The sequence below is a fragment of the Oratosquilla oratoria genome, chromosome 25 (genome assembly GCF_046742065.1).
Source record: "Oratosquilla oratoria isolate Oo_2021 chromosome 25, ASM4674206v1, whole genome shotgun sequence".
In the NCBI taxonomy this organism is placed as follows: Eukaryota; Metazoa; Arthropoda; class Malacostraca; order Stomatopoda; family Squillidae; genus Oratosquilla; species Oratosquilla oratoria.
In genome coordinates this window covers 12,919,692-13,043,993 of record NC_134801.1, presented here as the reverse complement: position 1 = coordinate 13,043,993, position 124,302 = coordinate 12,919,692, and the positions used below count along the sequence as shown (strand labels likewise).

Sequence of the window (124,302 nt, the reverse complement as noted above, 5' to 3'; positions counted from 1 at the left end):
TCCCATTCCGTCTACTCAAAAAGTCCCGAATCGTCTACAGTAAAATCCCCATTTGGTCTATTCCCAATTCGTCTACTCCCAAATTTGCCTATTTCCTCTTGGTATACTTCAAAAAATGAGGTAAAACAAGTTAAAAAAATACAATTATATATTTCAACAAGTGATAAGTACATCTATGACATGTTTTGATACTACGAGTATATTTGCAATGTCAACTTAGATAAAAACTTCAAATTGCTGGCATACACTGTGAAATTATCTGATTAATTATCATATATTATCTTTAGCATAATCTAATAATACATGTGTATATTGTTTGCTGTATGTGCAAATAAAAAAGTGTTTTATAAAAGATGTTGTTCTGATTACAGTGGTTTTTGTCCGGGTATGTCACAACAGAATTAACCGTTCCACCTGTCCCAACTCATCGCCATGCTGCAGAAGGAAGCCAACGACCCCCGAGTTCAAGATCCATCAAGGGATGGTGGACTCACTGTCCTCAAGAAGAACAAGTGGCAGAAGGATGACAGGAGGATCAAGCGCCTACAGAAGTTTGTTGCTGGTAGTCCGTCCATTGCAAACTTTCTGGAGTAACTACCCTCTTATATGGTTTATAATGTGTACATGCATATACCAACGGGTTTTTTCACCTTTACAAGGTAGGTACCCAAAGTCAAATGCATAAATACATTCCTGTAATGGTGTGGTACGTTGTAGCATTGTACAATTATTATGTATTATACTTACGTATTGTTCAATTAGAAGATACATGTTTTCTCCTTATATGATTATCATAGATTGTGTTGTATATTAATGTTATTGTTGTAATTCTGTATTCTGTGTATATACACGAAGCTGGAGGGAGAACCAAGCGAGCTTCTGTATGCTTTCGCGCCAACTCAGGGCTTGGCGTCCCAATTTTAACTTCGCCTCCGTACTGTATGCACGCATTCTTATCTTGTAGTGTTTTATCATATTGTGATTAGACTGGAAGTGAGCATTAAGGGAGAGCGACTGGAGGAAGTGGATAGTTTTAGATACTTGGGTGCAAATGTGGCAGGGAAAGGTGGAGTGAAAGTGGAGGTAGAATGTAGATTGAGAGAAGCGAGTAAATGCCTTGGTGGATTAAAGAGTGTAATGAGGAATAGACATTTGGGAATGGATGCTAAGAGGAGACTGTATGAAGGAGTGATTGTGCCAACAGCACTGTATGGGGCAGAAACATGGAACATAAGAGAAGAAGAGAGAAGGAGTTTGAATGTGTTTGAGATGAGGTGTCTGAGAAGTATGATGGGGGTTACTAGGCTAGATAGAGTGAGAAATGAGGAGGAGAACAGGGGTGGAAAAGGAGCTGGGAGATAGGGTTGATGAAAGAGTATTAGGATGGTTTGGACACATGGAAAGAATGAGTGAAGAAAGACTAGTAAAAGAGGTATGGAAGGCAGATGTGGAGGGAGTGAACATGAGGGGGATGGATGGGGTGAAGGGGGCTTTGGGGAAGAGGGGAATGTCTGTTGAGGAAGGACGGGAGAGGACAGACGACAGGGGTGAATGGAGAATGGTTGTATATGGATGATGTTGTGATAGCATGAAGTGGAATGGGAGGGTGGATGGGGGCTGAGGTAGTATGTGTGAGCAAAATTTGACGCAGCCCGAAGGGATTTCTCCCCGTCCTCTCCTTTTATGCAATGGGGGGACGGAGAGGGGGGGGTCGCCGATTTAATGAAGCGGCCTTGCTGTGGAAGTGCTGTGTCTTGCGACACTGCTTCTGACCCAGGGCAGTGGACAAGGTGCAGGGATCCCGTCATCCAGGAGGTGCTAAGATAAGAGGGAGGGTGGAGGGGTGTAGAGTGTATTCAGGGATGGAATGGGTGGGAATGATTTTATGCCTTTTTTTCTTTTTGGCTACCCCCCTTGTAAGGGGGAAGAAGCCTTGGTATATGTATGTATGTATGATGTGATTAGTAATTATCAGTGATTCATATACTTTTTATTTAGTCGCCCTATAACGTGCGGCGGTGGTAAAGTTAGATTGTTCGTTTTTTTTTTTTTTTTTTTTTTTTTTTTACGATTCTTGAGTGATACTAACTTTAGTGAATTTGGCTGGCCAGCATATTACGTAAATGCTTCTTCCTCCCCTTTATCTTCCATTTTTTCCAGCCAGGAATTCATTACAGTGACTTTTGAAATTAATTGTAAGCATGTGATTTTTGTGGTACCATGTAGGCTCCAGTTTAGCATCTCTTGTTTGGAATTTTGGTTCTATTATAGTCATCTGCGTTTCTTAAATGATCGCCTATTATTCCAGCGTGTGTAAGCTTTAACCTGATGCCTGGATGTGGAAGGATTACTGGACCCGCCTAGATTGTGTGAAAGATTTTCTGCTTTCAAGACGCTCCATCTTGCAGAGACTGATTATGTTGAATTTTGTTTGACAACCTCGTGTAACTATTTTCAATTACTATTTCAGTGATAGTTCATGTATTTTTCATATTGTTTAATTCTGTTTTTTAACATAAATCTCGAATGGTGCCTATGTCAGACGGCGACCATATTTAATTACGTTTTCTTTTTTCTTCTTTCGGCCATTTTACTTGCGATGCCGTTTTCAATTGCCATATTTTTGTAAAGAATCTGTGTTGTTTGCAATTTTTTCCAGGTACGGCGAGGATTGCTGGCCCAAGTTTATCTTCATAGTGCGTGTTTCTGTAAGCGATCCCAATAATTAATGTATTAAGAAGCTCTTGTTATTTTTCGTATTACTGCTAATTAGAAGTGGTTTTAAGGTACTATATTATTTAAGAGTAAGCTACTTAATTTCGTAGTCCGCAAGCTCCATCTCAGACGATGGCTCATCATAAATTTACTCTTTTACATCAAGACCCTTCAATAATTAAATCATCAGTTCAGGATCCCTATTATACAGTAGTAGAATTCATACAACAATGCGAAGATAGTATAGTTCACCCTAATGTTTGTAGTTGGCCTAAGAAAATATCATTCGTGAGATCTCAACCTGTTCCTAACTCATTGGCAGCTGAAACGATAGCAGCCTCCTGTCTTGACTCCAAAAAAATTGAACTATAATTATAATACATTTAGAGCTATATTTCTTAAAATGTTTTCTGATACTTGCTGATGATATTTTTCAGTGGTGCTATAAGTTAGCTGATGTCCTTACATCTCAATTGGACACCCTTAACTATATGTGTGCTCAAGCTCAGGCCAGCAAGATTGCTTTTGATGCCTTGGAGTCTTTGTTTTATTCAGATTGGGTAGATAAAGATGTTATCATTTTGGATAGGTTTTGCCTTATTTTGGAATTTCTTTTTTGATATTCTATTACTGGTGCCTTTTGAGAGGAGAGCAGCTTCTTCTCTCAGCTATAAAGGACGCGGGTGGACTGCCTCTTACCAAGTGACGAGGTTGTACCACAGTGCTGATTCTGAAGTATGAAGATTGCTGTTGTGGTCGGCCTTGGCCAACAATCTGGCCTTCTTGATGGTGACGCCCTTGATCTGTGTGATTGTAGGTGCCGGGGGCAGTGTGATCCTGCCGAACTTCGTTGCTGCTTTGGCAGCATCACCCGCAATAGTGTTCCCTGGAACCCTAATATGACTGGGGATTCAGTGAAATATTACAGACCTCCTATGAGAGCCACAGCAGCACAGCCCACCACCGCCGCTTGAATATATTACATCTGGAGGCCCTTGTGACCGGCACTCACCCGGGGTCTCGTCATTATTCTGAGGAGATTTAAACTCGTCTTCGTAGCTTCACAGAGGTACCTGACCTCCGGAGCGAAGGAGAGCCTGACGTCGATCCAGATGACCAAGTATTGATAGGTGAGCACCCAGGGGAGAATGTCGCCTTGAAGAATAAGATGGGAGCTTTGATTCCGCGTCCTCAGACACATTGCTATGTTTCTTGTCGTCGAGATCTTAAGTCCCAGTCGTTCACATTCATGGGAGAGGCAGTTCATTGTCCTCTGAGCTATACGAAGGAGACAGCCATCACCAGTGACCACCAGCGAGAGATCGCTAGCCAGCCTGGAGCCTGGCAAAACTCCTGGCCATCCTTCATAGCCAATAAACATATCGAAACTAACCTAAACAAAATAGTTCACCTTAGCAAACTCCACTGCAGCTACCACACAGATAACCTACAGGGTATTCACTGTGCCAGGTTCCCTCACACATAATCATCCAGATATTTACAGACCATTCAGGACTGGTAAAACACAGGTATGACCATAATTTGTCAGAGGTGAAGGACATTTAGCAGGAGCCTGAAAGGGCAGTTGGTATAAATCCAGTGCTATTACTCACTGACACTAAAAATACCCAACGACGATGATGACAAAAACAACACTAACAACAGCAGCAACAATAATAACAACAACCAAAATGTCTATATCTCATCATCCCACCTTTCATTTATCCTTCCATCACCTCATTAACACTGATTTCAACACCAGTGGTTTAATTTTTCAACAGGCAAAGTGTTAGTACACTGCAGACAAGGAAGACCTTGCTCTGCCTCCATTGCTATAAACTTTCTCATGCTACGTAGAGGTTTGACGGCTGCTCATTCACTCAGGATACTGAGAGAAAGTAAGTTTACTTAAAACAGTGCTTCTTGTTTTGTTTTCTGTCTTTTAAGGAATGTACCAAAACTGTCCATAATTTGGATTTCCATATCGTTAAGTCTAAGCTTCCAACACCTGTTGATCTGCTTTCATCCCATTTCTGATGTTTTAGGACCCCCTTTGTAGTAAATAACCCTAACATATATAAATACAAAGTTTTTCATGTAGAAGGTTCCCTTATAAAGTATAAAAGGCCCTCCCTGTATGGCTGCAGAATATCCAACAAGACATATATAAGGCCAGGTATTTAATTGAGTATTATTTTTCGTTATTTTACATGACTAAGTCACGTATGGGCATGGTGAGTATTGCAGCTCTCACTCCACCCCTCCATAACGTTATGAAGACGTATTCGTATGTAAAAATCGATTAGGAACCTTAAATTTAGAAGGAGAAAAATTCCCACCCTCCAGTTCAGGGTTTCATTACAGGAATATTTGTAGTATTTTTAGCACATAAATGTTCCATCACGAAACGAAGTAAGGGAACCTTGATTAGTATTACGAAGTATTATACGGGGCCTTCGTGCAGTGATGCGAACACGTTCGTGGCACTGTTGTGCATACCCTTGAGTATGGGTATTCTGAGTCGAGATATCCATCTCGACATATAATGGGTAGGGAGATTAACCATAAATACAAATACACGGATCGATCGAGCATAGCAATCGAAGGAATATTTTGTAATAGATTATAAGAACTAATAAGAAATCGTTTGTGAAAGGGATATTGTCCGAGAGTGCACGCTCCCAACGATAAAGAAAAATTAGGTTAGGATACGAGTTATGTTAGATCATTAGGTGTACAGTGATATTTACAAAGGTGGCCGGACGGTTATAGTCCAAGAGCTGGGGGCCATTTATTTTCTGGAGAGTACCAAATTTCTTATGGGTGTTTTTGGAAAGGGTCTACCTTAGGACATCTGAAAATGCGGTTCTTAGAGTTGGCCAGTGGTGGGTCTGGGTTTTATTAACCCTTTATGCTCGAAAATGGACTTGCCAAATGTACCGAAAAAATGGGGGTAGGGGATACGAAAAGGGCCCTTACACAATTACCTCCTGGTGGTATGGTAACAAACTATATATCAAATTAAAGGTCTTTAAATGCTCTTTAAGATGATATACGACATATGCAAATTAAGTCCATATCTGGGTCACCAGGGGTCAAAAGGTCATGGACAATGCTCAAAGTCCGTCAATTTGGAATGGTTCCATATGTTGGCTAATTATCAGCCCCAGATCAGTAAATAGCCACTAGCTACACTTGAAATGTGAATATTAGATATCTAGGCAGTTTTTAAAACTGATATGATGCCAATAATGCCAATATATGCAATGTAATAGGGCTTTGTATTGATCACTTAATTTCAGCTCCACCACATCAAGTTCAACATTTCGCCACCAGATGGCTATACGTTAGGGAAAAATATTTTCATGCAAATAAGCTTTATTTTTGATAAATATTATTTATTTGCCATCACAAACCCAGACCTAAACATGTTCTACACTACATGTATCCTATATAAATGAATTCAATAAAGAAAATCTATCCAAACAGCAGTCATTGACAACGTATAAGCCTGAGTTTCATGAACATATTTTTGTCAGGTTGGCACTGCTACATTATGATTCTGCAAGAATGTTTGCAGCTACCTAAAAGTCTGGGTGTTCTTCTTCGTCGGAGGAATATGACTCCTGGATGTCAATTTCCTCTTCATTATCTTCCTCCGATAGCAAGTCAGAACTTTCAATTTCTATGTTTGCCGGGACACTTGGACCTGAAAACCACAGAAGTTTCATTCTGCCTTTCTCAACTTCCCATCCATGGCCCTCAGGACCAAATGCCACTGGTTTAGCCTCTCTAGCATTCTTCCAGACAAACGCTACAAAATTGGTTCTTCGGAGCTTTTGCTGAAGAACCTTCTCACAAGGTGGCATGCAGCAAGGATCGCTAGTTTTAAGCTTCTCAAGGGGGTCATTGGTACGTTTAGGTGCATACAATTTATTGAATAGTTGAAGCCTTGCTTCATTGACACCACTGACGTTACGAGCCCCATATACTGAGCACAGGTACTCTTCTACAACTGCTGAGACGTCTTGGTCAATCACATCGGTATCCCCAAGTTTGCTAATAGCAGCAGTGAATTTTTCACTCTTTTTCATTATTTCAAATGGTCTCCATTTTGCCTTTCTCATGATGGATGCAGTATAATTGCACCCCGTCAGCGCGTGGAAGCTGGGGAGGGCATCGCATACTCTAGATGTGAGTATGTTTGCAAGATGTGACACATCTATCATCCGCCTAGTATTCTTAGAGTCCACTCCTGCGTCCATCCAAAGGTGAGACGAGATGAACCTACAATGGTAAACAAGAAGAATGAAGACGTCTGTGTCATCACTGCGAATGACAATCACAGGGGGCTTGTCATGTACTTGTGCAACAAATTGGGCATGAAATATAACTCGGGTGTCAGCTTCAGTGTGACCACTCTCAAGTGGGCGCACTTGGGTCCTACTTATGACTTTCCCATCAGATGTGTATAGGTAACACTCATTCTCAAGGGCAAAGTAGAGCTGATGCCCTGCAATGATTGGTGCATACGCCTGAGACATCCATTCGTCTCTCAAAAAGATGAAGAGGCCTTTCTTGAATTGAGGAGAACGCCAAGCACTTTTCAGGTCAGCTGGTCTCTTTTGAGATGGCCCTATGCAATATGAAGAACAACTAGGTGACGCATTTTCTTCCCGCAAATCATGTTCAACATCTTTGATGTTAGGACCCTCGGGGTACGTGTCAGCCACAATATGCACCACAGCTGCATTTTTGCAGGCTTGTTGCAGAATTGTCCTGGCCATACCTGCAAAGGTTGGTGGCATGCTAAGGGTTCTCAGCCAAAACATGAAGTCTATTATATACGCATCAGGTTCATCTGGTGGTGTAGCATCTGATGTCCCGGTCGCCTCTAGCTTCGCCCAGAGATTGCTTTTGGATGTCTTGTTCATATCGCCCATGATATGGCACAAAGACAGTGGGACAGGGGTCAGGGGGTAAGAAAGGACATAGGCAAGGTTGAGTTTCTGAGAAACTGCCAGGTACATACGTCCAAAAAGATCGCGTGTACACTTGGCTTCTTTGATTTGTTTGTCCTTGGTGGTCACTTTGAATTTGACGGCATCTTGGCTGAAGTTTTTCACCTTTTGGCGTTTTATGGGGCGTTCAAATCGCCCACCATCTGTTTTGCAGGCATCAACAAACTCTTTGTGCAAGGCGGTTCCCTTGTCAATGCAGTGAAAAAGATAATCTTTTACACTGTTGGAGGCTGCTTTCCCTGTACTGAGACAGTAGAGGGAATCGTCATCAATGCTGAAAGGGTTCAGGGTGTCTTCTATTTGGTGAATTGTGTTTCTAAGGTCACCATCATCCCTATTGATCCTGGATGGCTTCATCTCTTGCACGGAATCATCAGTCAGGATGATACCTGCTTTCTCCAGCAGACAGCTTACGACTGCCCCTCTGAAAGATCTTGTTACTGTCCACCTCTTGCGGGCACTGACGTTCTGCGTGAAAGAAGCAATACCACCATGCCTAGATGCCGCATCACGGTTTATTGTTTGTTCCAGTGTGATGTCAACAGCGCTTCTAGAGAAGGGGTGCCTAGACCTTCGAACCGAGAGTGCTCCTCCCTCAAAACTAGTAGTGATTCCAGGATGTGTTGTCTCCATGTTGAGAAGATTCAAATAGTAAAGTGACATCCAACGAGCATAGTTAGGTTTGTGGGTTGAGAAAAACATTGGACACATTAACCCCAAAGCATAGATGAAGAGGGCTACATCATTTGTTCGGCAGGCCCTGTCAAACAGCAGAAAGATGTGCACTACGTCTATGTACATGAACCAAAACTTAGTTGTAACCCCATGATCTCCCCGACGCGTCCCTTACAAAAGGGGATGTTTTTAAAATGTTGGTACGAGCATAGGTACCCCCTAATTCTATGGAATGCCGGGTTAGTTCCCTACAAACTTGTCATTTACTTTAAAACTGTATCTCGAACAGGTAATGAGCTCTATCAGTTCGAAAAGCCCTCTGAATATTCTTGAAAAACACCTAGGTTCTGAGCCAGTGCATGCTGCTGTAAGTGTAAAGATGCCAAGTCTCTCAATTGGGTTTTGTCAAAAGATGCTCAGTATCAAAATGGTTAATCAAGACTATCTCAACTCTGTTTACAGGCTCTGCAGTCTAACTCCATGCAACCAGTATGGCTACATGTAGGCATACAGGCCTAGCTATATGTTTGTGTACACAGCTAATACATGGTGCTGCATGTACTTTCACTTTGAGAAAAAAATGACATCTTCACATACCTTTTTTCATCTCATATGCTACCATCAGGCACCATAACCTTGTGACATAGGACAGTAAAGGTGATTAGACATATTAGAAGCATAAAAATGCTAAAACAAACCGTGACAGCAACCTTGGACCACACCCAAACACCATGTGGTCTATAGTATAGCCATCTGGTGGCGAAATGTTGAACTTGATGTGGTGGCGCTGAAATTAAGTGATCAATACAAAGCCCTATTGCATTGCATATATTGGCATTATTGGCATCATATCAGTTTTAAAAACTGCCTAGATATCTAATATTTACATTTCAAGTGTAGCTAGTGGCTATTTACTGATCTGGGGCTGATAATTAGCCAACATATGGAACCATTCCAAATTGACGGACTTTGAGCATTGTCCATGACCTTTTGACCCCTGGTGACCCAGATATGGACTTAATTTGCATATGTCATATATCATCTTAAAGAGCATTTAAAGACCTTTAATTTGATATATAGTTTGTTACCATACCATCAGGAGGTAATTGTGTAAGGGCCCTTTTCGTATTCCCTATCCCCATTTTTTCGGTACATTTGGCAAGTCCATTTTCGAGCATAAAGGGTTAATAAAACCCAGACCCACCACTGGCCAAATCTAAGAACCGCATTTTCAGATGTCCTAAGGTAGACCCTTTCCAAAAACACCCATAAGAAATTTGGTACTCTCCAGAAAATAAATGGCCCCCAGTTCTTGGACTATTAGATACGTAATTCCCACACGTTCTGTTCACGCCATTGAAGCGTTGAATTTATAGCCCTTTTTCTTTTCGCTACCTCTCTATAATTCATAAATTGTTCGTAAATAATAATCCAGGGTAAATTTTTTATTCATTATAAGTAGTTTAAATTAGTATATAATTGGATAGGAATCTCAAAGGAAAGATACGAACATCCTTGTATGGTGGGGAAGAGTTATATATCTAACCCCCATGACGTGTTTGTTATGAGTGTATGTATGTAAAATATTAATTTTATTTTGAGTACAATTAAGTAGGTAACTGTAAATCATATATCACTATATCAACTGGATGTAAAATTGAATTTTTCTTTAATTAATTTTAATCTGGATTTCGTAAATATAAGTAACACAAAAACGGCATATAAGGGGGAGAATGGAATAAAATCTTGTGTTGGTCACGAGTTACCACGTGTTCTATTATATACGAGTATAGTGGTTGGGATGGTGGCAGCGATTACTAGTCAAAGTAATCCGACTTAACGTAGGATTTCCCAATCACAGTGCATACCGGTACATATATTTGACTAATCGTCATCCTAATAAGTGGTGTTCGGGATTGGACACGATTTTATGAAGGCGTACTGTACATCTCACCCTTCCATTCACTGATAACCTAAAGTAGTTGTCGGGAGTGACACTTCATATTTTGGTATAACAGTGGTGGGATTGATTGACAATATAATCGTATTCGACATTCTGGCATTACGTATTTTTGGTGGCAGCGGTGGGATTTACGCCATTAGCTAACCTGAAGCCCACCTGCCTGTGCATTATTGGAGACACAACTTGTGTATCCTGTGGATTGGAAGTAATGACATCAGAGACGGAATAGATCCTAAGCAATTAGCAAATAGAATTATAGAAATAGCGGATGAGATTGAAAGGGAATGTAGCGCGTCAGTGTCTACAGTTTTGGTAGAACCATAAATTAGAGGATATTAATCAATAATGGACGAAAAAGCTGAATGAGGATTTAAACTGGGAGAAGGAGAAGGGGCATGTGCTACAAACGAACATAAGGTAACTGGGGAAATAGGAGAGACACTAACTACATTGAGAAATATATTACAAACATACACACCGAATCCCCAACACACCCATAACTCCAACAAGAGAGGACAGATCAAGGGGACTCACGAAACCGAGAGACATCCCCATGCTAACATTGGAACAGTTATAGTGACTTGTAGCCACAGTTAGGTTACCATTATTCGTTGAGTTGGTGGAATAATGTAGTAAGGATGACCAGGAAAGGGTTAGCATTGTGAAGAGTAGGGTCAGCCCTGAATTAGCCATACTTATACACAATAGCCAAGCAAGTTCCTCATTTATATGTAAATGTTTCCCTTGCCTTATTATGTCTTTATGTTATACATATCTATCTATCTATATTGTTCTACCTACAAGTTTCACCTGGCAACAGGGGGTCAGAAGTAGGTCAGTATATCATACCCTTACCCTGTGCCAGGCCCCTGGCTTACGCCCAAGGAGTAGGCGTTAACCTCTTGTAGCATGCAGACTGAAAATAAACTTCGTGATATCGCAGCAAACGATGTTTCACTTAACCCCAAATGGCTGCGCGTCTCGGGGATCTCCGGAAATCCGTTGTTACAAACACGTATTCTAATAGAATTATGACAATTGCGACGGTGGAATCGACTGGGATATTTTAGAAAACAATATCTAAAAGGGGTTGGGTAGTTTAGAAAAATTACTTCATCTACTGCACTCTGACCTTTCTATATGGTCTACTGCAACTAAATATGCAATTCCTGTGTTTTGGAGTTATTGTCATCCCGTTTCTATCACCAAACTGCCTTTGCTGAAGCATTTGGGTGTTATGGTGAATAATTCACTATGTAATAACAAAAAACATTCAGAAAATATTTTTATTATATTATTTCTATATCAGTTTAAACTACCTTTTTATGCAGGAATTGTTTTTTATTTATATCGTCTAACAAGGCTTTCGAAACCGATTCAACATTCTCGGACGAGGGGCGATAGCAGATTAGTTTACTGTGTGCCCACTGCAGTTGAATTGTGAGGTGGTAGGGGTGTGAATGTTAGTAGAAGTAGACGTCGTGTGAAGTACGTCACACTAAATAATTTAATTAATTAATCTGCCATGAGTGATGAAAAGTTGAAAGTCTTGGTTCTTGGAGGTAAGAAATTACCGTAATGGTTTTAGTAGGATAGTTATTTTAGGACGACAGAACGGAGATTCAGTTTTATGAAATGTTCCATGGTAAATTCCATGCATGTTGTTATCCTCATGTAATGCATGGGATATATAAAAGAACAGAAGTTAAACAAATACCAAGTGAATAAGAATAATAAACCTGCTTAAATGTATTTTTATATAGTAAAGTTACTTTTTATTGTGGTACATTTTACTTGCTACCGGTAAAATTTGTTGATAATTAGGGTACTTGAACTTACCATCCTCGCATGAGCGATGTACTCCACAGGCAGTCGGATTAGAACTGGAGCAGTTATCCTATGCTGGCTCTTGAGTTGCTCCCCCCACATGCCTAAATAATTTTGCATGCTTATTGTGGAAGCCATTCATTGTGGTCGAGACTGCCTCTTCTTTTGGCAGTTGTTCCACTCCTCAGTAACTGTCTGAGAGAAAAAGTACTTCCTAATGTTGTCTGTTTGTAGATCTTGATGTGATGTCCCTTTGTTTGTTACTTGTTTGACACTAAAAAGTCCTCAGTCCTCAGCTCCTCCATGTTGCTCATGATTATCTTGTGGACTTTTATTATTGGTATTAGTTGTGCACACTTATGCGATAAAGCATTAGAAAATTAAATATTATAAATTAAAATACATGAATGTAGTATGCAATCTTCTTGGCAGAAATAAATAACAAAAAACCTTGCTACAAGCATATCTACTAACGAATGAAGAGCCTGTTGCACAATCCTTGGCAAAGATTACACCACCTACCAGCACGCTCTCACCACACTAGGACTACCCACCCTTGCTGACCGCTATCTTCAGAGTCTGAGGTCGTTTGCAGTCACCCTGGTTAAACAACAAGAATTAACATCGTTGTACTACACACCTATTACTTAGCTTACTGTTTTTTGTCTAGTTTTTTTAATGATTGTAACATCTTTACACTGTCATATTTTTATATTGTTATAATCTTGTAGGATGTATATTTTCAGCAGAAATGCTGCTTTACCCAATAAACTGTTTATTATTATTATGAAGCTGCTAGGATATGGTATGGATGCCATGCTGCTGTCTGTCCAGTCCACTCACTGTCAGTCAGATGAATGCATTCACATTTTGGACCAGATATTCTTCAACTACAGATGACATTAATAAGTGCTGTTACAAAGACAATAGGGCTTCCTTGGACTTTATGAGAGAACATGGGGTTCTGCCATTATCTGTTAGTTGCCAGAGGTACAGTCGTCAGCATCTGTGACAATGGCGACGACGATGACCCGAATGACCTCCAGAATTTAAGGTGCTGAGTTGTTAAATATAGGTTAGGTTACATAGGTAGGTTAGGTTAGAATAGACGAATTTATCATCCTTTCATTTCTTCAACCTCTTAATCTATCAAAACAAACATGACATCATTCAACCACCATGACTTCATTTATTAGTAAATTGGTTTTAGCAACTTTTTTGTTACTGATTTCTGCCAAGAAAATCGTATATTATGTTGATGTATTATAGTTTAAAAAATTAATTTTTTATTGCTATTTTATATCACATAGGTGTGCACAACTAAAAATTTACCCTTTTATTAAGACCGCTCTTAGCCTTTGCATCTCCATGAAAAGCAAGCCAGTTTTCTTGAGATGTTCCTCTTATGTTTTGTGAACTAGGGTTGGGATCATTGTGATTACTCACCTTTGTACCCCTTATATCATGTCTACATCTTTCTGGTTGTATGGCCTCCATGCCTACACATAGTATTCTAGGTGTGGGTGGACGAGAGATTTATACAGTCGTGCTATGTTTGAAATGGTCTTGTTCATCTTATGTTCCCCATGATTTGGTTTGCTTTCTTTATCACCTTGGTTATGTTATCAGTTGGATTAAATGCAATTTTCATAATTATTCCTAGATTCTTTTTGCTGTCACTGTTGTTTAACTCCTTTCATCCTAATGTGTATAGTTGCTGTGGGTTACCATATCCCAGATACTCACACTTGTCAACATTAAATTCCATTTGCCAATCTTTTGCCCACTCCTCAACCTTATGAAGGCTGTACTGAGTGTTGTCTATATCTTCTTGGCTAGTGATTCTTCCAAATATCTTTGTGTCATTGGCAAATTTTAGAATCTTACAGAGCAGTCATTTATGTACATAATAAACAGGAGGGGGCTGAGGACAGAACCCTGAGGTACCCCACTGAGGACCTGTGTTTAGTTGGATCTTTGTCCTCAAACTATGACTTGTTGCTTCTTATTTTGAAGCCAGGTTTTAATCCAGTTTACTATTTGTGGACCAAGTCTGTGGGCTCTAATCTTCAGATCCAGCCTCTTGTATGACCTTATTGAAGGCCTTCACGAAGTTTAAGTACACAACACCAACTGGTATCCCATGTCGAGGTATTTCATTGTAATTTTCATAAATGTCAAAAGGTTGGTCAAGCATGACTGCTAGAAGAAAACCATATTGTGAACCTTTTATCATTTCATGTCTCAGATGTCATGATGTCATCTCAGATGAAGTATTCTAAAACTTTACTGATCTGGGATGTCAGACTGATGGGTTGATAGTTGGAAACAAGCTTCTTGGATCCCAACTTGGAGATAGGTGTTGTGTTGGCCCATTTTCTAGTCCTTAGGAACTTGGTTATTTTGATGCTTGACTTGAATATGCTTGCAAGTGGTTCCAAGAGCTCAGTTGTTAAGCTCCTCAGTATAGCTGGGTGTATCATATCATCACCTGGAGATTTTTCTGGATTTAGTAGTTCAAGTTTCTAATTTCATCCATGGAGTTGTCAATTTCCTTGAGCACAGCCCCCTTTGGAAACAACCTCACTCTTTGTTACATTTGTCTTCAACAGTAAACACCTTGATGAATTGCTGGTTGAATATATCTCTCATTACTCTTTTTGTCAGTTATGGTTTCATTTTCATAAACTAGGGTTCCCATGGTCTCTGTCACAGCCATCTTCATGCATGCATACAGATAGTATGCTTTGGGATCATTCTTGATGTTTGCAGCCAGATTGGACATGTATGCTCTTTTTGCATTTCTTATTGTATTTCCAGTTTCTTTCATTCCATGCTTATATTTGGCATAGTATTCCTGCCTTTGTGTGCCCCTATACCTTCTCCACCATCTTCTTTTATCTCTTGCAGCTCTGTTAATCCTATAGTTCCACCATATGGGTTTTGGCCTTCAACCTTTTTTGGATTTAGTTGGCTCATACTTTGTTATAAGATCATTGTATATATCTGTAATTGTTTTCCATTTCTCATCTGCTGTCTTATCCTTGAGTTCATCTTTCCAATTAATTTTTCTTAGTTCTTTCTTCATTTTCAATGTCTTAGATTGCCTATAGATGAATGCCTCAGATTTCCAGTTCTGGTTATTAGTTTGGACATTTATATTAAACTAATGTTGTGGTCACTGGATGCCAAGGTTGATATGACTACTATTTCATCCACTAGATTTGCTTCAGAGGTTAAGACCAGGTCTAGGATTCTTTCTTTCCTGGTATGTTCTGAAACATGCTGTGTGAGAAACTTAATGAACATCAAGTCAGTGAGCCCTGCCTCCTCTCACCTTCCCTGCAGCGTGTTCCAGTTAATGTCCCCATGGTTGAAGTCACCACCTACAATAACCAGGTCATTGGAATTGCACGCTTTTTCAGTTTTGTCATACAGTTGATTTTCTCTTATTTGTAGTGTTAGAGTAAAGGTAGCCATCTGTTCCAGTTCTGCACCAGACATTTTCACTGTTCTGCAATTCTATCAGCTCCTTATCCAAGATTTATAGTAGATTATACATCCATCACCCCTTTGTGTAGTTCTATTCTTCCCAAAGATGTCAGTCCTTGACCTTAATCTCTGGGTCCTTTATTCTGTCATTGGCTCCTCCAGACCTTAAAACCAGGAAGTCTGAGCACTTGCTACTTCTGTGGAAGACCCTAGTAGTGTCAGAGCTGGAGTATGTATGCCAGCTATGGTCTCCACACAAAGTCAGAGATACAAAAACTCAAATAGGTCCAGAGGGTATTTATGAGGAGGTTAGATAGGGACTCCCTGAATTATTGGGAGAGGCTGAAAATTCTCAAGCTCTATTCACTGCAGAGAATGCTACATAGTGAACTGCATCTAGAAAGTCTTAGGAGGGCACATCACCAAACCCATCACAAAAAAGGAGGTGGTATCAAAGGGGAGCACCACCTCAGGTTGTGTAGGACCTGTGAAAGAACATCCATTAGCAGTTATTCCCAATGGCTAAAGATGATCCAGGTGGAAAGCTTCACCTGGGCTGGCCCTCTTAAACTGTCTCCCAATAGAGATAAGGTACATAAAGGGAGTCAGCACAGAGGCTTTCAAGAGAAGGCTAAATAAATTCCTGGCTGACATCCTAGATGAGCCTCCAATCCCACATGGCCCAACCTCACAAGGATCAGCAATGAACTTGATCGCAGACCAGCTCCAATATGTGAGGCTTGGACAGATGTGCTAGTGGTATGTCCCCAGACAGAACATGGTATTGACACCGTAACTTGCCAAGAAGACTATGCGAGTTCATAGTGGATAAGACTTAGACATAGACATAATACTGGAAAAAATGCCTGTGAATCGAGCTCTGACTCTTAGTGATAGTCTTAGGTGGAGGCAGTCAATTTCTTATAAAAAAAGAATTTGCTTTGTAATCATACAAATCTTGGAAAACTAATTGGCATTATCCCACTGTCTTCACATACCCACATGGTAGATGAAGAAATAATTGCTACTAGTTTTGGTAAATATTTGTTATTGGTCATGCATTTTTTCTGCAAAAAACATGTTTTCCTAATAACTTTATTGCTGATTTGGTATTGTTTCAACATTACTCCTGTCTTGTCTCTACTATTTTATTCTCTTAAAGTAGATCTGCATGTTCAGACATTTCTTTCTATATACAAGTTGTCACAAATAAAACATTTTGGAGATATTAATTTGAATTACTTTAGTATTGGAATGTTTTGGCTTTGTATCAGACTTGCACTTTCTATTTGTTATTATGGAATTGTTAATCTGATTTAGTTGTGTACTGTAATGGCTTCATGTCAGTGGCATAGTTTGAGGAGGGTCTGAGCCAGTGACAGAGTTTGGGGTATTATTTCCAGAGGGCCACCTCATCATTTTTTTTTTTTCTATTCTAGATCAATTCACCAACTTCTCTTAAAGATCTTCAAATAGATTATAACGACCCCATTCATTTCTGAGTGTGTACCACCCTCCGTAACCTGTGCCATTTTTGTTTACTACGTCCACCTTAACCACTTCAGTACGGGACTTAAATCTCGCGGGCAGCAGCCAATGCCAGCCGTATGACGTCATGTAATAATATTCTCATCATAAAATATAGTCGCCGCTTATATCGATCGTTCTCTCTTTCACCCGCGAATTTTGAAAACCACAGAGAATGGGATTCAGGGCGCATTTGGGAGAATGTAAAAACACAGGGGCGACTACAATAAATATAATCAAGATGCCGATATGGCAGCGTCGCGAATCCACTTGCTCCTCATGACGCCTACGTGTGCGGCACCGTATGGAAGGGGTTAACCTGATCCTGGTTGTTTTTTTTTTTTTTGTTTTTTTTATAAGTGCACACCTACGTGATATATCATTAGAAAATTGATTATTAATTTTGTCAATTATAATAGATCAGGGTAATATGCATTTTTTTGGTGGAAATCAATAACAAAAAAAACTTGCTAAAAGCAAATATACTGCTGAATGAAGCTGCGAGCATAGCATCAAGATGCCACGTTGTCATCCGTCCAGCCCAGTCCAGTCAATGTTGGTTAGATGATGGCTTTCACATTGTACACCGAGTGTTCTCCAACTCCAGGTGACATTAATAAGTGCTGTTACAAAGACAATAAGGCTTCCTTCAAGCTATGCAACAACTCTATTCCCCACAGTCCAGTCTAGTACTTAATCAGGCCATCAGCATCTGTGATGAAGATGAAGAGGACGACCCAGATGATCTTTAGAATTAAAGGTACTGCATTATTACTAAATACAGCTTAGGTTGTTTAGGTTAAGTTAGAATAGATGAATTTGTCATCCTTTCATTTCTTTGACCTCTGCATCTATCAAAACAAACATGGTGTATCATTCATCTGCCGCAACTTCGTTTGTTAGTAAATCGGTTTTAGCAATTTTTTTTTTTATTAATTTCTGCCAAGAAACATGCATATTATGTTGATCTATAACAATTTATAACATTAATTATTAATTTTCTATTGCTATATCATGTAGGTGTGCACTTCCAAAAATTTACCCTGATCCCCTCCCACTGTTGAAAATTTACTGAGTTTGGAAGGGTGTTGAGAAGAGAAAGCTGAAGGTATATATGGATGAAAATAAGGTGATGGGATGTACGAGGGGAGAGTGTGGCAATGAGTTAAAGGGTAGTAATGGGGAAAGCTGAAGGAATTGAAGAGTTTCAAGTATTTAGAGTTGCATATAGCAGGGAATGGAGGAGTCAGGGTGGAGGTAGAAAAAGGGAAGAAGTAAATATCTTGTGGGAAATGAAGAGTGTCACAAGATATTCGCTTTGGTATGATGACACCTACGTAGGCATCATGGGGTGCAAGTGGGTACATGAGGATGCTGGCATCAACATCTTGATTATATATATATTTATGTATATACCCTTCATGCCAAGGCCTTGAACAGGGACCTTGTTTTGTGTTTTCTTTTCTTTTTTTAATTCTATAAGTATAGAGTCACTGGAAAGGTGACAGTAGCTGGCCGAGCCATGTGATATACCTCGTGAGAGACGCCACGTGTGATATATCTTGTGAGAGATGCCAGGAGAAGTTCCCCATCTACGAGAGGCATCTGGCAATTTATTTCATCTTGGACTGAAGAGACAAGAGGCCTTCTCAGCCAAGCACTTTGGGATGGCGAGCACATCAGGCACCCCATATATCAGAGCGGCCACAGGACACTCTAAGCAAACTTGAGTTGACGTGAACGGGTCAAAGGTCATTGCCGAAGATTTGCGCCATTAGACAATGGTCTTCACATCAATACCCCTTTTTGGCAACCCTCAAGAGTGCCACCTTTCTACCATTGTTTCTATTGGGCACCCCTTCATGGGCAACTCCCCCTTTTTGCTTTCTGTAATTTTTAGCTAGGAAAATCTGGCAACCTCCAGAGTTTTTCTATCGGCTGCCAGCAGTTGTTGTATCAGACTAGGATCAGAAATTAAAAAAGAAAATCACAAACGTCTTTCCCTCCGACCACACCATGCACGCCAATATATATATTTATTTATCTATTTATTTTATTTTTATTTTTTTCTTTATACAGTAAAACCCCAATTATCCGAAAGCGGATTAGCTGAAAAACGGGATTATCCGAAATTGATTTGGATAATGCAATTAAAATTAAAAAAAATTCTATACTAAAACGTTATAAAACATCAAAAACATGAAATAAATAAAAATAATTACATATGTACTATATTAACACATTTAAAATTGATAAGAACAGTTAAAATGAATACGTTTTAAGCGTACTACTTTGTTTAGCGTAGCGTGTGTTTGTTTGGTTTCATTGTTTACATCGTAAGTTGGCGGCAGTCGCGTCACAGAGTTCACACTGGGCAGTCGCGTTCTACCTGTGCTTCGACCTCACTTCTTTCTACATCACCATGCCGAAAGAAACCGGGAAAAGGAAGAAAGTCGTCCTTACCATACAGCAGAAGCTGGAAATATTGGACAAGCTGAAGGCAGGTCAATCGGGAACGTCCATCGCCCACGACTATGGCATTGGGAATGCTACTGTTACGGACATCAAAAAGGCAGGGCCATAGTTAAGGTAGTTCACGCAGAAGCATCTCCCAGCTGTCTTCCACCACAAGAACAAAGATTCAGGACCGAGGACCATGAAGCTGGGTAAATACCAAAACCTAGACGAGGCGTTGTTCAAGTGGCAGCAACAGCACGTATCTTCCGGATTGCCAGTGCGGGGTGTAGATCTACAGTCTGCGGCGGAAACCCTGGCAAACTATTTAGGTATTAATGACTTCAGAGCTTCTTCTGGGTGGCTCGTTAGGTTCAGAAAGCGTCATCTTTTAGCAAACAAGAGGGTCTGTGGAGAGACTGCTAGTGCTGCTATCGATGTTGTGGAGCCTTTCATTAACGATTTTTGGAAATTAGTGAGTGACGAAGGACTGCTACCCCATCAACTCTACAATTTTGACGAGACCGGACTATTCTGGAAGGCACTGCCCAACAACACACAGGCAAGCACAGCTGTTAAGGACGCGCCAGGAAGGAAGCTGGACAAGGGCCGCATTTCTGTCTTGTTTGGCGCTAATGCTGACGGTACACACCGGGTTACACCAGTTGTGGTTGGGAAATCAAGGAGGCCCCGTGTGCTGAAGGACTGCATGGACCACCTGCCTGTCCACTATTTTTCTTCAGCAAAGGCTTGGTTCACCTCTGGCATTTTCAAGGACATGTTTCACAAGATCATTGTCCCTTCCATCACCAAGCACCAGATCACCGAACTGAAGACGACACCACACAACGTGAAGGCTTTAATCCTCCTCGACAATGCCCCTGCCAAGGAGGATTTAGTGTCACGAGACAGCAGGATCCGTTGCACGTTTTTGCCCACCAACACCACCTCAATCATCCAGCCAATGGATCAGGGCGTCATACAAGCAGTAAAGATGCGCTACCGCCGGCACTTTATGCAGGAAATTCTGTGTGTGACGCTCAAGGGGGAAGAAGAAGGAGACACCAGAGCCCAGAGGACAATAGCAAACCTCAAGAGGTATAACCTGAAGACAGCAATCTACAACCTTGAGAAAGCGTGGAAACAGGTGCCCCCTTCTACATTGGCCAATGCCTGGAATCCCCTGCTACGAGGCCATGAGGATATGTGAGAAGTGTTTGAAGGATTCGACCGGGAGATGCGAGAGGTGAAGGAGTCCCTGGGTGATTACGAGACAGTTACAGAGGAGGACGTCCAGGAGTGGCTCACTGTGGATGAGGGGGACCCAGGTTACGCTCTCCAATCAACCAAAGAAATAGCTGAGGAAGTGATGCACAGCCATAACAACGATGATGATGACGACGATGACGATGATCCTTCTGATCCTACCATGTCTTTGGCAACAGTCCTGTCCCACATCGAAGGAGTGCTTCAGTTTCTTGACCAGTGACCCAGGGACATTTCAAATAGCAATCAACTGTACCCAATGATGCGAGCAGCACTGAGTGACGTCATCGAGAAGCAGCTGTCTTGCACCAAACAGACTTCTATCACCTCGTTTTTTCGGCCAAGAACACCTTCGTCCACCCAGTCTTCTCGCCCTTCATCAAGTGCCTCATCCTCCTTGTCTACCTTTGATTTGGACAGTGAAGATGGAGCAATGGACGACCCTTCCTTCTGATTCCACCACCAGGAGGTGGGGAGTGGAAGGGTTGTGGAGTGATGGTGACGGAGGCGGGGAGTGGCGGAGTTGCTTTATTGTGTTCGTCAGGATAGTGGAAGATATATGTATAGAATAATTCTTGTTCTCTGTTACGTATAAGGTATGTACGTCAACACGAAAAAAAAAATTGTGTTCCATCCAGAACTTGAGACTGATGGAGAGAGAGAGGGGGGGGGGAGGAAGGCACAGGACACACATACACACACACACACACACACAAAGTATGTCAACACGAAATATATTTCTGATAAATCTGGATTATCCGAAAAATCGGCTTATCCAAAAGAGGCTTCCCCCCCTTTCGTTTCGGATAATCGGGGTTTTACTGTAGTTGTACACGAGTTACCCCCAGGTTCTGAGAGTTGGTTTGATCATGTTTTCTGTGTTTATCACTCAGAGTAAAATATAACATGTAATACAGCAGTGACTATATTTTATAGTGCAAGTAGTAGTGTGATGAATTTAATATATCTAGACTTTGCAAAAGCTTTTGATACCGTCCCACACGAAAGACTACTTACTAAATTAGCTTTGCATGGAATAAGTGGTAGCCTATTAGGTTGGACTAGTAATTGGTTGAAAGGTCGAAAACAGAGAGTTGTTTTAAATGGAAAAACTTCTGGATGGAAAAGTGTTGCAAGTGGAGTTCCTCAGGGTTCCGTTCTTGGGCCACTTCTATTCATAGTATATATAAATGATATAGACCATGGACTAAAATCTACTGTTTCCAAATTTGCTGATGATACAAAACTGTGCGGAGTGGCAAATGATCACTCAAACCAATTAGATATTCAAGAAGATTTAGATCAATTACAGCAATGGTCTGAAAAGTGGCTAATGAAATTTAACACAAGTAAATGCAAGGTAATGCACATAGGTAAAAATAACAGTAAGTACGATTACAAGTTATTTGGAAATTCGTTAACAAAAGTGGATCGTGAAAAAGATCTCGGCGTAATTATCAGTAACGACCTCAAATCATCCAAGCAGTGTATTTCAGCCTCTGAGAAAGCAAATAAGATTCTGGGACTGATTGCGCGATCTTTTGATTTCAAAAGTCCATCACTCATTAACAAGCTATATAAATCGTTAGTTCGTCCACATTTGGAATATGCTGTTTCCGTATGGTCACCGAATCTCATTAAAGACATTGACAGACTGGAAAAAGTACAACGGCGAGCCACAAAACTGATTCCAAATATCAAAAATAAATCATACGAAAATCGACTTAAGCACATGAATCTGTTTTCCCTAAAAAAGCGTAGACTCAGAGGTGACTTGATACAGGTCTTTAAGATTCTAAAGGGAATTGACAACATCAAAAGTGACCAAATTTTCACATTGAATGAGAATCAGACAAGAAACAATGGTCTCAAACTGTCCGGAAATAGATTCAACTTGGAAGTAGGTAGAAACAACTTTGCCAACCGTGTAGTTAATGAATGGAATAAACTTCCTGCACAGGTAGTACAATGTAGTTCAGTTCAAAGCTTTAAGAATCATTTAGATAAATACCTAAGTAAGATGCTGTAATGATTATAATTTGTTATATTATTTGTTTTTTGTTTTGTTATAATTTGTCTGTCTGATTTTCATTTATTAGTAATATGATATATGTATGTGTATGTGTGTGTATGTATATGTATATATATATGTATATATATGTATATATATATATGTGTATATATATATATGTGTGTGTGTGTATTTTTTTTTTTTTTTTTTTTTTTTTTTTTTTTTTTTTTTTTTTTTTTTTTTTTTTTTTTTTTTTTTTTTTTTTTTTTTTTTTTTTTTTTTTTGCATCCGACCTAGATATGGATCAAAAGGTCTCCTGTCGGCATGCTCCGCCTTTGTAATCCTTTGTAATTGTACATATGGCAGCCAATGCTGCACACAAGAATTTGACTTGTATTGAAGTGGTTAAGGATGAACACAAGAGTTTACCAAAGGGTGATTGTATCCATGACACTGTATGACTTTGGAATTTAAGAGGCAGAAATGAGGAGCCCAAATCTCTTGAAGTGAAATACTAAGGAGTATGATGGGTGATACAAGGATGGATATTGAAAAAGGAGGAGATGAGGTGGAGAGTCGAGTTGGAAATAGAGCTTACACATAAGGTTGATCAAAGAATACTGGGATGAGTTAAAAAAGACTGGAAGGCAGACAGGGAATGGAGTGACCTATCCTCTGCTGCAGAAGATTAAAGTGGCTTGGCTTTTCACAATATGGATGAAGAGGTGCTGAAGAAACTTGAACCCTGATCAGTCCAAGACTGGAATATGTCACTGGTATGGGCCCCATGCAGAGTGAAGGATATAAGCAACCAAACTGGTCCTCGGCCTGGCAGATAATCCATACAAGGGAAGACTAAAGCTGATCTGCCTACTTTGAAAGATTGAAGAGAAAGAAGTGATATGATTACAGTATTCAAGTCAGTAAAGGGGATAGATTGCACTGATGAAAGATTTCTTGATTAAGGTTAGGAGGGTTTTAAGGAGTCGTGAGAACAAATTAAGGAAGAAAGGATGTGAAGAAATAGTTTTCCACAGATTCATAAATACTTGGAATTGCTTAGAAGGTGATATAGCATGAGCTGGAACAATACATGAATTCAGATCCAATTATGATAATTAGAAATCAAGGATATAGACTAAGTAGGAATTGTACATGAATTTGAACCTAAGTATAATAAATTGTAGTGCAGAAGATGGGATCCAATAAGTTGCTCCTTTCCTATATACTACAGTTAGGTAAATACAATTGGGTAAATACTTCTATCCATCACCTATTTGTTTTCCTCTCATAGCACTTTATGATTGGAGGGTCATCCCTGTTCCCCATCCAGGGATAACCCTTCATCCACAAGGAGCTAAGATAATAGGTAAACAAATGAGTTATGGATTAGAGTTGGATGGGTGCATACCTTGACTGGCTATCTCCCTTTTAAAGGGGAAGCCTCCTGAATGTAGATAGATGGCTTTGATGTATTTTGAACAATTCTGACCTTCAAAACCATTGAATTTATTAGTTTTATTAATTTATTTTTATCATTATTATTATTTATTTATTTTATTCATTATTATTATTTTTTTTGCAAATCTCTCCATGAAAGCTATAGAAACAATGATTTTCACCTTCAATAGATGGATGTAGTTACTGCTGATATGAATTAATATATGCATATTGCATTCATTTCCCATGTGGTGGGAGGAAGAATACTGTCACCAAGTTTTCTCACTTGAACCGTAAGAGGTGACAAAAACTGGATGGGGATTAGGACTAGGCATCCTTCTCCCTGTAGTCCCACAGGGGACATCCCTAAAAAAAAGTAAAGGCATAAGAGTGTCTAGGAGTTTTCCAACCAGTACCCTAAGGTTTGGGTCTTTTAATGTGCGTGGATGTAGTACAGATGAGAGTAAAATGGAAGAGATAGGCAGTATGTTTGTGAGAAGAAAGATGGATGTGTTGGCTTTGAGTAAATCTAAGTTGAGAGGGAGGGCCGAGTGTGAGTTTGGGAATGTAGTTGGGAGATTCTCAGGATTGAAGAGAGGACGAAGGAAAGAAGAGGTGGCTATATTAGGAAGTGAAGAGATAGGTAAGTGTGTAATGGAGTGGAAGGAGGTTTCTTCAAGGTTAATGTGAATGAAGGTGAAACTGGGAAGGGAGATGTGGGTTTTTGTAAGTGCATATTGGCCTGGTAGTGAGAAGAGTGTAGAAGAAAGGGAGGTTTTTGGATAGATTTAAATTAGTGCAGATGAGAGTAAAAGGGAAGAGATAGGCAGTACGTTTGTGAGAAGAAAGATAGATGTGTTGGCTTTGAGTGAAACTAAGTTGAAAGGGAAGGGTGAGTGTAAGTGGGAGGTTATCAGGAGTGAAGAGAGGGCGAGGGAGGGAAGGGGTGGCTATTCTAGTAAGTGAAGAGATAGGTAAACGTGTAGTGGAGTGGAAGGAGGTTTCCTCAAGGATAATGTGGATGAAGGTGAAACTGGGAAAGGAGATGTGGGTCTTTGTAAGTGCATATGGACCTGGCAGTGAGAAGAGTGTAGAAGAAAGGGAGGCCTTTTGGATAGATTTAAATGAGTGCATAGAGGATTTAGGAAGAAATTTCAATGTAATAGTACTGGGAGACCTTAATGCTAGGGTAGGAAATGGTCCAATGGATGGAGTGGTTGGGAAATGTGGAGTTCCAGGAAAGAGTTGTAGTGGAGATTTGATGGTGGAAATGTGTCTAGAAAGAGAGTTGATGATAGCAAATAGTGTTTCAGAAGAAAGTCAAGCATAAGTACACATTCACACCCAAGTATCTAAAACTGTCCACTTCCTCCAATCTCTCTCCCTTAACCACTTCCATACGGTGACACCTACGTAGGCGGCATGAGGAGCAAGTGGGTACTCGATGATGCCGACGTCGCCATCTTGATTATATTTATTGTAGTCATACCTACGTAATTTCCATTCTCTCTAAACTGGCTTCATCAATTTTCTATGGTTATCAAAATACACGGGTGAAAGAGAACGAACGATTGAGCACTGACCTTATTTTTTATAATGCGATTATTATGACGCAACATCGCACGTCGGGCAGCTAATGCTGCCAGACGTGAGATGTGCCCCGGAGTGAAGAGGTTGATACTCACTTCCAGTCTGCAACCAATTTCTCGCCTAGTACATCTCATCACCTTACTTTTACTCACATTTATCTTCAACTTCTTTTGCACACCTTCCCAAACTCTGCCACTAACTTCCTCAATCCCTCCTATGATCCAGCTACAAGCGCAGTGTCATCTGCAAACAACTGGCTTATCTCCCACTTTCTCCATTTTCTTTAACCATCTCCAATCCCTGGCCCACTATCCTTGCATTTACCTCTCACACCATCCCATCCACATATAAACTGAACAGCCAGGGTGACATAACACATCCCTGATGAAGTTCCGCCTTTACTTCAAACCACTCACTCTCTCCATTTCCAATCCTGACACATGCTCTACTACTCTTGTAAAAACTCTTGATAGCTAGAAGCTTTCCTCCTATCCCACATATCTGCAATACCTCCCACAGTGCCTTACTGTCTACCCTGTCGTAAGCCTTTTCCAAATCCATAGACACAAAAAACATCCTTACTTTTTCCTATAGCTTTCTCGCATATCTGTCTTACAACAAAGATCTGACCTACGCAACCTCTACCTGTCCTAAACCCATGCTGTTCCTCACCAATTACGCCCTCTCTTCCTCTCCTAATCCTCTCACTCAAGACCCTACTGTAAACCTTCCCAACTACACTTAACAAGCTGATCCCTCTCAAACTACTACACTCATACCTGCCCCTTCTCCCTTGTACAAAGTAACTATACAGGCACTCCTCCAGCACTCTACCCTCTCTTAAGCAAACATTAAATAACCTCACCAGCCACTCCACTATCACTATACCTCCTTTTTCAGACATTCTGCATGACATCCATCCAACTCAGATGCCCTACCAGCTCTTATCATCTTAACAACTGCCTTCCCTTCATCTTTCCTTATCCTCCATTTTCCTCACTCATCACGGTCAATTTTTTTTAGCACTTCCCACTGTAACTACCTTTCCCTCCCTATCCTCCACATTTAGCACCTCCCTAAAATACCATGCCCATCTTCCTCTTACTGCCTTCTCTTCCATTATCATCTCTCCATCTGCACCTTTTATCTTTTCTTCTCTACTTGATTTGCCTCCTCTTCCTCTCTTAATTTCTTTCCAAAACATCTTTTTATCACTTTAAAATTTTTCTGTCTTACTCTTACCCCATTTCACATCTGCTCTCCTCTTTGCCTCCTTTACCTTATGCTTCACCTCTCTTCTCTTTTCTTTGTACCTATCATATGATTCCCTTGTCCTATTCTGTAACCAATCTGTGAAAGCTCAATTCTTCTCTTCTACAACCTTCTTTGTTTCCTCATCCCACCACTCACTACCCTTCCCTCTATTTCCTTCCGCCCTCCTTGTTCCACACACCATCTTTGCACACTCTGTGACTCCCTCCTTGAACCATCCCCATTCCTTCTCCACTCCTAGTTCTACTCTATCCTTCATTACCTGCCACTCCTCTCTCAGCTTCTTCGTATACTCCTCCTTTTCTTTCTCATTTAAGCAGTTCACTCTAAGCACCTTCCTACCATTTGTCTTTTCCTCTTTCTTCACCTATCCTCCACTCTCAACTTACCTTCCACCAAAAAATGATCTGACATCCCTCACTCTCTCCCCTTAGAAACATGTACATCCTTAACTCTTCCTATTATACTCCTATCTACCACTACATAGAACATTAATGCTCTATCTACCACCCTCTCCCATGTGTACTTATGTTTGACTTTCTTCCTAAACACTGTATTTGTTATCATGAACTCTCCTTCAAGACACATCTCCACCATCAACTCTCCACAACAATTCTTTCCTCGAACTCCACACTTCCCAACCACTCTGTCTATTGTTTCATTTCCTACTCTAGCATTAAGGTCTCCCAACACAACTACATTAACGTTTCTCCCTAATCCCTCTATGCATACATACATATACCAAGGCTTTTTCCCCCTTACAAGGGAGGTAGCCAAAAAGGAAAAGGCATAAAATCATTTCCACCCATTCCATCCCTGAATACACTCCACACCCCTCCACCCTCCCTCTTATCTTAGCACCTCATGGATGACGGGTCATCCCTGCATCTCACCCACTGCCCTGGGTCAGAAGCAGTGTCGCAAGACACAGCACATCCACAGCAAGGCCGCTTCATTAAACCGGCGACCCCCCCTCTCCATCCCCCCATTGCATAAAAGGAGATGGGGAGAAATCCCTTTGGGCTGCGTCAAATTTTGCTCACACATACTACCTCACCCCCCATCCCCCGCCCATTCCACCTCATGCAATCACATCATCCATATACAACCATTCTCCATTCACCCCTGTCTTCTGTCCTCTCCCGTCCTTCCTCAACAGACATTCCCCTCTTCCCCAAAGCCCCCTTCACCCCATCCATCCACCTCATTCTAGGATGTCCCCTCATGTTCACTCCCTCCACATCTGCCTTCCATACCTCTTTTACTAGTCTTTCTTCACTCATTCTTTCCATGTGTCCAAACCATCCTAATATTCTTTCATCAACCCTATCTCCCAGCTCCTTTTCCACCCCAGTTCTCCTCCTCACCTCCTCATTTCTCACTCTATCTAGCCTAGTAACCCCCATCATACTTCTCGGACACCTCATCTCAAAACACATTCAAACTCCTCCTCTCTTATGTTCCATGTTTCTGCCCCATACAGTGATGTTGGCACAATCACTCCTTCATACAGTCTCCTCTTAACATTCATTCCCAAATGTCTATTCCTCATTACAAAGGCAAAGCATACCGACAGGAGACCTTTTGATCCATATCTAGGTCGGATGCAAAAAAAAAAAAAAAAAAAAAAAAAAAAAAATCATATTAATAATAAATTAAAACTATAACAATGTAAATAACAATTAAAATACATAAATAAATGCATTGGTATAGTTGAATAACAAACAAACAGGTAAATAGTAAATGATAATAAATTGACATATAACTAATAATAAATGAAAATCAGACAGACAAATTATAACAAAACAAAAACAAATAATATAACATAAATTATAATAATTACAGCATCTTACTTAGGTATTTATCTAAATGATTCTTAAAGCTTCGAACTGAACTACATTGCACTACCTGTGCAGGAAGTTTATTCCATTCATTAACTACACGGTTGGCAAAGTTGTTTCTACCTACTTCCAAATTGAATCTATTTCCGGACAGTTTGAGACCATTGTTTCTTGTCTGATTCTCATTCAATGTGAAAATTTGGTCACTTTTGATGTTGTCAATTCCCTTTAAAATCTTAAAGACCTGTATCAAGTCACCTCTGAGTCTACGCTTTTTTAGGGAAAACAGATTCATGTGCTTAAGTCGATTTTCGTATGATTTATTTTTGATATTTGGAATCAGTTTTGTGGCTCGCCGTTGTACTTTTTCCAGTCTGTCAATGTCTTTAATGAGATTCGGTGACCATACAGAAACAGCATATTCCAAATGTGGACGAACTAACGATTTATATAGCTTGTTAATGAGTGATGGACTTTTGAAATCAAAAGATCGCGCAATCAATCCCAGAATCTTATTTGCTTTCTCAGAGGCTGAAATACACTGCTTGGATGATTTGAGGTCGTTACTGATAATTACGCCGAGATCTTTTTCACTATCCACTTTTGTTAACGAATTTCCAAATAACTTGTAATCGTACTTGCTGTTATTTTTACCTATGTGCATTACCTTGCATTTACTTGTGTTAAATTTCATTAGCCACTTTTCAGACCATTGCTGTAATTTGATCTAAATCTTCTTGAATATCTAATTGGTTTGAGTGATCATTTGCCACTCCGCACAGTTTTGTATCATCAGCAAATTTGGAAACGGGTAGATTTTAGTCCATGGTCTATATCATTTATATATACTATGAATAGAAGTGGCCCAAGAACGGAACCCTGAGGAACTCCACTTGCAACACTTTTCCATCCAGAAGTTTTTCCATTTAAAACAACTCTCTGTTTTTGACCTTTCAACCAATTACTAGTCCAACCTAATAGGCTACCACTTATTCCATGCAAAGCTAATTTAGTAAGTAGTCTTTCGTGTGGGACGGTATCAAAAGCTTTTGCAAAGTCTAGATATATTAAATCTATATTGTTTCTTTTGTCATAATTCGAGACAACTGTGTTGTAGAATTCGAGTAAGTTAGTCACGCAAGAACGTTTCCGTCTGAAACCATGTTGGCTATCATTTATCAAACGGTTACTTTCTAAATGATATTCGATAGCATCTCTGATGATAGTTTCCATTATTTTTCCTACGATCGAAGTCAAACTAATAGGCCTATAGTTATTTGGTTTCTTTTTGTCACCTTTTTTGAATATGGGAGTAACGTTAGCTAGCTTCCATTCTCTTGGGACATCTCCGGATATGATGGATTTCTTGAAAATAATTTCTAATGGAACAACAATCTCATTTTTCATTTCCTTTAAGATTCTTGGATGCCAACCGTCAGGCCCTGGTGTTTTATTAACTTTGAGTTTGTCTATACACCTTTTAATTGTTTCTTTTGTTATATTTACCGTAGTGAGTAAGTTTACCCCAGACTTTTCACAGGTTTCAGTTTGGAATTCACTTTGAGGTGTTTCGTTTACGAATACCGAGCTAAAATAATTGTTTAATAGATTACACATTCCTTCATTTGAATATTCAAGTTGACCGTCAGCAGATAATAGTGGACCAATGTGATTCCTAACAACCTTTTTATCTCTAATGTAACTATAGAATTCTTTGGGATTCTCTTTGGATTTCTCAGCGATGTTCATTTCGTATTGTCGTTTTCTTTTTCTTATTGTCTTTTTTAAATCTCTCTGTATTGATACATAACTTTCATAGTCATTAGATGCACCCGAGCACTTATATTTCTTATAAGCCTGTCTCTTTTTAGCAATACTTTTTTCAGTTTCTTTGTCGAGCCACTTTGGGCGAGCCTGATTTGGGGGACGTCTGTCCTTAAAAGGAATGTAAGTTTGAATCATCTTAGTGAGCGTATTTTGAAATATTTCCCACATCTGATCTACAGGCCTTTCGTTAAATTTTTCCTCCCAATCTGTAAGCTGAAGCTCCTGACGTAGTTCTATGAACTGAGCTTTACTGAAATCGGGTATTTTAGAAGCACAAGTATCTATTCTAAAATTGTTTAGGAGTTTGAATCTGACTAAGTTGTGATCGCTATTTGCAACAGATTCACCGACTTCTACATCAGTTGCCATGCTTTCGCGGCTAGTGATCAATAAATCGAGTAAGTTTCCATATCTTGTGGGCTCTTTTACATGCTGAATTAAGTAATTGTCACCAAGAAAATCAATCAAGCAACTACCTATATGGCCATGTTCAAGGGTCATCCAATCAATGTCAGTAAAATTGAAATCACCCATTATCAATAAATCCCGGTTGCAGAAACTAGACAGTTCTTGAAATAACAGTTTGTCGTCTGCTAATGATAATGTCTTTGGCCTATATATTACACCTATATTCATTTTTTGTCCATTTGTTTGGGTTAACTCAACCCACAAACTGTCATATGCATCCTGTTTCACTTTCTCTAAAACACAAGCATGAACATTGTTTTTAACGTACAATAGAACACCCCCACCTTTCTTGTGGTTTCTATCCTGATGAAAGTGTTTAAATCCCGCAATATTAAATTCAGCTTCGAACTCTGTACCATTTAACCATGTCTCAGTTATTCCTATCATATCGAGATTTTCGCTTTTGACATACGCCTGTATTTCTTGAAATTTGTTCCTAATACTACGAGCATTAAAGTACATAGTTTTAAGAAACTCCTGATTATTTCTTTTTGACACATTTTGAGTTTCAATGTCATGTCTTATATTATCATTTTGTTTTTTATTTATGCCTTGCTCTATATTATTATTATTTGGTCCTTCATTGACATTCAATGCCTCATTAACATTTCTCCTATCAAAATTAACATTTCCCCCATCACGGACATCTGGTCGATTACGGTCATCCGATCTATTTTGTACATTTTGTCCCCCTACGTCACCGTGATTCACGCCGGCCTCCCGTCGTTCAGTGACATTATGTCCGGCATCCCTTTCTAAAATTATATTTTGTCCTCCAGTGACATTATATCCTACCGTGATATTTTTTCCTCCACTATAATTACATCCCATCGTGATCTTTTGTCTTCCACTGTCATTACATCCTATCTTGATATTTTGGCCTTCATTGACATTCTGTCCGGTATCTCTTCCTAAAATTATATTTTGTTCTTCACTGACATTATATCCTACCGTGATATTTTCTCCTCCATTATCATTACATCCTATCGTGATATTTTGTTCTCCACTATCATTATTTCCCATCGTGATCTTTTGTCCTCCACTGTCATTACATCCCATTGTGACATTTTGTCCTAAGACATTACATCCTAATGTGTCATTTCGTCCTCTAGCGATATTACATCCTATCATGATATTTTGGCCTTCATTGACATTCTGTCCGGTATCCCTTCCTAAAATTACATTTTGGCCTTCAATGACATTATATCCTACCGTGATATTTTCTCCTCCATTATCATTACATCCTATCGTGATATTTTGTTCTCCTTTACCATTACTTCCCATCGTGATCTTTTGTCCTCCACTGTCATTATATCCCATTGCGACATTTTGTCCTATGACATTATATCCTAATGTGACATTTCGTCCTCTAGCGACATTATATCCTAAAATTATATTTTGTCCTATACTGGTACATTGTTCTACATTAATGCTATACTCTACACTGTTTTCCCAAGTACATTCTATTTCCCCTTCCCTTTGGCCTTCTACCCTAAAAAAGGAGCTGGTTCATTACAAACTCCCACAATGAGGTTTGTAAGAACATCTTTGCCTCTGCGGGTAAGGTGGATCCCATCAGAAGCGTAAAGGTCATGGCGCCTAGAAAAGAGATACCAAGGATCAAGAAAGTGGTATCCCAATTGTGTGCACAACTGCGATATCCTATCATTGATCCCTATGGCTCTACTGTTCCAACACGAACCTGCGTAGATCCTCGGGAGGATCCCACAGACTACGTGACGGCTCCCACGTTCCTTCATCTCCTGAAGGAGGACCTTGTAATTCCGAACAAGCTCCTCTGATCTCACCCTACCTACATCGTTACTACCCGTATGTACAATCGTAACCGTGTTCTTCCGTCCTTGCTCCCTGATGGACCGGGTACAATCAACGATCCCACGGCCCGGTTGACATACAAGCTTGCAACGTCGCTTAGTCTTTCGCTGCAGGATGTCGTCATAGCCTCGAACCATGGAGTCCCCCACCACCAAGAACTCCTGGTTTTCAGCCACTTCTTCCTCCAGTAGAGCAAAACGATTGACTAGAGCCAGCGGTTGCTCCACAGGGCACACGTCTACCGAACGCGGGCTAGACAAACGGGACCCCACGGAGCGCCACTCGCTCATGGCAGTGACAGTAGGTGAAGAAGTGGAACGCTCTTTGGGTTGTGGGGAGGGTTCACTCTTCTCACGGAGCGCACTCCTGAGAAGCCGAATTTCCTCCTCACACATCCTGAGACGGACCTCTAGGTTCACGCAACCTTCACAAGCCATTTCGCTCCCCCTTTAGCAATAAAAACGGCAAAGAGAAAATACAAATCAACAGCAACAAAAAATCAAAGCGGTCTCTAATAAACTAAATACGCGAAGCTTACTCTGCTTACCTTATACTATTTCTCCTACCTTTGGAATACGGTAACAGAAAACTGTTTTGAAATTAAATAGAACCCTGCACTTTATCTTATATCTGTAACTCTTTAATCCACCAAGGCATTTACTCGCTTCTCTCAATCTACATTCTACCTCCACCTTTGCACCCAAGTATCTAAAACTATCCACTTCCTCCAGTCACTCTCCCTTAATGCTCACTTCCAGTCTACTGCCACTTTCACCCCTTGTACATCTCATCACCTTACTTTTACCCACATTTATCTTTAGCTTTCTTCTATCACATACTCTCCCAAACTCTGCCACCAACTTCCTCAGTCCCTCCTCTGATCCTGCCACAAGCGCAGTTTTGTCCGCAAACAACAGCTGGCTCACCTCCCACTTTTCTCCATTTTCTTTAACCATCTCCAATCCCTGACCCACTACCCTTGCATTTACCTCTCGCACCACCCCATCCATGTATAAGTTGAACAGCCAGGGTGACATAACGCATCCTTGACGAAGTCCCACCTTTACCTCGAACCACTCACTCTCTCAATTTCCAATCCTGACACAAGCTCTACTACTCTCATAAAAACTCTTGACAGTTCCCAGAAGCTTTCCTCCTATCCTGTATATCTACATAACCTCTCCCAGTGACTTTCTGTCTACCCTGTCATAAGCCTTTTCCAGATCCATAAAAGCCCAAAAAACATCCTTCCCCTTTCCTATAGCTTTCTCACATATCTGTCTTACCACAAAAATCTGATCTACACAACCTCTACCTGTCCTAAATCCACACTGTTCCTCACCAATTACTCCTTCTGTTCCTCTCCTAATCCTCCTTCCATAAGCCTTCCCAACTACACTTAACAAGCTAATCCCTTTGAAACTACTACATTCACACTTGTCCCCTTTTCCCTTGTAAAGAGGAACTATACAGGCACTCCTCTAGTCCTCCGGCACTCTACCCTCTCTCCAGCAAACATTAAATAACCTCACCAACCAGTCCACCATCACTGTACCTCCCTTTATCAGGCATTCTGCATGGCATCCATCCAGACCAGGTGCCTTACCTGCTTTCATCTTAACAATTGCCTTCACCTCATCCTTTCTTATTTCTCCTCACTCATCACTCTCATTTTCTTCACATTTCTTACTGCAACTATCTTTCCCTCCCTATCCTCCTTCACATTTAGCAACTCCCTAAAATATTCTGTCCATCTTCACCTTACTGCCTTCTCTTCCATTATCATCTCTCCATCTGCACCTTTTACCTTTTCTTCTCTACTTGATTTGCCTCCTCTTCCTCTTAATTTCTCTCCAAAACATCTTTTTATTACTTTCAAAAATTTCTGTCAAACTCTTACCCCATTTCACATCTGCTCTCCTCTTTGCCTCCTTTACCTTTTGCTTTACTTCTCTTTTCTTTTCTTTGTACCTCTCATATGACTCCCTCGTCCTATTTTGTAACCAATCTGTGAAAGCTCGCTTCTTCTCTTCTACAACCTTCTTTGTTTCCTCATCCCACCATTCACTACCCTTTCTTCTATTTCCCCCTGTCCTTCTTGTTCCACACACCATCCTTGAGATGAGAGTGATGAGTGAGGAGAATGGAGGAGAAATAAGGAAGGATGAGGTGAAGGCAGTTGTAAAGATGATGAAAGCAGGTAAGGCACCTGGTCTGGATGGATGTCATGCAGAATGTCTGAAAAAGGGAGGTTCAGTGATGGTGGACTGGTTGGTGAGGTTATTTAATGTTTGCTGGAGAGAGGGTAGAGTACCGGAGGACTGGAGTAGTGCCTGTATAGTTCCTCTTTACAAGGGAAAAGGGGACAAGTGTGAATGTAGTAATTTCAGAGGGATTAGCCTGTTGAGTGTAGTAGGGAAGGCTTATGGGAGGATCTTAATTGAGAGGATTAGGAGAGGAACAGAAGGAGTAATTGGTGAGGAACAGTGTGGATTTAGGACGGGTAGAGGTTGTGTAGATCAGATCTTTGTGGTAAGACAAATATGTGAGAAAGCTATAGGAAAGGGGAAGGATGTTTTTTGGGCTTTTATGGATCTGGAAAAAGCTTATGATAGGGTAGACAGAAAGGCACTGTGGGAGGTTATGCAGATTTATGGGATAGGAGGAAAGCTTTTGGAGCTGTCAAGAGTTTTTATGAGAGTAGTAGAGCATGTGTTAGGATTAGAAATGGAGAGAGTGAGTGGTTTGAAGTAAAGGTGGGACTTCGTCAAGGATGCGTTATGTCGCCCTGGCTGTTCAACTTATACATGGATGGGGTGGTGCGAGAGGTGAATGCTAGGGTAGTGAGTCAGGGATTGGAGATGGTTAAAGAAAATGGAGAAAAGTGGGAGGTGAGCCAGCTGTTGTTTGCGGACGACACTGCGCTTGTGGCAGGGTCAGAGGAGGGATTGAGGAAGCTGGTGGCAGAGTTTGGGAGAGTATGTGATAGAAGAAAGCTAAAGATAAATGTGGGTAAAAGTAAGGTGATGAGATGTACAAGGGGTGAAAGTGGCAGTAGACTGGAAGTGAACATTAAGGGAGAGCGACTGGAGGAAGTGGATAGTTTTAGATATTTGGGTGCAAGTGTAGCAGGAAAAGGTGGAGTGAAGGTGGAGGTAGAATGTAGATAGAGAGAAGCGAGTAAATGCCTTGGTGGTTTAAAGAGTGTAATGAGGAATAGACATTTGGGAATGGATGCGAAGAGGAGACTGTATGAAGGAGTGATTGTGCCAACAGCACTGTATGGGGCAGAAACGTGGAACATAAGAGAAGAAGAGAGAAGGAGTTTGAATGTGTTTGAGATGAGGTGTCTGAGAAGTATGGTGGGGGTTACTAGGCTGGATAGAGTGAGAAATGAGGAGGTGAGGAGGAGAACAGGGGTAAAAAAGGATTTGGGAGATAGGGTTGATGAAAGAATATTAGGATGGTTTGGACACATGGAAAGAATGAGTGAAGAAAGACTAGTAAAAGAGGTATGGAAGGCAGATGTGGAGGGAGTGAACATGAGGGGACGTCCTAGGATGAGGTGGATGGATGGGGGTGAAGGGGGCTTTGGGGAAGAGGGGAATGTCTGTTGAGGAAGGAAGGGAGAGGACGGAAGACAGAGGTGAGTGGAGAATGGTTGTATATGGATGATGTTGTGATTGCATGAGGAGGAATGGGCGGGGGGGTGGGGGGTGGGGTAGTATGTGTGAGTAAATTTTGACGCAGCCCGAAGGGATTTCTCCCCGTCCTCGCCTTATATGCAAAGGGGGACGGAGAGGGGGGGGTCGCCGATTAAATGAAGCGGCCTTGCTGTGGATGTACTGTGTCTTGCGACACTGCTTCTGACCCAGGGCGGTGGGCAGGGTGCAGGGATGACCCGTCATCCAGGAGGTGCTCAGATGAGAGGAAGGGTGGGAGGGGTGTGGAGGGTATTTAGGGATGAAATGGGTGGGAGTGTTTTTATGCCTTTCCCTTTTTGGCTACCTCCCTTGGAAGGGGGAAAAAGCCTTGGTATATGTATGTATGTACTATATGATATGATGACATCTCCCCTACCCCCTATCCCCTTATCCATGTGAAAAAAGAAAGGAAAAAGAAAAATTATGTAGCATACAAGGAGGAACATTATTTTGGGTCTTGTCCTCTCTTCATCCATATACAACCACTCCATTCACTTGTATCTTTTGCACACTCTCCCTTTCCCACCTTTCATTTTGCATGCAATGGCCCCTTCACCCCAGTCTATCCACCTCATTCTTGGTCTTATTCAAAAGTTCACTCCTTCCACCTCTGCTCTCCATGTTTCTGGCACACAACCTAGAGTAAATTGAATACATCCAGGACAAAAGTACTTGCTTCTGGTGTTGGCAATCATTGAAAGGTTGAATAGTCACCAGAGCATTTATATTTCAGAGGATATGATTTTAGTTTAACTAGTATATTTTTTTCCATTATAAGGAACAAAATGAAAATGTACCCATGTATAACTTGAAATGCCCTCAGAGAAATGGAAGTTTTCAAGAGTTGTGAAGAGATGGGCAACTGAGCATAACTTAGTTAATGTAATAAACTATAGATAAACACAAGCAGTGATAACACAAATATTCTTAGTAATTGTTTTGTAGTTTTATATTGTGTAATGAGTAAAATCCATCCCCAACTTGCCTCTCTCTACACTAACTTCTTAGTGATTAGGTTAGATAGTGATTTAGTTGCAGTAACAATAGATGGCTACACACTAGTAATTTAATATTGTCTCCCAACAGGTTGTGGTTTCATTGGACGACACATAGTCAGTGAGCTGGTTGAGGATGAAAATGTTGAAAAGGTATGCATTGTAGACAAAGTGCCACCACAGATTGCATGGCTCAATGTGTATCACACCACCACCTTCAGCAACAAAAAGGTCTCCTTCAAGAGTGCCAATCTGATAAATCCAGGTATGACTAAAGTTTGTATCATGGCGTTATGCCAATTATAATAGCGCATATTTCTATGCATTTTAATTCATTAAGGGTAGGGTCTTGTTGGTCAGTCCAGTATCAGTTAACTATGACAAGAGTTTCAAAGAAACTTGTCACCCTCTTAGACTGCCATTGGTCCTCCATCTTAATTATGTTGTGGTTTTCTGTACTGCTGGAGCTGAACAGTCCATGAATGTGTGTTTGATTGTACTTACCTAATTGTAGTATACAGAAAAGAAGCAACACTCGTTGGGTCCTATCTCCTGTTCTCTAATTTTCTAATATACCTAGGCTCAAATTCATGTACAGGTCCAACTTAATCTGTATTCTTGATTTCCAATTATCATATTTAAATTTGAGCTTAGGCTATATCACCTAAGCTATTCCACATATTTATGCATCTATATGGAAAATGTATTTCTTCACATCCTTTATACATGTGTGGTCTTTCTTAATTTGCTCCCATGACCTCTTACAGCTCTCCCATCTTTAATCAGATTTCTTCTGTCATTGAAATCTATCCCTTTTAAAAAGTGACCTGAATACTGTAATCATATCACCTATTTCTCTTCAATCTTCCAAAGTTGGCAGGCCCAGTACTTAGTCTTTCCTCGTATGGTTTATCTGTCAGACTGAGGACCAATTTAGTTGCTGCCCTTTGTATTCTCTCCATCTTGCTTATATCCTTCATTCTATAAGGGGACCATACTACTGACACTTCCAATCTTGGACGGATCAGAGTTTTGGCAAGTTTTCATCATATCTTCATCCTTTCAGGTGGGACTTCATGGGATGACGATACTTCATGTGGGCATTCTGGGGTGACAATTCTTCATTAATTTTATTTTATTTTATTCTTATTTATTTATGTATTTTTTTATGATTTAACATCACAAACTCCTCCCTATTGGAAGGCTAGGACGGTGCCCCTCACAGAGGGCTTTGTAGCACAATTCTTCATGTGACCCCTTTAATCTTCTGCAGTAGTCCATATGTCTCCCACAATCCTGCTGATATGCCTGTCAGGTGACATATTGTCTTTTATCAAGACTTTCTCCTCTTTTGCTTTCATAATGGGTTCACTTCCCAGGGAATAGTTTAAGGATGGCTTTTTGCTGTTATTGTCCATTTCCAGTACTTTGCATTTTTTGGTAATGAGTTTCATTTCCCATTATTGGCTCCATGCAAAAATAGTGTCCAGATCTTTTTGCAGTACTCTACCATCCTCCTCATTTTTCACTCTTCTCATGCTTTTTGTGTCATTTGCAAACATGTTGGCATAGCTTGTTGTTCCTTCCATCATGTCATTGACATAGGCAAGAAACATAATTGGTGCAAGCACTGAACCTAATGGAACTCTGCTGGTTACTGCTCCCCATCTTGACATCTTATCGTTTACTAGTACTGTCCTCATCAATTCTAGTAGTTTGGCACATAGTTCTCCAACATGCTCCAGTTTCCACACAAGTCAACTGTGAGGTACTTTATCAAATGCCTTGGCTAGGTTGAGGTACACAGCCCATCCACCTCTATCTCTCATGCAGCACATCAATCACTCTTGAGTAGAAGCTTAAAAGGTTTGACACACATGACCTTCCAGATCTGAAGCCAAACTGAACTGTCTGTCTGTCTGTCTGTCAGAATGTTCATCTCTTCAAGATACTTGGTTAATTGATTTTTCACAATCTTTTCACTTAATTCACTTTTGTTCTGCTTTGTGATACTGTGTGAGGCAACCTGGCATTGTTAACATGTCTGTTATATTTACTGTAGTGTGCTAGTTTATCATAAGTGATGTATGCAGTAGTTTGCTTAGTTCTGATCTGTTCTGCTTAGTCTCTTGTTTGTGTACTTGGAGTAAAGGGATGATCAAGAACTTGTTTGGCTCTATGCTAGCCATAGCTCAGGTTCTGAGAACCATGTGCCTATGTTTGGTGTGATAGGGAGGGGTGGTGTTGTATATTTCATTAGTATTGTTCTAAATCTTTTTGTGCACCTGTGTGTTGGTGGGCGGTCTTGTGCAGTGTGATGGGTGGTGTTATTGTTATTTAGTGGATACTAAGTACTGTCTGTAGTACATGTTGAGGTGATTATGGATACTTGATGCTCAAGTCTCTGTCAGCATGTGGTGGTCTGTGTCCAGTCTATGATTGTTCTTGGTGCATTGTTTTGTGGGATCTGTAGTCTGGTGCTGTGTGTGATAGGTACTGCCTGTGCTGGGCTAGCATAGTCTAGCATGGACCTTGTGGGATATTTATTAGCTTGGTGTCATTCACATCTAAGGCTGTCCCTCAAGTGAATAGTCATCTGGTGTAATTATTCAAACACTGAGACAAGTAATGTATGTTTCACATGGGGATCCTACCAGACAGATATCACTTTAGATCATCTCCCTACTGCCAGTCTGAAACCCATCATCAGGTAGGAATAAACACCATTACTCGATCAGTTGTTGCCTTGAGTTTCACTAAGTGGAAATTTCACAGCCCCACACTAATTGGGAACAGTCCTTGGAACCTATTGCAGATATCTCTGGGAAGAAACTTTGGGTGTCTGTGGTGTGTCAGTGTAGTTATCTTATTGTAGTGTACAGGAATGGAACAATGCTCATTAGGGCCTGTTACCCACTCTCCAATTTATCATGCCCAGTCTCGTATTCATGTACTGTTCCAACTTTTTATATATCCTCGATTTCCAATTATCATATTTAGATTTTAATTCTTATATTGTTTTAGCTTGGGCTATATTACCTTCCAAGCAATTCCAAGGATTGATGCATCTTTTTGGAAAACTGTATTTCATCACATGCTTTTGATACATGGTTTTTCTTAATTTGTTCCCTTGACATCTTAAAGCACTCCCATCCTTGATCAATGGATCTCTTGTGAGAATGTTTCTATGTCACCAGATGAAAGTCGTAGGTTGAGGAGAACAGCTGCCAGCTCTCCATGTGTGCAAAAATGCAAGAAATCTAGTTGAAGTTGATAGATCCTGGGATCCAATGCAGAGACCAAGTGTCAAGAGCCCCTCAGGGCTGCACCTCATGATGTGGCTGAGGGGGGCAGGGGGGGTGGTTGATGGGTTTTGAAAATGGGGCCCATTTGCTGTCCTGTCTTGTGGGACCACGACATACAACAAGTAACCATCATTGGTCCCAACAGCAGGCACCAGCTCTGGGTCAGTGTGCATGCATGTTTGTTTGTATGTTTGTCCATCTTGCTTCCACTTGTTCTTTCTCTAAGTAACTCCCTAACTAGTTCCCTTCATTAGGAGAATAGAGTGCATAACTTTGAAGCAGACAGCCAATATCTTAGGGATTTTTGGGACATCTTTACACACCAGTCATGCAGCAGTCTCGTTGAGAATAATCACTTGTGACAAAGGAATGGTGAGATCACTTCTATCCCTCCATTCTGCTGCCATAGCCCAGTCTCTCCATTTCCACTTCTGACTCCACCTTGTTGGCGTCATGTTGTCTCAAATGGTACAGGGGTGCGTTCTACTCTGGGCCAACAAAATATTCTCTCTCTCTCTGTCTCTCTGTCTCCCTCTCTCCCTCCCCCCCTCTCTCCCTCTCCCTCTCTCTCTCTCTCTCTCTCTCTCTCTCTCTCTCTCTCTCTCTCTCTCTCTCTCTCTCTCTCTCTCTCTCTCTCTTCTGTCTCATCTCTCTCTCTCTCTCTCTTCTGTCTCATCTCTCTCTCTTCCTCTCCCCTCTCTCTCCCTCTCCTCTCTCCCCCTCTCCCCTCTCTCTCCCTGTCCCTTTCCCCCCCTTTCTTTCTCTCTCTCTCTCTCTCTCTCTCTCTCTCTCTCTCTCTCTCTCTCTCTGTCTCTCCTCTCTCTCTCTCTCTCTCATTTTCTCTCTCTCTTTCTCTCTTTCTCTCTTTTTTCTCTCTCTCTCTCTTTCTCTCTCTCTCTCTCTCTCGCGCGCGCGCGCGCACGCGTATGGTTTCCCATCCCATTCCCACGACTATTGACCGAGCAGTCCCATCTCCCTGAGGAATGCTATGGATGGTTGGGACAGAAGTTTCCCAAAAATCCCTTTTAATGTATATGTTGTGTTGTTGGTGTGCATAATTGTGTACAATGTAGTCTTCCATAATGTGCTGTATAGTATGGGGTGAAGTGTTACATCCTGGACAGTTATCTATAATACAGTCATCCAGCCACCTCTGGTAAATTAGAAGGGGTGGATGGTGCCCACACCTCAGCCTGGCCAGGTGGACTCTGTCTTTTTTTTTGGGGGGGTGGGGGAAGAAGATTCAGAGGGATCAGGGGGTATGGCATGCAATGTATTGTCTTTCAGTTTGTTGTTGGAGCAGTGAGTGATGATGATGGATATGCCTTTGGAGGCTGGTGTCTGGTGAGTATGAAGGGAGAGGAGAGTATTTGTGTGATATATAGGCACTTAGGTGTCGTTTTGATGTTTCTTGGCACGTGTGGGTGTTGTGTAGTGGGTGTACTATGTAGAGGCTGCTGCAAGTGATTGTGTACCTCACATGTCAAGGTGATCCTTGACTTAGAGGACTTTCATTTCATGGTTAAAATGGTCTGTAGGTGTTGTTTTTGCGCAGCCTGTAATTGTCTTTAGGGCTTTGTTTTGTATGATCTGAAGGGTGTTGAGGTGTGTCTCACTGAGATTAGGTGCCCATGCAGGACTCACATAATTCATCACTGAGTGTATACTGTAATAATAGTTTCTTTGTGCTGTCCAAATGTTGTTCCAACAATTGATTTAAGCATGTAAAATCTAGGTGTGTATTTAGTCCTATGTTTGTGATGTGTCATTTGAATGACATAGATTATTATGTTATACCAAGAATCTTGGGTGTGTATGTGCGTGTGTGTGGTATGAGAGTGTTGTTGGTATAGAGGTGTGGTATGTATTTGTGTTCCGCTGTCCAATTGGTTAGAAGCATGGCTGTAGATTTGGTTGGGGCTGTTTTCAGTCTATTTGTAGTGAACCAGGTATTGAGTGTATCAAGGTATGGTTGTAGTATTTCTGCAACTTTGTCTGGATTATGGTGTGTGCATGTAATTGTTATGTCTTTGTAAGGAGATTGTATTTCGGAGGTGTTGGGTGAGTATATTGTGCATATATAGATTCAAGAGTGTGGGGGATAGAACTGATGGTACAGTACACAATCCATTATCTGAAACCCTTGGGACCAGTCGTGTTTCTGATTTAAGATTTTTTTTTTTTTTTTTTTTAAGAACATTTACATATTTGCATATGAATACTCACAAATAAGTGGGATAATGAAAGACTACAAATTTTGTACAGCTCACTCAAAGAAGCTGCCTTGAACCTCCACCACAGCCTCCAGGGGGAGAAACCTGCAGCATGTGGCCTTCAGTGTCCTTCAAGATACACCTGAACACCAGTTTGATCCTGACAAACAGCTCGTCCTTGATGTTGCAGGCAGTGCTATTGGAGTCTTTTTCAATTGTATCCCACATATAATAGTCCATAGGGTTGCAATCAGGCAAGTTGGGGAGCCAGATGTTGGAACTGGTGAAGTTGTAGAAGTTGTCAGGTGTGACACAGAGCTGAGTCCTGCTGCCATACATATGGTCTTCCCACAGCCACCCTCTCCACCCAGCACTTGACAACAGTGGACAGCAACTCAATATAGCCATCTGAAGTGAGTCCGAGTCCCTCTTCAAAGATGTGGGGCAGCATGATGTGGCCTTTGCTGGAAACGCACCCAAAGACCATCACAATTTGTGGGAACTTGGTCTTCATGAAGTGCGGGACTTTGTGTGGACTGTAGGCTAGCCACCTGTTGTTCTGTGTATTGTGCAACTTGTCCTGGCAAAAGTTCTTCTCATCTGAACCATAGAATCCACAGCTTGAGTTATTGAGAAGTTTCTTGGCTTTCATAAGATGGTTCTCTTGGGCCTTGGTGGTGAGTAGTTGGCCCTCTCACCTCTTGTATGAGAAATAGCAAAGATCCTCATTCAGCACTTTTTTCAAAGTCACCATGCTGCCCATCTCACTCGCCAAGGTCTGCATTGCCTTGCCTGGATCTTGCACCTTTTTTTGTGTAAATAAATTTCCATAATCTTCTTCACATTGTGTTAAAATTCCATAACTGTACATACATACATATACCAAAGGCTTTTTCCCCCTTACAAGGGAGGTAGCCAAAAAGAAAAAGGTATAAAAACCATTCCCACCCACTCCATCCCTAATACACTCCACTCCCCTCCACCTTCCACCCTCCCTCTTATCTTGGCACCTCCTGGATGATGGGTCAGAGGCAGTAATGCAAGACACAGCACATCCACAGCAAGGCTGCTTCATTAAATCGGCGACCCCCCCCCCCCTCTGTCAAATTTTTCTCACACATACTACCTTGCCCCCCATCCCCCCACCCATTCCACCTCATGCATCACATCATCATCCATATACAACCATTCTTCATTCACCCATCTTATGTCCTCTCCCGTCCTTCCTCAATAGACATTCCCCTCTTCCCCAAAGCCCCTTTCACCCCATCCATCCATCTCATCCTAGGTTGCCCCCTCATGTTCACTCCATCCAGATCTGCCTTCCACACCTCTTTTACTAGTCTTTCTTCACTTATTCTTTCCATGTGTCCAAACCATCCCAATACTCTTTCATCCACCCTTCTCCCAACTCCCTTACCAAAATAAAAAAAGCTATTAAAATTCAAAACCCCTCAGTGACTTTTGGGCCACCCAGTATGTGTGTGTGTGTATTTACTTAGTTGTATTTTACGGGAAGGGGAGCTATGCTCATGGTGTTCCATCTTTATATCTCAAGTGTCTAGTTTGCTCTTAAACTTATGTATGTTTTTTGCACACAATATTGTTTTGTTCAGTTTGTCCTCAGGTCTCTTCTATAACTATTCTTTTTGAGTTGCTTTCCATGTCATCTTGTGTTTCTCTTGTCCCAATTTAATAAGTCCTCTCTATCAATGATTTCTGTGCCATTCATGATTCTTCTTTGTTCCAAAGTTGGTCATTTCAATTTAGCCAGTCTCTCCTCATATGATAGGTTTGAAAGTGCTGGGGCCATTTTCGTGGATGCTCTCTGGATTCTTTCAATTTTCTTTATATTCTTTTTGGTATTGGGTGACCATAGTGTTCCAGCATACTCCAGTGTAGGCCTTATTAGTGTGACTAATATTTTTTTAACTCTTTCTTCGTCTAAATAGGTAAAAGCCACTTTTATTGATCATAACAAATTGTAGGATTCTCCAACAATTTTGTTTATTTGTTTATCAGGGGACAAGTCATTTGAGATAATTACTCCCAGGTCTTTTTCTACTCAAAACTAATAGATATAATACAAGTACAATAGCTAAAATATGCAAAAGAATTATCAAAAGTAGATGGATTAAGCATCTGGAAGAAAATAAGATACTGAATCCAAAACAATTTGGACTTGGACAAGGAAGATCATGTGCCACTAACTTGATTTATTTTTACTCAAGCCTAATAGACATAATGCAAGAAAGGGATGGATGGGCTGATTGTGCTTTCCTAGATTTACAAAAGGCATTTAATAAAGTACCACGCATAAAGCTACTAAGAAAACTCAAAATAACAGGTGTGCAAGGAAAGTTACTGAAATGGATGGAAGATTTCTTGAATGGGAGAAAAATGAGGGTGGGACAAAACCTCAACCTGGGAAGAAATGATAAGTGGAATCCCACAAGATTCTGTATTAGCTCCAATAATGTTTGCCATATATATAAATGATATGGATGAAGGTATTGAATGTTATATGAACTTCTTTGCAGATGACACAAAACTACTAAAGAAAGTACAGAAAAAAATGTGAATTACTACAGATCTGGACAAAGTCTAGGAATGGAGGCAAAAGTGGGAAGTAAACTTCAACATTAAGAAATTTAATATAATGTAGTTTGAAAAAAGTAAAAATAGAATATCAGGGCAATATGAAATAGGTACAAAGTTAATAAAAAAAGATAGCTTGGAAAAGGACCTAGGAGTAATTATTAACCCCTTCCATATGGTGCCGCCTCAGTAGGCGGCATGGGGAGCAAGTGGATACGCGAGGCTGCCATATCGGCGTCTTGATTATATTTATTGTAGTTGTCCCTGCGTAACTGACATACTTGCTTTACTGGCTTCATCACATTTTCTAAGGTTATCAAAATTCACGGGTGAAAGAGAGAACGATCAATATAAGCGGTGACTATTTTTTATGATGCGAGTATTATTACGCAACATCGTACGTCTGGCAGCTAATGCTGCCTGCGAGATTTTGGCCCAGAGTGAAGTGGTAAACAAAAACATGATACCAGACAGGCACATTAACTAAATAGTCTGAGAAACTTACAATTTACTAAAATCAATAAAGGTGGCCTGTAACTACTTGGATGACGTAGGGTAAAGAAAATATTAGTCACACTGCTAAGACCAAGATTGGAGTACACTGTGACACTATGGGCACCCAGCACAAAAAAGAATATAAAGAAATTGGAAAGAATCCAAAGAGCAGTGACAAAAATGGCACCAACACTTTCAAAATTGACATACAAAGATTGTCCAAACTCAAACTACCAACCATGGAACAAAGAAGAGAAAGAGGAGATCTACTAGCCATTTACAGAATCATGAAAGGCATAGAAGTCCTTGACAGAGAAGACTTATTAAAGTGGGATAAAAGAAAAACAAGAGGACATGAAAAGAAACTCAAAAAAGGATAGCTATAAGAAAGACCTGAAAAAGAATAGTTTCCCACACAGAGTGGTGGACGTCTGGAACAAATTGGACAAATCAATAGTATGTGCAAAAACCATACAAGAATTTAAGAACAAACTAAATGCTGAAAAATACAAACACGGGTCACTACAATTATAGCTCCCTTCCCATAAAATACAACTAGGTAAAAATACACAAACACACACAGACGTAATGGGAGTTGCGGAGACAAAATTAAAATGTCCACAACCATTAAATACTATGGGACAAGGTCAATACAACAATTGGGCAAAAAATAGAATGGAGAAACAAGGTGGAGGAGTCATGTTTTTGAGTAAGGAAAGTTTAAATGTGACAAAGATAACAGAAGGAAATAATAATGTGGAATTGATTTTGATTTAAGTTGAAAATAGAGACATGAAAAGTAGAAAATTTATAGTACTGTATTTTTCGGACTATAGCCCGCACTGTTATATGACCCGCACCCCCTTACACCTTAGTGAAAATCCACACAAGACCCGCAGTCATATGGCGTGCACAGCAGTGTAGATCCGACGATGTATACTACCCATGCATGGGTGGCCACAGGCACAGCTCACGGCTGTTGTTGTTACGGCCGGCAGTTGACGTGGTGATCAAAGTAATTTCAAAGCTGAGGCTTTTTCTAAATTTTCTGTTTCATCAATGCTTATGTGATTTATAAAAAAAGATATATGTTTTCCGATATTGGCAGGTTTCTTGGAGATATCTTGCTTTTCAGGATTCATCACACGTCAAAGGCCGACACGTACGTACACAAACTCACAATTTGGTTTCTGAAGCTGCCACTAGATGTAGTGGTAGCTTCGATGAAAGAGGGGTGATCTCGAAAGTGTGCAACTGATCGTACGATGCCTTTGCGATTCATGATCATGATACCAGCATTCCTCCAGTCCTATTTATTTCTGATTGTGATGAAGATGAAGAATAACCAACAAATTACATTTCAATATATTTTATTGCACTTATATATATATTACAAAGAACCTTAATTTGTGTAAATAATACCATAAAACCCTGTTTGGTTGTTTACCAGTAATTAATCAATCAATTGGTTTATAAATGCCATACAAAGACTGGTAATTAATTATTAAACCAAACAATTTCCAATGGTTAGTTTTCAATAGAATAGAACAATAATAGAGCACATTACTGAACTGTTATGAACAGAGTCAATGGAGCACATCATTATTAGAAAAAAGCACAGTCAGTGATCACAGATGACAGTCAATAATGTTTATTAAGGCGTATCATCACTCACGAAGCCATTGAATTCCTCATCCTCTGTATCGTCATGGAAGAGGTTGTGGCATAAATCGGCCAATTCTGATGCAGTGACCTCATCCGTTTCCATTTCGGATTCGTCCGATTCCTTTTCCGAGTCGTAGCATGCATCGAACATTGCAGGATGGCACATTTCTGATTTACGGACACCGTTCTGAATAGTCGATTCTTTAATTTTCTTCCATGCTTGAACGACCCATTCTGCCACTTGAGCGTAAGTAGCTCTGCATTGTCTACCAGTTTTAGTGAAGGAATGTTTGCCCTCCACCATCCACTTCTCCCAGGCAGCACACAGTCTGTCCTTGAATGGCGACACACGATGTTGGTGTTGGTACCAGTCAGTGTTGTATTGTATGTTCATGCTGTTTAGTTAGGCCTGTTTTATTTGTGATAATGCCTTTATTAATAACAAAAGCATGTAAAGAGGTTAAGATACTGACAAATCCTACCTTCTTTTTGTCGTTTGTCTCGATCGTGCACGCTGTATTATGACATTGATCAACTTTCATTCGACGAACCCAGTCGGTCCTCCCGCAAATCCCCGATCCGAGAGGGCACCCAGCTAAACTAATCGTTCAATTTTTTTGACTGCATAAGAGGGCAATTTCTAATCGGAATCCACAGATGACCCGCACCCCCGAATTTTGACCCCTTTCTGAGGCAAAAAGCTGCGGGTCATACACCGAAAAATACGGTAATATATGTGCCCCCAAAAACATAGTCTTGGACAGATAGTGATCATTCTAAAATACTGGAAGACACAAATAATGCATTAATTGAATTATTGAAAGAAGGAGGAAACATAGTAATTATGGGTGACATTAATTCAAAACAAATATGTAGGGAAGAAATGACAGTGAAAGGTGGAGAAGAACTTTGGGGAAATACTCTACTGTACATGACCATTGGATATTGACTTGATGGGTAAAGGAAAATACACATATATACATATACCAAAGGCTTTTTTACCCCTTACATGGGGGGTAGCCAAAAAGAAAAAGGCATAGAAACTACTCCCACCCATTCCATCCCCTACATACTTTACTCCCCTCCACCCTATTCTATCCCTCTCATCTTGGCACCTCCTGGATGATGGGTCATCCTTGCATACTGTTTATTGCCCTGGGTCAGAAGCAGTGTTGCAAGACACAGCACATCCACAGCAAGGCTGCTTCATTAATTTGGTGAACCCCCCCCCCCTCCTCCTCCATTCCCTCATGCAGAAAAGGAGAAGACGGGGAGAAATCCGTTCGGGTTGCATCAATTTATTTCTCATACATACTTCCTCACCCCCCCAATTCCCCACCCACTCCCCCTCATGCATCACAACATCATCCATATACAACCCTTCTTCATTCACCCCTATCTTCTGTCCTCTTCTGTCCTCTCCTGTCCTTCTTCAACAGACATTCCTCTCTTGTAATGCTCCTTTTACCCCATCCATCCATCTCATCCTAAGACACCCCCTCATATTCACTCTTTCCAACTCTGCCTTCCTCACCTCTTTTACTAATCTTTCTTCTCTCATTCTTTCCATGTGTCCAAACCATCCTATACTCTTTCATCAACCCTATCTCCTAAGTCCCTTTCCACCCGTTCTCCTCCTCACCTCCTCATTTCTCACGTTATCTAGCCTAGTAACCCCTATTATACTTCTCAGACATTTCATCTCAAACACATTCAAACTCCTCTCATCCTCTCTTATGTTCCATGTTTCTGCCCCATACAGTGCTGTAGGCACAATCACTCCTTCATATAACCTCTTAGCATCTATTCCCAGGTATCTATTTCTCATTACACTTTTTAATCCACAAAGGCATTTACTCGCTTCTCTCAATCTACATTCTACCTCCACCCCCACTCCTCCCTTTCCTGCCACATTCGCCCCCAAGTATATAAAACTATCCACTTTATCCAGTCTCTCTCCCTTAATGCTTACTTCCAACCTGCTGTCACTCTCTCCCCTTGTACATCTCATCACCTTACTTTTGCCCACATTTATCTTCAACTTCCCTCTTTCACATATTTTCTCAAACTCTGTCACTAACTTCATCAGTCACTAACTTCATTAATCCCTCCTCTGATCCTGCTACAAGCACAGTGTCATCAGCAAACAACAACTGGCTCATTTCCCACTTTTCTCCATTTTCTTTAACCATCTCCAATCCCTGACCCACTATCATTGCATTCACCTCTTGCACCACCACATCACTGACGAAGTCCCACCTTTACCTCAAACCATTGACTCTCTCCATTTCTAATTTTAACATAAGCTCTACTACTCTCATAAAAACTCTTGACTGCTCTTAACAGCTTTCCTCCTATCCCATATATCTGCAGTACCTCCCACAGTGCCTTACTGTCTACCCTGTCATAAGCCTTTTCCAGATCCATAAAAGCCCAAAAAACATCTTTACCTTTGCCTATAGCTTTCTCACATTTGTCTTACCACAAAAATCTGATCTACACAACCCCTACCTGTCCTAAAACCACACTGTTCCTCACCAATTACTCCCTCTATTCCTCTCCTAATCCTCTCAATCAAGACCCTCCCATAAGCCTTTCCAACTACACTCACAAGCTGATCCCTCTGAAACTACTACACTCACACTTGTCCCCCTTTCCCTTGTAAAGTGGAACTATACAGGCACTCCTCCAGTCCTCTGGCACTCTACCCTCTCTTAAAATAACCTCACCAGCCAGTCCACCATAACTATACCTCCTTTCTTCAGACATTCTGCGTGGCATCCATCCAACCCAGGTGCCTTACCTGCTCTCATCATCTTAACAGCTGCTTTCACTTCATCTTTCCCTATTTCTCCTCCATTTTCCTCACTCATCACGGTCATTTTCTTAGCTCTTCCCACTGCAACTACCTTTCCCCTCCCTATCCTCCTTCACATTTAGCAATTCCTTAAAATACTCTGCCCACCTTCCTCTCACTGCCTTCTCTTCCATTATCATCTCTCCATTTGCACCTTTTACCTTTTCTTCTCTACTTGATTTGGCTCCTCCTCTTTTAATTTCTTTCCAAACCATCTTTTTATTACTTTCAAAATTTTGTCATACTCTTACCCCATTTTACATCTGCTCTCCTCTGCTTCCTTTATCTTATGCTTAATTTCCCTTTTTACTTTGTACCTCTCATACAAAGAGGTATGGAAGGCAGATGTGGAGGGAGTGAACATGAGGGGACGTCCTAGGATGAGGTGGATGGATGGGGTGAAGGGGGCTTTGGGGAAGAGGGGAATGTCTGTTGAGGAAGGAAGGGAGAGGACGGAAGACAGAGGTGAGGGGAGAATGGTTGTATATGGATGATGTTGTGATTGCATGAGGAGGAATGGGTGGGGGTGAGGTAGTATGTGTGAGCAAATTTTGACGCAGCCCGAAGGGATTTCTCCCCGTCCTCTCCTTATATGCAAGGGGGGACGGAGAGGGGGGGTCGCTGATTAAATGAAGCGACCTTGCTGTGGATGTGCTGTGTCTTGCGACACTGCCTCTGACCCAGGGCGGTGGGCAAGGTGCAGGGATGACCCGTCATCCAGGAGGTGCTCAGATGAGAGGGAGGGTGGGAGGGGTGTGGAGTGTATTTAGGGATGAAATGGGTGGGAGTGTTTTTATGCCTTTCCCTTTTTGGCTACCTCCCTTGAAAGGGGGGAAAAGCCTTGGTATATGTATGTATGTACCTCTCATACAATTCCTTTGTCCTAATTTGTAGCCAATCTATGAATGCGTTTCTTTTCTTCTGCACCCTTCTTTGCTTCCTCATCCCACCACTCGCTACCCTTCCTTGTTCCACACACCATCTTTGCACACCTTATAACTCCCACCTTGAACCATCCCCAAACCACCTCCACTGTGTACTTTCAATCGTAAATATAGATTTTAAATGTTTGTTCATAATTTCAGCCATTTCTACATCATCTATATATTCATTATTCCCTTGACGCAGTTTCATTATTTCACATTTATCTTTTAGTTTGTCATTCACATACCTGTAGAACAGTTTTGGCTGGTCCTTGCAATTTTCTATTATGTCCTTTTCATAGTTTTTTTTTTTTTTTCTGTATATTTTTATATATTTCTTAGTTTAATGTATATTTGCCACCTTTTTTAATCTTTACCAGGCTTTGTTCCTTCTATATTTAGCTTCATTACATTTTTTGTTGTACCAGCACGTTATGTAGACCTGTTCTTGTTTCTTCTGTTGTACGTATTTGTCTATTCCCTGATTATGTATATTTTTAACCTCTTCACTCTGGGGCACATCGCACGTCTGGCAGCATTAGCTGCCCGACGTGTGATGTTGCGTCATAATAATCGCATTATAAAAAATAGTCAGTGCTCAATCATTCGTTCTCTTTCACCCGTGAATTTTGATAACCATAGAAAATATGATGAAGCCAGTTTAGAGAGAATGGAGGTTATGTAGGTACGACTACAATAAATATAATTAAGACGCTGACGTCGGCATCATCGCGTAACCACTTGCTCCTCATGACACCTACGTAGGCGTCACCGTATGGAAGTGGTTAATATGTGCCATTTCATTTAAGAAATTTTCCCAGTTTGCATTTTGAAAGAATTTTCTGAGTTTCTCAAAATCCATTTTGTTGTACATTAGTCTTCCTTTTCTGTTTCTCATTTCTTCTTAAATCAAACTGTTCTTTTAGTTCAAACTCTAGTATGTGGTCACTCTTCCCAATTGGTATCTTGTAATTCATTTTGTCCATGATTTCAGGCTCTAATGTAAATATTAAATCTAGCCTCAACAGTTCATCATTGTTTCTATACCTGATATTTTCCTTTACCCATCGAGTCAATGTGTATTCAATGGTCATATCCAGTAGAATATTTCCCCAAAGGTCTTCTCCACCTTTCACTGTCATTTCTTCCCAACATATTTGTTTTGAATTAAAGTCAACCATAATTACTATGTTTCCTCATTTCAGTAATTCAATTAATGCATTCTTTGTGTCTTCCAACATTTTGGAATGATCACTATCTGTCCAAGAATGTTTTTGGGGGCACATATAATACTACAAATTTTCTACTTTTCATATTTCTGTTTTCAACTTTAATCATAATCAGTTCCACATTATTTTTTCCTTCAGTTATCTTTGTCACATTTAACCCCTTCCATACGGTGCCACATACGTAGGCGGCATGAGGAGCAAGTGGATACGCGAGGCTGCCATATCGGCGTCTTGATTATATTTATTGTAGTTGCCCCTGTGTAATGACATACTCTCTAAACTGTCTTCATCACATTTTCTATGGTTATCAAAATTCACGGGTGAAAGAGAGAACGATCGATATAAGCGGTGACTATATTTTATGATGCGAGTATTATTACGACACATAGTACGTCTGGCAGCTAATGCTGCCCGCGAGATTTTGGCCTGTACTGATGAGGTTAAACCTTTCTTAGTCAAAAACATGACACCACCCTGTTTTTCTGTTCTATTTTTGCCAATGGTTATATATACCTTGTCCCACAGTATTTAATGGCAGTGGACCTTTTAATTATGTCTGGTTTCTCTTAACAGATAGTCATTTAATTCGTTTAGTCCTGAAATCATGACTTCTGTTAGTATATGTGTGTGTGCATATGTGTATGTATAAGTAAATACAGTAGTAGTCAATTACAAGACTTCCTTAATTTTAAAGCTGATAAATCTGCGCTGAATGGCCCTATGGCTCCAGTGCATGGCTAAAGGCCATAAATCTTACAAATCAGTCAACCCACATGCTCCACTCCCATGCACCCACTCCCTTTATTCTTGGTTCCTCCTGGATGATGGGTCAACCCTGCATCTCGCTCACTGCCCTGGGTCAGAAGCACTGCAGCAAGACAGTATATCCACATCAAGGCCACTTCATTTAATCGGCGACCTCCCCCCCCCCCCTTCTCTGTCCCCTCACATAGAAAAAGAGAAGATGGAGAGAAATCATTCAGGCTGCATCAAAATATCATTCACATATACTCCCTAACCCCCATCACCCACCCACCCTCTTCCATGCATCACAGCATCATCCATACATAACCATTCTCCACTCATACCTATTTTCTGTCTTCTCCCTTCCTCAACAGACACCCCCCTCTTTTTCAATGCCCCTTTTACCCCATCCATCCATCTCATCCTTGGTCACACCCTCATGTTCACTTCTTCCACCTCTGCCTTCCACACCTCTTTTACTAATCTTTCTTCACACATTCTTTCCACGTGTCCAAAACATCCCAATACTCTTTCATCAACCCTATCTCCCAACTCCCTTTCCACCCCCACTCTCCTCCTCATCTTGTTTCTCACTATTCATCCTAATAACCTCAACCATACTTCTCGGGCATTTCATCTCATACACATTTAAATTCTTATGTTACATGTTTCTGTCCCATACAGTGCTGTCAGCACAGTCACCCTTCATACAATTTCCTCTTAGCATCCATTCTCAAATGTCTATTTCTCATTAAACTTTTTAATCCCCCAAGGCATTTACTTGCTTTTCTCAATCTACATTCTACCTCCACCTCCATCCTCCCTTTCCTACCACATTCACACTCAAGTATCTGAAGCTGTCCACTTTCTCCAGTCTCTCTCCCTTAATATTCTCTTCCAATTTACTGCCATCATCTCCTCTTGTACATCTCATCACCTTACTTTTACCCACGTTTATTTTCAACTTCCTTCTTTTGCACACCCTCTCAAACTCTGTCACTAACTTTCTTAATCCCTCCTCTGATCCTCCTACAATCGCAGTGTCGTCAGCAAACAAGAACTGACTTATCTCCCATTTTTCTCTCTTTTCTTTAACAATCTCCAATCCCTGGCCCACATTATATAGTAATGTACAATTTGTAATAACAGGCCATGGCCCCCCTAAATTCTGGTCTACGGGGCTTGGGGATTATATATTAGCAGAAATCTTATATTCTAGAGTTCTGTCCCCTCATTCCCACAGATGTCAAAGTTTGTGTGTAAAATAGTGTTTGGAAGATTTCAAAGGTGTTCTTGGAAAACGTTATTTTATGTGAAATGGATGGAAGGTCTTTGAGCAACCTTTCAGTTGCCAGATATTCCTGTTGACATCTCTTGTTTGTTGTATATTATTTCCTCCCTTTTTCTGCTCTTGTAAGTTTTATTTTGACCTTTATATTCAGAAAAATAGTTGTTAGTATTTGTTAGGCTGGTTGAAGGCAAACTCTGATGGAGAGAATATTTGTGTATTTAGAAATGAATGTTGGGTACCAGTAATGATAGCTTGCTCTCTAAGTGCAAGAAAGTGGGGGAGATATGGGGAGGAAGATGATGACAGAACATTTCAAATTGTCCCAACTTGGTCTGTTTGCAGGGGAGGGAGGTGAGAAAGCAAGGAAACAATGAGCCAGCTCACTGTGTGTTGCTCAGAGGTGATCTGAATCTTCGGCATTCATCTGGTCTTTATATGCATGGACAGGTCATGATCCATGCCCTTAATTGGTGCAAGGGCAAAGTCGATGTATGGGAAGTTGGATGCAAAATGTTACACTGCTGACTCATGAAGACAGAGGGTGTGGGAGGCTGGTACTACACATGAGCTCCTCAAAGAGTTCAATGTTCATCATCACATGGTCAGGTGAAGCCCTAGTTGAGCCATTGGTGGGACTGATGCTGGTACTGCATATGAGTGCCTTAAGGAGGCTTTGTCCCACCAGTGGGCCTTAACCACTTCGGTACGGGACTTAAATCTCGCGGGCAGCAGCCAATGCCAGCCGTATGACGTGTCGTAATAATAATCGCATCATAAAATATAGTCACGGCTTATATCGATCGTTCTCTCTTTCACCCGCGAATTTTGAAAACCACAGAGAATGGGATTCAGGGCGCATTTGGGAGAATGTAAAAACACAGGGGCGACTACAATAAATATAATCAAGACGCCGATATGGCAGCGTCACGAATCCACTTGCTCCTCATGACGCCTACGTGTGCGGCACCGTATGGAAGGGGTTAAGGAAGTTTTGGTTGAGTCATGTGGCCAAGCATCACATGATTCATGTGGTGGGGCCCATGAGTGATTCCCATGGGAGCCTCCTGGGTCAAAAGTCATGGGATGGGCCAGAGAAGAGATGAGGATGGGAGAAGTGAGGTCCAAGGAGTGGGGACTAGAAGCGAGGGAAATTTCCTAACATGACCTCTCGGAAGTTGACACTGGGAGTGAAGTCATGCTGAGCCTTGACAAGAAATCATTTAGGGAGATATTTTTATGACGTGGCCAGAACTTGAAGGTGGGAGTAGAGATGCCATCAAACTGCAAGGGTAGCAGTAGGTGGGCATTCTTTTGCCATAGGGTAGCAAGCCTCAGAATGCTTGGCTAATCCTCTGGGACTGGAGTTGTTCTGTATGTCTTGGGTGACATCAAAGAGGTTAGTGCATCTCAGGAAGCTGCTCAAGGGATTTCTGGAACGAGTCCTGGGATCATGTCATACGTTGGCATTGGTAGTATGGTTGCAATATCTCCCTGGAAAGACAGACACTTGAGAATGGTCGTGGTTAGTGGGTGGGGTGTTAGGCCACCCAGGGCATTGTGGACTTGACAGTTGAGGTTGCTAGTTGTTAGATTTACAGTAGTTGAGGTGCAGGACCTTGTGATCTTAGTTGATCATGTGGATGGGTCAAGGTGGGGATGCTCACAGCTCTAGTTTGCTAAATGATCTAGTGGCAGTAGGCCACAAATATATCTGTGGTAGGCAAGAGTGTAGGCAGTCGATCTGGTATGTGAACTGGCAGGCAGTGGCAGCAAGTGATCTGGCAGACAAGGGGTGACAGTTGATCTGGCAAATAAGTGACAGCAGTTGATCTGGCAGACAAGTGGTAGCAGTTGAGCAGTGACATATCTGTGGTAGGCAAGAGGGAGTCAATCTAGTAGTCAGCAGATTACCTGGCTGTTGGCAGACAACCTAGCAGGCAGGGACACCAGTTAAGCTGGTGGGCAGGCTAGCTGGTAGATGGCAGACCTGGTAGGGAAGCTGGCAGTTGTACTGGCAAGCAGCAGTGGCAGGTGATCTGGCAGATCAAGTGGTGGTAGTCGAGCAGCAGGCAAGCTGGCAACAATTGAGCAGCAGGAAGTGGTGGTAGATGATCTGGCAGATCAAGTGGCAGCAGTCAAGCAACAGCCAGTATGACAGACTAAGTGGTGGCAGATGGCAGAGCTGGGGATCAGGGCCCCAAACATTGGACAGCCAAATATTAGGCTGGTAATCTTGCACCCACATAGGGTGGCAAATGTTAGGCATCACTTTTAGTGTGAGAAAAGGGAAAGGGGAAGAGACAGCAAGGGAGGTGATGACTGTACTTCAAGTTGTGTCCCAACTTGGTCTCCTTGTGGGGGAGGGAGGAGGAGGAGAAAGTAACAGAGCAGCAAGCCAGGCTTACTGTGTGATGCTCTGAGGTAATCTGAGTCTTCGGTGTTCACCTTATCTTTATATACTCAGGCAGGTCATGACCTGTGCCCTCAACCATTTTGGTACGATGACACCGATGTAGGCATCATGAGGCGCGAGTGAGTACATGAGGATGCAGACGTCTCCGTATTGCTTACATTTTTTTGTAATTGTAGACGAGTTACCCCCAGATTCTGTGAACTAGTTTGACCATGTTTTCTGCATTTATTATTACTCAGAGTTAACCACTTTGGTACGGGACTTAAATCTCGCGGGCAGCAGCCAATGCCAGCCATATGACGTGTCGTAATAATACTCGCATCATAAAATATAGTCACCGCTTATATCGATCGTTCTCTCTTTCACCCGCGAATTTTGAAAACCACAGAGAATGGGATTCAGGGCGCATTTGGGAGAATGTAAAAACACAGGGGCGACTACAATAAATATAATCAAGACGCCGATATGGCAGCGTCGCGAATCCACTTGCTCCTCATGACGCCTACGTGTGCGGCACCGTATGGAAGGGGTTAAAGAGAACAAGCAATACAGCAGTGACTTTATATTTTATAATGTGAGTAGTGTGATGTATCGTACATGTGGCAGCCAATGCTGTGCACGAGAATTTGACTTGTACTGAAGTGGTTAATTGGCGTAAAGGCAAAGTTGATGTGTGGGAAGTTGGATACAAAACATTCTTATGCAGCTGACTCACAAAAGCAAGATATGGGGGCTGGTACTGCATGTGAGTTCCTCAAAGAGTTGATTGTTCATCATTGCATGGTCAAGCAAGGGTCTGGCTAAGTCATTGCTGGGACTGCACACGAGTTCCTCAAGGACGCTTTGTCCCACCTGTGGGCCTCAAGGAAGCCTTGGTCGAGTCACATGGCCAAGTGGCATCATATGATTCACATGGCTAGGCCCATGAGCATTCCCTTGGCAGCCTCCTGGGTCAAAAGTCGTGGGATGGGCTAGAGAAGAAGTGACGATTAGAAGTGAGGACAACTTCCTAACAGTATTCATTTTCATTTCTCTTTGGTGGGTAGCAGCAATTTTCAGTATACATTTTTCTGGTTCCATTCTCCTACTCTAGCATAAAATGAAATCGTCATGCCCATTATATATATTAAGTCTAAAATTTGGATACATTTTAACATCAATTTTCCTTTTTATTCAGGTTCCTGTGAGTCTTCTTTTGGAGATACAGAATGGGACTGGGTAATAAACGCAGCAGGAGAAACAAAATCAGGCCAGGTATGAGCTATCTTCATTAGGAATTATCTCCACTCTCACCCACCCAGACAGCTTAATCTAGAGTACACATAGACTCCTTGTCTGAAAATGCACAGCAATTACATATTGTGCTTATTATATCAGTTTTGTATTACCTAGTATGGGAAGGCTAGATAACATACATATTACCAAAGGCTTTTTCCCCCTTACACAGGAGGTATCCAGAAAACAGACCTAAAAACCACTCCCACCCATTCCATCCCCTACATACTCCACTCTCCTCTACTCTCTTCCCTTCCTCTTATCTTGGCACCTCCTGGATGACGGGTCATCCTTACATCTTGTCCACTGCCCTGGGTCGGAAGCAGTGTCACAAGACACAGCACATCCACAGCAAGGCCGCTTCATTAAAGTGGCACCCCCCCCCCTCCATCCCCTCATGCAGAAAAAGAGAAGATGGGGAGAAATCCCTTTGGGCTGTGTCAATTTATTTCTCATACATACTCCCTCACCCACACCCCATCATGTATCACAGCATCATCCATACACAACCATTCTCCATGTGCCCTTATCTTCTGTCCTCTCTCATCCTTCCTCAACAGACATTCCCCTTTTCCAGTCTTGTTAATGTTTACTCACTAAATAGATAATAACCCAGAAGAGTAGGGAAGATCAGCTAGGCAGGATGAGAGTGCATTTTAGCTATTGCCTCTTTTTTACTTAGTATCAAAGTTGTAAGATAAGATTAATAATTACTGAATGTTATAATATTGCTTTTATCAATATTGAAAATTTGCAAATGTATCAATAATGGAAGAATGGATTTTTTGGTGATTTTCTCATGTGTTTTTCACCAGGCAAGTCATGTTTCAGACACCAATAGTAATCTGCTAACATGTTTTTCACCCATCATCCCTGATACCTTTCTTTCGTAGTGCGAAAGGCTTGGTGGAACCTTTCACCTTGTTTTTTGCTGTAGTCCCCATAGTTATCAGGAAAATAATCCAGATGCAATCATAGAAAATGCATATTTACTGACATATATGCTCCCAGAGCCTTAAAACTGCATCAGTTCTTGAACATTGAACATGTATGCTGAACTTCTTTTGTTTCCAAGGAAATTGTTCACAACTGATTTGAAGGCTTGTCATGCATTCCCCTGTTTCACTCATTATTCTATTGAACTGTTCATTCTTCATTATGCTTCTAATCTGAGGGCCATCAAAAATACCTACATTCAGTTTTGCATTACTGACTTCTGGAAATGTATGCCTTATGAAAGCAAATGCTGGACTTCCTTTATTGATGGCCTTGACAAAATTCTTCATCAATCCAAGTTTATATGAAGAAGTGACATAGAAAATTGGCGAGGGTTGACTAGTGTGAGTCAGGTGGAGTGTTTCTCTAGATGGCCATTCACTAGTTCGTAGTGTTTGTCATCTGCTCGGCTAACCCACAGACAGAGAAAACATAGGTATTTAGTGTAACCTCCTTGTATTCCTAATATTAGGGACATAACCTGAAAAGAAATTATGTAAATATCATGAAATATGAGATAAAGGAGATAATTGAAATATGCAAGATCAAATTACACTGTGAAAACAAATAAAATGAGTCTTTTTACCTTTAAGTATCCACAAATCTTCCAATTATGGTGACCATACTTCAGAGCACTAAGATTTTTATATTCTCATAACTCTGTTAATTGAACTGAATGTATAACAGGAACAGATGCAATCTTATTGCCAATGTTTAAAAGAACAACTTTCAAACTTTGACTGAATGAGTTAATGAAGTCTCCATTCCACTGGACTATAAATTAAACCCAAGGGTTCAACTAGTCCTCCAATATCACTGCAACATACTAATGAAGAGTTGTCATGAAGTGAGAATTTTTTTTTAAACTTCTCTTGTGATGCCAGAAATGTTTAGTGCCTGATGCAAGTAAATTGCTTTTGTCAGGGTGTGATCCAAGTAGCTGGGCAGACTCTTTTGATAACCCAAAAACCCTTGTTAAGTCATTCAGCTGTGCTTGACTTAAAGGCTTTGGTTGGATCTCATCAGGGATTGGAGATTGATACAATGCAGAGGTGTCCACCTTCAAGCTGGGTATTACTGTCTTCAACAATATCTGTGCCCTTTGGTACACTTGGTACAGGAATTTCTGGGCCATGAAGCACTGGTTTTCTGGCAAATGGGATATCAGGATACACAAGATGGTGTAAGAAATAGAAATGGAGAGAGTGAGTGGTTTGAGGTAAATGTGGGACTTCATCAGGGGTGTGTTATGTTGCCTTGGCTGTTCAATTTATAAATACATGGAGTGGTGCTAGAGGTAAACATAAGGGTAATGGGCAAGAGATTGGAGATGGTTAACCCCTTCAATACGGGCCAAAATCTCGCGGGCAGCATTAGCTGCCAGACATGCGATATTACGTCATAATACTCGCATTATAAGAAATAAAGTCACTGCTGCATTAATCATTTTCTCATTCACCCATGAATTTTGATAACCATAGAAAATATGATGAAGCCAGTTTACAGAGTATGGAGGGTCACTCAGCTACAACTACAAAATAAATACAGGTAAACGTCGACTTACGATGGCATTAGGTTTCGATAGAGCCATCGTAAGACGATCTCATCGTAAGTCGATCCCCACTCTGTTCCGTGGTCACTGTACCTAGCCTACCTGTATATTAACCACCAGAGATACTGAATATAGCTTATTAAACATGTACAGTAGTTTATTTAATTATCTTTATCCTTTTTACCATATTGAAACACTATAATATGTATTTTCAGTACGGCACTTAAATCTCGCGGGCAGCAGCCAATGCCAGCCGTACGACGTGACGTAATAATACTCGCATCATAAAATATAGTCACCGCTTATATCGATCGTTCTCTCTTTCACCCGCGAATTTTGAAAACCACAGAGAATGGGATTTAGGGCACATTTGAGAGAATGTAAAAACACAGGGGCGACTACAATAAATATAATCAAGACGCCGATATGGCAGCGTCGCGAATCCACTTGCTCCTCATGACGCCTACATGTGCGGCACCGTATGGAAGGGGTTAAATTATCATATCGTCGTCGTCGTCGTCGTCATCGTAAAGTCGAACAATCGTAAGTCGCGGCCATCGTAAGTCGACGTTTACCTGTATAATCAAGACGCCGATGTCGGCATCCTCGCGTACCCACTTCCTCCTCATGACGCCTATGTAGGTGTCTGGCGCTGAATGATCATTTTGGTCCCAGTATCTGGCCGTCAGCCAAAAACTCATAAAATCAATCAACCTATGTAGGTGTCACCGTATGGAAGGGGTTAAAGAAAATGGAGAAAAAGGGGAGATAGCCAGTTGTTGTCTGCTGATGACACTACAATTGTAGCGGGATCAGAGGAGGGATTAAGAAGTTAGTGGCAGAGTTTGGGATGGTGTGCAAAAGAAGAAAGTTGAAGATAAATGTGGGTAAAAAGTAAGGTGATGAAATGTACAAGAGGAGAGCTTGGCAGCAAAATGGGAGTATTAAGGGAGAGAGACTGGAGGAAGTGGATAGCTTTAGATACTTGGGTGCAAATGTAGTGGGAAAGGGAGTGGAGGTGGAGGTAGAATGTAGATTGAGAGAAGCAAGTAAATGCCTTCAGGGATTTAAAAGTGTAATGAGAAATAGACATTTGAGAAGGGATGCTAAGAGGAGATTGTATGAAGGAGTGTGGGGACAGCACTGTATGGGGCAGAAACATGGAACATAATAGAGGAAGAGTTTAAATGTTTTTGAGACTAAATGCCTGAAGTATGGTAATGGTTACTAGACTGGATTAAGTGAGAAATGAGGAGGAGAACTGGGGTGGAAAGGAAGTTGGGAGATAGTATTGATGAAAGAGTATTGGGATGGTTTGGATACATAGAAAGAATGAGTGAAGAAAGATTAGTAAAAGAGGTGTGGAAGGCAGAGGTGGAAGGAGTGAACATGATGGGGCGACCAAGGACGAGATGGGGTAAAATGGGCATTGGGAAAGGGGAATGTTGAGGAAGGAAGGGAGAAGATAGAAGATAGGGGTGAATGGAGAATGATTGTGAATACATAATGCTATGATGCATAGAAGGGAGTGAGTGGGGGATGGGTGGGTGGGTGAGGGAGTATGTGTGAACAATATTTTGATGCAGCCCGAAGGGATTTCTCCCCATCTTCTCTTTTTCTGCATGAGGGGACAGAGAGTGGGGGGTCACCAATTAAATGAAGCAGCCTTGCATTGGATGTGCACTTACTACATTGCTTCTGACCTAGGGCAGTGAGAAAGATGCAGGGATGACCCATCATCCAGGAGCCAAGAAAAGAGGGAGGGGTGGTGAATGAGAGTGGAGTGTGTGGGGATGAAATGGGTGGGAGTGGATTTATGCCTTTGACTTTGGTTCTCCCTTTCTCCTGCTCAGTACCTTATGGTAATGGTATGCCAATGTTCATTGATCTGTTTGGAGGGCCAATGACTGTTCATTTGTAAGCACAGCCAATTGCCTATTTTTACCTAAAGTCTTCAGAATTCTAGCAAGGGCTACCAAGATGTCCACGCTAGTGGACCTTACATTTGATGTTTATTGCAACTGTGGATATATGATCTGGAAAATGGTTCACAAATGCCAGTTTCATTGTTTGTTCCAAGCTTTCTCCTGTCCACCCAGCCAATATGGCTAACTTTCTTATTTCATTGATGAACAGGTCAACATGCTTACCTGCCCATCGTATATTAGATAGTAGACTATTCATGTCAAACATACCCTGCATGAAGGCCTCATTCGACCTTTCCTGTATCTTCATTGCATCTTTCTGATCTGCAGCACTCATCTCGAGGTATATTGCCAATCCATCTCCTAGATTAAGAACTATGAAGTAAGCCACATTACCAATGTCAGTCAAATTAGCCACCAACTCGGCCTTTTTCAACCAGGCAACAACATCCCTATTTCCACTGAATGCTTGAATATCTTGGTTGATTCTCCACTTGTACTATTCGTCTCCATTGCACCGGTCTGCTAAAGCCTAGGTATCTTTTTGTTTAATGGAAATAACTATTATTCACCTTAATTATGGTCTACAATCTACATTGTTGAGATACTGGCCAGTGATAATACCTTTAAGTATTTATCACTCGCTACTATTCCTTATCTATTCCTTTTTTCTAGCTTATGTATTGACTCTTATAATTGTAGTAATACCCTCTATCTTTTCTCCTTCACTTCCCTCTTACACCAGGCACTGATGCGGCCCTACATGCCTTGGGTGATTGTAGCCTGTGTTGTTCTCTGGGTGAAATTTGCCCCATGCTGTGGGTATTAAACTTATGCACATTCATACCACACACACCACATGTTTTAATACATAGAGAAGGTTGTATAACAACATACATCATAAACATATACCCACAACATCAACCCCATGAGGCTTTGTCCATCAACTCCATGTACTCAACTGATCTGAATGCACATCACTCAGTTTGATTTAACAAATAAGCAGCCAACCAAATAGGACAAAATAATAGATAACTCCTTGACCTGTACATTAGGGTGGCACTGAACATGGGGGTAATTTTTAAAAGTTGGAATTTTCATACGGCCCTTTGTGGGATCATAGGTATTCATACGAAAATAAGTTACGTAAATTTTCAGCTTAATCGGTGCATATTAAGAACTGCCACATCGGTCATGTTTGCACGACTAGTGTTCCGTTTGAGTCTCTTCCCTCCTTTCATCCTTTATTTCTGCTTTCGGGATTTTAATACCGGTACCACCAAAAGGCCATGCCTTAATAAATGTTATTTACATTCAGTAATCAACTGTAATAATCCATCCATCTCCATCGTTTTTTCACAAGTTGACATGGCTAAAAAACGAAGCGAAAGTGTGTTGCCTCTGATTGGCAGTCCGATAGAAGAAATTCTCGGCTCCAAACTTCCATCAAATGGCGATATTCTGCGTCATTTTATGTACCACCACAAGACGCTGAAGAAAGCAGACCTTAGTTCGGCACAAGCTGTGATTTTTCGTGTACAAGAATTCTGGAATCGTGCCCGGATTCCCACGATTACAGCTAAGAGTGCTACGAGGAAAGTTCTCGCACTCAAAGAGGAATGGAGGGTAATTCAGAAGTCAGCAAAGAGAAAGGGACCAACGCAGGAGAAGAAGGAGCAAGAGTTCTCGGAGAAACTGAACAACTTAATCGACATTGCTTCTGCGGATACGCTTGAGGTCAGTTTCTGAGGTCACGTTTTTGCAAGATGTTCGACGTCCGTTCAGCAGATTTATCTATGTTAACACTAGTTTTATTTGTTCTTAGGTGATCACTATAACCGAGGACAAGGAGTTCCTCATCGCCCAACGAGAGCCAGGAAGACAAGGATCCATGCTTGGTGTCGACAAGAACCTCGCGAATGCAGAGAAGAGAAAGGCGACGCGACAAAAGGAGGATCTCCAAAGGCAGGAAGTGGAAAAACACCAAGCAGAGAAACGGGATGCAACGGTCGAACTAGCATCATCCTCTTCCTCGACGTCGACAAGCCCCGACGAAGACAGCAAAGGTGGAATGTCTACTCCAAAACAACGGCGAACAGGTCCTCGTCCTTCAACTTCGTATATGAGCCCAGAACTGGTGGCAGCCCTCGACCGGACGAAAACAAGCAATCGGGGTGCTGTTCATCTGGTAGAAGCAACTGTCTCCAGTCTGGGACATGATAAAGCAACACTCGCACTGAATCGAGAGTCTATCCGTCGATCCCGAAGGTCCCATCGAGCTTTGTTGGCAGAAGAGATAAAAAAGAACTTCTCTCCAGACACTCCACTGATTGTCCACTGGGACGGAAAAATCGTTCCACATGTCACTGGCGGAGTTGTGGATCGCTTAGCCATCTTGGTCTCGGGAGATGGAGTGGACAAGCTTCTTGGTGTACCTATGCTCCCGTCTGGAACCGGAAAAGCCCAGGCTGACGCTGTGATGGAAGCTTTACAGGACTGGGGCCTTGAAGACCGTGTAATTGGGCTCGGCTTCGATACCACGGCTTCGAACACGGGGATCATTGGAGGAACGTGCATCCTTCTAGAGCAAGCGCTTGGACGACAGCTTCTCAATCTTGCGTGCCGACATCACATGCATGAACTCGTTGCAATGAAAGCCTTCACAGAATGTATGGGACCGTCGACGGGACCTGAGATAGTTCTATTCTCAAGATTCAAGAACCAATGGATGTTCCTGGCAACGACATCAGAAGACGTTCGCCCTCTTCTCGACGAGGAGATTGTTGCCCCTCTTCTCGAAAAGCGAAAGGTATTTCTGGAGCTCTTTGGTCGACATCTCACCAAAAGTCAACCGCGTGATGACTACAAGGAACTGCTGGAACTCTCTATCATCACTTTGGGAGGCTTGCCTCCTCGAGGGGTACATCTTCGTCGCCCTGGAGCGTTACACCGAGCCAGATGGATGGCGACGCTGATCTACGGAATGAAGATTTGGGTTCTGAGGGACCAGTTCCAGCTCACTAGTTCAGAAAGAAAAGGACTAAAAAGATTCATCAACTTCGTGCTGTTTCTGTATGTGCCAGCATGGTACTCGGCTGTAGAGGCTACGGCAGCTCCAGCAAGAGACCTTCGATTTTACCAGTCTCTCGTGAAGTATGAGGATGTTGACAAAGGGCTTTCAAAAGCCGTTGTTGGAACCTTTGGAAGGCACCTTTGGTACCTCAGCGAGCACCTTGTGGGCCTGGCTCTCTTTGATTTTGAAACGCCAGAGACGGTTCTTGAAGAACTTGCGAAAGCCATGAAGGAAGTTGGTGCGGAGGAGGAAAGCAACCCCCTAAAGGAATCAAGTTGAACCCTTCTGGAGCAACGTCCAAGAGGCTCTCAGACTTTGCAACGCCTGCGAGTTCCCTTCTTCTCGATCGACTTGGATGTGGTCGAAAGTTCCTGGAACTCCCGGTGGAAGACTGGAAAAATGATACGCAATACCTTCTTGGTCAACGACGTGCCAAAGCTCTTGGAGTCATCAATGATCGTGCCGAGAGAGGTGTCGCTTTGATGCAGGATTTCAATTTGCAGTTGACCAGAGATGAGTCTCAGCATCAGTTCATCCTTCAAGTAGTTGAGCAACATCGGAAGGAAAATCCCTCCAAGTGAAGTGCTGATTGATCAATGATGAGACTTTCTTCTGTTTTTTGTTCTGTATTTGTTCTGTTTTTGAAGAAAAATTGACCGTTTCAGTTAGTTCAAATTTTCTATCCGATGTTTTCTCTTTTTCTTTACTTATAACCAATTCTCGAAACTTCAACATCGATGCGGCAGTTCTAAATATTAACCGATTTCACTCAAATTTTGCAAGAAATATTTTTTCAACTATACAAACAACTTGGTTAAAGGCAGCAAGAAAAATCGAAAATAATTTTTTCAGTGCCACCCTACAGTGTACATAATACTCGAGCCACCACCCCACCAGACAGCCTCTTCAACATACCTAACAACCAACATCCCGTGACAAGGTGCTCACTCTCCTTACATAAATGTTCCATGCTGTTGCCACAATCACTCCTTCATATAATCTCCTCTTAGCATCCATTCCCAAATATATATTTCTCATTACACTTTTTAATCCACCAAGGCATTTACTCGCTTCTTTCAGTCTACATTCTACCTCGCCTCCACTCCTCCCTTTCCTGCCACATTTGCACCCAAGTATCTAAAACTATCCACTTCCTCCAGTCGCTCTCCCTTAATTCTCACTTCCAGTCTGCTGCCACTTTCACCCCTTGTACATCTCATCACCTTACTTTTACCCACATTTATCTTCAACTTTCTTCTTTCACACACTCTCCCAAACTCTGTCACCAACTTCCTCAATCCCTCCTCTGATCCTGCTACAAGCACAGTGTCATCCACAAACAACAGCTGGCTCACCTCCCACATTTCTCCATTTTCTTTAACCATCTCCAGTCCCTGACCCACCACCCTTGCATTTACCTCTTCCACCACCCCATCCATGTAAAGATTGAACAGCCAGGGTGACATAACACATCCCTGACAAAGTCTCACCTTTACCTTGAACCACTCTATTTCTAATCCTGACACATGCTCTACTACTCTTGTAAATACTCTTGACTGCTCCTAAAAGCTTTCCTCCTATCCCTTATATCTGCAAAACCTCCCACAGTGCCTTCCTGTCTACCTTGTCATAAGCCTTTTTCCAGATCCATAAAAGCCCAAAAAACATCCTTAACTTTTCCTGTAGCTTTCTCACATATCTGTCTTACCACAAAAATCTGATCTACACAACCCCTACCTGTCCTAAAACCACACTGTTCCTCATCAATTACTCCCTCTGTTCTTCTCCTAATCCTCTCAATCAATATCCTCCCATAAGCCTTCCCAACTACACTTAACAAGCTAATCCCTTTGAAACTACTACACTCACACTTGTCCCCCTTTCCCTTGTAGATGGGATACAGGCACTCCTCCAGTCCTCCAGCACTTTACCCTCTCTCCAACAAACATTAAATAACCTTAGCAGCCAGGCCACCATCACTGTACCTCGTTTCTTTAAACATTCTGCTTGGCATCCATCCAGACCAGGTGCCTAACCTGCTCTCATCATCATAACAACTGCATTCACTTCATCCTTATTTCTCTTCCATTTTCCTCACTCATCATAGTCATTTTCTTAGCGCTTCCCACTGCAACTATCTTTCCCTCCCTATCCTCCTTCACATGTAGCAACTCCCTAAAATACTCTTTCCATCTTCCTCTTACTGCCTTCTCTTCCATTATCATCTCACCATTTGCACTTTTACCTTTTCTTCTCTACTTGATTCACCTCCTCTTCCTCTCATAATTACTTTCCAAAACATCTTTTTATTACTTTCAAAATTTTCTGTCATACTCTTACCCCTCTTTACATCTGCTCTCCTCTTTGCCTCCTTTACCTTGTGCTTTACTTCTCTTCTCTTTTCTTTATACCTCTCATATTACTCCTTAGTCCTATTTTGTAACCAATCTGTGAAAGCTCGCTTCTTCTCTTCTACAACCTTCTTTGTTTGATCATTCCACCACTCACTACCCTTCCTTCTATTTCCTCCTGTCCTTCTTGTTCCACACACCATCTTTGCACATTTTGTGACTCCCTCCTTGAACCATCCCCATTCCTACTCTACTCCAAGTTCTACTCTATCCTTCACTCCCTCCCACTCCTCTCACATCTTCTTCTTTACTCCTCCTCCATTTCCTTCTCATTTAAAGAGTTCACTCTTTTGTCCTTTTCCTCTTTCTCCATCTATCCTCCACTCTAAACTTACCTTCCACCAAAAAGTGATCTGATATTCCCCCACACTCTCCTCTTAGAACATGTACATCCTCAACTCTTCCTATTATACTCCTATCTACCACTACATAGTCCATCAGTGCTCTATCTACCACCCTTCCATCCACCACCCTCTCCCATGTGTACTTACTGACGAGTTAAACACCATATGAGGACGGAGCCTTTATTTGTACGATGTTTTGCTTATTACAGCTTTTTCAAGTACTTGAAAAAGCTGTAATAAGCGAAACGTCGTACAAATAAAGGCTCCGTCTTCATATGGTGTTTAACTCGTCAGTCTTGTCGGCAACTGCCACTTTCATGAAAAATGTGTACAGTACTTATGTTTGACTTTCTTCCGAAACATTGTATTTGCTATCATCAACTCTCTAGACACATCACCATCAACTCTCCACAATGATTATTTCCTGGGACTCCACATTTCCCAACCACTCTGTCAGTTGGTTCATTTCCTACCCTAGCATTAAGGTCTCCCAGTACTACATTGACATTCCTCCCTAATTCCTCAATGCACTTTTTTAAATCTATCCAAAAAGCCTCCCTTCTACACTCTTCTCACTACGAGGCCCATATGTACTTGCAAAAACCCACACCTCCTTTCCCAGTTTCACATTAACCTTGAAGAAACCTTCCACTCCACTACATGTTTACCTATCTCTTCACTTACTAGTATAGCCACCCCTTCTCTCTCTTGCCCTCTCTTCACTCCTGAGAACCTCCCAACTACACTCCCAAACTCACACTCGCCCTTCCCTCTCAACTTACACTCAAAGCCAACACATCCATCTTTCTTCTCACAAACATACTACCTATCTCTTCCCTTTTACTCTCATCTGTACCACATCCATGCACATTAAAAGATCCAAACCTTAGGGTGCTGGTTGGAAAACTCCTAGATCCTCTTATGCCTTTACTTTTTTAGCAATGTCCCCTGTGTGGCTACGAGGAGAAGGATGCCTGGTCCCAATCCTTGTCCCATTTTTCTCGCTTCTTATGATCCAAGTGGGAATACTTGGTGGCAGCATTCTTTTCCCCCACCACAGGGTAGGCAAAACAAGGAAATGAAATTCAGAGAAATGGTACAGGACAGCAACAAGGGGTTTGGGGACAGCATAACAGAGGGAAAGCAGCAGTATAATAAAAGTTTCGTCATTTCTCAGTGAGCAGAGTTGTCCTCTATCACAGACAAAATTATGTATGGCTTTGGTCCATGGGGGCACTCCTGCATACTACTTTGCCATAACAACATGCAGAATACCCTAGAAGAGAAGGTTGTGGCAACATCTTTTTGAGTGGCATAGAGGGTTGTTTGATAGGTTATGTGCTTGATGAACTGGAGGGTAAAGAACCCATGGAAGTACTTCTGGGGGTCTCTACATATCTAGGTGGCTGGTGGTTGTAAGTGGGCAGGGGAGGATTGATTCCTTATGTCCTCCTCCTTCCAGGTTGTGAGCCTCAGTTGAAGGACACTTTTTTTTTCCTGCATTTGGTCTAGGCTGTGCCCTTGCTGTTGGCCTCCTCCTCCTCTGCCTCCTCCTCTTCTTCCTCTACCTCCTCTTGGTTGTCATCCTCCTCTTCTTCCTCTTGGTTGTCCTCAAATAGTGGCACAGCACACCTCCTCTTAGGAGGAGGCTCATCGCTGGTGCCTGGGAAATTTGGGTCATGTAAGATGGGCACAAATTGAGGTTTTTCTTGTCATCCTTGCCCAAAGAATCATCACTGGTACTTTGGTCCAGAGGAATTAGTATAATCTGCTGGGACTTGCTCCTTCTGTGGTAAAAAATACAACAAGGAAGCTGATGATACAAAACTGTGTGGAATGGCAAATGATCACTTAAATCAATTAGATATTCAAGAAGATTTAGATAAATTACAGCAATGGTCTGAAAAGTGGCTAATGAAATTTAACACAAGTAAATGCAAGGTAATGCACATAGGTAAAAATAACAGTAAGTACGATTACAAGTTATTTGGAAATTCATTAACAAAAGTGGATAGTGAAAAAGATCTCAGCGTAATTATCAGTAAAGATCTCAAATCATCCAAGCAGTGTATTTCAGCCTCTGAGAAAGCAAATAAAATTCTAGGACTGATTGTGCGATCTTTTGATTTCAAAAGTTCATCACTCATTAACAAGCTATATAAATCGTTAGTTCGTCCACATTTGGAATATGCTGTTTCTGTATGGTCACCAAATCTCATTAAAGATATTGACAGACTGGAAAAAGTACAATGGTGAGCCACAAACTGATTCCAAATATCAAAAATAAATCATACAAAAATCAACTAAAACATATGAATCTGTTTTCCCTAAAAAAGCGTAGACTCAGAGGTGACTTGATACAGGTCTTTAAAATTCTAAAGGGAATTGACATCAAAAGTGACAAAATTTTCACATTGAATGAGAATCAGACAAGAAACAATGGTCTCAAACTGTCCGGAAATAGAATCAATTTGGAAGTAGGTAGAAACAACTTTGCCAACCATGTAGTTAATGAATGGAATAAACTTCCTGCACAGGTAGTGCAATGTAGTTCAGTTCGAAGCTTTAAGAATCATTTAGATAAACACCTAAGCAAGATGCTGTAATGATTATAATTTATTTCATATTATTTGTTTTTTTGCTATCATTTGTCTGTTTTGATTTTCATTTATTATTAGTTACCGGTATATGTCAATTCATTATTATTTACTATTTACCTGTTTGTTTATTATGTAACTATACCTATGCATTTATTTATGTATTTTATTTATTTACATTATTATAGTTTTTATTTATTAATTTATTATTAGATGATAGATGGAGAAAGAGGAAAGGGACAAAAGCTAGGGAGGTGCTTAGAATGAACTCTAAATCAAAAGGAAAAGGAGAAGGAGTACAAGAAGCTGAAGGAGGAGTGGGAAGGAGTGAAGCATAGAGTAGAGCTAGGTGTGGAGGAGGAATGGGGATGGTTCAAGGAGGGAGTCACAAAGTGTGCAAGGATGGTGTGTGGAACAAGAAGGACAGGAGGAAATAGAAGGAAGGGTAGTGAATGGTGGGATGAGGAAACAAAGAAGGTTGTAGAAGAGAAGAAGCGAGCTTTCACAGATTGGTTACAAAATAGGACGAGGGAGTCATATGAGAGGTATAAAGAAAAGAGAAGTAAAGCAAAAGGTAAAGGAGGCAAAGAGGAGAGCAGATGTGAAGTGGGGTAAGATTATGACAGAAAATTTTGAAAGTAATAAAAAGATGTTTTGGAAAGAAATTAAGAGAGGAAGAGGAGGCAAATCAAGTAGAGAAGAAAAGGTAAAAGGTGCAGATGGAGAGATGATAATGGAAGAGAAGGCAGTAAGGGGAAGATGGGCAGAATATTTTAGGGAGTTGCTAAATGTGAAGGAGGATAGGGAGGGAAAGATAGTTGCAGTGGGAAATGTTAAGAAAATGACAGTGATGAGTGTGGAAAATGGAGGAGAAATAAGGAAGGATGAAGTGAATGCAGTTGTTATGATGATGAAAGCAGGTAAGGCACCTGGTCTGGATGGGTGTCATGCAGAATGTCTAAAAACAGGAGGTACAGTGATGGTGGACTGGTTGGTGAGGTTATTTAATGTTTGCTGGAGAGAGGGTAGAGTGCTGGAGGAGTGCCTGTATAGTTCCACTTTACAAGGGAAAAGGGGACAAGTGTGAATGTAGTAGTTTCAGAGGGATTAGCTTGTTAAGTGTAGTTGGGAGGATATTGATTGAGAGGATTAGGAGAGGAACAGAGGGAGTAATTGGTGAGGAACAGTGTGGATTTAGGACGGGTAGAGGTTGTGTAGATCAGATCTTTGTGGTAAGACAAATATGTGAGAAAGCTATAGGAAAGGGGAAGGATGTTTTTTGGGCTTTTATAGATCTGGAAATGGCTTACGATAGGGTAGACAGAAAGGCACTGTGGGAGGTACTGCAGATATATGGGATAGGAGGAAAGCTTCTAGGAGCTGTCAAGAGTTTTTATGAGAGTAGTAGAGCTTGTGTCAGGATTAGAAATGGAGAGAGTGAGTGGTTTGAAGTAAAGGTGGGACTTCGTCAAGGATGCATTATGTCGCCCTGGCTGTTCAACTTATACATGGATGGGGTAGTGCGAGAGGTAAATGCAAGGGTAGTGGGTCAGGGATTGGAGATGGTTAAAGAAAATGGAGGAAAGTGGGAGGTGAGCCAGCTGTTGTTTGCTGACGACACTGTGCTTGTGGCAGGATTGGAGGAGGGATTGAGGAAGTTGGTGACAGAGTTTGGGAGAGTATGTGATAGAAGAAAGCTAAAGATACATGTGGGTAAAAGTAAGGTGATGAGATGCACAAGGGGTGAAAGTGGCAGTAATCTGGAAGTGAGCATTAAGGGAGAGCGACTGGAGGAAGTGGATAGTTTTAGATACTTGGGTGCAAATGTGGCAGGAAAAGGTGGAGTGAAGGTGGAGGTAGAATGTAGAGTGAGAGAAGCGAGTAAATGGCTTGGTGGATTGAAGAGTGTAATGAGGAATAGACATTTGGGAATGGATGCTAAGAGGAGACTGTATGAAGGAGTAATTGTGCCAACAGCACTGTATGGGGCAGAAACATGGATTATAAGAGAAGAAGTGAGAAGGAGCTTGAATGTGTTTGAGATGAGGTGTCTGAGAAGTATGATGGGGGTTACTAGGCTAGATAGAGTGAGAAATGAGGAGGTGAGGAGAACGGGGGTGGAAAGGGAGTTGGGAGATAGGGTTAATGAAAGAGTATTAGGATGGTTTGGACACATGGAAAGAATGAGTGAAGAAAGACTAGTAAAAGAGGTATGGAAGGCAGATGTGGAGGGAGTGAACATGAGGGGATGTCCTAGGATGAGATGGATGGATGGGGTGAAGGGGTCTTTGGGGAAGAGGGGAATGTCTGTTGAGGAAGGACGGGAGAGGTCAGAAAACGGGTGAATGGAGAATGGTTGTATATGGATGATGTTGTGATGCATGAGGTGGAATGGGCGGGGGGATGGGGGTTGAGCTAGTATGTGTGAGCAAAAGTTGACGCAGCCTGAAGGGATTTCTCCCCATCTTCTCCTTTTATGCATGGGGGAACGGAGAGGGGGGATGAAGTGAAGGCAGTTGTTAAGATGATGAAAGCAGGTAAGGCACCTGGTCTGGATGGATGCCATGCAGAATGTCTAAAAACAGGAGGTACAATGATTGTGGACTGGCTGGTGAGGTTATTTAATGTTTGCTGGAGAGAGGGTAGAGTGCCGGAGGACTGGTGGAGTGCCTGTATAGTTCCACTTTACAAGGGAAAAGGGGACAAGTGTGAATGTAGTAGTTTCAGAGGGATTAGCTTGTTAAGTGTAATTGGGAAGGCTTATGGGAGGATCTTGATTGAGAGGATTAGGAGAGGAACAGAGGGAGTAATTGGTGAGGAACAGTGTGGATTTAGAACGGGTAGAGGTTGTGTAGATCAGATCTTTGTGGTAAGACAAATATGTGAGAAAGCTATAGGAAAAGGGAAGGATGTTTTTTTGGCTTTTATGGATCTGGAAATGGCTTACGATAGGGTAGACAGAAAGGCACTGTGGGAGGTACTGCAGATATATGGGATAGGAGGAAAGCTTCTAGGAGCTGTCAAGAGTTTTTATGAGAGTAGTAGAGCTTGTGTCAGGATTAGAAATGGAGAGAGTGAGTGGTTTGAAGTAAAGGTGGGACTTCGTCAAGGATGTGTTATGTCGCCCTGGCTGTTCAACTTATACATGGATGGGGTAGTGCGAGAGGTAAATGCAAGGGTAGTGGGCAAGGGATTGGAGATGGTTAAGGAAAATGGAGAAAAGTGGGAGGTGAGCCAGCTGTTGTTTGCTGACGACACTGTGCTTGTGGCAGGATCGGAGGAGGGACTGAGGAAGTTGGTGACAGAGTTTGGGAGAGTATGTGATAGAAGAAAGCTAAAGATAAATGTGGGTAAAAGTAAGGTGATGAGATGTACAAGGGGTGAAAGTGGCAGTAGACTGGAAGTGAGCATTAACCCCTTCCATACGGTGCCGCACACGTAGGCGTCATGAGGAGCAAGTGGATTCGCGACGCTGCCATATCGGCGTCTTGATTATATTTATTGTAGTCGCCCCTGTGTTTTTACATTCTCCCAAATGCGCCCTTAATCCCATTCTCTGTGGTTTTCAAAATTCGCGGGTGAAAGAGAGAACGATCGATATAAGCGGCGACTATATTTTATGATGCGAATATTATTTCGTTACGTCGTACGGCTGGCATTGGCTGCTGCCCGCGAGATTTAAGTCCCGTATTGAAGTGGTTAAGGGAGAGTGACTGGAGGAAGTGGATAGTTTTAGATACTTGGTTGCAAGTGTGGCAGGAAAAGGTGGAGGTAGAATGTAGATTGAGAGAAGCGAGTAAATGCCTTGGTGGATTGAAGAGTGTAATGAGGAATAGACATTTGGGAATGGATGCTAAGAGGAGACTGTATGAAGGAGTGATTGTGCCAACAGCACTGTATGGAGCAGAAACACGGAACATAAGAGAGGAAGAGAGAAGGAGTTTGAATGTGTTTGAGATGAGGTGTCTGAGAAGTATGATGGGGGTTACTAGGCTAGATAGAGTGAGAAATGAGGAGGTGAGGAGAACGGGGGTGGAAAGGGAGTTGGGAGATAGGGTTGATGAACGAGTATTAGGATGGTTTGGACACATGGAAAGAATGAGTGAAGAAAGACTAGTAAAAGAGGTATGGAAGGCAGATGTGGAGGGAGTGAACATGAGGGGACATCCTAGGATGAGATGGATAGATGGGGTGAAGGGGGCTTTGGGGAAGAGGGGATTGTCTGTTGAGGAAGGATGGGAGAGGACAGAAGACAGAGGTGAATGGAGAATGGTTGTATATGGATGATGTTGTGATGCATGAGGTGGAATGGGTGGGGGGATGGGGGGTGAGGTAGTATGTGTGAGCAAAATTTGACACAGCCCGAAGGGATTTCTCCCCGTCTTCTCCTTTTATGCATGGGGGGGTCGCTGATTTAATGAAGCGCCCTTGCTGTGGATGTGCTGTGTCTGGTAACACTGCTTCTGACCCAGGGCAGTGGACAAGGTGCAGGGATGACCCGTCATCCAGGAGGTGCTAAGATGGGAGGGAGGGTGGAGGGGTGTGGAATGTATTCAGGGATGAAATGGGTGGGAATGATTTTATGCCTTTCCTTTTTGGCTACCTCCCTTGTAAGGGAGAAAAAGCCTTGGTATATGTATGTAAGATTTTTTTTTTGCATCCGACCTAGATATGGACCAAAAGGTCTCCTGTCGGCATGCTCCACCTTTGTAATCCTTTGTAAGAGAGAGGATAACATTAGAAACTTTATTGAAATAAATACCATGTGAGGACAGGGCCTATATTAGCATGACATTTTGGTTGTTACAGCTTTTTCAAGTATGTAGTGGTAATACACATGACTGAGATTAAGAAGGAATGGGGGAAGGGAGGGAGGTAGGGAAAAAAAGGGGAAGGGGTCACTGAATATTTGTTAAGGTTAAGGAGAAGGTGGACCAAATGCCTGGGAACAGGAGAGGTTAAGGACAAGAGATATTGAACAGGGGCATGTTCAGTATCTCACACCACTTATTTCCTTTTAGTACCCAGTGCCCACAAAATTTTTAAGCCATCCCTAGTTGCCCTCCAAACCCCCCACCTGTAGACATTTGCCCACCCTTCTTATTTTCTTCTTCCTTTTGTTCCTTGGTTGTGAGCTAATGTCCTTCACCCAGCCAATTGTTCCATCTTATCCTTAACCTTTCCTGTTCCAAGACATTGGTCCACCTTCCTACTTAACCTTTCCTAATATTCAGTGACCCCCTCTCCCTACCTCCCTCTCTCCCTCCCCCCTCCCCCTGTTTCCCCCAGTTCTTCTTACTTAATCTCAGTTATGTGAATTACAACCGTGTACTTGAAAAAGCTGTAATAAGCGAAACGCCATACTAATAGAGGCTCCCATCCTCACATTTGGTGACACAAGCTCTACTACTCTAATAACTCTTGACAGCTCCTAGAAGCTTTCCTCCTATCCTGTATATCTGCATAACCTCCCACAGTGCCTTTCTGTCTACCCTATCATAAGCCTTTTCTAGATCCATAAAAGCCCAAAAAACATCCTTCCCCTCTAATATAGCTTTCTCACATATCTTACCACAAAGATCTGATCTACACAACCTCTACCCGTCCTAAATCCACACTGTTCCTCACCAATTACTCCCTCTGTTCCTCTCCTAATACTCTCAATCAAGATCCTCCCATAAGCCTTCCCAACTACACTTAACAAACTAATCCCTCTGAAACTACTACATTCACACTTGTCCCTTTTTCCCTTGTAAAGTGGAACTATACAGGCACTCCTCCAGTCCTCCAGCACTCTACCCTCTCTCCAGCAAACATTAAATAACCTCACCAGCCAGTCCACCATCACTGTACCTCCTTTTTTTTTTAGACATTCTGCATGGCATCCATCCAGACCAGGTGCCTTACCTGCTATCATCATCTTAACAACTGTCTTCACTTCATCCTTCCTTATTTCTCCTCCATTTTCCTCACTCATCACTGTCATTTTCTTAGCATTTCCCACTGCAACTATCTTTCCCTCCCTATCCTCCTTCACATTTAGCAACTCCCTAAAATATTCTGCCCATCTTCCCCTTACTGCCTTCTCTTCCATTATCATCTCTCCATCTGCACCTTTTACCTTTTCTTCTCTACTTGATTTGCCTCCTCTTCCTCTCTTAATTTCTTTCCAAAACATCTTTTTATTACTTTCAAAATTTTCTGTCATACTCTTACCCCATTTCACATCTGCTCTCCTCTTTGCCTCCTTTACCTTTTGCTTTACTTCTCTTTTCTTTTCTTTGTACCTCTCATATGACTCCCTCGTCCTATTTTGTAACCAAACTGTGAAAGCTCGCTTCTTCTCTTCTACAACCTTCTTTGTTTCCTCATCCCACCATTCACTACCCTTCCTTCTATTTCCTCCTGTCCTTCTTGTTCCACACACCATCCTTGCACACTTTGTGACTCCCTCCTTGAACTATCCCCATTCCTCCTCCACACCTAGCTCTACTCTATCCTTCACTCCCTCCCACTCCTCCTTCAGCTTCTTCTTGTACTTCTCCTTTTGAGAAAAAAATTTGATGCAGCCTGAAGGGATTTCTCCCAGTCTCCTCCTTTTCTGCATGAGGGGACAGAGAGGGGGGGTTGCCAAATTTATGAAGCAGCCTTGCTGTGGATGTGCTGTCTTGTGACACTGCTTCTGACCCAGGGCAGTGGACATGATGCAGGGATGACCCATCATCCAGGAGGTGCCAAGATAAGAGGGAGGGTGGAGGGGAATGGAATATATAGGAAATGGAATGGGTGGGAGTGGTTTCTATGCCTTTTTCTTTTTGGATACCCCCCATGTAGGGGGAGAAAACCTTTGGTATATGTATGTATGTATGTATGATGTCATGACCTTATGAAATGGCATAATTTTCCCCTGAACAATGAATTCCAATAAAAGCTAGCCATAAGTCTTCCATAAAGAAATAATTCCAGCAGAATTTGGCCATAGGTTCACCATGAACAATGAATTCCAAAAGGAATTGGACAGATTCACCATGAACAATGAATTTCAAAAGAAAAAATTGGGCATAGGTTCGCCATAAACAATGTCTATTAGCAACATTATTGGTTACATGGACCTTTGAATATTTAAAGTTCTATGTAAACAATAACAAACCAGTTTTATCCCCAACTGAGCAAAGTGATTATATTTAGTCAACTGGCAATTTAAAAAACTATAGGCTACTGGGTGCATGTTAAAAAATTATCACCGTTTTCACTTTTGTTTTTCACAAGTTTTTGGTTTTCCAATGCAAATGGCATACATGTCAGGTTAAGATACAACTATTCAACTGTATCTTATCAGGGTATCATCTACTTAACGACGTTATGAAGAGAGGGAGTCATAGACATCAGGACAAGAAGCACAAAAAAAAAATTTCTTCATCATTCATGTCTGAAGAGTAACTGAGGTCTGCATCCCAGGCCAGCCAATGAGAGGGGCAGAGGAGGCCATGATGTCACCCTCACTGATAGTCAGAGATGTAGTGATTGGCTCAAGCTTGATGATGTACTGGTTTACTCATTGTGGGATGTGGTGGCGCCATTTTGATGCCCATTTTAATGCTTAAGTATGGTCACTCAACCAGTTAATGGGTTAAACATAAATTGTTGATGAAATGGATGAACTCCTGTTTTAATGTTGAAATTTATATTGCAGGTAGATGCAGTTTTCAAGGAAGGAATCCAGAAGCTATCCATTAACTGTGCCAAGAATGCCGCTGCAAGAGGTGCAAAGGTGTACATTGAAATCTCGTCAGGACAAATGGGGGCTTCTGAAAAGGTTTGTGTAAAAAATTAAAATTGCACATGAAATGGGGGTTTCTCTATTCATAGTCGATAGAGCTTGTTAATAGGCTTTTATCCAGAGAAAGGATGTGTGGTAAGTGCCAGGGTATTTGATGTCTAAGGTAGGCCTTGCATCTCATGGGTTTCATTTGTGATCTGAGAATAGGCATCTTCTTCAAAAGTTTCTCTTTCTCACTTTTTCTCCTGCTCTGTTTCTTACTCTCAATCTCTCTGCCTCTTTCCCTCCCCTTCTCTCTGTGCCTCTCTCTCTTTCCCTCCCCTTTTCTCTTTCTCCTTTCTCTCTCTCCTCTTTCTCTCTTCTTTCTCTCTCTCCTCTTTCTCTCTCTCTCCCCTCTCTCTCTCTCTCTCTCTCTCTCTCTCTCTCTCTCTCTCTCTCTCTCTCTCTCTCCTCTCTCTTCTCTCTCTTCTCTCCTCTCTCTTCTCTCCTCTCTCTTCTCTCTCTCTCTCTTCTCTCTCTCTCTCTCTCTCTCCTCTTTCTCTCCTCTTTCTCTCTCTCTCTCTCCTCTTTCTCTCTCTGTCTCTCTCTCTCTCTCTCACTCTCTCACTCTCTCTCTCAATGATTCACATGAGAGATAGGAAGAGCAAGTAAAGACAGCAAAGCTCCTTATTGCTGCTCAAAGGCAAACTTTAGTGGTTTTGCCCATCAAGAATACATCAGCTTGCACAGGCAGGTTAAAAGAATGATAGAAGCAGTAAAATGTGGTGAAGAGCAGAGGGTGGCTGCATCTTGCAAGGTTAACCCCAAGGAGTTCTGTAGCTATGTTAACAGCAGAAAACAGTTGGAAACAAAATTGATCTTTTGCATGACTGGGGTGGAATGGTTCAGAACACAGACCTTGAGATGGCTGATATTCTGAACACACACTTCTCTTCAGTATTTACTGAGGAAGTAGAAGGGACAATCCTTGAAAAAATTCTGGTACACAAGGGAGAATCCGTGGAGAATATTCAGTGTACAAACATTGAAGTCTTAGCCTGACTAGACAAACTTTGCACAAAAAAGTCTCCCAGGCCAGATGGATTCCTGCCAAAGCTTTTATGGGAGGTTCGCAAGTAGGTGGCTCCCCATGTAGTGATCTTCAATGAGTCTCTGTGGACAGAATTGCCAAGGGACTGGTGAGAGGCAAATGTGACTCCCACCTTTAAGAAAAGGGATCGTGCCAGTCCAGGGAATTGCCAACCTATCACCCTTACTTCCAAAGTAGGGAAGATACTGGAAGGTTTCATTGTGGATACAATAGTTGAGTTTCTGGATGGAAGCAACCTGTTATTAGACCCGCAGCATGGTTTTTGGTGTCACAGATCATGCTTAACCAACCTGATAGATTTCTTCCAAGTCATGCTTTAAGAATATGATAGGAACAGACCAGTCAACATACTTTATCTCAACTCCCAGAAAGCCTTTAATAAGGTACCTTGTAAGAGGTTAATGTTAAAAGTTCAAATCATTGTTATTAGAGGAGCACTGTTAAATTGGATTGAAGCCTGGTTGAAAGATAGAAAACTATGTGTAGTTATTAATGGTCTGGTCTGTTACCAGTGGGGTACCCTAAAGATCTGTATTAGGTCCGCTCCTCTTCATCATCCATATCAATGATATAGATGTTAGAATTGTGAGCTGCATAGCTTAGTTTGCGGGTGACACTAATTTGGGAGCAAATGTTGCAACACCTGAAACTGTAGAAATTTTTAGGTTAGACTTAGAGAAAGTGGGAGAATGATCTGAGAAATGGCTGATGCCATTTAATCTGGATAAGTGCAAGATTATGCATATCGGGCATGCAGACCAGAAGGCAGACTATTCTCTTCTGGGTCATGGCATAGCAATTACATGCATCCATATACCAAAGGCTTTTTCCCCTTTACAAGGGAGGTAGCCAAAAAAACAAAGGCATAAAGACCATTCCCACCCATTCCATCCCTAATACACTCCACTCTCCTCCACCCTCTACCCTCCCTCTTATCTTGGCACTTCCTGGATGATGGGTCATCCCTGTATCTTGTCCACTGCCCTGGGTCAGAAGCAGTGTTGCAAAACACAGCACATCCACAGTAAGGCCGCTCCATAAAATTGGCGACCCCTCCCCCCTCTCCATCCCCCCATACAGAAAAGGAGCAATCATGGGTAGAAGCTCAATCCCTTTCATTTCTCTTGTGACAAGGTGACTTTTTTACCTCTAAAACAAGCCCACCGGCTACGTCGGGGGCCTTGGCCTGCGGCGCTGCGCCTTAGGCGCTGCGCGCCCTGGGCTACGCCCCTTTTTTGGAAAATAAAATATCAAAATCATATTGCTTTTTATTTCTTGAGTTCTTCTTCTTCTTCTTCTTCTTCTTCGAGTTCTTTTTCGAGTTCTTCTTCGAGTTCTTCTTTTTCGAATTCTTCGAGTTCTCCTTTTTCGAGTTCTTCGAGTTGTTCTTTTTCGAGTTCTTCGAGTTCTTCTTCGAGTTTTTCGATTTCTTCTTCGAGTTCTACTTCTTCTTCTTCGAGTTCTTCTTCTTCCTCTTCTTCGAGTTCTTCGAGTTCTTCTTCTTCTTCTTCGAGTTCTTCCTCTTCTTCTTCTTCGATTTCTTCGAGTTCTTCTTCTTCGAGTTCTTCTTCTTCACCGTAGTTGGCGGTGTTACCGATTTACCACCAAACGCGAAGGGTCAGTTTATTTTTTACTTAAATAGATATGCAAGACTGCCAAAGGACATGGTAAACAGTTGCTTAGTTGAGCATTTCAAAAGTGGGTTAGATAAGGTGCTATACACAGTGTAAGTATTAATGTGAATCCCTGGTAACCTTTTAACTTGGTATGGGATTTAAAACCTTTTAAGGTACTGGGATTCCTTGTAACTCTGTCTAATTTTTCCCCTATTTCTAGATTCCCAACAAGGAGGACAGTACATGCAACCCATGGACTCTGACAGCAAAGTACAAACTATTGGCCGAGGAAGAAATTAAATCAATACCCAATCTTAATTGGATTATTCTTCGCCTTCCAATTGTGTATGGTCCTGGAGATAGACAAGGCATTAGTAAGTATTGTATAGAAAAGTATTTTTTTGTACTAGCACTTCAATACATAGCATGCATCTTAAATGATGCATGCTATGTATCTCAGTATGATAATATGTGCTGTGTATATCTTTTTGTGCTGTCACTCCTTTCTTCAGTTGTTTCTTCATTTTGATACATAGCATGCATCTTAAACCATGCATGCTATGTATCTCAGTATGATAATATATCTTTTTGTGCTCTCACTCCTTTCTTCAGTTGTCCATGAGTATCCTTTCCGACTTGTAAGTCTGCTTTTTATTTTCTTGTGTTCCTGTTATGGAGGGATACTGCCAGAGTTCTTGCTGTGAGTTGAGAAGAAAGACTCCAACCAGAACCCTAGTAATTCGGTTTTTGAACGTGCCTAGATATCGAACAAAGAACAAAGAGGATGAAATTAGTTGTATGATTGAGAGAAAAAAGATGGATGTTAGCATTCAGTGAAAGTAAACTGAAAAGGGAAGTCGAGTTCTGAAATTTAGGTATGGTGAGATGCAAAGGAGGTAAGGAATGGCTTATATGGTGAAAGATAAGGTTTGTGGTTGAATAGAAGGAAAGGTTGAGAATACTGTGAGGTAAAATTGAGATTAGGCTTTGAGGTACAAGTACTTGCAAGTGTGGCTGTGGTAGAAAAATGAGGAGAAGAGAAGATTTTTCAAGTTTAACTAGTGTGTGGGAAGTACAGTAAACTTCCACTTATCCAAACTCCAAGGGGGATTAGAAATGTCCGATTAATTGAAATGTTCAGTTAATCCGACTTTGTATGTTTTATTCCCGTAGAGTTTTATGCGGTAATGTCAGCTGCAATATTCGTACCTGTAAACTTAACATACACATGGAAATGCTTATAATAGTTCATAAACATATTCTATAGAGTATAAAGAGAAAATGTTTAAGGAGAGCTTGTGATACGGTATCGTCACCGAGAGGACTCACAAATGTATGTACCGCCAAACAGGCGATCAGGTGTAAACATGGAGTGTGCTGCCACCGTGTGAGCACTTGGTGAAGCTTGCGGGGGTGACGGAAGAGGCGGCGGGGTGTTTGAATGTTCGGTTGAGATCCAAATACGTTTGGTTAAAGCGATGGCTACCGTATTGAGAAAATGTTTGGTTAATGCGATTATTCGGTTAAAACGCGTTCGGATAAGCGCGAGTTTACTGTATTTGACATGTTAGTGTAGTGGTGTTGGGGGTATCTAAGTTCTACATGCATACATATACCAAAGGTTTTCTTCCCCTTTACACAGGAGATAGCCAAAAAACAAAGGTATAGAAACCACTCGTATTCCATCCCCAACATACTCCACTCCCCTCTACCCTTTTCCCTCCCTCGTATCTTGGCACCTCCTGGATGATGGGTCATCCCTATATCTTGTCCACTGCCTTGGGTCAGAAGCAGTGTCAAAAGACACAGCACATCCACAGCAAGGCAGCTTCATTAATTCGGCGACCCCCCTCTCCATCCCCTCATGTAGCAAAGGAGAAGATGGGGAGAAATCCCTTCAGGCTGCGTCAATTTATTTCTCATATTCTCTCACCCCCCATCCCCCACCCACTCCCCCTCATCCATCACAGCATCATCCATACACAATCATTCTCCATTCACCCCTATCTTCTGTCCTCTACTGTCCTTACTCAACAGACATTCCCCTCTTTCCCAATGCCCCTTTTACCCCATCCATCCATCTCATCCTAGGTTGTCCCCTCATGTTCACTCCTTCCACCTCTGCCTTCCACACTTCTTTTATTAATCTTTCTTCACTCATTCTTTGCATGTGTCCAAACCATCCCAATACTCTTTCATCAACCCAATCTCCCAGCTCCCTTTCCATCCCTGTTCTCATCCTCACCTCATTTCTCACTCTATCTAGTCTAGTAACACCTATCATACTTCTCAGGCATTTCATCTCAAACGTATTCAAACTCCTTCTCTCTTCCTCTCTTATGTTCCATGTTTCTGCCCCATACAATGCTGTCGGCACAATCACTCCTTCATATAACCTCTTAGCATCCATTCCCAGGTATCTATTTCTCATTACACTTTTTATTCCACCAAGGCATTTAGTAGCTTCTCTCAATCTACATTCAACCTCCACTCCCACTCCTCCCTTTCCTGTCACATTCGCACCCAAGTATCTAAAACTATCCACTTCCTCCAGTCTCTCTCCCTTAATACTCACTTCCAATCTGATGTCACTTTCTTCCCTTGTACATCTCATCACCTTACTTTTACCCACATTTATCTTCAATTTTCTTCTTTCACACACCTTCCCAAACTGTCACTTTCTCAATCCCTCCTCTAATCCTGCTACAAGCACAGTATCATCAGCAAATAGCAATTGGCTTATCTCCCACTTTTCTCCATATTTTTTAACCATCTTCAGTCTCTGACCCACTACCCTTGCATTCACCTCTCTCACCACCCCATCCATGTATAAATTGAACAGCCAAGGCAACATAACACATCCCTGACGAAGCCCCACCTTTACCTCAAACCACTCGTTCTTTCCATTTCTAATCCAAACACAAGCTCTACTACTCTTGTAAAAAATCTTGACTGCTCTTAACAGCTTTCCTCCTATCCCATATATCTGCAGTACCTCCCACAGTGCCTTCCTGTCTACTGTGTCATAAGCCTTTTCCAAATCCATAAAAGCCCAAAATACATCCTTATCTTTTCCTATAGCTTGCTCACATGTCTTACCCCAAAAATCTGATCTACACAACTCCTACCTGTCCTAAATCCATACTTCCTCACCAATTACTCCCTCTGTTCCTCTCTTAATTCTCTCATCAAGACCCTTCCATAAGCCTTCCCAAATACACTTAACAAACTGATCCCTGTGAAACTATTACACTCACACTTATTCCCTTTTCCCTTGTAAAGTGGAACTATACAGGCACTCCTCCAGTCCTCCGGCACTCTACCCTCCCTTAAACAAACATTAAATAACCTCACCAGCCTCCACCATCATTATACCTCCTTTTCTCAGACATTCTGTATGGCATCCATCCAACCCAGGTGCTTTACCTGTTCTCATCATCTTAACAGCTGCCTTCACTTCATCTTTCCTCATTTTTCTTCCATTTTCCTCACTCATCACAGTAATTTTCTTACCACTCCCCACTACAACTACCTTTCCCTCCCAATCCTTCACATTTAGCAACTCCCTAAAATACTGTGCCCACCTTCCCCTCACTGCCTTCTCTTCCATTATCATCTCTCCATCTGTACCTTTTACCTTTACTTGACTCACATCCTCTTCCTCTCTTAATTTCTTTCCAAAACATCTTTTTATTACTTTCAAAATTTTCTGTCATTCTCTTACCCCATTTCACATTATTTCACATTGCTCTCCTTTTTGCCTCCTTTATCTTGTGTGCCACTTCTCTTTACTTTGTACCTCTCACATGATTCCCTCGTCCTAATTTGTAACCAATCCATGAAAACCTGTTTCTTCTCTTCTACAACTTTCTTTGTTTCATCATCCCACCACTCACTATCTTTTCTTCCATTCCCTCCCATCTTCCTTGTTCCAAACACCATCTTTGCACATCTTGTGACTCCCTCCTTGAACCATCCCTATTCCTCCTCCACTCCTAGTTCTACTCTTTCCTTCACTCCCACTTCACTCTCAGCTTCTTCTTATACTCCTTTCTCATTTAAGCAGTTCACTCTAAGTACCTCCCTACCTTCTGACCTTTTCCTTTTTCTCCACTTAACCTCCACTCTCAACTTACCTTTCAGAAAATGATCTGATATTCCCCCACTCTCTCCCCTTAGAACATGTACATCCTTAACTCTTCCTACCATACTCCTGGTTACCACTGTATAGTCCATTAATGCTCTATCTACCACCCTTCCATCCAGCACCTTCTCCCATATGTACTTATGCTTGACTCTCTTCCTAAACACTATATTTGCAATCATCAATTCTCTTTCAAGACACATTTCCACCATCAACTCTCCACTATGATTTTTTCCTGGAATTCCATACTTCCCAATCATTCCATCTATTGGTTTCTTTCCTACCCTAGCATTAAATACAGCTACATTGACATTTCTCCCTAGTCCCTCTATGCTCTCATTTAAATCCATCCCAAAAACCTCCCTTTCCTCTCCACTCTTCTCACTACCAGGCCCATATGCACTTACAAAAACCCACATCTCCTTTCCCAGTTTCACCTTCATCCACATTAACCTTGAAGAAACCTCCTTCCATTCCACTACATGCTTACCTATATCTTCACTTACTAGTATAGCCACCCCGTCACTCCTGAGAACCTCCCAACTACACTCCCAAACTCACACTGACCCCTCCCTTTCAACTTAGTTTCACTCTGTGCCAACACATCCATCTTTCTTCTCACAAACATATGCCTATCTCTTCCCTTTTACTCTCATCTCTACCACATCCATGCACATTAAAAGACCCAAATTTTAGAGTACTGGTTGGAAAACTAGTAGATCCTCTTATACCTTTACTTTTTTTAGCAATGTCCCCTGTGGGGCTACATGTAGCAGGATTCCTAGTCTTATCCTCATTGTTTTTTTGTCGCCTTGTACAACTCAAGTGGGAAGACTTGGTGGTAGCATTCTTTTCTCCCACCACAGGGTTAGGTGAAAAAAGGAAATGAATATTCAGAGAAATGGTACAGGACTGTAACAAGGGGTGGGGGACAGCATATGGGAGGGACAGTTGCAGTATAATAAAAGTGTCATAATTTCTTTATTCACAGAGATTCCCCCTATCACAGACAAAATTATGTTTGGCTCTGGTCCATAGGGGCACCCCATATAGACCCTAAAGTATCAGCTGCATGCTACTTTGCCACAATAACATGCAGCCAATACCCCAGATGGGGTAATAATACTTAATTGTTACATAAGTTACATTGTCTACATAAGTTTGTTTGCCTGTGTAAAAGTTCATTAGCAACTTTTCAGGCCATTGCTGTACATACATATACCAAAGGCTTTTTTCCCCCTTATAAGGGAGGTAGCCAAAAAACAAAAAGGCATAAAAACCACTCCCACCCATTCCATCCCTATCACACTCCACTCCCCTCCACCATCTTCCCTCCCTCTTATCTTGGCACCTCCTGGATGATGGGTCATCCCTGCATCTTGTCTACTGCCCTGGGTCAGAAACAGTGTCGCAAGACACAGCACATCCACAGCAAGGCCGCTTCATTAAATTGGCAATCCCCCCTCTCTGTCCTCTCATGCAGTAAAGAAGACGGAGAAATCCCTTAGGGTTGTCTCAAATTTTTCTCATGCATATTCCCTCACCCCCCATTCCACCTCATGGCCATTGCTGTAGTTTATCTAAATCTTCTTGATTATTTAATTGGTTTAAATGATCATTTGCCATTCTGGACAGGTTTGTATAATCATCAGATATGGAGATAATAAATTTCAGTCCATGGTTTATATCCTTTATAGATACTATGAAAAGAAGTGGCCGAAGAACGGAACCCTGAGGAATTCCACTCATAACATTTTTCCTTTGAGAAGTTTTGCCATTTAGAACAACTCTGTTTATGATCATTTAACCAGATACTAGTCCAGCTTATAGGCTATCACTTATTCCATGTGAAGCTAATTTAGCAAGTAGTCTTTCATGCAGGTTGGTATCAAAAGCCTTCACAAAGTCCAGATATATAAAACTATATTTAGAACTAGGAGTGGAGGAGGAATGGGGATGGTTCAAGGAGGGAGTCATAAGGTGTGCAAAGATGGTGTGTGGAACAAGGAGGGCGGGAGGAAAGAGAAGGAAGGGTAGTGAGTGGTGGGATGAAGAAGCAAAGAAAGGCATAGAAGAAGCATTCATTCATAGATTGGCTACAAATTAGGATGAGGAAGCAAAGAAAGGTGTAGAAGAGAAGAAGCAGGCATTCATAGATTGGCTACAAATTAGGACGAGGGAATCACATGAGAAGTACAAAGTAAAGAGAAGGAAAGTTAAGCATAAGATAAAGGAAGCAAAGAGGAGAGCAGATGTGAAATGGAGTAAGAGTATGACTGAGAATTTTGAAAGCAATAATAAGATGTTTTGGAAGGAAATTAAAGGAGAAAGAGGAGGCGAATCAAGTAGAGAAGAAAAGATAAAAGGTGCAGATGGAGAGATGATAATGGAAGAGAAGACAGTGAGAGGAAGGTGGGCAAAGTATTTTAGGGAGTTGCTAAATGTGAAGGAGGATAGGGAGGGAAAGGTAGTTGCAGTGGGAAGCGCTAAGAAAATGAGAGTGATGAGTGACAAAAATGGAGGAGAAATAGGGAAAGATGAAGTTAAAGCAGCTGTTGAGATGATGAGAGCAGGTAAGGCACCTGGTCTGGATAGATGCCATGCAGAATGTCTGAAGAAAGGAGGTACAGTTATGGTGGACTGGCTGGTGATGTTATTTAATGTTTGTTTAACCCCTTCCATATGGTGCCGCCTACGTAGGCGTCATGAGGATTCGCGACACTGCCATATCGGCGTCTTGATTATATTTATTGTAGTCGCCCCTGTGTTTTTACATTCTCCCAAATGTGCCCTGAATCCCATTCTCTGTGGTTTTCAAAATTCGCGGGTGAAAGAGAGAACGATCAATACAAGCGGTGACTATATTTTATGATGCGAGTATTATTACGACACGTCGTACGGCTGGCATTGGCTGCTGCCCGCGAGATTTAAGTCCCGTAGTGAAGTGGTTAAGAGAGGGTAGAGTGCTGGAGGACTGGAGGAGTGCCTGTATAGTTCCACTTTACAAGGGAAAGGGGGACTAAGTGTAAGTGTAGTAGTTTCAGAGGGATCAGCTTGTTGAGTGTAGTTGGGAAGGCTCTGGGAGGGTCTTGATTGAGAGGATTAGGAGAGGAACAGAGGGAGTAATTGGTGAGGAACAGTGTGGGTTTAGGACAGGTAGAGGTTGTGTAGATCAGATTTTTGTAGTAAGACAGATATGTGAGAAAGCTATAGGAAAAGGTAAGGATGTTTTTTGGGCTTACGGCAGGGTAGACAAGAAGGCACTGTGGGAGGTACTGCAGATATAAGGGATAGGAGGAAAGCTGTTAAGAGCAGTCAAGAGTTTTTACGAGAGTAGAGCTTGTGTTAGGATTAGAAATGGAAAGAGTGAATGGTTTGAGGTAAAGGTGGGACTTCATCAGGGATGTGTTATGTTGCCCTGGCTGTTCAATCTTTAAATGGATGGAGTGGTGCGAGAGGTGAATACAAGGGTAGTGGGGTCAGGGTTTGGAGATGATTAAAGAAAATGGAGAAAAGTGGGAGGTGAGCCAGTTGTTGTTTGCTGACGACACTGTGCTTGTAGCAGGATCATAGGAGGAATTGAGGAAGTTAGTGACAGAGTTTGAGAAAGTGTGTGAAAGAAGGAAGCTGAAGATAAATGTGGATAAAAGTAAGGTGATGAGATGTACAAGGGGAGAGAGTGACAGCAGGCTGGAAGTGAGTATTAAGGGTGAAAGACTGGAGGAAGTGGTAATTTTAGATACTTGGGTGCGAATGTGGCAGGAAAGGGAGGAGTGGGAGTGGAGGTAGAATGTAGACTGAGAGAAGTGAGTAAATGCCTTGGTGGATTGAAAAGTGTAATGAGAAATAGATATCAGGGAATGGATGCTAAGAGGAGGTTATATGAAGGAGTGATTGTGCCAACAGCATTGTACGGGGCAGAAACATGGAACATGAGAGAGGAAGAGAGAAGGAGTTTGAATGTGTTTTAGATGAAATGTCTGAGAATTATGATAGGTGCTAGTAGACTAGATAGAGTAAGAAATGAGGAGGTGAGGAGGAGAACAGGGTTGGAAAGGGAACTGGGAGATAGGGTTGATGAAAGAGTATTTGGATGGTTTGGACACATGGAAAAAATGAGTGAAGGAAGATTAGTAAAAGAAGTGTGGAAGGAGTGAATATGAAGGGGCGTCCTAGGATTAGATGGATGGATGGGGTGAAAGGGGCATTACAAAAGAGAGGAATGTCTGTGGAGGAAGGACGGGAGAGGACAGAAGATAGGGGTGAGTGGAGAATGGTTGTGTATGGATGATGCTGTGATGGATGAGGGGGAGTGGGGGGGGGGGGTGAGAACATATGTATGAAAAAAAATTTGATGCAGCCCAAAGGGATTTCTCCCAGTCTTCTCCTTTTCTGCATGGGGGGACGGAGAGTGGGGGTTGCCGAATTTATGAAGCGGCCTTCCTGTGGATGTGCTGTGTCTTGCGGCAGTGATTCTGACCCAGGGCAGTGGACAGGATGCAGGGATGACCCATCATCCAGGAGGTGCCAAGATAAGAGGGAAGAGGGTGGAGGGGAGTGGAATACATAGGAAATGGAATGGGTGGGAGTGGTTTCTGTGCCTTTTTCTTTTTGGCTACCCACCATGTAGGGGGAAAAAGCCCGTCTGGGGTATTGGCTCCTTGTTATTGTGGCAAAGTAGCATGCAGTTGATACTTTAGGGTCTATATGGGGCGCCCCTACGGACCAGAGCCACACATCATTTTGTCTATGATAGAGGAAAACTCTGTTCATAGAGAAATGATGACACTTTTATACTACGACTGTCCCTCCATTATGCTGTCCCCCAACCCCTTGTTGCTGTTCTGTACCATTTCTCTGAGTATTCTTTTTCTGTGATGGGGGAATTCCCTGTGGTGGGGTAAAAGAATACTGCCACCAAGTATTCCCACTTGGATTGTAAGAGGCGAGAAGAAAGGGACGGGGAGTGGGACTAGGCATCCTTCTCCTTGTAGCCCCACAGGGGTCATTCCTAAACAAAAAAGAGAAGGCATAAAAGGGTCTGGAAGTTCTCGGACCAGCACCCTAAGGTTTGGGTCTTTTAATGTGCGTGGATGTGGTACAGATGAGAGTAAAAGGGAAGAGATAGGTAGTATGTTTGTGAGAAGAAAGATGGATGTGTTGGCTTTGAGTGAAACTAAGTTGAAAGGGAAGGGTGAGTGTAAGTTTGGGAGTGTAAGTGGGAGGTTATCAGGAGTGAAGAGAGGGCGAGGGAGGGAAGGGGTGGCAATTCTAGTAAGTGAAGAGATAGGTAAACGTGTAGTGGAGTGGAAGGAGGTTTCCTCAAGGATAATGTAGATGAAGGTGAAACTGGGAAAGGAGATGTGGGTCTTTGTAAGTGCATATGGACCTGGCAGTGAGAAGAGTGTAGAAGAAAGGGAGGCCTTTTGGATAGATTTAAATGAGTGCATAGAGGATTTAGGAAGAAATGTCAATGTAATAGTACTGGGAGACCTTAATGCTATGGTAGGAAATGGTCCAATGGATGGAGTGGTTGGGAAATGTGGAGTTCCAGGAAAGAATCGTAGTGGAGAGTTGATGGTGGAAATGTGTCTAGAAAGAGAGTTGATGATAGCAAATACAGTGTTTCAGAAGAAAGTCAAGCATAAGTACACATGGGAGAGGGTGGTGGATGGAAGGGTGGCAGATAGAGCGCTAATGGATTATGTAGTGGTAAATAGGATTATGATAGGAAGAGTTGTTGTTGTTGTTGTCGTTCCCTAGACTGTCTGTCTGAGCAGTCCCGTCTCCCCAAGGAATGCTACAGCCGAAACTGGGTTTTCCCACAAATCCTTTATAGAGTGTATTTTGTGTTGTTTGCGTGCATGATTGTGTATAATGCAGTCTTCCATTATGTGTTGTATGGTATGGGGTGAAGTGTTACATCCTGGGCAGCTGTTCACAATGCGGTCATCCAGCCTCTTCTGGTAGCTTAGAAGTGCTGGGTGGTGGCCGCACCGCAGTCTGGCCAAGTGGACTCTGTCCTTTTGTGGGAGAGAGGATTCAGAAGGGTGGATATCAGGGGGTCTGGCATGCAGCAGTGTGTCTTTCAGTGTGTTAATGGAGCGGTGAGTGATATGATTATGAATATGTTTCCGGAGGCTGGTATTTGGTGGTTGTGGAGGAAGAGAAGAGAGTATTTGTGCGTAATAAAGGTCTTTGGGTGTTGTTTTAATGTTTCTTGGTGTTTGTGGGTGTTCTGCTATGTAGTGTAGCGGGTGATGTGTTTGTGGTGGCTGCGGCAAGTGTTTGTGTGCCTCTCATGTCGAGGTGGTCCTGGAGCTGCAGCGTCTACGTCGTGGGACCACCCCCCAACCCCAAGAGTTGGGGGCCAAACAGCAGCAACCACCCCTGGCCATCAGCTCTACGCAGGTGGCACCGATCCCCAAGAGGAGCTACGCCTGCCTTGGGGAGTACCACAATCCTTTTTTCCCAACATGCAATGATAGGAAGAGTTAATGATGTAGATGTGCTAAGGGGAGAGGGTGGGGGAATATCAGATCATTTTTTGGTGGAAGGTAAGTTGAGAGTGGAGGATAGATGGAGAAAGAGGAAAGGGACAAAAAGTAGGGAGGTGCTTAGAGTGAACTCTTTGAATGAAAAGGAAAAGGAGTACAAGAAGAAGCTGAAGGAAGAGTGGGAGGGAGTGAAGGATAGAGTAGAGCTAGGTGTGGAGGAGGAATGGGGATGGTTCAAGGAGGGCGTCATAAAGCGTGCAAGGATGGTGTGTGGAACAAGAAGGATAGGGAGAAATAGAAGAAAGGGTAGTGAATGGTGGGATGAGGAAACAAAGAAGGTTGTAGAAGAGAAGAAGCGAGCTTTCACAGATTAGTTACAAAATAGGACGAGGGAGTCATATGAGAGGTACAAAGAAAAGAAAAGAGAAGTAAAGCAAAAGGTAAAGGAGGCAAAGAGGAGAGCAGATGTGAAATGGGGTAAGAGTTTGACAGAAAATTTTGAAAGTAATAAAAAGATGTTTTGGAAAGAAATTAAGAGAGGAAGAGGAGGCGAATCAAGTAAAGAATAAAAGGTGCAGATGGAGAGATGATAATGGAGGAGAAGGCAGTAAGGGGAAGATGGGCAGAATATTTTAGGGAGTTGCTAAATGTGAAGGAGGATAGGGAGGGAAAGATAGCTGCAGTGGGAAATGCAAAGAAAATGAGAGTGATGAGTGAGGAAAATGGAGGAGAAATAAGGAAGGATGAAGTGAAGGCAGCAGTTAAGATGATGAAAATAGGTAAGGAACCTGGTCTGGATGGATGCCATGCAGAATGTCTTAAAAAAGGAGGTACAGTGATGGTGGACTGGTTGGTGAGGTTATTTAATGTTTGCTGGAGAGAGGGTAGAGTGCTAGAGGACTGGAGGAGTGCCTGTATAGTTCCTCTTTACAAGGGAAAGGGGGACAAGTGTGAATGTAGTAGTTTCAGAGGGATTAGCTTGTTAAGTGTAGTTGGGAAGGCTTATGGGAGGATCTTGATTGAGAGGATTAGGAGAGGAACAGGAGGAGTAATTGGTGAGGAACAGTGTGGATTTAGGACAGGTAGAGGTTGTGTAGATCAGATCTTTGTGGTAAGACAGATATGTGAGAAAGCTATAGGAAAGGGGAAGGATGTTTTTTGGGCCTTTGTGGATCTGGAAGGGGCTTACGACGGGGTGGACGGAGGGGTGCTGTGGGAGGTTGTGCGGATGTACGGGATAGGAGGAAAGCTTCTCGGAGCTGTCAAGAGTTTTTATGAGAGTAGTTGGAGCTTGTGTCAGGATTAGAAATGGAGAGAGCGAGTGGTTTGAGGTAAAGGTGGGACTTCGTCAAGGATGCATTATGTCACCCTGGCTGTTCAACTTATACATGGATGGGGTGGTGCGAGAGATAAATGCAAGGGTGGTGGGTAGGGGATTAGAGATGGTTGGAGAGGGTGGAGGGGGGTGGGGGGTGAGCCAGCTGTTGTTTGTGGACGACACTGCGCTTGTGGCAGGATCGGAGGAGGGATTGAGGAAGTTGGTGACAGAGTTTGGGAGTGTGTGTAATATAAGAAAGCTGAAGATAAATGTGGGTAAAAGTAAGGTGATGAGATGTACAAGGGGTGAAAGTGGCAGTAATCTGGAAGTGAGCATTAAGGGAGAGCAACTGGAGGAAGTGGATAGTTTTAGATACTTGGGTGCAAATGTGGCAGGAAAAGGTGGAGTGAAGGTGGAGGTAGAATGTAGATTGAGAGAAGCGAGTAAATGCCTTGGTGGATTAAAAAGTGTAATGAGGAATAGACATTTGGGAAAGAGGAGACTGTATGAAGGAGTGATTGTGTCAACAGCACTGTATGGAGCAGAAACATGGAACATAAGAGAGGAAGAGAGAAGGAGCTTGATTGTGTTTGAGATGAGGTGTCTGAGAAGTATGATGGGGGTTACTAGGCTAGATAGCGTGAGAAAAGAGGAGGTGAGGAGGAGAACAGGGGTGGAAAAGGAGCTGGGAGATAGGGTTGATGAAAGAGTATTAGGATGGTTTGGACACATGGAAAGAATGAGTGAAGAAAGACTAGTAAAGGAGGTATGGAAGGCAGATGTGGAGGGAGTGAACATGAGGGGACGTCCTAGGATGAGATGGATGGATGGGGTGAAGTGGGCTTTGGGGAAGAGGGGAATGTCTGTTGAGGAAGGACGGGAGAGGACAGAAGACAGGGGTGAATGGAGAATAGTTGTACAGTAGTCCCTCAAATAACGCGGATTCAAATAATGCGGATTCAATCATACACGGATTTTATTTCAAAACCATCTCAAATGAAGAGAATTGTTTTAAAATTCACGCCGAGTTGGGCACGCATACGCACACACGCGGCAACATCGTAAACATTTGTGGTGACTGCTTTCTAATTTACCATATACAGTCGATCCTCATATAACGTGGTCATTATGTACACTGGGAACTGCTCAAACAAGGGTGTGGGGTGAGGGAAAAGCCGTGGGTGGCTGCCTGAGGTCACGTGTCAACCTCCGGGGCGTTACAATAAATCGCGTTATCTGAGGAACAACTGTATATATTTTGTATTTTACTTATATTCATTTCATTTTATTTTATTATTATATTCCACTTTCCAATATTTCATTATTGCTGTTGTGTCTCACTTTGATCATTTATGTACTCGTAAAGTTAAGGCTGTTGGTTGCAATCCATTAGCGGTGCGCTTGATTCTACCTGTTCCCGCGACTTGTGCGGTGACCCATTCCTCAGTCTCTCACCATTTGTAGTGCTGGTCAATTGCTCTGGAAGTCGTGTTCATTACCCCTCCACGTGTTCTTCACATGGCACCGATACACTCCTCTAAGCCAACAAAGACAAAGATTCAAGGAAAGGCTGGAAAAATTGCTAAGTGAGAAAGGAAGTGTATGACATCAGAAAAAATCGTCATTTTGGACAAACTGAGAAGTGGTATGTCCTATGCATCATGTGTAATATAGCAATAGAAAATTAAATATCAATTTTGTAAATTAAAATGTATCCTCCAGTATGTGTGAGTAAATTTTGACGCAGCCCGAAGGGATTTCTCCCCGTCCTCTCCTTATATGCAAGGGGGGACGGAGAGGGGGGGTCGCCGATTAAATGAAGCGGCCTTGCTGTGGATGTGCTGTGTCTTGCGACACTGCTTCTGACCCAGGGCGGTGGGCAGGGTGCAGGGATGACCCGTCATCCAGGAGGTGCTCAGATGAGAGGGAGGGTGGGAGGGGTGTGGAGTGTATGTAGGGATGAAATGGGTGGGAGTGTTTTTATGCCTTCCCCTTTTTGGCTACCTCCCTTCTAAGGGGGAAAAAGCCTTGGTATATGTATGTATGTAAAATGTATCACCGTAATATGCAATTTTGTGTGCGGAAATGAAAAACAAAAAAGGTGCTAAAACAGATTTTTTAAGTAATGAAGTCGTGTACGACGAATGGTACTCCATGTTTCTTATGGTAGATGCTGACGTCGAAGATATGGAAGGATGATAAATTGGTCTAAGGTAAACTAAACTAACCTAACCTAACCGGTAAATCTTTAGTTTCGATCATGGGAGGAATAGAGCAATAAAAAATTAAATATTAATTTGTATACTCTGCAAGCTGAGAGAGTGGTTGAAAAGCCCGCCAACGTCTCTCACGACGACGAGAACAAGGACGAGCCGGATGACATTTAATTTGCAGGTAATGATTTAATAAACACAGGTTAGGTTAGTTTAGTTTAGTTTACCTTAGACCAATTTATCATCCTTTCATATCTTCGACGTCGGCATCTACCATAACAAACATGGCATACCATTCGTCGTACACGACTTCGTTACTTAAAAAATCTGTTTTAGCACCTTTTTTTGTTTTTCATTTCCGCACACAAAATTGCATATTACGGTGATACATTTTAATTTACAAAATTAATATTTAATTTTCTATTGCTATATTACTCTCATGGTTGAAACTAAAGAATTACCCCGGTATCTAATATGAAATATCAGCATACGCGGATTTGGTTATACGCGGTAATTTCAGGAACCTAACCCCCGCGTTATTCGAGGGACTACTGTATATGGAAGATGTTGTGATGCATGAGGTGGAATGGACGGGGGGATGGGGGTGAGGTAGTGTGTGTGAGCAAAATATTTACGCAGCCTGAAGGGATTTCTCCCCGTCTTCTCCTTTATATGGGGGGACGGAGGGGGGGGGGTCGCCGATTTAATGAAGCGGCCTTGCTGTGGATGTGCTGTGTCTTGCGACACTGCTTCTGACCCAGGGCAGTGGACAAGGTGCAGGGATGACCCGTCATCTAGGAGGTGCTAAGATGGGAGGGAGGGTGGAGGGATGTGGAGTGTTTTCAGGGATGGAATGGGTGGGAATGATTTTATGCCTTTTCCTTTTTGGCTACCTCCCTTGTAAGGGGGAAAAAGCCTTGGTATATGTATGTATGTAGAAAGAATCCAAAGAGCAATGACAAAGATGGCACCAACACTTTCAAAATTGACATACAAACAAAGATTGTCCAAACTGGAACTAACAACCCTGGAACAATGAAGAGAAAGATGAGATCTACTGGCCATTTACAGAATCATGAAAGGTATGGAAGTCCTTGACAGGGAAAATCCATTAAAGTGGGAAACACGAAAAACAAGAGGACATGAAAAGAAACTCAAAAAGGATAGTTATGGAAGAGATCTGAAAAAGAATAATTTTCCAAACAGAGTGATAGATGTCTGGAACAAATTGGACAAAAAAAATAGTTTGTTCAAAAATCATACAAGAATTTAAGAACAAACTAGATGCTGAAAGATACAAAGATGGGTCACTACGAGCATAGCTCTCTTCCTGTATAATACAATTATGTAAATACAATCTTCACTTAGCATCCATTCCCAACTCTCTCTTTCTAATTACACTTTTTAATCCCCCAAGGCATTTACTTGCTCCTCTACATTTTACCTACTCCACTCCTTCCTTTCCTGCCACATTTGCTCTCAAGTATCTAAAGCTATCCACTTCCTCCAGTCTCTCTCCCTTAATACTCACTTCCAATTTGCTGCCATATTCTCCCCTTGTATATCTCATCATCTTACTTTTACCCACATTTATCTTCAACTTCCTTCTTTCACACACTTTCCCAAACTCCATCACTAACTTCCTTAATCTTTCCTTTGATCCTGTTACAAGCAATGTTGTCAGCACAAGGAAATGGTAAAGAAAATACTAGTTACACTGATAAGACCAAAATTAGAATATGCAGCATCATTATGGACACCTAGTACAATAAAAAACATGAAGAAACTAGAAAGAATTCAAAGAGCATTGACAAAGATGGCACCAACACTTAGCAAGTTGACATATGAACAAAGATTGGACAAACTAAACTTACTAACTGGAACAAAGAAGAGAGAGAGGCAATTTGATAACCATCTACAGAATTATGAAAGGGATGGAGATCCTTGATAGGGTTGACCTACTAAATGGGACAGAAGAAATACAAGAGGACACAAGAAGAAACTTAAGGATAGTTACAGAAGAGATTTAAAAAAGAACAGCTTTCCACACAGAGTAATAGATACATGGAACAAATTGAATGAGAAAACAGTGAGTGTTAAACTATACATGATTTTAAGAAAGAACTGGATGCCGAAAGATACAACTGCGGGTCACTACGAGCATAGCTCTTCTCCCGCAAAATACAACTAGGTAAAACTAGGTAAATACACAAGTGGCTTACCTCAGAATGAATGTAAGCTAACATAAACCCCATATTCAAAAAGGGTGACAAAAAGAAGCCAATTAACAACAGTCATACAAGCTTAATTTCAACTGTAGGAGAAATAATGGAAAACTATCAGAGATGTTATTGAACACCATTTTGAAAGTAGCTGTTTAAATGAAAACCAGAATGGATTCAGACTGAAACATTCTTGTGTGACTAACCTACTCAAATTCTACAACAGTCATCTCAAATTAGGGAAAAAGAAAAAATATACACACATACATATATATATACCAAGGCTTTTTCCCCCTCACAAGGGAGGTAGCCAAAAAGGGAAAGGCATAAAATCATTTCCACCCATTCCATCCCTGAATACACTCCACACCCCTCCATCCTCCCTCTTATCTGAGCACCTCCTGGATGAGGGGTCATCCCTGCACCTTGTCCACTGCCCTGGGTCAGAAGCAGTGTCACAAGACACAGCACATCCACAGCAAGGCCGCTTAAATAAATTGGCGACCCCCCCTCTCCGTCCCCCCATTGCATAAAAGGAGAGGACAGGGAGAAATCCCTTCAGGCTGCGTCAACTTTTGCTCACACATACTACCTCAGCCCCCACCACCCCGCTCATTCCACCTCATGCAATCACAACATCATCCATATACAACCATTCTCCATTCACCCGTTTTCTGTCCTCTCCCGTCCTTCCTCAACAGACATTCCCCTCTTCCCCAAAGCCCCCTTCACCCCATCCATCCATCTCATCCTAGGACACCCCCTAATGTTCACACACTCCACATCTGCCTTCCATACCTCTTTTACTAGTCTTTCTTCACTCATTCTTTCCATGTGTCCAAACCATCCTAATATTCTTTCATCAACCCTATCTCCCAGCTCCTTTTTCACCCCTGTTCTCTTCCTCACCTCCTCATTTCTCACTCTATCTAGCCTAGTAACCCCCATCATACTTCTCAGACACCTCATCTCAAACACATTCAAACTCCTTCTCTCTTCCTCTCTTATGTTCCATGTTTCTGCTCCATACAGTGCTGTTGGCACAATCACTCCTTCATACAGTCTCCTCTTAGCATCCATTCCCAAATGTCTATTCCTCATTACACTCTTTAATCCACCAAGGCATTTACTCGCTTCTCTCAATCTACATTCTACCTCCACCTTCACTCCACCTTTTCCTGCCACATTTGCAACCAAGTATCTAAAACTATCCACTTCCTCCAGTCGCTCTCCCTTAATGCTCACTTCCAGTCTACTGCCATTTTCACCCCTTGTACATCTCATCACCTTACTTTTACCCACATTAATCTTTAGCTTTCTTCTATCACATACTCTCCCAAACTCTGCCACCAACTTCCTCAATCCCTCCTCCGATCCTGCCACAAGCGCAGTGTCGTCCACAAACAACAGCTGGCTCACCTCCCACTTTCCTCCATTTTCTTTAACCATCATATTCTATTCTTACTTTTTCCAAACTCCATTATACTGCATTTCTTGATGTTGAAGTTCACTTCCCACTTTTGCCTCCATTTCCACTGTATGAGGCAGAAACATGGAACATAAGAGAGGAGGAGAGGAAGAGTTTAAATATTTTTGAGATGAAATGCCAAAGAAGTATGGTAGTGGTTACTAGGGTGGATAGAGTAAGAAATGAGGAGATGAGGAGGAGAGTGGGAGTGGAAAGGGAGTTTAATAGATAAGGTTGTTGTTGTCGTTCCCTAGACTGTCTGTCCGAGCAGTCCTGTCTCCCCAAGGAATGCCACAGCCGAAACTGGGTTTTCCCACAAATCCTTTATAGAGTGTATGTTGTGTTGTTTGCGTGCATGATTGTGTATAATGCAGTCTTCCATTTTATGTTGTATGGTATGGGGTGAAGTGTTACATCCCGGGCAGCTGTTCACAATGCTGTCATTCAGCCTCTTCTGGTAGCTTAGAAGTGCTGGGTGGTGGCCGCACTGCAGTCTGGCCAAGTGGACTCTGTCCTTTCGTGGGAGAGAGGATTCAGAAGGGTGGATATCAGGGGGTCTGGCATGCAGCAATGTGTTGTCTTTCAGTGTGTTAATGGAGCGGTGAGTGATATTATGAATATGTTTCCGGAGTCTGGTATTTAGATAAGGTTGATGAAAGAGTATTGGGATGGTTTGGACACATGGAAAGAGTGAATGAAGAAAGATTATTAAAAGAGGTGTGGAACGAGTGAACATCAGGAGTGACCAAGGATTAGGTGGATGGATGGGGTCAGAGGGGCATTGGGAAAAAGACGAATATCTGTTGAGGAAGGAAGGGAGAAGACAGAAGATAGGAGTGAGTGGAGAATGGTTGTGTATGGATGATGCTCTGATGCATGGAAGGGAGTGGGTGAGGGAGTACAGGGTGTTCAGGATAAATTTGACACTTTCGGAAAGGAAAGAAAAACATCATATCTTGGCCAAAAATTTATGTATTCTCAAAATTCAAAGTGCATCTCTTAGAGGATCTTTTGCCAAATACAGTTTCAAAGAAGCTTCCCTGAGCCTCCATCACGACCTTCAGGCAGGACCTGAACCTGCAGCACGCGGCCTTCATGGTGTCATTCGAGATGTAAAAGAGGTATGGAAGGCAGATGTGGAGGGAGTGAACATGAGGGGACGTCCTAGGATGAGATGGATGGATGGGGTGAAGGGGGCTTTGGGGAAGAGGGGAATGTCTGTTGAGGAAGGACGGAAGAGGACAGAAGACAGGGGTGAATGGAGAATGGTTGTATATGGATGATGATGTGATTGCATGAGGTGGAATGGGCGGGGGGATGGGGGGTGAGGTAGTATGTGTGAGCAAAATTTGACGCAGCCCGAAGGGATTTCTCCCCGTCCTCTCCTTTTATGCAATGGGGGGACAGAGAGGGGGGGTTGCCAATTTAATGAAGCGGCCTTGCTGTGGATGTGCTGTGTCTTGCGACACTGCTTCTGACCCAGGGCAGTGGACAAGGTGCAGGGATGACCTGTCATCCAGGAGGTGCTCAGATAAGAGGGGGGGTGGAGGGGTGTGGAGTGTATTCAGGGATGGAATGGGTGGAGGTGATTTTATGCCTTTCCCTTTTTGGCTACCTCCCTTATAAGGGGGAAAAAGCCTTGGTATATGTATGTATGTATGTACTTTAAGGTTTGGGTCTTTTAATGTGCATGGATGTGGTACAGATGAGAGTAAAAGGGAAGAGATAGGCATATGTTTGTGAGAAGAAAGATGGATATGCTGGCTTTGAGTGAAACTAAAATGAAAGGGAGGGGGTGAGTGTGAGTTTGGGAGTGCAGTTGGGAGGTACTCAGGAGTGAAGAGGGGACGAGGGAGAGAATAGTTGGCTATACTAGTAAGTGAAGAGATAAGTAAGCGTGTAGTGGAGTGGAAGGTTTCATCATGGTTGATGTGGATTAGAGTAAAGCTGGGAAGGGAGATGAGGGTTTTTGTAAATGCATATGGACCTAGTAGTGAGAAGAGCATAGAGGTAAGGGAGGCTTTTTGGGTAGATATAAATGAGTGCATAGAGGGATTAGAGAGAAATGTCAATGTAGTTGTATTGGGAAACATTAATGCTAGGGTAGGAAACGAACCAATAGACGGAGTGATTGGGAAATATGGAGTTCCAGGTAAAAATGGTAGTGGAGAATTGATGGTGGAGATGTCTTGAAAGAGAGTGTTTAGGAAGAAAGTCAAGCATAAGTACACATGGGAGAGGGTGGTGGATGGAAGGGTGGCAGGTAGAGCATTAATGGACTATATAGTGGTAACCAGGAGTATGGTAGGAAGAGTTAAGGATGTACATGTTCTAAGGGGAGAGAGTGGGGGAATATCAGATCATTTTCTGGTGGAAGGTAAATTGAGAGTGGAGAATAGATGGAGAAAGAGGAAAAGGGTAGAAGGTAGGGAGGTACTTAGAGTGAACTGCTTAAGGGGGCCCCGGACACCTGTACTCTTGTGCGGTACGACCGAATTAGTTATTCAGACAAACATACATACATACATATACCAAGGCTTTTTCCCCCTTCCAAGGGAGGTAGCCAAAAAGGGAAAGGCATAAAAACACTCCCACCCATTTCATCCCTAAATACACTCCACACCCCTCCCACCCTCCCTCTCATCTGAGCACCTTTCTGATTACCTATTAATACATGTAGTATCACTTCCTTGCACTTAAAAATACCATATTATCTAAGAGTTAATGGGCAAAATGTTCAGTAATTTCAAAAACTAATATTGTGGAAAAGGTCTTACCAAATATTTTTTGCTTAAGGTCCATTTGAAGAGTGGCCCTATCTGAACATTTTACCTCTTATGAGAATAGCAATGATTTTTTTTTATATATTTTTATGTGTACATATTGTTAATAAGATTAAATTTCTGAGGAAAAATAATAGCCAGAAAAATACTGCTAAAGAATTTGCTTTATTTTGACTTCCAGATATTTATGTCCTACAATTCAATATCAAATGGAAAAAAAATTGTGAAAATTTGCATATAAATGGGTGAGTTATAATTTGATGAATGGAAAGAAAACAAACTTTTCAGTAGCGCCATTTAAATGCCGCACGGACATTTAAAGGGATGCACAGACATTAAATTATATTTTCCTTTATTTTATTTTATTACCAAATTAAAGTTACTATTTCTCTTCACCCCTCCCACAGTTATTGTTGGTAGAATAATGAATATTGGTCATTGGTTAATGGTAGAATAAATGAAAGATTTATTTGACGTGCAAGAGTGAGATACTTGCCAGATGTCGCCAATGATTTATCTATGTTATTTTATATATAAGAACAGAAACGGAATTGAGATGTAATTTTTGGTGGAAGTGTTACCACTATTATAGAGAATGTTTTGAAATGCTTATCTGTTGGAAGAATAAAAAATATATATACGATCGCGTGCATGAATAGCATGGGAAAATGATATCCTCCTGCTTTCACACTTTGACAGCTACTAAAGTCTCTCCTTTTAGCATTGTTCTTTGGGTTTAGTCAAATTGCCAGATACCTCCATATCAAGCTACCATGCAATGGGGTTGCCAGAGGTCGCCAAAAATTTATCTATTTTATTTTATATATAAGAAAAGAAACGGAACTGAGCTCTAATATTTGGTTTGAGTGTTACCACCATCATGGAGAACCTTTTGAAATGTTTGCCTAAAATTCGTTCATTTTCCAGAATTTTTCAAGTTTTCGCGGCCGGGGCTCCCTTAAATGAGAAAGAAAAGGAGGACTATAAGAAGCTGAGAGAGGAGTGGGAGGGAGTGAAGGATAGAGTAGAACTAGGAGTGGAGGAGGAATAGGGATGGTTCAAGGAGGGAGTCATTAGGTGTGCAAAGATGGTGTGTGGAACAAGGAGGGCGGAAGGAATTAGAAGGAAGGGTAGTGAGAGGTGGGATGAGGGAACAAAGAAGGGTGTAGAAGAGAAGAAGCAGGCATTCATAGATTGGCTACAAATTAGGACGAGGGAATTGTATAAGAGGTACAAAGTAAAGAGAAGGGAAGTTAAGCATAAGATAAAGGAAGCAAAGAGGAGAGCAGATGTGAAATGGGGTAAGAGTATGACCGAAAATTTTGAAAGTAATGAAAAGGTGTTTTGGAAAGAAATTAAAAAAGGAGGAGGAGGCGAATCAAGTAGAGAAGAAAAGGTAAACGGTGCAGATGGAGAGATGATAATGGAAGAGAAGGCAGTGAGAGGAAGGTGGGCATAGTATTTTAGGGAGTTGTTAAATGTGAAGGAGGATAGGGAGGGAAAGGTAGTTGCAGTGGGAAGCACTAAGAAAATGAGAGTGATGAGTGAGGAAAATGGAGGAGAAATAGGGAAGGATGAAGTGAAAGCAGCTGTTAAGATGATGAGAGCAGGTAAGGCACTTGGATTGTATGGATCCCATGCAGAATGTCTGAAGAAAGGAGGTACAGTTATGGTGGACTGGCTGGTGAGGTTATTTAATGTTTGTTTAAGAGAGGGTAGAGTACTGGAGGAGTGCCTGTATAGTTCTGCTTTACAAGGGAAAGGGGGACAAGTAAGAGTGTAGTAGTTTCAGAGGGATCAGCTTGTGAGTGTAGGTGGAAGTCTTATGGGAGGGTCTTGATTGAGAGAATTAGGAGAGGAACAGAGGGAGTAATTGGTGAGGAACAGTGTGGTTTTGGACAGGTAGGGGATGTGTAGATCAGATTTTTGTAGTAAGACAGATATGTGAGGAAGCTATAGGAAAAGATAAGGATTTTTGGGGCTTTTATGGATCTGGAAAAGGCTTATGACAGGGTAGACAGGAAGGCACTGTGGGAGGTACTGCAGATATATGGGATAGGAGGAAAGCTGTTAAGAGCAGTCAAGAGTTTTTATGTGAGTAGTAGACCTTGTGTTAGGATTAGAAATGGAGAGAGTGAATGGTTTGAGGTAAAGGTGGGACTTTGTCAGTGATGTGATATGTCACCCTGACTGTTCAATCTATACATGGATGGGGTGGTGCGAGAGGTGAATGCAAGGGTAGTGGGTCAGGGATTGGAGATGGTTAAAGAAAATGGAGAAAAGTGGGAAATAAATCAGTTGTTTGCTGACAACACTGCACTTGTAGCAGGATGAGAGGAGGGATTGAGGAAGTTAGTGATAGTTTGAGAAGGTGTGTGAAAAAAGGAAGCTGAAGATAAATGTGGGCAAAAGGAAGGTGATGAGATGTACATTGGAGAGAGTGACAGTAGGCTGGAAGTGATCATTAAGGGTGAAAGACTGGAGGAAGTTTTAGATATTTTGGTGCAAATGTGGCAGGAAAGGTAGTGGGGGTGGAGGTAGAATGTAGATTGAGAGAAGTGAGTAAATGCCTTGGTGGATTAAAATAGTGTAATGAGAAATAGACATCAGGGAATGGATGCTAAGAGGAGGTTATATGAAGGAGTGATTGTGCCGACAGCACTGTACAGGGCAGAAACATAGAACATAAGAGAGGAAGAGAGAAGGAGTTTGAATGTATTTGAGATGAAATGTCTGAGAAATATGATAGGGGTTACTAGGCTAGATAGAGTGAGAAATGAGGAGGTGAGGAGGAGAACAGGGGTGGAAAGGGAGCTGGGAGATAGAGTGGATGAAAGAGTATTAGGATGGTTTGAACACATGGAAAGAATGAGTGAAGAAAGATTAGTAAAAGAGGTATGGAAGGCAGAGGTGGAAGGAGTGAATATGAGGGGGCGTCCTAGGATGAGATGGATGGATAGGGTGAAAGGGGTGTTACAAAAGAGAGGAATATCTGTTGAGGAAGGACAGGAGAGGACAGAAGATAGAGGTGAATGGAAAAGGGTTGTGTATGGATGATTATGTGATGCATGAGGGGGAGTGGGTGGGGGATGGGGTGGTGAGGAAGTATGTATGAGAAATAATTTGATGCAGCCTGAAGGGATTTCTCCCCACCTCCTTTTCTGCATGAGGGGACGGAGAGGGGGGTCGTCAAATTGATAAAGTGGCTTTGCTACAGATGTGCTGTGTCTTGCGACACTGCTTCTGACCCAGGGTAGTGGACAGGATGCAGGGATGACCAGTCATCCAGGAGATGCCAAGATAAGAGGGAGGGAGAAGAGGAGTGGAATATATAGGGAATGGAATGAGTGGGAGTGGTTTCTATGCCTTTTTCTTTTTTGGCTACCCCCCGTGTAAGGGGGAAAACCTTTGGTGTATGTATGTATGTATGAGGGTCGTCCAGTCAGTGCCTGTAAAATTGAAATCACCCATTATCAGTAAGTCCTGGTTGCAGAAACTAGTCAGTTCTTGAAACAACAGTTTATTTTCTGCTAATGTGTTTGTGTGATACAGAAATAACTTCAACATTCTCTTTTCCCTTCCATTACAGCTCCACGTCTGGTGATAGGAGCAGTGTATCATCACCTTGGAGAAATCATGAAGTTGCTTTGGGATGAGAATCTAAAAATAAATACGGTTCATGTAACTGATGTCAGTAGGTATGTACTTAATATCCTCTTCCATCAATGAGAATTGCTTTTTAATTCTGTAAAATCACATTTTGTTGATTTGGATGTGATGGATGATGGGGTAAAAGAGGTGTTGAGTAAGAGGGGAATGTCTGTTGAGGAAGGAAGGGAGAAGACAGAAGATAGGGGTGAGTGGAGAATGGTTGTGAATGGATGATGATGTGATGCATGGAAGGGAGTGGTTGTGTGTGAATGATATTTTGACCTAGCCTAAAAGGATTTCTCACCATCTCTGCATGAGGGGATTAAGAGGGGAGGGGGGGATTGTCACCGATTAAATGAAGTGACCTTACTGTGGATGTGCTGTCTTGCTGCATTGCTTCTGACCAAGGGCAATGGGCAAGATGCAGCGATGACTCATCATCCAGGAGGAGCCAAGAAAAGAGGGAGGGAGGGGTGATGAATGGGAGTGGAGTATGTGGGGATAGAATGGGTGGGAGTGGATTTATTACCTTTGACTTTGGCTATCTTCCTTGTAAGGGGGAAAAAGCCATTGGTATATGTATGTAAAATCAGCTTTGGGTCCTCTGCAAGAAAGACATAAAATGTAAAAACATAAGAATGGGGGAGACTACAAGAGGCCATAAGGCCTGCACTAGGCAGTTCCATGTCTAATGCATTCCTATACATAAAGTTGTCTGATCTTAAACAACCAATTGTTTCAGCAATCACTACATGATTACCAAGGCTTTTCCATTCATTAGCCATACTTTTGGTAAACCAATTCTTGCTTATTTCCTTCTTAAACCTAAAGTCCGATTACTATGGGAAAGTGTGTGAAAGAAGGAAGTTGAAGATAAATTTGGGTAAAAGTAAGGTGATGAGATGTACAAGGGGTGAGAGTGGCAGCAGACAGTGAGCATTAAGGGAGGAAGTGGATAGTTTTAGAGACATGGATGTGAATGTGGCAGGAAAGGGAGGAGTGGAGGTGGAGGTAAAATTTAGATTGAGAAGCAAGTAAGTGCCTTGGTGGATTAAAAAGTGTAATGAGAAATAGACATCTGGGAATGGATGCTAAGAGGAGATTGTATGAAGGAGTGATTGTGCCAACAGCACTGTATGGGGCAGAAACATGGAACATAAGAGAGGAGTTTGAATGTGTTTGAGATGAAATGTCTGAGAAGTATGATGGGGGTTACTAGGCTAGATAGAGTGAGAAATGAGGTGAGGAGGAGAACAGGGGTGGTAAGGGAGTTGGGAGATAGGGTGGATGAAAGAGTATTGGGATGGTTTGGACACATGGAAAGAATGAGTGAAGAAAGACTAGTAAAAGAAGTGTGGAAGGCAGAAGTGGAGGGAGTGAACATGAGGGGGTGACCTAGGATGAGATGGATGGATGGGGTAAAAGGGGCTTTGGGAAAGAGGGGAATGTTTGTTGAGGAAGGACGGGAGAAGACAGAAGATGGGTGAATGGAGAATGGTTATATATGGATGAGGTGGAATGGATGGGGGATGGGGGGTGAGGTGGTATGTGTGAGAAAAATTTGATGCAGCCCGAAGGGATTTCTTCCTGTCTTTTATTTTTCTGCATGGGGGGGACAGAGATGGGAGGTCGCCGATTTAATGAAATGGCCTTGCTGTGGATGTGCTGTGTCTTGCGACACTGCTTCTGACCCAGGGCAGTGGACAAGATGCAGGGATGACCAGTCATCCAGGAGGTGCCAAGATATGAGGGAGGGTAGAGGGTGGAGGGGAGTGGAGTGTATTGGGGATGGAATGGGTGGGAATGGTTTTTATGCCTTTGTTTTTTGACTACCTCCCTTGTAAGGGGGAAAAAGCCTTTGGTATAGGTGTGTAACTTATTGAATTCTTCATCATTCTTGTCATTTTCTGTAAACTTTCTCAAGTTACTAACTTGATCAAAGCACTTTACATGATTTTATGCCTTTTCCTCTTTGGCTACCTCCCTTGTAAGGGGGAAAAAGCCTTGGTATATGTATGTATGTATGTATGATTACCAAGTTTCCTCCTTTCAATATTTCATTTGATGTATACCTTGTCTTCCAACATTTTGGAATGGTCACGCTCTTTCCAAGAATGTATTTTCAGGGGCGCATATATCACTACAAAAATTTCTACTTTTCATGTCACTGTTTTCAGCTTTTATCATAATTCCACCTTATTATTTCCTTCTGTAATCTTTGCCACATTTAAGCCTTTCTTAGTCAAAAACATGACCTTGTCCAACACTTTGGTGGTAATGGACCTTTTAATTTCGTCTCAACAATTCCCATCATATTTGGTTTTTCTTCTGCCAGATAATCGTTTAACTCATTTAATCCTGAAATTATGACATGTATGTTGCTATATATATATGTTACAGTAAGAACACGTACCTAGGGATTACGCGTAATCCCTGAATGTTTCAGTGAATACGCGTAATCCCCGTTTCACTAACCTAACCTAACCTAACCTTAGGTTAGGTTAGTGAAACGGGGATTACGCGTATTCACTGAAACATTCAGGGATTACGTGTAATCCCTAGGTATGTGTTCTTACTGTAACATATATATATATATATAATTTTTTTTTTTTTTTTTTTTTTTTTTTTTTTTTTTTTTTTTTTTTATAGCACAATGGCAGTCTTGACCATTCCCTTGTTTGACTTAACTTAAAAAGTATTATATAATGCTTGTATCTTTTCTTGCAGGGCAGTGGTGTGGTTAAGCAAACGAGGCAAGACAGGACAAATATACAATGTTGTGGATGAGTGCAACACAACTCAGGGATATATCACAAATATTATATCTAATATATTCAACATAAACCATGAGTATATTGGTAATATACTCTCCACAGTTGCAAAGGTATGTATTTAAAACTTTTAATCTATTATAGAATTATATTTTCTGTTCATAAATATATCTTGATCACATTGTAAAATGTTTTCTTACAAGACTGACATAGAAGGCTTGATAAGTGAAATCAACGAGAAACATCTAGCACCGTGGGCTGCCTTGTGCTCAGTTGGTGGTGTTGACAATACTCCTTTGAGTCCCTATCTTCATCAGGAAGCTATCATGAAAGAACATTTGCATTTGGATGGAAGTAAGCTGAGGAAAGAAGGCTTTAAATATAATGTTCCTAAACCATCACAAGAGAAATTAATGGAGGTACAGTTATTCATTTTTGTTCTCTCTTGTTCTTCATAACATGAACTGTAGTTTGGTGTCATTGTGAAACAATATTAATATTGCCTACCTTGTCATAATTAGCTACTAGATAACAGATTGTATATTAGTACATACATATACAAAAGATCCCTTTACCTTTTTAATGGGGGTGGCTAGGTCAAATCATACAACCAACATACACCCATCCAGCATTTGTCAAGAAATCCATTCACTTTCCCGCCCCTCATAGCTCTTCATTGATGAAGGATCATCCCTATCCCATGCTACACTGCTCAAATCAAAAATAATATAGCAAGACACAGCATCCCTATGGCAGAGCTCAACAGCTGAAGTTAGTTTACTCCTACCTCTTCATTATATGACAAAAACCTGCCCCCCCCCCCACCACTGCCACCACTCATGAAATATATAGAGCTTTCCTCCTATCCCATATATCTGGAATACCTCCCACAGTGCCTTCCTGTCTACCTTATCATAAGCCTTTTCCAAATCCATAAAAACATCCTTCCCTTTTCCTATAGCTTTCTCACATATCTGTCTTACCACAAAAATCTGATCTACGCAACCTCTACCTGTCCTAAACCCACTCTGTTCCTTACCAATTACTCCCTCTGATGAATGTAATTGAGGTTTGAAGATATGAAGTGGTACTTAATTTTTATGTTTCTCTGAAACAGGTGCTGAAGGATTACATAGCCATCAAGTTGTTCCCGCAATGTGCTTTGCCCTAAGCTTCAAGTATATTAGACATTTTGGTCTTCCTGTGCCTTCAATTTTTTTTCTTTTTTTGGCTTTCCTCATCTCATCACATCACCAACTTTAATTTTTGGCATTATAGATAATTGCCATTATGTAATATAGTGATAAAAATCAGTTGTACTGCAAAATCCAGTAGATTTATAAAGATAATATTTCAACAGGTTGATTCCTTAATGTTGTACTTGCATAGAATTCATAAACAGTGATGTACTTAAGATGTTTAAATGATGGTAACCACATTCCTCATCAGAAAGTCTTATTTTCCAAGATGATATGTTAATGCAACATTTATTAGAATATTGAATTTTTTCTAATGTATTTTATACCATTGATGTGATACAAGTTTTCCATTGAAAAAGCGTCAAAGTTTACTTCCATCTTTCATGTTCCAGTGAAGGGTTGTCATGTTTTAAGCAGTAAATTACTGTGTTGAGTCTGCATGCTCAGTGAGTGTTAGTGAACACACACTTTTTTTTTCTCTCTCTCTCTCTCTCTCTCTCTCTCTCTCTCTCTCCAGGGACTCTGCTAAAGAATCTCTAGGACAGTCATAGTTCAAGACTACACAGATAACATGTTTGTAGTGAAGTGAATGTACGTTTTTATTTTTTTGTGCCAGTGTTGTATTTTTTTTTTTTTTTTTTTTTTTTTTTTTCTCCATTAGGTTGTATGAAGTTTAGTTTCAGTTGCTAGGTCTTGATATAATTGACTTTTTCTATTTGAAGTTTGTGAAGCATGTAAATTGACCTTTTCCTTCTTAGATTAAGTGTAAAAGAAATCAGTCATTAAGATTGTATCTACATCATATTTATAGTTTGTTGAAAGATATCAGGGTATGTTGCATTGCACAGAAATATATGAAACTAGATTAATTTACAATGAAACGTTTGTTATAACTGTATGCTATATTGTAATAATTGCAATAGTTGATATTTGAGTGCCATGGTTTGTGATAAATACATTGTGATATAAGTGTCATTTTTGTTGAAGACATTCCAGTAATGTGATATGGGTCTGATGTGTTGGTCAAGTCCTTGCTCCTAATATGGCAAGGTCCTCCCATGTTCATCCCCATTTTAATAGGTTCACTCCCAGCATTCCATATTGTATTTCAGTGTTAATATATATATATATATACAGTGGGGGACAAAAACTTGGGCACCAGAGTAAAAATAATAAATTTCCTCAAATAACCCACATTATCAGGTACTTACCAGCTCTCAAGTACTTTGTGGGACACCCCTTTCTCTTGATACATTCTTGGAGACGTTTAGGGACAGATGATGCAAAATTTTGAAGCCACATAGGGTCCATATTCTTCCAAATATCCTTGATGGCTACCTCCAGCATAGGGATTGATGATTTGTCATGCTCATGTAACTTATCTTTGAGTGCCCAGATGTTCTCAATTGGGTTCAAATCAGACGAATTTACTGGTCAATTTTTTATATACACATCACAGAATGCAAACCATTCTTTAACAAATTTAGCAGTGTGGCATGGTGCACCATCCTGCATAAAGACATGTTTTGTACAGAATAAAACAATCCTCCAAATGATTATTAAGTAGCTCAAAATATCAGTCTGCATTCAGAATTACATTTTTTGTTAGTATCACTAATGATCCCACACCATGGTAGCCAAAAGCACCCCAAACCATCAATGAATCAGGTTATTTTAGAGTACAGTGTGTGAATTTTGGTTCCAAAGGATCACTACCAGGACAACAGTACACTTTGCCAAGATGGTTTTCAGTAACAGTGAAAGTGGCTTCATCACTCCACAACACATTTTTCCACTTCTCCACATCCCACTGTAAATATTGGGGGCAAAAAGCAACCTGTTCTTTTTCTGTTTTATGGATACAAGTGGTTTCTTGTGAGCATTGTGGTGTGAAAATTGCAGATCCTCATGCAGGCAGCAGTGTACTGTTCTCATAGATACATGATCAAGTAATTTAGGGTTCTTTTCCTTCAACCGTGGTGCTGTTATATGTGGACTAGCATCCACATGTCTCCTCAGTAGCTTCAGAATACAAGTAGTCTTCCTGGGCCTCCCTGTGGGCTTGTTCTGTAATAGTGGATCGGCTCCACCAGCATCACGAGTTTTCTTGGCCCACTGCTGCACACTATGCAGTGGAGAAGTGGGAAAATGTGTCGTGAGGGATGAAGCCACTTTCACCGTTACTGGAAACAGTCATCGCAAAGTGTACTGTCGTCCTGGCAGTGATCCTTTGGAACCAAAATTCACACACTGTACTCTAAAATAACCTGATTCATTGATGGTTTGGGGTGCTTTTGGCTACCATGGTGTGGGATCATTAGTGATACTACCAAAAAATGTAATTCTGAATGCAGACCAATATTTTGTACTACTTAATGATCATCTGGAGGACTGTTTTATTCAGTGCAAAATATATGTCTTAATGCAGGATGGTGCACCATGCCACACTGCTAAACTTGTTAAAGAATGGTTTGCATTCTGTGATGTGGAGTATATAAAAGATTGGCCTTGAAATTCACCTGATTTAAACCCAATTGAGAACCTCTGGGCGCTCATGAATGATAAATTACACGAGTGCAACACTTCATCAATCCCAAGCTGGAGGTAGCCATCAAGGATATTTGGAAGAACATGGACCCTGTGTGGCTTCAAAATCTTGCAGCATCTCCAAGAATGTATCAAGAGAAAGGAATACCCAACAAAGTACTAGATCCGGTAAGTACCTGACAATGTTTTTGAAGAAGACAATGTATTTGAAGAAATTTATTATTTTTACTCTGGCACCTAAGTTTTTGCCTCCCCACTGTATGTATATATATATATATACATACATACATATATATAATTATATATACATATATGTAATATATATATATATGTAATATATGTATATTTTCCCTCTCTATCTCCCCATACAAGAGTAACTCCAGAAGGCAAATCCATTATAATGGAACTCCACTTAGTCTTGTGAAATTTTAGAAGCCAGTCTTGTGAATATTTAGGAGCCAGAACAATCAAGATGTGTCACTGACCTTGCCTGGAGATATAGTTATGGCTTTATGGTTGTAAGTTTTTGTAGAATTGTGCCAACATGTTTCATCTTAGTTTAATAAAGGGAAGACCTACTCTGTACTTTATTTCCCATCTTTTCCCAAGTTTCATGAGATGGTATAGTCACATCATGAGAATGGACAGAAGCAGGTGAGAAGGCACAAATCAAAGGTGCTGGAAGTAAGTGCAATAGGTACACCAAGAAAAGGTGAAATGATAGATTGAATGAACTTGTAAAAGCAACAGGACTTGGGCTCTTGTTTGAACAAACTGATATGTAGTGCGTGTGTGTGTTGTGGGGGGGATATGAGAGATTAGAGAAAAATGGAAGGAAGTGTGTGTGTCATGTACTTACCTAGTTGTAGTTTACAGGAAAGCAACACTTGTTGGGTTCCATTTGTTCTCTAATTTTCTAACATATAGACTCGTATTCATATAAAGTTGGCAGTGAAGAGGTAACAACAGCCTTCCGATGGGGGGAGTGGGCCAACAACGTCGATATGAATATGTGCAAAGCGTTGTCAGAGCTGATGGAATGATCCAATGCCTGATTCAGTGTGACAATGAATTTTGCTTTGCTGGCAGGCAATGCTGGATCTGGCCCACTCTTTTGCATCCTTGAAGGTGCTGTGCCAGATGAATTTCTTCAGGAGCTTTTCAGTGACATGCCCTGAAGGGCGAGACAGGCCATGTATTAAATTGAAGACTTGACGTCAGAAGGCAGCTGGGATGAGGGGTTGTGGGCGGCCAGTACTGATGTTGGAGAAGACGGTGTGGTTGCAGTGTTGTAGGTTGTGGTACTTTACATTTGGAATTGGTGGTGAGAGAAACTCGGGCAGAGTTCTTGGGTTTAATTCTCTAAGTTAAGATCTGTCTACAACATACACAAGCCCCCCAGTAAGGCTTGGAGTGTTGTCAGAAACATACATATGTACAGTTGCCATATCAATTGTAGGAAAATTTGGGAGGTTTGGTTGTCTGTTGAGACATCAGCTGATAGCGTCCAGATGTTGACCTCAGAATTAGCTGGGCCTTTTATCCAGTAGAGGGCTTGACCTGAGACGCCAAGAATCTCTTGTTCATCAAATGGGCACAGTCAGAAAGGTCAGTTAGCTTGGTCACAGAACAATGGATGTCCCCTAGGGAGATTTGTAGCTTTTGTCAAAACCACATCTTGTAGCATATGTGTATTTACCTTGTATTATACGGGAAGGGAGCTATGCTCGTAGTGCTGTCTTTGTATCTTTCAGCATCTACATACATATACCAAGGCTTTTTCCCCCTCACAAGGGGAGTAGCCAAAAAGAAAAAGGCATAAAATCATTCCCACCTATTCCATCCCTGAATACACTCCACACCCCTCCACCCTCCCTCTTATCTTAGCACCTCCTGAATGACGGGTCATCCCTGCACCTTGTCCACTGCCCTGGGTCAGAAGCAGTGTCGCAAGACACAGCACATCCACAGCAAGGCCGCTTCAGTAAATGCAGCGACCCCCCCTCTCCGTCCCCCCATTGCATAAAATGAGAGGACGGGGAGAAATCCCTTCGGGCTGCATCAAATCTTTCAGCATCTAGTTTGTTCTTAAATTCTTGTATGGTTTTTGCACACACTGTTGCCTTGTCCAATTTGTTCCAGACATCCACTCTGTGTGGGAAATTATTCTTTTTCAGATCTCTTCTATAACTATCCTTTTTGAGTTTCTTTTCATGTCCTCTTGTTTTTCTCATATCCCATTTTAATAAATCTTCTCTGTCAGGGATTTCCATGCCTTTCATTATTCTGTAAATGGCCAGTAGATCTCCTCTTTTTCTTCTTTGTGCCAGGGTTGGTAGTTCCAGTTTGGACAATCTTTGTTCATATGTCAATTGTGAAAGTGTTGGTGCCATCTTTGTTGTTGCTCTTTGGATTCTTTCTAATTTCTTTATATTATTTTTTGTGCTGGGTGTCCATAGTGTTGCAGCATACTCCAATCTTGGTCTTATCAGTGTGACCAATATTTTCTTTACCATTACCTTGTCCAAGTAGTTAAAAGTCACCTTTATTGATCTTAGTTAATTGTAGGTTTCTCCAACTATTTTGTTAATATGCTTGTCTGGTGACATGTCTTTGCTGATAATTACTCCTAGGTCCTTTTCTGAGCTAACTTTTTATAACTTTGTACCAATTTTATATAGCCCTGATATTCTATTTTTACTTTTTCCAAACTCCATTATACTACATTTCTTGATATTGAAGTTCACTTCCCACTTCAGGCTCCATTCCCAGACTTTGTCCAGGTCTCTCAGTAATGATTCACAATCTTTCTGTACTTACTCTAGTAGTTTTGCATCATCTGCAAAGAAGTTCATATAACATTCTACACCTTCATCTATGTCATTGGGGGGGATCTTTCTGTTCATCATCCCAATTTTGTGTATTTTCAATTGTGAATACAGATTTAAAATGTTTGTTCATAATTTCATCTATATATTCGTCATTCCCTTGATGCAGTTTCACTGTTTTTTGTTTATTTTTTAATTTGCTATTTACATACCTGTAGAATAGTTTAGATTGATTGTTACAGTTTTCTATTATGTCATTTTCATAGTTTCTTTTTTCTTCCCTGCATATTTTTACATATTTCTTAGTTTGATACATATTTACCACTTGCCTTTGCTCTCTCCCTCTCTCTCTCTCTCTCTCTCTCTCTCTCTCTCTCTCTCCATCTTTTCCTAGCTTTGTGTCTTCTATCTTTATCCTCGCTACATTTTTTGTTGTACCAGCACTTAATGTACAGCTTTTCTTGCTTTTGCTTTGGTACATATTTATCTATTCTTTAAACATTTCTTTTAATATATTCCATTTCATTTTTTTTTTTTTTCATCTTTTCCAAGCTTTGTCTCTTATCTTTAGCCTCGCTACATTTTTTGTTGTACCAGCACTTAATGTACACCCTTTCTTGCTTTTGCTTTGGTACATGTTTATCTATTCCTTCTTTAAAAATTTATTTTAATATACTCCATTTCTCTACCATCTTTGTTTCTTCATTTAAGAAGTTTTCCCAATTTACTTTTTGAAAGAATTTTCTGAGTTTTTTTCAAAATCCGTTTTGTTGTACATATATCTTCCTTTTCTGTTTCTCATTTCTTCCCAAATAAATTTCTTCTTTTAGTTTGAACTCTATTAGCATGTGGTCACTCTTCTTAATTGGTGTCTAGTATTCCATTTTATCCACAATTTCAGGCTCTGAGGTAAATATTAAATCTAATCTCAACGGGTCTTCATTGTTTCTATATCTGGTAATTTCTTTTACCCATTGAGTCATTGTGTATTCACTGGTCATGTCTAGTATATTTCCTCAAAGGTATTCTCTTCCCAACACATTTCTTTAGAGTTAAATCACCCATAATTACTATGTTTCCTCCTTTCAGTAAATCATTTAATGCTTGCTTTGTGTCCTCCAACATTTTGAAATGATCACTCTGTCCAAGAATATGTTCTTGGGTGCACACATATTACTACAAATTTTCTACTTCAAATGTTACCGTTTTCAACTTATATCATCAATTCCACATATTTTTTTCCTTTTGTTATTTTTGTCACATTTAAGCCTTTCTTAGTCAAAAACATGACTCCATCCTGTTTCTCCATTCAATTTTTCATCCAATGGTTGTATAAACCTTGTTCCATAGTATTAGGTTCCATTATATCTGGTTTCTCTTCTGCCAGGAAGTCATTTGATTCGTTTAATCCTGAAATCATGCCATCTATGTTGGTATAAGATATTTTTAATTGTTTCCTTTGTACTATTTTGTTTATAGTGTTTCCCCCTTTATATATATATATGCATTTATTTGTTTTATTATTTACACAAAGTTTTTATTTATTATGATTATTTTTTTTTATTTTTTTAATCTGACCTAGATATGGACCAAAAGGTCTACTGTTGGCATGCTCTGCCTTTGTAATCCTTTATATATATATATACACAATTTTCTCGACCTCAGGTCTAGTACTCAAAAACAAAAACATTCTTTTCAGTCTCTGTATTTTATTTTTATTTTATTTTTTTCATTTGCTTCATTTTCCCTCTCTTCCTCATTGCTTTTTTTTTTTTTTTTTTTTTTTTTTTTTTTTTTTTTTTTAATACATTTTTGTACTTTTTATTTTTGCCAACATTGCTGTTTTTGGTAGTACTTCTGCCATCATTTGAGACCATGGTTTAATTTTTAGTGGTCTATTTTTTTCTTTAGAGTATTGTTCCATTCTATGTGCTATTTCTTTTTCCATTAATTGTCCCTTCTTTTGTATCTTCAGAATTTCTTTTGCAATTTTTTTCTCCTTTTTCTCTTAGGTATCTAGCTACATTATGTATTTCTTTAATACCATAAACTACTATGCACTTTTTTTTTATTCACTGTGTCTTTGTCCCAATTCTCGTTCTCCTTAATTACTTTAATAACTGTTTCTTTAGCATTTTCTTCCACTTGTTGCTGTACTATTTAAGGGAGCGCCGCCAGTGATCGTTTGAAAAATTTGGTACATGAGCGAATTTTAGGTAAACATTTTAAAGGAATCTCTATGATGGTGGCAACACTCAAAGTTATACAGCTGTATTTAGTTTTTTTATACAGCATAAAACAGATAAAATATTGACAACCTCTGGCAACCCCATTGCATAAAAAAACATTCTGTATATTGAAATAGCATTAACATTTCTATAGCTATTTCATTTTTTGCTGCAGAATTGTGTTTATGGAGATATTTGGCAACTCCCACCAGCATACCCTACAAAGACAGTGGACAGGGCATCAATACTGTTGAAAATGTCAAAGTAAGGTGACGTCGCTCCTAGCGTCTCACAGTACACCACAATTTTGATTCCTCGCCCTGTGTTGCTGTGATCATGGGAAAATTAATAAGAAACAAGACAGTGAAACGACAGAATAAAGAGAGGGCCTGTGAGTGCCTGAAAGAGAAGAAGGAAAAAGAAAGAGGAGAAAAGCATCACAGCTGCACCCAGCACTCTGCAAGCTTCTAATAGCCACGCCCACCTTACACCACCCACGCTACACCACTCGCCCTTACCTGACACCTCATCAATAAAGAGAAAATTAGAGATTTGCTATACATCGCAACCATCAAACAAATGGTCGCAAAAATTTAAATCCCCCTTCCTGTAAAGTTTGTTTTTGTTCTTTCTGTTGTAATATATAGTTGTTCTTCATGGATTTTGTCATTTTTGTTTCATTTGAAAGAAAACATCATGCTCTTTATTTTCTACAGTAAAAAAAAAATATATATATTTTTATGAAACCTGAATTTTGCAGCATTTTTTAAATATTCTGAGAGCCAAATTAAAAGATCAGAAGTATTAATTTGATAAAATGTATTAAATAATTTTTGTTTCCCAGACTCTAAGCTTTTGTTTCATACCAAGCTGATGTGGAAGGATTTTCCATTGAGTAATTAGAGCTTCACTATGCCTTATATATACATGGGAGGAACACAATACCCTGAGGAATTATACACAAATGTAAGGGGTAATTATATCTAAGTTCATTAAATACATATTTGAAATTTTTATTTCACATACTCGATAAAACAATGCAACACTCCCTTAATTTTTTTTTTTTTTTTTTTTTTCCACTTTGCATTGATTTTTTATTTCTTGAAGATCTGTCTTATTGTTTCTCCAAATTTCTTAGTCACTGCTTGCATTTCTTTTTTTCAAAGCATCATTTTTGTATCTTCATTTTTCATTCTTTTGTTTTCACTTTTGGCTATGTTTAATTCCTTTATTAGATCATTAAGCTCTCTGTTAGTTTTAGCATTTAGTCTTTTCAGCTGGTTCACCTCTCTGTACATTGCCCTGTATTCAGCTTTCAGATCTATAATTTCATTTATCAATTCTGTAATCTCCTGATTTCTTAGGATATTTTTATACCTTGATTCTCTTTCCAATTCTAAACCTCTACCTAATATTCCACTTTTTTATAGAAACCGTGAAAAAACATTATTTTCCAACCTTTGACTCGATTTCGGGGTTTCCATATTGCAAATCTTCTTGGGTATGACCCCCAATGGTGATTCCACCCTGCTTACACCCAGACTTCTCTTCGTTGGTTCACTGTATTTTTGTCTTTCTCCTTCATTCTCCATTTTGTGTATTGACCACTAATGTGAAATTGTGCGTGTGCACGCTAGTCATCAAAGGGAGACACAGTTACGTTGAATACAGAGATGATAAGATGGCTCGGTTCACTGTCACTGACCCAAGTGATATTGGTACTACAGAGGTAGAAAGAAAAAAACACAAGGCAAACCAGGCCTGTTACAGGACCTGGGCATGAAGACATATTCACAAAATGGTGGTAACTGTAAAACATTCATGAATATAAGGAAATAGGCTTAATGGTATGAACATGCAGAAAGCAGATATTGTTCCCATTCACCTAGGCAAGAATATACATTCTATGAACTTGTTGCTCAATTTCTAAGATTATAGTAGGGAAGGGAAACTGGAGGTTTTGGTTGAGAGGATTGTTGATGGTCCTTTATTGCAGGAATAGTGTGATTTGGTGTTTGCAAGACTGTCTCCGTAAGATTGTGGAAACTGGGTGCTTTAACTTTGTTCTTGGATGTCCAAAGATACGAAATGTTCCAGAGAGTGTTGAGGTGGGGGTGTAGATATAGATGTAAACATGAATGTTATTTACATGGTGTTTTGTCCTTAGTTTTGCAGATTTTGACATGGAGGAGTTTGTGCATCTGTTATGCTTGGAATGTATGTCTACAGCTAGTAGTGGAGTGGAAGAGTTAGTCATGGGAATGTGTGTGTGTCGGTGCCATCTGAGTTGAGAGCTGGTGCATCCTTTTGTGATGAAGCAGAGTGAATTTGAGCAGGTGTGCTAGAATTAATTTGCATTAAATCAGATATTGTTTGTTTGGCCATGTTGATGTGGTTGACTTTGTGGGAATTTGCTGATGGCAATGCAGGGAGGAAATGATTAGCATAAATGATGCCATGTTGAGCAGGGTAAATTATATTATGTTGCTTCATCAAAGGTAAGCCTATGAGGATATCAGCAGGGAAGTGGACGTCAGCTACGTAGGTGATTACTGGAATGGCTGGGCACTCATCTTTGAAATTAATGTCTAGTGAGAATTTACCAATTATTGGATTGGGAAGGGTACACTACATTGCAAAGGTTGACATGGGGGGGGGTCCAAAATGGTGACGCATTATGTTTCAGTGCAGAATATGTGGAAACTGTCATGATGTTATGAATGTCATGAATCTGTGGAAAATCTGTCATGATGTTAACTGGGGAGCCCGTATCGAGGAATATTTTCACTTTGGTGTTATTAGACTTAGCATTGAAGATTAAGGAAACTAAAGACATATCTGGGATATCCAGGGTGTGTACCAGTATAGTAGAAAATGAAATATCTTGGCATGGAGTAACTGTCCTGGGTGTGCGAGTCTTTGTATCCTGTAGTCACAAGGGAGATGTGTTACATGAATGCCTTGCAGGAGATGGGTTACATGAATATCTTGCAGGAGATGTGTTATATGAATGTCTAGCAGGAGAGCTATCTGAGGGTTCTTGTCTGTGGTGTGTCCGTGATGGGAGCACAGCAATGATCAGCTATGTGAAAAATACCGTGATACTCACAGTATCAGTTTGGTTGTGACAGGTGTCTGTGATGACATGTGTTAACAAGGTGTCCTGGTTTGTGGCAGTATGTACAAAACAGTCGTGTTCATGAAGGAGAGTGTTGTGAGTGATGTGTGCGTGACATGTTATGCGAGGGGAGCCCTGTGACCTGTGCTATCATGTGTCTTTGTGCTCTGTGTACCGACTGGTCTTGTATCTACTGTACATAACTTGTTCTGTGTCAGAGAATTTCCTTGAGAATTTGCCTAATGTGATACCTGGTGTGAATGTAATGGCGCTGGGTGTAATTGTGAGAGAAGGCGAAAGAATGCAATGAGGGAGACTATGTTATCCAATGAAATTGTGTTGTTTGAGACCCAGTCTAAGTTTTTGATACTTTCTCTTAGTTTGCTTGAGCTATTTTGACTGCCTTTTCTTTAGTGGTATGTGGGCCATGATTGTACATTTTTGCAAGAGAGTATAGGGGGGAAAGTGCTCCAAGTGGCTCAAAAGCCACAAATGCTTCTTTACATTGTTCTACAAATGTGTCAAATGAATGAGTTTCCTCAAACAAGTCAGACTGAATGACATCAGCTAAAAGGTCATGCTTGTCTATTTTGGATGTTAAGATTATCTTTGTTTTGTCGTCTGTGACATTCCTACATAGTATTTGAGTGAGCTTCAGTGAGGAAGGTATGTACAGGAATGTTCCTGGCATTAAAGAGTGGCAAGGTTGTCTCGTCCTTAATGATTGTGATGAGGTTGTTGTCATGGTGTTGTGAGTAGGAGTTGAATTGTCTGAAGAGTTGGAAGTAGGAGGGGACATGGTTGGTGGAGACGTAGCTTGGCTTCGTGTATAAGGTCGGTTTGTCGAATCGGAGAGGGCTTTGGACACGTTCATGTATTTAAAAAAATATGTGGAGACTGTGTTGCTCCCAAGTGGCGCTGAGAACAGAAAAATATCTACTTACCCAATGTGAAGGAGTATGCCGGTGACGAGGTTGCAGTGGTTCGAGAGATGGAAAGATGCACATTGCTGGAAATAGGGGAATCATTTAGTATTTGGTTGAGGGAAAAGAGAATACATGCAGTCAAGATGTGTCTGTATATACGAAAACGAGATAAAGGTGAAAGATATTCTTGCGCAGCTTAGAAGCGGTGTGTTTTGAGTGGTATGGCCGTTGGTAGATGCCGGGACGATCTATGGAGCGCAGAAATGATCGGGTGATGCGATGTTGGAGGAGAGGGAGATGGTCCGACTCGTGCAGTGGTGAAGGGTAGTCCAACGTTTGTGTTGTGGTGGTGGAGAAAAGCTGCTGATGGAGATTTCCTTGTAATATTGGAGAATGCGTCATGTTGACGTGGTGGAGCGACGGGCGTCGTGGGTGTTGGACAAATGGCTCTGGTGGAGATTTCCTGTAGGGGTTGAAGAATACGTCTATATTGACGTGGAGAATGCAGCTGAGAGAGATCAGCGTAGAAGTAGGGCTTCGTATCGTAGTTGCTTGAAGTGGGCGAAACAGCGAAGAGCGTCGGTGCTTTTGGCTCGTAAGTGGAATGCTGGAAGATGTTTCGAAGGAATTAGTGTTGCACTGCTGCTTTGATGTCCACGGCTGTAGAATGTAGTGTAGGTTCGAATCCCTCCAGAATGTAGGTGTAAGTCTTCGTAGTCGTAATCCCTCCGCTGCCCACCAGAATGTAGGTTGTGGTACTCTACATTTGGAATTTGTGCTAAAAGAAACGGGCGAAGTTCTTTGTTTTAATTCTCCAAGTTAAGATCTGTCTACAACATACACGGCAAGCCCCCAGCAAGGCTCGGAGGATTGCCAGAAACATATACATATGTACAGTTGCCATATCAGTTGAAGGAAATTTTGGAAGGTTTGGTCCCGTCGGTTGAGACGTCAACCGATAGCGTGCAGGTGTTGACCCGAGATGTAGCTGGGCCCTTTGTCCAGTAGAGGGCTTGGCCTGAGACGCCGAGAAACTATTGTTCGTCAAACGGTCGCATTCGGAAAGGTCGGTTAGCTTGGTCACAGAATAATGGAAATTCCTAGGGAGATTCGTAGCTTTCGTTGAAACCACATCTTGTAGCGCGTGTGCAAGCTAGTCATCGACGGGAGACACAGCTACGTTGAATACAGAGATGATAAAAGTGGAAAGGAACGTCCTGCCACTTAAGGGGTGTGATGGATGTCCTGTAGGCAAGTGTTTCAGGATCCTCCCATTGCTCTCTGGCGATGACTCCATAGTCGAGGCCGAGTTGAACTACGTCGATGGCTATTCGGGAGAGGGCGTTTGCGACAGGTTTCTTTGTACCGTGGACGTGTCCGATGGTGCAATTGAACTTTGCGATGGCTGAGAGGTGGCGGCGCTGTCTGGCAGACAAAGCATCTTGTTTCGTAAAGGCGTGCAGTAGAGGTGGTCAGTGTTGATGATAAATGAGGAGCCTTCGAGGAAATGGCGAAAGTAGCGGACGGCGTGGAGTTCTCTGTCGAACGTGCTGTAGTTGAGCTCGGCCTTGAAGAATTTCCTGCTGAAGAAACTGAGGGGTGTAGTTGTGCCACGGAGCACACCCCCTGTGACGATATTGCGTCCGTTGACAATTGTAGCTTGGCATCTGGTGCAGGGCAGGAGAGGGTGGTGGCATAGGCAAGGGATTCTTTGGTGCTGACGAAGGCAGCTTACATGGCGGGGTTCCACAGGAGGTTCTTCGGTTTTCCGTGAAGGGCGTTATAATGTGGGTGCAGCGTTTGCGCGATGTTAGGGAGGAAACAGTGGTAGAAGTTCACCATCCCAATAAATTACTGCAGGGCTTTGATGGTAGTGGTTTTGGGAAATTTGTCAACTGCGGCGGCTTTATCCTGCAGGGAACGAACGCCGTCAGGAGAGAAGGTGTCCCAAAAATGGGACGGACTTTTTACCGAAGCCGAAGCTGCATTTGTCAAAACGGACAAGGCCGTTGTCCTGGAGAAGCTCGAGGATGGTCCGCAGGTGTCGGAGATGCTGGTCAGGCGAGTTGGAGA

The 124,302-nt window shown here is 41.5% G+C and overlaps 1 protein-coding gene across 3 annotated transcripts; it reads left to right on the top strand.

Moving 5' to 3' along the window:
* The first annotated feature begins 11,751 nt into the window (after positions 1-11,751).
* Positions 11,752-113,708, top strand: LOC143038818 (dTDP-D-glucose 4,6-dehydratase). Of its 3 annotated transcripts, none has more exons than XM_076208384.1 (10): positions 11,808-11,936; positions 17,828-17,980; positions 38,016-38,189; positions 58,835-58,911; positions 79,524-79,646; positions 82,537-82,690; positions 106,551-106,659; positions 109,340-109,496; positions 109,587-109,802; positions 110,053-110,198. In XM_076208384.1, exons 2-10 carry the CDS (start codon positions 17,938-17,940, stop codon positions 110,113-110,115), a joined length of 1,116 nt encoding a protein of 371 aa, XP_076064499.1. In that variant the 5' UTR covers positions 11,808-11,936; positions 17,828-17,937; the 3' UTR covers positions 110,116-110,198. The 3 variants fall into 3 exon arrangements, with proteins under 3 accessions (XP_076064500.1, XP_076064499.1, XP_076064501.1); XM_076208386.1 differs by lacking the exon at positions 110,053-110,198 and adding an exon at positions 110,501-113,708 and having other exon boundaries at positions 11,812-11,936; XM_076208385.1 differs by lacking the exon at positions 17,828-17,980 and having other exon boundaries at positions 11,752-11,936; positions 110,053-110,194.
* Positions 113,709-124,302: the final 10,594 nt, after the last annotated feature.

Bases quoted from the DNA above. Each gene is read 5' to 3' on its own strand.
- LOC143038818 (XM_076208384.1), top strand. From the start codon at position 17,938: ATGAAGATGAAGAGGACGACCCAGATGATCTTTAGAATTAAAG. The intron at 82,691-106,550 runs GTAAGTATTGTA...CTTCCATTACAG, and splicing joins TGGAGATAGACAAGGCATTA to CTCCACGTCTGGTGATAGGA. The intron at 106,660-109,339 runs GTATGTACTTAA...CTTTTCTTGCAG, and splicing joins CATGTAACTGATGTCAGTAG to GGCAGTGGTGTGGTTAAGCA.